Raw genomic sequence first — 144,179 nt, forward strand, 5'->3', positions numbered from 1 at the left:
AGACTGAGAACTCGGTCAGGAATATCAGAGACTGAGAGCACGGAAAGGAATATCAGAGACGGAGAGACGGAAAGGAATATCAGAGACAGAGAACACGGTCAGGAATATCAGAGACTGAAAGCACGGTCAGGAATATCAGAGTCTGAGAGCACGGAATGGAATATCTGAGAATGAGAGCATGGTTAGGAATATCAGAGACTGAGAGCACGGTCAGGAATATCAGGAACTGAGAACACGGTCAGGAATATCAGAGTCTGAGAGCACGGAAAGGAATATCAGAGACTGAGAACATGGAAAGGAATATCAGAGACTGAGAACACGGAAAGGATTATGAGACACTAACAACATGGTCAGGAATATCAGAGACTGAGAGCACGGAAAGGAATATCAGAGACTGAGAACACGGATAGGAATATCAGAGACTGAGAGCACGGTGTGGAATATCACAGACTGAGAACATGGACAGGAATATCAGAGACTGAGAACACGGTCAGGAATATCAGAGACAGAGAGCACGGAAAGGAATATCAGAGACTGAGGAAACGGGCAGGAATTTCAAGACTGAGAGCACGGTGAGGAATATCAGTGACTGAGAGCACGGAAAGGAATATCAGATACTGAGGACACGGTCAGGAATATCAGAGACTGAGTGCACAGAAAGGAATATTGGACACTGAGAACACAGTCAGGAATATCAGAGACTGAGAAAACGGATAGGAATATCAGAGACTGAGAACATGGTCAGGAATATCATAGACTGAGAGCACAGTCAGGAATATCAGAGACAGAGAGCACGGAAAGGAATATCAGAGACGGAGGAAACGGGCAGGAATATCAGAGACTGAGAGCACGGTGAGGAATATCAGTGACTGAGAGCACGGAAAGGAATATCAGATACTGAGGACACGGTCAGGAATATCAGAGACTGAGTGCACGGAAAGGAATATACGACACTGAGAACACGGTACGGAATATCAGAGATTGAGAGCATGGAAAGGAATATCAGAGACAGAGAACACGGCCAGGAATATCAGAGACTGAGTGCACAGTCAGGAATATCAGATACTGAGAGCACGGAAAGGAATATCTGAGACTGAGAGCAGGGACAGTAATAACAGAGACTGAGAACACGGTCCGGAATATCAGAGACTGTGAGCACAGAAAGGAATATCAGAGACGGGGCGCTCGGAAAGGAAAATCAGAGACAGAGAACACGGTCAGGAATATCAGAGACTGAGAACACGGTCAGGAATATCAGAGACTGAGAACATGGTCAGGAATATCAAAGACTGAGAGCACAGTCAGGAATATCAGAGACAGAGAGCACGGAATGGAATATCAGAGACTGAGGAAACGGGCAGGAATATCAGAGACTGAGAGCACGGTGAGGAATATCAGTGACTGAGAGCACCGAAAGGAATATCAGATACTGAGGACACGGTCAGGAATATCAGAGACTAAGTGCACGGAAATGAATATCCGACACTGAGAACACGGTCAGGATATCAGAGACTGAGAACACGGAAAGGAATATCAGAGACTGAGGAAACGGGCAGGAATATCAGAGACTGAGAGCACGGTGAGGAATATCAGTGACTGAGAACATGGTCAGGAATATCAAAGACTGAGAGCACTGTCAGGAATATCAGAGACTGAGAGCACGGTGAGGAATATCAGTGACTGAGAGCACGGAAAGGAATATCCGACACAGAGAACATGGTCAGGAATATCAGAGACTGAGAACACGGATAGGAATATCAGAGACTAAGAACATGGTCAGGAATATCAGAGACTGAGAGCACGGTCAGGAATATCAGAGACTGAGAACATGGAAAGGAATATCAGAGACTGAGAACACGGAAAGGATTATGAGACACTAACAACATGGTCAGGAATATCAGAGACTGAGAGCACGGAAAGGAATATCAGAGGCAGAGAGCACGGAAAGGAATATCAGAGAATGAGAGCACGGAAAGGAATATCTGAGACTGAGAACATGGTGATGAATATCAGAGATGGTGAGCATGAAAAGGAATACCAGAGACAGAGAACACGGTCAGGAATATCAGAGACTGAAACCACGTTCAGGAATATCAGAGACTCAGAGCACGGAAACGAATATCTGAGACTGAGAACACGGAAAGGAATATCAGAGACTGAGAACACGGTCAGGAATATCAGAGACTGAGAACACGGAAAGGAATATCAGAGACTGAGAACATGGTCAGGAATATTAGAGACTGAGAACACGATCATGAATATCAGAGATTGAGAACACGAGCAGGAATATCAGTGACGGAGAACACGGTCAGGAATATCAAAGACTGAGAGCACGGAAAGGAATATCAGAGACAGAGAGCACGGAAAGGAACATCAGAGAATGAGAGCACGCAAAGGAATATCTGAGACTGAGAACATGGTGATGAATATCAGAGATTGTGAGCATGAAAAGGAATACCAGAGACAGAGAACACGGTCAGGAATATCAGAGACTGAAACCACGTTCAGGAATATCAGAGACTCAGAGCACGGAAACGAATATCTGAGACTGAGAACATGGAAAGGAATATCAGAGACTGAGAACACGGTCAGGAATATCAGAGACTGAGAACATGGTCAGGAATATTAGAGACTGAGAACACGATCATGAATATCAGAGATTGAGAACACGAGCAGGAATATCAGTGACGGAGAACACGGTCAGGAATATCAAAGACTGAGAGCACGGTCAGGAATATCAGAGACTGAGAACACGGTCATGAATATCAGAAACTGAGAGCACGGAAAGGAATATCAGAGACAGAGAACACGGTCAGGAATATCAGAGAATGAGAGCACGGTCAGGAATATCAGAGACTGAGAGCACGGAAAGGAATATCAGAGACTGAGAACACGGTCCGGAATATCAGAGACTGAGAGCACGGAAAGGAAAATCAGAGACAGAGAACACGGCCAGGAATATCATAGACTGAGTGCACGGTCAGGAATATCAGTGACTGAGAGCACGGAAAGGAATATCAGATACTGAGGACACGGTCAGGAATATCAGAGACTGAGTGCACAGAAAGGAATATCCGACACTGAGAACACAGTCAGGAATATCAGAGACTGAGAACACGGAAAGGAATATCAGAGACTGAGGAAACGGGCAGGAATATCAGAGACTGAGAGCACGGTGAGGAATATCAGTGACTGAGAGCACGGAAAGGAATATCACATACTGAGGACACGGTCAGGAATATCACAGACTGAGTGCACGGAAAGGAATATCCGACACTGAGAACACAGTCAGGAATATCAGAGACTGAGAACACGGATAGGAATATCAGAGACTGAGAACATGGTCAGGAATATCAGAGACTGAGAGCACGGTCAGGAATATCAGAGACAGAGAGCACGGAAAGGAATATCAGAGACGGAGGAAACAGGCATGAATATCAGAGACTGAGAGCACGGTGAGGATTTTCAGTGACTGAGAGCACAGAAAGGAATATCAGAGACAGAGAACACGGCCAGGAATATCAGAGACTGAGAGCACGGAAAAGAATATCTGAGACTGAGAACACGGAAAGGAATATCAGAGACTGAGAACATGGTCAGGTATATCAGAGACTGAGAGCAGGGACAGTAATATCAGAGACTGAGAACACGGTCCGAAATATCAGAGACTGTGAGCACAGAAAGGAATATCAGAGACGGAGAACACGGTCAGGAATATCAGAGACTGAGAGCACGGTCAGGAATGTCAGAGACTGAGAACACGGTCAGGAATGTCAGAGACTGAGAGAACGGAAAAGAATATCAGAGACAGAGAACACGGTCAGGAATATCAGTGACTGAGAACACGGTCATGAATATCAGAGACTGAGAGCACGGAAAGGAATATCAGAGACAGAGAGCACGGAAAGGAATATCAGAGAATGAGAGCACGGAAAGGAATATCTGAGACTGAGAACATGGTGATGAATATCAGAGATTGTGAGCATGAAAAGGAATACCAGAGACAGAGAACACGGTCAGGAATATCAGAGACTGAAACCACGTTCAGGAATATCAGAGACTGAGAACACGGTCAGGAATATCAGAGACTGAGAACACGGAAAGGAATATCAGAGACTAAGAACATGGTCAGGAATATTAGAGACTGAGAACACGATCAGGAATATCAGAGATTGAGAACACGAGCAGGAATATCAGTGACGGAGAACACAGTCAGGAATATCAAAGACTGAGAGCACGGTCAGGAATATCAGAGACTGAGAACACGGTCATGAATATCAGAAACTGAGAGCACGGAAAGGAATATCAGAGACAGAGAACACGGTCAGGAATATCAGAGAATGAGAGCACGGTCAGGAATATCAGAGACTGAGAGCACGGAAAGGAATATTAGAGACTGAGAACACGGTCCGGAATATCAGAGACTGAGAGCACGGTGAGGAATATCAGTGACTGAGAGCACGGAAAGGAATATCACATACTGAGGACACGGTCAGGAATATCCGACACTGAGAACACAGTCAGGAATATCAGAGACTGAGAACACGGATAGGAATATCAGAGACTGAGAACATGGTCAGGAATATCAGAGACTGAGAGCACAGAAAGGAATATCAGAGACAGAGAACACGGCCAGGAATATCAGAGACTGAGAGCACGGAAAGGAATATCTGAGACTGAGAACACGGAAAGGAATATCAGAGACTGAGAACATGGTCAGGTATATCAGAGACTGAGAGCAGGGACAGTAATATCAGAGACTGAGAACACGGTCCGAAATATCAGAGACTGTGAGCACAGAAAGGAATATCAGAGACGGAGAACACGGTCAGGAATATCAGAGACTGAGAGCACGGTCAGGAATGTCAGAGACTGAGAACACGGTCAGGAATGTCAGAGACTGAGAAAACGGAAAAGAATATCAGAGACAGAGAACACGGTCAGGAATATCAGTGACTGAGAACACGGTCATGAATATCAGAGACTGAGAGCACGGAAAGGAATATCAGAGACAGAGAGCACGGAAAGGAATATGAGAGAATGAGAGCACGGAAAGGAATATCTGAGACTGAGAACATGGTGATGAATATCAGAGATTGTGAGCATGAAAAGGAATACCAGAGACAGAGAACACAGTCAGGAATATCAGAGACTGAAACCACGTTCAGGAATATCAGAGACTCAGAGCACGGAAACGAATAGCTGAGACTGAGAACACGGAAAGGAATATCAGAGACTGAGAACACGGTCAGGAATATCAGAGACTGAGAACACGGAAAGGAATATCAGAGACTGAGAACATGGTCAGGAATATTAGAGACTGAGAACACGATCAGGAATATCAGAGATTGAGAACACGAGCAGGAATATCAGTGACGGAGAACACGGTCAGGAATATCAAAGACTGAGAGCACGGTCAGGAATATCAGAGACTGAGAACACGGTCATGAATATCAGAAACTGACAGCACGGAAAGGAATATCAGAGACAGAGAACACGGTCAGGAATATCAGCGAATGAGAGCACGGTCAGGAATATCAGAGACTGAGAGCACGGAAAGGAATATCAGAGACTGAGAACACGGTCCGGAATATCAGAGACTGAGAGCACGGAAAGAAAAATCAGAGACAGAGAACACGGCCAGGAATATCATAGACTGAGTGCACGGTCAGGAATATCAGAGACTGAGAGCACGGAAAGGAATATCAGAGACTGAGAACACGGAAAGGAATATCAGAGACTGAGAACATGTTCAGGTATATCAGAGACTGAGAGCAGGGTCAGTAATATCAGAGACTGAGAACACAGTCCGGAATATCAGAGACTGTGAGCACAGAAAGGAATATCAGAGACGGATCGCACGGAAAGGAATATCAGAGACAGAGAACATGTCAGGAATATCAGAGACTGAAACATGGTCAGAAATGTCAGAGACTGAGAGAACGGAAAAGAATATCAGTGACGGAGAACGCGGTCAGGAATATCAGAGACTGAGAACACGGTCATGAATATTAGAGACTGAGAACACGGAAAGGAATATCAGAGACAGAGAACACGGTCAGGAATACCAGAGACTGAGAGCACGGTAAGGAATATCAGAGACTGAGAACATGGTGATGAATATCAGAGACTGTGAGCATGGAAAGGAATATCAGAGACAGAGAACACGGTCAGGAATATCATAGACTGAGAACACGGTCAGGAATGTCAGAGACTGAGAGAACGGAAAAGAATATCAGAGACAGAGAACACGGTCAGGAATATCAGTGACTGAGAACACGGTCATGAATATCAGAGACTGAGAGCACGGAAAGGAATATCAGAGACAGAGAGCACGGAAAGGAATATCAGAGAATGAGAACATGGTGATGAATATCAGAGATTGTGAGCATGAAAAGGAATACCAGAGACAGAGAACACGGTCAGGAATATCAGAGACTGAAACCACGTTCAGGAATATCAGAGACTCAGAGCACGGAAACGAATATCTGAGACTGAGAACACGGAAAGGAATATCAGAGACTGAGAACACGGAAAGGAATATCAGAGACTGAGAACATGGTCAGGAATATTAGAGACTGAGAACACGATCATGAATATCAGAGATTGAGAACACGAGCAGGAATATCAGTGACGGAGAACACGGTCAGGAATATCAAAGACTGAGAGCACGGAAAGGAATATCAGAGACAGAGAGCACGGAAAGGAATATCTGAGACTGAGAACATGGTGATGAATATCAGAGATTGTGAGCATGAAAAGGAATACCAGAGACAGAGAACACGGTCAGGAATATCAGAGACTGAAACCACGTTCAGGAATATCAGAGACTCAGAGCACGGAAACGAATATCTGAGACTGAGAACATGGAAAGGAATATCAGAGACTGAGAACACGGTCAGGAATATCAGAGACTGAGAACACGGAAAGGAATATCAGAGACTGAGAACATGGTCAGGAATATTAGAGACTGAGAACACGATCATGAATATCAGAGATTGAGAACACGAGCAGGAATATCAGTGACGGAGAACACGGTCAGGAATATCAAAGACTGAGAGCACGGTCAGGAATATCAGAGACTGAGAACACGGTCAGGAATATCAGAGACTGAGAGCACGGAAAGGGGAATATCAGAGACTGAGAGTACGGAAAGGAATATCACAGACTGAGAACACAGAAAGGAATATCAGAGACTGAGAACACGGAATGGAATATCAGAGACTGAGAGCACAGAAAGGAATATCAGAGACTGAGACCATGTTCAGGAATATCAGAGACTGAGGACACGGTTAGGAATATCAGAGACTGACAGCACGGAAAAGAATATCAGAGACAGAGAACACGGTCAGGAATATCAGAGAATGAGAGCACGGTCAGGAATATCAGAGACTGAGAGCACGGAAAGGAATATCAGAGACTGAGAACACGGTCCGGAATATCAGAGACTGAGAGCACGGAAAGGAAAATCAGAGACAGAGAACACGGCCAGGAATTTCATAGACTGAGTGCACGGTCAGGAATATCAGTGACTGAGAGCACGGAAAGGAATATCAGATACTGAGGACACGGTCAGGAATATCAGAGACTGAGTGCACAGAAAGGAATATCCGACACTGAGAACACAGTCAGGAATATCAGAGACTGAGAACACGGAAAGGAATATCAGAGACTGAGGAAACGGGCAGGAATATCAGAGACTGAGAGCACGGTGAGGAATATCAGTGACTGAGAGCACGGAAAGGAATATCACATACTGAGGACACGGTCAGGAATATCAGAGACTGAGTGCACGGAAAGGAATATCCGACACTGAGAACACAGTCAGGAATATCAGAGACTGAGAACATGGATAGGAATATCAGAGACTGAGAACATGGTCAGGAATATCAGAGACTGAGAGCACGGTCAGGAATATCAGAGACAGAGAGCACGGAAAGGAATATCAGAGACGGAGGAAACAGGCATGAATATCAGAGACTGAGAGCACGGTGAGGATTTTCAGTGACTGAGAGCACAGAAAGGAATATCAGAGACAGAGAACACGGCCAGGAATATCAGAGACTGAGAGCACGGAAAAGAATATCTGAGACTGAGAACACGGAAAGGAATATCAGAGACTGAGAACATGGTCAGGTATATCAGAGACTGAGAGCAGGGACAGTAATATCAGAGAGTGAGAACACGGTCCGAAATATCAAAGACTGTGAGCACAGAAAGGAATATCAGAGACGGAGAACACGGTCAGGAATATCAGAGACTGAGAGCACGGTCAGGAATGTCAGAGACTGAGAACACGGTCAGGAATGTCAGAGACTGAGAGAACGGAAAAGAATATCAGAGACAGAGAACACGGTCAGGAATATCAGTGACTGAGAACACGGTCATGAATATCAGAGACTGAGAGCACGGAAAGGAATATCAGAGACAGAGAGCACGGAAAGGAATATCAGAGAATGAGAGCACGGAAAGGAATATCTGAGACTGAGAACATGGTGATGAATATCAGAGATTGTGAGCATGAAAAGGAATACCAGAGACAGAGAACACGGTCAGGAATATCAGAGACTGAAACCACGTTCAGGAATATCAGAGACTCAGAGCACGGAAACGAATATCTAAGACTGAGAACACGGAAAGGAATATCAGAGACTGAGAACACGGTCAGGAATATCAGAGACTGAGAACACGGAAAGGAATATCAGAGACTGAGAACATGGTCAGGAATATTAGAGACTGAGAACACGATCATGAATATCAGAGATTGAGAACACGAGCAGGAATATCAGTGACGGAGAACACGGTCAGGAATATCAAAGACTGAGAGCACGGTCAGGAATGTCAGAGACTGAGAACACGGTCAGGAATGTCAGAGACTGAGAGAACGGAAAAGAATATCAGAGACAGAGAACACGGTCAGGAATATCAGAGAATGAGAGCACGGTCAGGAATATCAGAGACTGAGAGCACGGAAAGGAATATCAGAGACTGAGAACACGGTCCGGAATATCAGAGACTGAGAGCACGGAAAGGAAAATCAGAGACAGAGAACACGGCCAGGAATATCATAGACTGAGTGCACGGTCAGGAATATCAGAGACTGAGAGCACGGAAAGGAATATCAGAGACTGAGAACACGGAAAGGAATATCAGAGACTGAGAACATGTTCAGGTATATCAGAGACTGAGAGCAGGGTCAGTAATATCAGAGACTGAGAACACGGTCCGGAATATCAGAGACTGTGAGCACAGAAAGGAATATCAGAGACAGAGAACATGTCAGGAATATCAGAGACTGAAACACGGTCAGAAATGTCAGAGACTGAGAGAACGGAAAAGAATATCAGAGACTGAGAACACGGTCATGAATATCAGAGACTGAGAACACGGAAAGGAATATCAGAGACAGAGAGCACGGAAAGGAATATCAGAGACTGAGAACATGGAAAGGAATATCAGAGAATGAGAACACGGAAAGGAATATAAGACACTGACAACACGGTCAGGAATATCAGAGACTGAGAACATGGTGATGAATATCAGAGACTGTGAGCATGGAAAGGAATATCAGAGACAGAGAACATGGTCAGGAATATCAGAGGCTGAGAGCACGGAAAGGAATATCTGAGAATGAGAGCATGGTCAGGAATATCAGAGACTGAGAGCACGGTCAGGAATATCAGGAACTGAGAACACGGTCAGGAATATCTGAGACTGAGAGCACGGAAAGGAATATCAGAGACTCAGAGCACGGTAACGAATATCAGAGACTGAGGAAACGGGCAGGAATATCAGAGACTGAGAGCACGGTCAGGAATATCAGAGACTGAGAGCACGGAAAGGAATATCAGAGACTGAGAACATGGAAAGGAATATCAGAGAATGAGAACACGGAAAGGAATATAAGACACTGACAACACGGTCAGGAATATCAGAGACTGAGATCACGGTCAGGAATATCAGAGACATAGAGCACGGAAAGGAATATCAGAGACTGAGAGCACGGTCTGGAATATCAGAGACTGAGAACATGGACAGTAATATCAGAGACTGAGAGCACGGAAAGGAATATCGGAGACCGAGAGCACCGAAAGGAATATCGGAGACTGAGGAAACGGGCAGGACTATCAGAGACTGAGAGCATGGTGAGGAATATCAGTGACTGAGAGCACGGAAAGGAATATCCGATACAGAGAACATGGTCAGGAATATCAGAGACTGAGAACACGGATAGGAATATCAGAGACTAAGAACATGGTCAGGAATATCAGAGACTGAGAGCACGGTCAGGAATATCAGAGACAGAGAGCACGGAAAGGAATATCAGAGACTGAGGAAACGGGCAGGAATATCAGAGACTGAGAGCACGATGAGGAATATCAGTGACTGAGAGCACGGAAAGGAATATCAGATATTGAGGACACGGTTAGGAATATCAGAGACTGAGTGCACGGTCCGGAATATCCGACACTGAGAACACGGTCAGGAATATCAGAGACTGAGAACACGGATAGGAATATCAGAGACTGAGAACATGGTCAGGAATATCAGAGACTGAGAGCACGGTGAGGAGTATCAGTGACTGAGAGCACGGTCTGGAATATCAGAGACTGAGAAAACAGTTAGGTATATCAGTGACTGAGAGCATGGTCAGGAATATCAGATGCTGAGAACACGGTCAGGAATATCAGAGATTGAGAACACAAGCAGGAATATCAGTGACGGAGAACACGGTCAGGAATATCAGAGACTGAGAGCACGGTCAGGAATATCAGAGACTGAGAACACGGTCATGAATATCAGAGACAGATAGCACGGAAAGGAATATCAGAGACAGAGAACACGGTCAGGAATATCAGAGACTGAGAGCACGGAAACGAATATCTGAGACTGAGAACACGGAAAGGAATATCATAGACTGAGAACTCGGTCAGGAATATCAGAGACTGAGAGCACGGAAAGGAATATCAGAGACGGAGAGACGGAAAGGAATATCAGAGACAGAGAACACGGTCAGGAATATCAGAGACTGAAAGCACGGTCAGGAATATCAGAGGCTGAGAGCACGGAACGGAATATCTGAGAATGAGAGCATGGTTAGGAATATCAGAGACTGAGAGCACGGTCAGGAATATCAGGAACTGAGAACACGGTCAGGAATATCAGAGTCTGAGAGCACGGAAAGGAATATCAGAGACTGAGAACATGGAAAGGAATATCAGAGACTGAGAACACGGAAAGGATTATGAGACACTAACAACATGGTCAGGAATATCAGAGACTGAGAGCACGGAAAGGAATATCAGAGACTGAGAACACGGATAGGAATATCAGAGACTGACAGCACGGTGTGGAATATCACAGACTGAGAACATGGACAGGAATATCAGAGACTGAGAACACGGTCAGGAATATCAGAGACAGAGAGCACGGAAAGGAATATCAGAGACTGAGGAAACGGGCAGGAATATCAGAGACTGAGAGCACGGTGAGGAATATCAGTGACTGAGAGCACGGAAAGGAATATCAGATACTGAGGACACGGTCAGGAATATCAGAGACTGAGAGCACGGTCAGGAATATCAGAGACTGAGAACACGGTCATGAATATCAGAAACTGACAGCACGGAAAGGAATATCAGAGACAGAGAACACGGTCAGGAATATCAGAGAATGAGAGCACGGTCAGGAATATCAGAGACTGAGAGCACGGAAAGGAATATCAGAGACTGAGAACACGGTCCGGAATATCAGAGACTGAGAGCACGGAAAGGAAAATCAGAGACAGAGAACACGGCCAGGAATATCATAGACTGAGTGCACGGTCAGGAATATCAGAGACTGAGAGCACGGAAAGGAATATCAGAGACTGAGAACACGGAAAGGAATATCAGAGACTGAGAACATGTTCAGGTATATCAGAGACTGAGAGCAGGGTCAGTAATATCAGAGACTGAGAACACAGTCCGGAATATCAGAGACTGTGAGCACAGAAAGGAATATCAGAGACGGATCGCACGGAAAGGAATATCAGAGACAGAGAACATGTCAGGAATATCAGAGACTGAAACATGGTCAGAAATGTCAGAGACTGAGAGAACGGAAAAGAATATCAGTGACGGAGAACGCGGTCAGGAATATCAGAGACTGAGAACACGGTCATGAATATTAGAGACTGAGAACACGGAAAGGAATATCAGAGACAGAGAACACGGTCAGGAATACCAGAGACTGAGAGCACGGTAAGGAATATCAGAGACTGAGAACATGGTGATGAATATCAGAGACTGTGAGCATGGAAAGGAATATCAGAGACAGAGAACACGGTCAGGAATATCATAGACTGAGAACACGGTCAGGAATGTCAGAGACTGAGAGAACGGAAAAGAATATCAGAGACAGAGAACACGGTCAGGAATATCAGTGACTGAGAACACGGTCATGAATATCAGAGACTGAGAGCACGGAAAGGAATATCAGAGACAGAGAGCACGGAAAGGAATATCAGTGACTGAGAACACGGTCATGAATATCAGAGACTGAGAGCACGGAAAGGAATATCAGAGACAGAGAGCACGGAAAGGAATATCAGAGAATGAGAGCACGGAAAGGAATATCAGAGACTGAGAACATGGTCAGGTATATCAGAGACTGAGAGCAGGGACAGTAATATCAGAGAGTGAGAACACGGTCCGAAATATCAGAGACTGTGAGCACAGAAAGGAATATCAGAGACGGAGAACACGGTCAGGAATATCAGAGACTGAGAGCACGGTCAGGAATGTCAGAGACTGAGAACACGGTCAGGAATGTCAGAGACTGAGAGAACGGAAAAGAATATCAGAGACAGAGAACACGGTCAGGAATATCAGTGACTGAGAACACGGTCATGAATATCAGAGACTGAGAGCACGGAAAGGAATATCAGAGACAGAGAGCACGGAAAGGAATATCAGAGAATGAGAGCACGGAAAGGAATATCTGAGACTGAGAACATGGTGATGAATATCAGAGATTGTGAGCATGAAAAGGAATACCAGAGACAGAGAACACGGTCAGGAATATCAGAGACTGAAACCACGTTCAGGAATATCAGAGACTCAGAGCACGGAAACGAATATCTAAGACTGAGAACACGGAAAGGAATATCAGAGACTGAGAACACGGTCAGGAATATCAGAGACTGAGAACACGGAAAGGAATATCAGAGACTGAGAACATGGTCAGGAATATTAGAGACTGAGAACACGATCATGAATATCAGAGATTGAGAACACGAGCAGGAATATCAGTGACGGAGAACACGGTCAGGAATATCAAAGACTGAGAGCACGGTCAGGAATGTCAGAGACTGAGAACACGGTCAGGAATGTCAGAGACTGAGAGAACGGAAAAGAATATCAGAGACAGAGAACACGGTCAGGAATATCAGAGAATGAGAGCACGGTCAGGAATATCAGAGACTGAGAGCACGGAAAGGAATATCAGAGACTGAGAACACGGTCCGGAATATCAGAGACTGAGAGCACGGAAAGGAAAATCAGAGACAGAGAACACGGCCAGGAATATCATAGACTGAGTGCACGGTCAGGAATATCAGAGACTGAGAGCACGGAAAGGAATATCAGAGACTGAGAACACGGAAAGGAATATCAGAGACTGAGAACATGTTCAGGTATATCAGAGACTGAGAGCAGGGTCAGTAATATCAGAGACTGAGAACACGGTCCGGAATATCAGAGACTGTGAGCACAGAAAGGAATATCAGAGACAGAGAACATGTCAGGAATATCAGAGACTGAAACACGGTCAGAAATGTCAGAGACTGAGAGAACGGAAAAGAATATCAGAGACTGAGAACACGGTCATGAATATCAGAGACTGAGAACACGGAAAGGAATATCAGAGACAGAGAGCACGGTAAGGAATATCAGAGACTGAGAACATGGTGATGAATATCAGAGACTGTGAGCATGGAAAGGAATATCAGAGACAGAGAACATGGTCAGGAATATCAGAGGCTGAGAGCACGGAAAGGAATATCTGAGAATGAGAGCATGGTCAGGAATATCAGAGACTGAGAGCACGGTCAGGAATATCAGGAACTGAGAACACGGTCAGGAATATCTGAGACTGAGAGCACGGAAAGGAATATCAGAGACTCAGAGCACGGTAACGAATATCAGAGACTGAGGAAACGGGCAGGAATATCAGAGACTGAGAGCACGGTCAGGAATATCAGAGACTGAGAGCACGGAAAGGAATATCAGAGACTGAGAACATGGAAAGGAATATCAGAGAATGAGAACACGGAAAGGAATATAAGACACTGACAACACGGTCAGGAATATCAGAGACTGAGATCACGGTCAGGAATATCAGAGACATAGAGCACGGAAAGGAATATCAGAGACTGAGAGCACGGTCTGGAATATCAGAGACTGAGAACATGGACAGTAATATCAGAGACTGAGAGCACGGAAAGGAATATCGGAGACCGAGAGCACCGAAAGGAATATCGGAGACTGAGGAAACGGGCAGGACTATCAGAGACTGAGAGCATGGTGAGGAATATCAGTGACTGAGAGCACGGAAAGGAATATCCGATACAGAGAACATGGTCAGGAATATCAGAGACTGAGAACACGGATAGGAATATCAGAGACTAAGAACATGGTCAGGAATATCAGAGACTGAGAGCACGGTCAGGAATATCAGAGACAGAGAGCACGGAAAGGAATATCAGAGACTGAGGAAACGGGCAGGAATATCAGAGACTGAGAGCACGATGAGGAATATCAGTGACTGAGAGCACGGAAAGGAATATCAGATATTGAGGACACGGTTAGGAATATCAGAGACTGAGTGCACGGTCCGGAATATCCGACACTGAGAACACGGTCAGGAATATCAGAGACTGAGAACACGGATAGGAATATCAGAGACTGAGAACATGGTCAGGAATATCAGAGACTGAGAGCACGGTGAGGAGTATCATGAATGAGAGCACGGTCTGGAATATCAGAGACTGAGAAAACAGTTAGGTATATCAGTGACTGAGAGCATGGTCAGGAATATCAGATGCTGAGAACACGGTCAGGAATATCAGAGATTGAGAACACAAGCAGGAATATCAGTGACGGAGAACACGGTCAGGAATATCAGAGACTGAGAGCACGGTCAGGAATATCAGAGACTGAGAACACGGTCATGAATATCAGAGACAGATAGCACGGAAAGGAATATCAGAGACAGAGAACACGGTCAGGAATATCAGAGACTGAGAGCACGGAAACGAATATCTGAGACTGAGAACACGGAAAGGAATATCATAGACTGAGAACACGGTCAGGAATATCAGAGACTGAGAGCACGGAAAGGAATATCAGAGACGGAGAGACGGAAAGGAATATCAGAGACAGAGAACACGGTCAGGAATATCAGAGACTGAAAGCACGGTCAGGAATATCAGAGGCTGAGAGCACGGAACGGAATATCTGAGAATGAGAGCATGGTTAGGAATATCAGAGACTGAGAGCACGGTCAGGAATATCAGGAACTGAGAACACGGTCAGGAATATCAGAGTCTGAGAGCACGGAAAGGAATATCAGAGACTGAGAACATGGAAAGGAATATCAGAGACTGAGAACACGGAAAGGATTATGAGACACTAACAACATGGTCAGGAATATCAGAGACTGAGAGCACGGAAAGGAATATCAGAGACTGAGAACACGGATAGGAATATCAGAGACTGACAGCACGGTGTGGAATATCACAGACTGAGAACATGGACAGGAATATCAGAGACTGAGAACACGGTCAGGAATATCAGAGACAGAGAGCACGGAAAGGAATATCAGAGACTGAGGAAACGGGCAGGAATATCAGAGACTGAGAGCACGGTGAGGAATATCAGTGACTGAGAGCACGGAAAGGAATATCAGATACTGAGGACACGGTCAGGAATATCAGAGACTGAGAGCACGGTCAGGAATATCAGAGACTGAGAACACGGTCATGAATATCAGAAACTGACAGCACGGAAAGGAATATCAGAGACAGAGAACACGGTCAGGAATATCAGAGAATGAGAGCACGGTCAGGAATATCAGAGACTGAGAGCACGGAAAGGAATATCAGAGACTGAGAACACGGTCCGGAATATCAGAGACTGAGAGCACGGAAAGGAAAATCAGAGACAGAGAACACGGCCAGGAATATCATAGACTGAGTGCACGGTCAGGAATATCAGAGACTGAGAGCACGGAAAGGAATATCAGAGACTGAGAACACGGAAAGGAATATCAGAGACTGAGAACATGTTCAGGTATATCAGAGACTGAGAGCAGGGTCAGTAATATCAGAGACTGAGAACACAGTCCGGAATATCAGAGACTGTGAGCACAGAAAGGAATATCAGAGACGGATCGCACGGAAAGGAATATCAGAGACAGAGAACATGTCAGGAATATCAGAGACTGAAACATGGTCAGAAATGTCAGAGACTGAGAGAACGGAAAAGAATATCAGTGACGGAGAACGCGGTCAGGAATATCAGAGACTGAGAACACGGTCATGAATATTAGAGACTGAGAACACGGAAAGGAATATCAGAGACAGAGAACACGGTCAGGAATACCAGAGACTGAGAGCACGGTAAGGAATATCAGAGACTGAGAACATGGTGATGAATATCAGAGACTGTGAGCATGGAAAGGAATATCAGAGACAGAGAACACGGTCAGGAATATCATAGACTGAGAACACGGTCAGGAATGTCAGAGACTGAGAGAACGGAAAAGAATATCAGAGACAGAGAACACGGTCAGGAATATCAGTGACTGAGAACACGGTCATGAATATCAGAGACTGAGAGCACGGAAAGGAATATCAGAGACAGAGAGCACGGAAAGGAATATCAGTGACTGAGAACACGGTCATGAATATCAGAGACTGAGAGCACGGAAAGGAATATCAGAGACAGAGAGCACGGAAAGGAATATCAGAGAATGAGAGCACGGAAAGGAATATCAGAGACTGAGAACATGGTCAGGTATATCAGAGACTGAGAGCAGGGACAGTAATATCAGAGAGTGAGAACACGGTCCGAAATATCAGAGACTGTGAGCACAGAAAGGAATATCAGAGACGGAGAACACGGTCAGGAATATCAGAGACTGAGAGCACGGTCAGGAATGTCAGAGACTGAGAACACGGTCAGGAATGTCAGAGACTGAGAGAACGGAAAAGAATATCAGAGACAGAGAACACGGTCAGGAATATCAGTGACTGAGAACACGGTCATGAATATCAGAGACTGAGAGCACGGAAAGGAATATCAGAGACAGAGAGCACGGAAAGGAATATCAGAGAATGAGAGCACGGAAAGGAATATCTGAGACTGAGAACATGGTGATGAATATCAGAGATTGTGAGCATGAAAAGGAATACCAGAGACAGAGAACACGGTCAGGAATATCAGAGACTGAAACCACGTTCAGGAATATCAGAGACTCAGAGCACGGAAACGAATATCTAAGACTGAGAACACGGAAAGGAATATCAGAGACTGAGAACACGGTCAGGAATATCAGAGACTGAGAACACGGAAAGGAATATCAGAGACTGAGAACATGGTCAGGAATATTAGAGACTGAGAACACGATCATGAATATCAGAGATTGAGAACACGAGCAGGAATATCAGTGACGGAGAACACGGTCAGGAATATCAAAGACTGAGAGCACGGTCAGGAATGTCAGAGACTGAGAACACGGTCAGGAATGTCAGAGACTGAGAGAACGGAAAAGAATATCAGAGACAGAGAACACGGTCAGGAATATCAGAGAATGAGAGCACGGTCAGGAATATCAGAGACTGAGAGCACGGAAAGGAATATCAGAGACTGAGAACACGGTCCGGAATATCAGAGACTGAGAGCACGGAAAGGAAAATCAGAGACAGAGAACACGGCCAGGAATATCATAGACTGAGTGCACGGTCAGGAATATCAGAGACTGAGAGCACGGAAAGGAATATCAGAGACTGAGAACACGGAAAGGAATATCAGAGACTGAGAACATGTTCAGGTATATCAGAGACTGAGAGCAGGGTCAGTAATATCAGAGACTGAGAACACGGTCCGGAATATCAGAGACTGTGAGCACAGAAAGGAATATCAGAGACAGAGAACATGTCAGGAATATCAGAGACTGAAACACGGTCAGAAATGTCAGAGACTGAGAGAACGGAAAAGAATATCAGAGACTGAGAACACGGTCATGAATATCAGAGACTGAGAACACGGAAAGGAATATCAGAGACAGAGAGCACGGTAAGGAATATCAGAGACTGAGAACATGGTGATGAATATCAGAGACTGTGAGCATGGAAAGGAATATCAGAGACAGAGAACATGGTCAGGAATATCAGAGGCTGAGAGCACGGAAAGGAATATCTGAGAATGAGAGCATGGTCAGGAATATCAGAGACTGAGAGCACGGTCAGGAATATCAGGAACTGAGAACACGGTCAGGAATATCTGAGACTGAGAGCACGGAAAGGAATATCAGAGACTCAGAGCACGGTAACGAATATCAGAGACTGAGGAAACGGGCAGGAATATCAGAGACTGAGAGCACGGTCAGGAATATCAGAGACTGAGAGCACGGAAAGGAATATCAGAGACTGAGAACATGGAAAGGAATATCAGAGAATGAGAACACGGAAAGGAATATAAGACACTGACAACACGGTCAGGAATATCAGAGACTGAGATCACGGTCAGGAATATCAGAGACATAGAGCACGGAAAGGAATATCAGAGACTGAGAGCACGGTCTGGAATATCAGAGACTGAGAACATGGACAGTAATATCAGAGACTGAGAGCACGGAAAGGAATATCGGAGACCGAGAGCACCGAAAGGAATATCGGAGACTGAGGAAACGGGCAGGACTATCAGAGACTGAGAGCATGGTGAGGAATATCAGTGACTGAGAGCACGGAAAGGAATATCCGATACAGAGAACATGGTCAGGAATATCAGAGACTGAGAACACGGATAGGAATATCAGAGACTAAGAACATGGTCAGGAATATCAGAGACTGAGAGCACGGTCAGGAATATCAGAGACAGAGAGCACGGAAAGGAATATCAGAGACTGAGGAAACGGGCAGGAATATCAGAGACTGAGAGCACGATGAGGAATATCAGTGACTGAGAGCACGGAAAGGAATATCAGATATTGAGGACACGGTTAGGAATATCAGAGACTGAGTGCACGGTCCGGAATATCCGACACTGAGAACACGGTCAGGAATATCAGAGACTGAGAACACGGATAGGAATATCAGAGACTGAGAACATGGTCAGGAATGTCAGAGACTGAGAACACGGTCAGGAATGTCAGAGACTGAGAGAACGGAAAAGAATATCAGAGACAGAGAACACGGTCAGGAATATCAGTGACTGAGAACACGGTCATGAATATCAGAGACTGAGAGCACGGAAAGGAATATCAGAGACAGAGAGCACGGAAAGGAATATCAGAGAATGAGAGCACGGAAAGGAATATCTGAGACTGAGAACATGGTGATGAATATCAGAGAATGAGAGCACGGTAAGGAATATCAGAGACTGAGAACATGGTGATGAATATCAGAGACTGTGAGCATGGAAAGGAATATCAGAGACAGAGAACATGGTCAGGAATATCAGAGACGGAGCGCACGGAAAGGAATATCAGAGACAGAGAACATGGTCAGGAATATCAGAGACTGAGAACACGGATAGGAATATCAGAGACTAAGAACATGGTCAGGAATATCAGAGACTGAGAGCACGGTCAGGAATATCAGAGACAGAGAGCACGGAAAGGAATATCAGAGACTGAGGAAACGGGCAGGAATATCAGAGACTGAGAGCACGATGAGGAATATCAGTGACTGAGAGCACGGAAAGGAATATCAGATATTGAGGACACGGTTAGGAATATCAGAGACTGAGTGCACGGTCCGGAATATCCGACACTGAGAACACGGTCAGGAATATCAGAGACTGAGAACACGGATAGGAATATCAGAGACTGAGAACATGGTCAGGAATATCAGAGACTGAGAGCACGGTGAGGAGTATCAGTGACTGAGAGCACGGTCTGGAATATCAGAGACTGAGAAAACAGTTAGGTATATCAGTGACTGAGAGCATGGTCAGGAATATCAGATGCTGAGAACACGGTCAGGAATATCAGAGATTGAGAACACAAGCAGGAATATCAGTGACGGAGAACAGGGTCAGGAATATCAGAGACTGAGAGCACGGTCAGGAATATCAGAGACTGAGAACACGGTCATGAATATCAGAGACAGATAGCACGGAAAGGAATATCAGAGACAGAGAACACGGTCAGGAATATCAGAGACTGAGAGCACGGAAACGAATATCTGAGACTGAGAACACGGAAAGGAATATCATAGACTGAGAACACGGTCAGGAATATCAGAGACTGAGAGCACGGAAAGGAATATCAGAGACGGAGAGACGGAAAGGAATATCAGAGACAGAGAACACGGTCAGGAATGTCAGAGACTGAAAGCACGGTCAGGAATATCAGAGGCTGAGAGCACGGAACGGAATATCTGAGAATGAGAGCATGGTTAGGAATATCAGAGACTGAGAGCACGGTCAGGAATATCAGGAACTGAGAACACGGTCAGGAATATCAGAGTCTGAGAGCACGGAAAGGAATATCAGAGACTGAGAACATGGAAAGGAATATCAGAGACTGAGAACACGGAAAGGATTATGAGACACTAACAACATGGTCAGGAATATCAGAGACTGAGAGCACGGAAAGGAATATCAGAGACTGAGAACACGGATAGGAATATCAGAGACTGACAGCACGGTGTGGAATATCACAGACTGAGAACATGGACAGGAATATCAGAGACTGAGAACACGGTCAGGAATATCAGAGACAGAGAGCACGGAAAGGAATATCAGAGACTGAGGAAACGGGCAGGAATATCAGAGACTGAGAGCACGGTGAGGAATATCAGTGACTGAGAGCACGGAAAGGAATATCAGATACTGAGGACACGGTCAGGAATATCAGAGACTGAGAGCATGGTCAGGAATATCAGAGACTGAGAACACGGTCATGAATATCAGAAACTGACAGCACGGAAAGGAATATCAGAGACAGAGAACACGGTCAGGAATATCAGAGAATGAGAGCACGGTCAGGAATATCAGAGACTGAGAGCACGGAAAGGAATATCAGAGACTGAGAACACGGTCCGGAATATCAGAGACTGAGAGCACGGAAAGGAAAATCAGAGACAGAGAACACGGCCAGGAATATCATAGACTGAGTGCACGGTCAGGAATATCAGAGACTGAGAGCACGGAAAGGAATATCAGAGACTGAGAACACGGAAAGGAATATCAGAGACTGAGAACATGTTCAGGTATATCAGAGACTGAGAGCAGGGTCAGTAATATCAGAGACTGAGAACACAGTCCGGAATATCAGAGACTGTGAGCACAGAAAGGAATATCAGAGACGGATCGCACGGAAAGGAATATCAGAGACAGAGAACATGTCAGGAATATCAGAGACTGAAACATGGTCAGAAATGTCAGAGACTGAGAGAACGGAAAAGAATATCAGTGACGGAGAACGCGGTCAGGAATATCAGAGACTGAGAACACGGTCATGAATATTAGAGACTGAGAACACGGAAAGGAATATCAGAGACAGAGAACACGGTCAGGAATACCAGAGACTGAGAGCACGGTAAGGAATATCAGAGACTGAGAACATGGTGATGAATATCAGAGACTGTGAGCATGGAAAGGAATATCAGAGACAGAGAACACGGTCAGGAATATCATAGACTGAGAACACGGTCAGGAATGTCAGAGACTGAGAGAACGGAAAAGAATATCAGAGACAGAGAACACGGTCAGGAATATCAGTGACTGAGAACACGGTCATGAATATCAGAGACTGAGAGCACGGAAAGGAATATCAGAGACAGAGAGCACGGAAAGGAATATCAGAGAATGAGAGCACGGAAAGGAATATCTGAGACTGAGAACATGGTGATGAATATCAGAGATTGTGAGCATGAAAAGGAATACCAGAGACAGAGAACACGGTCAGGAATATCAGAGACTGAAACCACGTTCAGGAATATCAGAGACTCAGAGCACGGAAACGAATATCTGAGACTGAGAACACGGAAAGGAATATCAGAGACTGAGAACACGGAAAGGAATATCAGAGACTGAGAACATGGTCAGGAATATTAGAGACTGAGAACACGATCATGAATATCAGAGATTGAGAACACGAGCAGGAATATCAGTGACGGAGAACACGGTCAGGAATATCAAAGACTGAGAGCACGGAAAGGAATATCAGAGACAGAGAGCACGGAAAGGAATATCTGAGACTGAGAACATGGTGATGAATATCAGAGATTGTGAGCATGAAAAGGAATACCAGAGGCAGAGAACACGGTCAGGAATATCAGAGACTGAAACCACGTTCAGGAATATCAGAGACTCAGAGCACGGAAACGAATATCTGAGACTGAGAACATGGAAAGGAATATCAGAGACTGAGAACACGGTCAGGAATATCAGAGACTGAGAACACGGAAAGGAATATCAGAGACTGAGAACATGGTCAGGAATATTAGAGACTGAGAACACGATCATGAATATCAGAGATTGAGAACACGAGCAGGAATATCAGTGACGGAGAACACGGTCAGGAATATCAAAGACTGAGAGCACGGTCAGGAATATCAGAGACTGAGAACACGGTCAGGAATATCAGTGACTGAGAGCACGGAAAGGAATATCAGATACTGAGGACACGGTCAGGAATATCAGAGACTGAGTTCACGGAAAGGAATATACGACACTGAGAACACGGTACGGAATATCAGAGATTGAGAGCATGGAAAGGAATATCAGAGACAGAGAACACGGCCAGGAATATCAGAGACTGAGTGCACAGTCAGGAATATCAGATACTGAGAGCACGGAAAGGAATATCTGAGACTGAGAGCAGGGACAGTAATAACAGAGACTGAGAACACGGTCCGGAATATCAGAGACTGTGAGCACAGAAAGGAATATCAGAGACGGAGCGCTCGGAAAGGAATATCAGAGACAGAGAACACGGTCAGGAATATCAGAGACTGAGAACATGGTCAGGAATATCAAAGACTGAGAGCACAGTCAGGAATATCAGAGACAGAGAGCACGGAATGGAATATCAGAGACTGAGGAAACGGGCAGGAATATCAGAGACTGAGAGCACGGTGAGGAATATCAGTGACTGAGAGCACCGAAAGGAATATCAGATACTGAGGACACGGTCAGGAATATCAGAGACTAAGTGCACGGAAAGGAATATCCGACACTGAGAACACGGTCAGGATATCAGAGACTGAGAACACGGAAAGGAATATCAGAGACTGAGGAAACGGGCAGGAATATCAGAGACTGAGAGCACGGTGAGGAATATCAGTGACTGAGAACATGGTCAGGAATATCAAAGACTGAGAGCACTGTCAGGAATATCAGAGACTGAGAGCACGGTGAGGAATATCAGTGACTGAGAGCACGGAAAGGAATATCCGACACAGAGAACATGGTCAGGAATATCAGAGACTGAGAACACGGATAGGAATATCAGAGACTAAGAACATGGTCAGGAATATCAGAGACTGAGAGCACGGTCAGGAATATCAGAGACTGAGAACATGGAAAGGAATATCAGAGACTGAGAACACGGAAAGGATTATGAGACACTAACAACATGGTCAGGAATATCAGAGACTGAGAGCACGGAAAGGAATATCGGAGACTGAGAACACGGATAGGAATATCAGAGACTGAGAGCACGGTGTGGAATATCACAGACTGAGAACATGGACAGGAATATCAGAGACTGAGAACACGGTCAGGAATATCAGAGACAGAGAGCACGGAAAGGAATATCAGAGACTGAGGAAACGGGCAGGAATATCAGAGACTGAGAGCACGGTGAGGAATATCAGTGACTGAGAGCACGGAAAGGAATATCAGATACTGAGGACACGGTCAGGAATATCAGAGACTGAGTGCACAGAAAGGAATATTGGACACTGAGAACACAGTCAGGAATATCAGAGACTGAGAAAACGGATAGGAATATCAGAGACTGAGAACATGGTCAGGAATATCATAGACTGAGAGCACAGTCAGGAATATCAGAGACAGAGAGCACGGAAAGGAATATCAGAGACGGAGGAAACGGGCAGGAATATCAGAGACTGAGAGCACGGTGAGGAATATCAGTGACTGAGAGCACGGAAAGGAATATCAGATACTGAGGACACGGTCAGGAATATCAGAGACTGAGTGCACGGAAATGAATATACGACACTGAGAACACGGTACGGAATATCAGAGATTGAGAGCATGGAAAGGAATATCAGAGACAGAGAACACGGCCAGGAATATCAGAGACTGAGTGCACAGTCAGGAATATCAGATACTGAGAGCACGGAAAGGAATATCTGAGACTGAGAGCAGGGACAGTAATATCAGAGACTGAGAACACGGTCCGGAATATCAGAGACTGTGAGCACAGAAAGGAATATCAGAGACGGAGCGCACGGAAAGGAATATCAGAGACAGAGAACACGGTCAGGAATATCAGAGACTGAGAACACGGTCAGGAATATCAGAGACTGAGAACATGGTCAGGAATATCAAAGACTGAGAGCACAGTCAGGAATATCAGAGACAGAGAGCACGGAATGGAATATCAGAGACTGAGGAAACGGGCAGGAATATCAGAGACTGAGAGCACGGTGAGGAATATCAGTGACTGAGAGCACCGAAAGGAATATCAGATACTGAGGACACGGTCAGGAATATCAGAGACTAAGTGCACGGAAAGGAATATCCGACACTGAGAACACGGTCAGGATATCAGAGACTGAGAACACGGAAAGGAATATCAGAGACTGAGGAAACGGGCAGGAATATCAGAGACTGAGAGCACGGTGAGGAATATCAGTGACTGAGAACATGGTCAGGAATATCAAAGACTGAGAGCACTGTCAGGAATATCAGAGACTGAGAGCACGGTGAGGAATATCAGTGACAGAGAGCACGGAAAGGAATATCCGACACAGAGAACATGGTCAGGAATATCAGAGACTGAGAACACGGATAGGAATATCAGAGACTAAGAACATGGTCAGGAATATCAGAGACTGAGAGCACGGTCAGGAATATCAGAGACTGAGAACATGGAAAGGAATATCAGAGACTGAGAACACGGAAAGGATTATGAGACACTAACAACATGGTCAGGAATATCAGAGACTGAGAGTACGGAAAGGAATATCGGAGACTGAGAACACGGATAGGAATATCAGAGACTGAGAGCACGGTGTGGAATATCACAGACTGAGAACATGGACAGGAATATCAGAGACTGAGAACACGGTCAGGAATATCAGAGACAGAGAGCACGGAAAGGAATATCAGAGACTGAGGAAACGGGCAGGAATATCAGAGACTGAGAGCACGGTGAGGAATATCAGTGACTGAGAGCACGGAAAGGAATATCAGATACTGAGGACACGGTCAGGAATATCAGAGACTGAGTGCACAGAAAGGAATATTGGACACTGAGAACACAGTCAGGAATATCAGAGACTGAGAAAACGGATAGGAATATCAGAGACTGAGAACATGGTCAGGAATATCATAGACTGAGAGCACAGTCAGGAATATCAGAGACAGAGAGCACGGAAAGGAATATCAGAGACAGAGGAAACGGGCAGGAATATCAGAGACTGAGAGCACGGTGAGGAATATCAGTGACTGAGAGCACGGAAAGGAATATCAGATACTGAGGACACGGTCAGGAATATCAGAGACTGAGTGCACGGAAAGGAATATACGACACTGAGAACACGGTACGGAATATCAGAGATTGAGAGCATGGAAAGGAATATCAGAGACAGAGAACACGGCCAGGAATATCAGAGACTGAGTGCACAGTCAGGAATATCAGATACTGAGAGCACGGAAAGGAATATCTGAGACTGAGAGCAGGGACAGTAATATCAGAGACTGAGAACACGGTCCGGAATATCAGAGACTGTGAGCACAGAAAGGAATATCAGAGACGGAGCGCACGGAAAGGAATATCAGAGACAGAGAACACTGTCAGGAATATCAGAGACTGAGAACACGGTCAGGAATATCAGAGACTGAGAACATGGTCAGGAATATCAAAGACTGAGAGCACAGTCAGGAATATCAGAGACAGAGAGCACGGAATGGAATATCAGAGACTGAGGAAACGGGCAGGAATATCAGAGACTGAGAGCACGGTGAGGAATATCAGTGACTGAGAGCACCGAAAGGAATATCAGATACTGAGGACACGGTCAGGAATATCAGAGACTAAGTGCACGGAAAGGAATATCCGACACTGAAAACACGGTCAGGATATCAGAGACTGAGAACACGGAAAGGAATATCGGAGACTGAGGAAACGGGCAGGAATATCAGAGACTGAGAGCACGGTGAGGAATATCAGTGACTGAGAACATGGTCAGGAATATCAAAGACTGAGAGCACTGTCAGGAATATCAGAGACTGAGAGCACGGTGAGGAATATCAGTGACAGAGAGCACGGAAAGGAATATCCGACACAGAGAACATGGTCAGGAATATCAGAGACTGAGAACACGGATAGGAATATCAGAGACTAAGAACATGGTCAGGAATATCAGAGACTGAGAGCACGGTCAGGAATATCAGAGACAGAGAGCACGGAAAGGAATATCAGAGACGGAGCGCACGGAAAGGAATATCAGAGACAGAGAACACTGTCAGGAATATCAGAGACTGAGAACACGGTCAGGAATATCAGAGACTGAGAACATGGTCAGGAATATCAAAGACTGAGAGCACAGTCAGGAATATCAGAGACAGAGAGCACGGAATGGAATATCAGAGACTGAGGAAACGGGCAGGAATATCAGAGACTGAGAGCACGGTGAGGAATATCAGTGACTGAGAGCACGGAAAGGAATATCAGATACTGAGGACACGGTCAGGAATATCAGAGATTAAGTGCACGGAAAGGAATATCAGACACTGAGAACACGGTCAGGATATCAGAGACTGAGAACACGGAAAAGAATATCAGAGACTGAGGAAACGGGCAGGAATATCAGAGACTGAGAGCACGGAAAGGAATATCAGAGACTGAGAACACGGTCAGGAATATCAGAGACTGAGAGCACGCAAAGGAATATCAGAGACGGAGAGACGGAAAGGAATATCAGAGACAGAGAACACGGTCAGGAATATCAGAGACTGAAAGCACGGTCAGGAATATCAGAGGCTGAGAGCACGGAACGGAATTTCTGAGAATGAGAGCATGGTTAGGAATATCAGAGACTGAGAGCACGGTCAGGAATATCAGGAACTGAGAACACGGTCAGGAATATCAGAGTCTGTGAGCACAGAAAGGAATATCAGAGACTGAGAGCACGGAAAAGAATATCAGAGACTGAGAACACGGTCAGGAATATCAGAGACTGAGAGAACGGTACCGAATATCAATGACTGAGAGCACGGACAGGAATATCAGAGACTGAGAGCACAGTCAGGAATATCAGAGACTTAGAACACAGAAAGGAATATCAGAGACTGAGAGAAAGGAATATCAGAGACTGAGTACATGGTCAGGAATATCACAGACTGAGAACACGGTCAGGAATATCAGAGACTGAGAGCACCGAAAGGAATATCAGAGACGGAGAACACAGCCAGGAATATCAGAGTCTGAGAACACCGTTCGGAATATCAGAGACTGAGAGCACGGTCAGGAACATCAGAGACTGAGAGCACGGAAAGGAATATCAGAGACTGAGAACACAGAAAGGAATATCAGAGACATAGAACACGGTCAGGAATATCAGAGACTGAGAGCACGGAAAGGAATATCAGAGACTGAGAATACGGAAAGGAATATCACAGACTGAGAACACAGAAAGGAATATCAGAGACTGAGAACACGGTCAGGATTATCCAAGAATGAGAGCACGGAAATGAACATCAGAGACTGAGAACACGGTCAGGAATATCAGAGACTGACAGCACGGAAAGGAATGTCAGAGACTGAGAACAAGAGCAGGAATATCAGAGACGGAGAGCATGGTCAGGAATATCAGAGACTGAGAACACGGTCTGGAATATCAGAGATTGAGAACACGGTCAGGAATATCAGAGACTGAGAACACAGAAAGGAATATCAGAGACTTAGAGAAAGGAATATCAGAGACTGAGTACATGGTCAGGAATATCACAGACTGAGAACACGGTCAGGAATATCAGAGACTGAGAGCACCGAAAGGAATATCAGAGACGGAGAACACAGCCAGGAATATCAGAGTCTGAGAACACCGTTCGGAATATCAGAGACTGAGAGCACGGTCAGGAACATCAGAGACTGAGAGCACGGAAAGGAATATCAGAGACTGAGAACACAGAAAGGAATATCAGAGACATAGAACACGGTCAGGAATATCACAGACTGAGAGCACGGAAATGAACATCAGAGACTGAGAACACGGTCAGGAATATCAGAGACTGAGAGCACCGAAAGGAATATCAGAGACGGAGAACACAGCCAGGAATATCAGAGTCTGAGAACACCGTTCGGAATATCAGAGACTGAGAGCACGGTCAGGAACATCAGAGACTGAGAGCACAGAAAGGAATATCAGAGACTGAGAACACAGAAAGGAATATCAGAGACTGAGAACACGGTCAGGAATATCACAGACTGAGAGCACGGAAATGAACATCAGAGACTGAGAACACGGTCAGGAATATCAGAGACTGACAGCACGGAAAGGAATGTCAGAGACTGAGAACAAGAGCAGGAATATCAGAGACGGAGAGCATGGTCAGGAATATCAGAGACTGAGAACACGGTCCGGAATATCAGAGATTGAGAACACGGTCAGGAATATCAGAGTCTGAGAGCATAGTCAGGAATATCAGAAACTGAGAACACGGTCAGGAACATCAGAGACTGAGAACACGGTCCGGAATATCAGAGATTGAGAGAAAGGAATATCAGAGACTGAGTACATGGTCAGGAATATCACAGACTGAGAACACGGTCAGGAATATCAGAGACTGAGAGCACCGAAAGGAATATCAGAGACGGAGAACACAGCCAGGAATATCAGAGTCTGAGAACACCGTTCGGAATATCAGAGACTGAGAGCACGGTCAGGAACATCAGAGACTGAGAGCACGGAAAGGAATATCAGAGACTGAGAACACAGAAAGGAATATCAGAGACATAGAACACGGTCAGGAATATCAGAGACTGAGAGCACGGAAAGGAATATCAGAGACTGAGAATACGGAAAGGAATATCACAGACTGAGAACACAGAAAGGAATATCAGAGACTGAGAACACGGTCAGGAATATCACAGACTGAGAGCACGGAAATGAACATCAGAGACTGAGAACACGGTCAGGAATATCAGAGACTGACAGCACGGAAAGGAATGTCAGAGACTGAGAACAAGAGCAGGAATATCAGAGACGAAGAGCATGGTCAGGAATATCAGAGACTGAGAACACGGTCCGGAATATCAGAGATTGAGAACACGGTCAGGAATATCAGAGTCTGAGAGCATAGTCAGGAATATCAGAAACTGAGAACACGGTCAGGAACATCAGAGACTGAGAGCACGGAAAGGAATATCAGAGACTGAGAACACGGTCAGGAATATCAGAGACGGAGAGCATGGTCAGGAATATCAGAGACTGAGAACACGGTCCGGAATATCAGAGATTGAGAACATGGTCAGGAATATCAGAGACTGAGAGCATGGTCAGGAATATCAGAGACTGAGAACACGGTCAGGAATAACACAGAATGAGAGCACGGAAAGGAATATCAGAGACTGAGAACACGGAAAGGAATATCAGAGACTGAGAACACGGAAAGGGATATTAGTGACTGACAGCACGGAAATGAATATCAGAGACTGAGAACACGGTCAGGAATATCAGAGACGGAGAACACGGTCAGGAATATCAGAGACTGAGAGCACCGAAAGGAATATCAGAGATGGAGAACACAGCCAGGAATATCAGAGTCTGAGAGTACGGTCAGGAATATCAAAGACAGAGAGCATGGAAAGGAATATCAGAGACTGAGAAAACGGGCAAGAATATCAGAGACTGAGAACACCGTTCGGAATATCAGAGACGGAGAGCACGGTCAGGAATATTAGAGACTGAGAACAGGGTCAGGAATATCAGAAACTGAGAGCACCGAAAGGAATATCGGAGACGGAGAGCACGGAAATGAACATCAGAGACTGAGAACACGGTCAGGAATATCACAGACTGAGAGCACGGAAATGAACATCAGAGACTGAGATAACGGTCAGGAATATCAGAGACTGTGAGCACGGAAAGGAATGTCAGAGACTGAGAACACGGTCAGGAATATCAGCCACTGAAAGCACGGAATGGAATATCAGAGACTGAGAACACGGAAAGGGATATTAGTGACTGACAGCACGGAAAGGAATATCAGAGACTGAGAGCACGGAAAGGAATATCAGAGACTGAGAACACGGTCAGGAATATCAGAGACTGAGAGCACAGAAAGGAATATCAGAGACTGAGACCATGTTCAGGAATATCAGAGACTGAGAACACGGTCAGGAATATCAGCCACTGAAAGCACGGAATGGAATATCAGAGACTGAGAACACGGTCAGGAATAACACAGAATGAGAGCACGGAAAGGAATATCAGAGACTGAGAACACGGAAAGGAATATCAGAGACTGAGAACACAGAAAGGAAGATCAGAGACTGTGAGCATGGAAAGGAATATCGGAGACCGAGAGCACCGAAAGGAATATCGGAGACTGAGGAAAGGGGCAGGACTATCAGAGACTGAGAGCACGGTGAGGAATATCAGTGACTGAGAGCACGGAAAGGAATATCCGACACAGAGAACATGGTCAGGAATATCAGAGACTGAGAACACGGATAGGAATATCAGAGACTAAGAACATGGTCAGGAATATCAGAGACTGAGAGCACGGTCAGGAATATCAGAGACAGAGAGCACGGAAAGGAATATCAGAGACTGAGGAAACGGGCAGGAATATCAGAGACTGAGAGCACGATGAGGAATATCAGTGACTGAGAGCACGGAAAGGAATATCAGATATTGAGGACACGGTTAGGAATATCAGAGACTGAGTGCACGGTCCGGAATATCCGACACTGAGAACACGGTCAGGAATATCAGAGACTGAGAACACGGATAGGAATATCAGAGACTGAGAACATGGTCAGGAATATCAGAGACTGAGAGCACGGTGAGGAATATCAGTGACTGAGAGCACGGTCTGGAATATCAGAGACTGAGAAAACAGTTAGGTATATCAGTGACTGAGAGCATGGTCAGGAATATCAGATGCTGAGAACACGGTCAGGAATATCAGAGATTGAGAACACAAGCAGGAATATCAGTGACGGAGAACACGGTCAGGAATATCAGAGACTGAGAGCACGGTCAGGAATATCAGAGACTGAGAACACGGTCATGAATATCAGTGACTGAGAGCACGGAAAGGAATATCAGAGACAGAGAACACGGTCAGGAATATCAGAGACTGAGAGCACGGAAACGAATATCTGAGACTGAGAACACGGAAAGGAATATCATAGACTGAGAACACGGTCAGGAATATCAGAGACTGAGAGCACGGAAAGGAATATCAGAGACGGAGAGACGGAAAGGAATATCAGAGACAGAGAACACGGTCAGGAATATCAGAGACTGAAAGCACGGTCAGGAATATCAGAGGCTGAGAGCACGGAACGGAATATCTGAGAATGAGAGCATGGTTAGGAATATCAGAGACTGAGAGCACGGTCAGGAATATCAGGAACTGAGAACACGGTCAGGAATATCAGAGTCTGAGAGCACGGAAAGGAATATCAGAGACTGAGAACACGGTCAGGAATATCAGAGACTGAGAACATGGTCAGGAATATCAAAGACTGAGAGCACAGTCAGGAATATCAGAGACAGAGAGCACGGAATGGAATATCAGAGACTGAGGAAACGGGCAGGAATATCAGAGACTGAGAGCACGGTGAGGAATATCAGTGACTGAGAGCACCGAAAGGAATATCCGACACTGAGAACACGGTCAGGATATCAGAGACTGAGAACACGGAAAGGAATATCAGAGACTGAGGAAACGGGCAGGAATATCAGACACTGAGAGCACGGTCTGGAATATCAGAGATTGAGAACACGGTCAGGAATATCAGAGACTGAGAACACAGAAAGGAATATCAGAGACTTAGAGAAAGGAATATCAGAGACTGAGTACATGGTCAGGAATATCACAGACTGAGAACACGGTCAGGAATATCAGAGACTGAGAGCACCGAAAGGAATATCAGAGACGGAGAACACAGCCAGGAATATCAGAGTCTGAGAACACCGTTCGGAATATCAGAGACTGAGAGCACGGTCAGGAACATCAGAGACTGAGAGCACGGAAAGGAATATCAGAGACTGAGAACACAGAAAGGAATATCAGAGACATAGAACACGGTCAGGAATATCACAGACTGAGAGCACGGAAATGAACATCAGAGACTGAGAACACGGTCAGGAATATCAGAGACTGAGAGCACCGAAAGGAATATCAGAGACGGAGAACACAGCCAGGAATATCAGAGTCTGAGAACACCGTTCGGAATATCAGAGACTGAGAGCACGGTCAGGAACATCAGAGACTGAGAGCACAGAAAGGAATATCAGAGACTGAGAACACAGAAAGGAATATCAGAGACTGAGAACACGGTCAGGAATATCACAGACTGAGAGCACGGAAATGAACATCAGAGACTGAGAACACGGTCAGGAATATCAGAGACTGACAGCACGGAAAGGAATGTCAGAGACTGAGAACAAGAGCAGGAATATCAGAGACGGAGAGCATGGTCAGGAATATCAGAGACTGAGAACACGGTCCGGAATATCAGAGATTGAGAACACGGTCAGGAATATCAGAGTCTGAGAGCATAGTCAGGAATATCAGAAACTGAGAACACGGTCAGGAACATCAGAGACTGAGAACACGGTCCGGAATATCAGAGATTGAGAGAAAGGAATATCAGAGACTGAGTACATGGTCAGGAATATCACAGACTGAGAACACGGTCAGGAATATCAGAGACTGAGAGCACCGAAAGGAATATCAGAGACGGAGAACACAGCCAGGAATATCAGAGTCTGAGAACACCGTTCGGAATATCAGAGACTGAGAGCACGGTCAGGAACATCAGAGACTGAGAGCACGGAAAGGAATATCAGAGACTGAGAACACAGAAAGGAATATCAGAGACATAGAACACGGTCAGGAATATCAGAGACTGAGAGCACGGAAAGGAATATCAGAGACTGAGAATACGGAAAGGAATATCACAGACTGAGAACACAGAAAGGAATATCAGAGACTGAGAACACGGTCAGGAATATCACAGACTGAGAGCACGGAAATGAACATCAGAGACTGAGAACACGGTCAGGAATATCAGAGACTGACAGCACGGAAAGGAATGTCAGAGACTGAGAACAAGAGCAGGAATATCAGAGACGAAGAGCATGGTCAGGAATATCAGAGACTGAGAACACGGTCCGGAATATCAGAGATTGAGAACACGGTCAGGAATATCAGAGTCTGAGAGCATAGTCAGGAATATCAGAAACTGAGAACACGGTCAGGAACATCAGAGACTGAGAGCACGGAAAGGAATATCAGAGACTGAGAACACGGTCAGGAATATCAGAGACGGAGAGCATGGTCAGGAATATCAGAGACGGAGAACACGGTCCGGAATATCAGAGATTGAGAACATGGTCAGGAATATCAGAGACTGAGAGCATGGTCAGGAATATCAGAGACTGAGAACACGGTCAGGAATAACACAGAATGAGAGCACGGAAAGGAATATCAGAGACTGAGAACACGGAAAGGAATATCAGAGACTGAGAACACGGAAAGGGATATTAGTGACTGACAGCACGGAAATGAATATCAGAGACTGAGAACACGGTCAGGAATATCAGAGACGGAGAACACGGTCAGGAATATCAGAGACTGAGAGCACCGAAAGGAATATCAGAGATGGAGAACACAGCCAGGAATATCAGAGTCTGAGAGTACGGTCAGGAATATCAAAGACAGAGAGCATGGAAAGGAATATCAGAGACTGAGAAAACGGGCAAGAATATCAGAGACTGAGAACACCGTTCGGAATATCAGAGACGGAGAGCACGGTCAGGAATATTAGAGACTGAGAACAGGGTCAGGAATATCAGAAACTGAGAGCACCGAAAGGAATATCGGAGACGGAGAGCACGGAAATGAACATCAGAGACTGAGAACACGGTCAGGAATATCACAGACTGAGAGCATGGAAATGAACATCAGAGACTGAGATAACGGTCAGGAATATCAGAGACTGTGAGCACGGAAAGGAATGTCAGAGACTGAGAACACGGTCAGGAATATCAGCCACTGAAAGCACGGAATGGAATATCAGAGACTGAGAACACGGAAAGGGATATTAGTGACTGACAGCACGGAAAGGAATATCAGAGACTGAGAGCACGGAAAGGAATATCAGAGACTGAGAACACGGTCAGGAATATCAGAGACTGAGAGCACAGAAAGGAATATCAGAGACTGAGACCATGTTCAGGAATATCAGAGACTGAGAACACGGTCAGGAATATCAGCCACTGAAAGCACGGAATGGAATATCAGAGACTGAGAACACGGTCAGGAATAACACAGAATGAGAGCACGGAAAGGAATATCAGAGACTGAGAACACGGAAAGGAATATCAGAGACTGAGAACACAGAAAGGAAGATCAGAGACTGTGAGCATGGAAAGGAATATCGGAGACCGAGAGCACCGAAAGGAATATCGGAGACTGAGGAAAGGGGCAGGACTATCAGAGACTGAGAGCACGGTGAGGAATATCAGTGACTGAGAGCACGGAAAGGAATATCCGACACAGAGAACATGGTCAGGAATATCAGAGACTGAGAACACGGATAGGAATATCAGAGACTAAGAACATGGTCAGGAATATCAGAGACTGAGAGCACGGTCAGGAATATCAGAGACAGAGAGCACGGAAAGGAATATCAGAGACTGAGGAAACGGGCAGGAATATCAGAGACTGAGAGCACGATGAGGAATATCAGTGACTGAGAGCACGGAAAGGAATATCAGATATTGAGGACACGGTTAGGAATATCAGAGACTGAGTGCACGGTCCGGAATATCCGACACTGAGAACACGGTCAGGAATATCAGAGACTGAGAACACGGATAGGAATATCAGAGACTGAGAACATGGTCAGGAATATCAGAGACTGAGAGCACGGTGAGGAATATCAGTGACTGAGAGCACGGTCTGGAATATCAGAGACTGAGAAAACAGTTAGGTATATCAGTGACTGAGAGCATGGTCAGGAATATCAGATGCTGAGAACACGGTCAGGAATATCAGAGATTGAGAACACAAGCAGGAATATCAGTGACGGAGAACACGGTCAGGAATATCAGAGACTGAGAGCACGGTCAGGAATATCAGAGACTGAGAACACGGTCATGAATATCAGTGACTGAGAGCACGGAAAGGAATATCAGAGACAGAGAACACGGTCAGGAATATCAGAGACTGAGAGCACGGAAACGAATATCTGAGACTGAGAACACGGAAAGGAATATCATAGACTGAGAACACGGTCAGGAATATCAGAGACTGAGAGCACGGAAAGGAATATCAGAGACGGAGAGACGGAAAGGAATATCAGAGACAGAGAACACGGTCAGGAATATCAGAGACTGAAAGCACGGTCAGGAATATCAGAGGCTGAGAGCACGGAACGGAATATCTGAGAATGAGAGCATGGTTAGGAATATCAGAGACTGAGAGCACGGTCAGGAATATCAGGAACTGAGAACACGGTCAGGAATATCAGAGTCTGAGAGCACGGAAAGGAATATCAGAGACTGAGAACACGGTCAGGAATATCAGAGACTGAGAACATGGTCAGGAATATCAAAGACTGAGAGCACAGTCAGGAATATCAGAGACAGAGAGCACGGAATGGAATATCAGAGACTGAGGAAACGGGCAGGAATATCAGAGACTGAGAGCACGGTGAGGAATATCAGTGACTGAGAGCACCGAAAGGAATATCCGACACTGAGAACACGGTCAGGATATCAGAGACTGAGAACACGGAAAGGAATATCAGAGACTGAGGAAACGGGCAGGAATATCAGACACTGAGAGCACGGTGAGGAATATCAGTGACTGAGAACATGGTCAGGAATATCAAAGACTGAGAGCACTGTCAGGAATATCAGAGACTGAGAGCACGGTGAGGAATATCAGTGACTGAGAGCACGGAAAGGAATATCCGACACAGAGAACATGGTCAGGAATATCAGAGACTGAGAACACGGATAGGAATATCAGAGACTAAGAACATGGTCAGGAATATCAGAGACTGAGAGCACGGTCAGGAATATCAGAGACAGAGAGCACGGAAAGGAATATCAGAGACTGAGGAAACGGGCAGGAATATCAGAGACTGAGAGCACGATGAGGAATATCAGTGACTGAGAGCACGGAAAGGAATATCAGATATTGAGGACACGGTGAGGAATATCAGAGACTGAGTGCACGGTCCGGAATATCCGACACTGAGAACACGGTCAGGAATATCAGAGACTGAGAACACGGATAGGAATATCAGAGACTGAGAACATGGTCAGGAATATCAGAGACTGAGAGCACGGTGAGGAATATCAGTGACTGAGAGCACGGTCTGGAATATCAGAGACTGAGAAAACAGTTAGGTATATCAGTGACTGAGAGCATGGTCAGGAATATCAGATGCTGAGAACACGGTCAGGAATATCAGAGATTGAGAACACAAGCAGGAATATCAGTGACGGAGAACACGGTCAGGAATATCAGAGACTGAGAGCACGGTCAGGAATATCAGAGACTTAGAACACGGTCATGAATATCAGAGACTGAGAGCACGGAAAGGAATATCAGAGACAGAGAACACGGTCAGGAATATCAGAGACTGAGAGCACGGAAACGAATATCTGAGACTGAGAACACGGAAAGGAATATCATAGACTGAGAACACGGTCAGGAATATCAGAGACTGAGAGCACGGAAAGGAATATCAGAGACGGAGAGCACGGAAAGGAATATCAGAGACAGAGAACACGGTCAGGAATATCAGAGACTGAAAGCGCGGTCAGGAATATCAGAGGCTGAGAGCACGGAACGGAATATCTGAGAATGAGAGCATGGTTAGGAATATCAGAGACTGAGAGCACGGTCAGGAATATCAGGAACTGAGAACACGGTCAGGAATATCAGAGTCTGAGAGCACGGAAAGGAATATCAGAGACTGAGAACATGGAAAGGAATATCAGAGACTGAGAACACGGAAAGGATTATGAGACACTAACAACATGGTCAGGAATATCAGAGACTGAGAGCACGGAAAGGAATATCAGAGACTGAGAACACGGATAGGAATATCAGAGACTGAGAGCACGGTGTGGAATATCACAGACTGAGAACATGGACAGGAATATCAGAGACTGAGAACACGGTCAGGAATATCAGAGACAGAGAGCACGGAAAGGAATATCAGAGACTGAGGAAACGGGCAGGAATATCAGAGACTGAGAGCACGGTGAGGAATATCAGTGACTGAGAGCACGGAAAAAAATATCAAATACTGAGGACACGGTCAGGAATATCAGAGACTGAGTGCACAGAAAGGAATATTGGACACTGAGAACACAGTCAGGAATATCAGAGACTGAGAAAACGGATAGGAATATCAGAGACTGAGAACATGGTCAGGAATATCATAGACTGAGAGCACAGTCAGGAATATCAGAGACAGAGAGCACGGAAAGGAATATCAGAGACGGAGCGCACGGAAAGGAATATCAGAGACAGAGAACACGGTCAGGAATATCAGAGACTGAGAACACGGTCAGGAATATCAGAGACTGAGAACATGGTCAGGAATATCAAAGACTGAGAGCACAGTCAGGAATATCAGAGACAGAGAGCACGGAATGGAATATCAGAGACTGAGGAAACGGGCAGGAATATCAGAGACTGAGAGCACGGTGAGGAATATCAGTGACTGAGAGCACGGAAAGGAATATCAGATACTGAGGACACGGTCAGGAATATCAGAGACTGAGAGCACCGAAAGGAATATCAGATACTGAGGACACGGTCAGGAATATCAGAGACTAAGTGCACGGAAAGGAATATCCGACACTGAGAACACGGTCAGGATATCAGAGACTGAGAACACGGAAAGGAATATCAGAGACTGAGGAAACGGGCAGGAATATCAGAGACTGAGAGCACGGTGAGGAATATCAGTGACTGAGAACATGGTCAGGAATATCAAAGACTGAGAGCACTGTCAGGAATATCAGAGACTGAGAGCACGGTGAGGAATATCAGTGACTGAGAGCACGGAAAGGAATATCAGATACTGAGGACACGGTCAGGAATATCAGAGACTGAGTGCACGGAAAGGAATATACGACACTGAGAACACGGTACGGAATATCAGAGATTGAGAGCATGGAAAGGAATATCAGAGACAGAGAACACGGCCAGGAATATCAGAGACTGAGTGCACAGTCAGGAATATCAGATACTGAGAGCACGGAAAGGAATATCTGAGACTGAGAGCAGGGACAGTAATATCAGAGACTGAGAACACGGTCCGGAATATCAGAGACTGTGAGCACAGAAAGGAATATCAGAGACGGAGCGCACGGAAAGGAATATCAGAGACAGAGAACACGGTCAGGAATATCAGAGACTGAGAACACGGTCAGGAATATCAGAGACTGAGAACATGGTCAGGAATATCAAAGACTGAGAGCACAGTCAGGAATATCAGAGACAGAGAGCACGGAATGGAATATCAGAGACTGAGGAAACGGGCAGGAATATCAGAGACTGAGAGCACGGTGAGGAATATCAGTGACTGAGAGCACCGAAAGGAATATCAGATACTGAGGACACGGTCAGGAATATCAGAGACTAAGTGCACGGAAAGGAATATCCGACACTGAGAACACGGTCAGGATATCAGAGACTGAGAACACGGAAAGGAATATCAGAGACTGAGGAAACGGGCAGGAATATCAGAGACTGTGAGCACGGTGAGGAATATTAGTGACTGAGAACATGGTCAGGAATATCAAACACTGAGAGCACTGTCAGGAATATCAGAGACTGAGAGCACGGTGAGGAATATCAGTGACTGAGAGCACGGAAAGGAATATCCGACACAGAGAACATGGTCAGGTATATCAGAGACTGAGATCACGGATAGGAATATCAGAGACTAAGAATATGGTCAGGAATATCAGAGACTGAGAGCACGGTCAGGAATATCAGAGACAGAGAGCACGGAAAGGAATATCAGAGACTGAGGAAACGGGCAGGAATATCAGAGACTGAGAGCATGATGAGGAATATCAGTGACTGAGAGCACGGATAGGAATATCAGATATTGAGGACACGGTTAGGAATATCAGAGACTGAGTGCACGGTCCGGAATATCCGACACTGAGAACACGGTCAGGAATATCAGAGACTGAGAACATAGTCAGGAATATCACAGACTGAGAGCACAGTCAGGAATATTAGAGACAGAGAGCACGGAAAGGAATATCAGAGACGGTGGAAACGGGCAGGAATATCAGAGACTGAGAGCACGGTGAGGAATATCAGTGACTGAGAGCACGGAAAGGAATATCAGATACTGAGGACAAGGTCAGGAATATCAGAGACTGAGTGCACAGAAAGGAATATACGACACTGAGAACACGGTACGGAATATCAGAGATTGAGAGCATGGAAAGGAATATCAGAGACAGAGAACACGGCCAGGAATATCAGAGACTGAGTGCACAGTCAGGAATATCAGATACTGAGAGCACGGAAAGGAATATCTGAGACTGAGAGCAGGGACAGTAATATCAGAGACTGAGAACACGGTCCGGAATATCAGAGACTGTGAGCACAGAAAGGAATATCAGAGACGGAGCGCACGGAAAGGAATATCAGAGACAGAGAACACTGTCAGGAATATCAGAGACTGAGAACACGGTCAGGAATATCAGAGACTGAGAACATGGTCAGGAATATCAAAGACTGAGAGCACAGTCAGGAATATCAGAGACAGAGAGCACGGAATGGAATATCAGAGACTGAGGAAACGGGCAGGAATATCAGAGACTGAGAGCACGGTGAGGAATATCAGTGACTGAGAGCACGGAAAGGAATATCAGATACTGAGGACACGGTCAGGAATATCAGAGATTAAGTGCACGGAAAGGAATATCAGACACTGAGAACACGGTCAGGATATCAGAGACTGAGAGCACGGAAAGGAATATCAGAGACTGAGAACACGGTCATGAATATCAGAGACTGAGAGCACGGAAAGGAATATCAGAGACAGAGAACACGGTCAGGAATATCAGAGACTGAGAGCACGGTCAAGAATATCAGAGACTGAGAGCACGGAAAGGAATATCAGAGATTGAGAACATGGTGATGAATATCAGAGACTTTGAGCATGGAAAGGAATATCAGAGATAGAGAACACAGTCAGGAATATCAGAGACGGAGAGCATGGTCAGGAATATCAGAGACTGAGAACACGGTCCGGAATATCAGAGATTGAGAACACGGTCAGGAATATCAGAGACTGAGAGCATGGTCAGGAATATCAGAGACTGAGAACACGGTCAGGAATATCAGCCACTGAAAGCACGGAATGGAATATCAGAGACTGAAAACACCGTCAGGAATACCACAGAATGAGAGCACGGAAAGGAATATCAGAGCCTGAGAACACGGAAAGGAATATCAGAGACTGAGAACACGGAAAGGGATATTAGTGACTGACAGCACCGAAAGGAATATCAGAGACTGAGAACACGGTCAGGAATATCAGAGACTGAGAGCACAGAAAGGAATATCAGAGACTGAGAGCACGGAAAGGAATATCAGAGACTGAGAACACAGAAAGGAATATCAGAGACTGAGAACACGGAAAGTGATATTAGGGACTGACAGCACGGAAATGAATATCAGAGACTGAGAACACGGTCAGAAATATCAGAGACGGAGAGCACGGTCAGGAGTATCACAGACTGAGAACACGGTCAGGAATATCAAAGACTGAGAGCACCGAAAGGAATATCAGAGACGGAGAACACAGCCAGGAATATCAGAGACTGAAAAAACGGGCAAGAATATCAGAGACTGAGAACACCGTTCGGAATATCAGAGACTGAGAGCACGGTCAGGAATATCAGAGACGGAGAGCACGGTCAGGAATATCAGAGACTGAGAACAGGGTCAGGAATATCAGAGACTGAGAGGACGGAAAGGAATATCAGAGACTGAGAGCACGGAAAGGAACATCAGAGACTAAGAACACGGAAAGGAATATCGGAGACTGAGAGCACGGAAAGGAATATCAGAGACGGAGAGCACGGAAAGGAACATCAGAGACTGAGAACACGGACAGGAATATCAGAGACAGAGAGCACGGAATGGAATATCAGAGACTGAGGAAACGGGCAGGAATATCAGAGACTGAGAGCACGGTGAGGAATATCAGATACTGAGGACACGGTCAGGAATATCAGAGATTAAGTGCACGGAAAGGAATATCAGACACTGAGAACACGGTCAGGATCTCAGAGACTGAGAACACGGAAAAGAATATCAGAGACTGAGGAAAAGGGCAGGAATATCAGAGACTGAGAGCACGGAAAGGAATATCAGAGACTGAGAACACGGTCATGAATATCAGAGACTGAGAGCACGGAAAGGAATATCAGAGACTGAGAACACGGTCAGGAATATCAGAGACTGAGAGCACGGTCAGGAATATCAGAGACTGAGAGCACGGAAAGGAATATCAGAGATTGAGAACATGGTGATGAATATCAGAGACTTTGAGCATGGTAAGGAATATCAGAGACAGAGAACACGGTCAGGAATATCAGAGACGGAGAGCATAGTCAGAAATATCAGAGACTGAGAACACGGTCCGGAATATCAGAGATTGAGAACACGGTCAGGAATATCAGAGACTGAGAGCACGGTCAGGAATATCAGCCACTGAAAGCACGGAATGGAATATCAGAGACAGAAAACACCGTCAGGAATACCACAGAATGAGAGCACGGAAAGGAATATCAGAGCCTGAGAACACGGAAAGGAATATCAGAGACTGAGAACACGGAAAGGGATATTAGTGACTGACAGCACCGAAAGGAATATCAGAGACTGAGAACACGGTCAGGAATATCAGAGACTGAGAGCACAGAAAGGAATATCAGAGACTGAGAGCACGGAAAGGAATATCAGAGACTGAGAACACAGAAAGGAATATCAGAGACTGAGAACACGGAAAGTGATATTAGGGACTGACAGCACGGAAATGAATATCAGAGACTGAGAACACGGTCAGAAATATCAGAGACGGAGAGCACGGTCAGGAGTATCACAGACTGAGAACACGGTCAGGAATATCAAAGACTGAGAGCACCGAAAGGAATATCAGAGACGGAGAACACAGCCAGGAATATCAGAGACTGAGAACACGGTCATGAATATCAGAGACTGAGAGTACGGTCAGGAATATCAGAGATAGAGAGCACGGAAAGGAATATCAGAGACTGAAAAAATGGGCAAGAATATCAGAGACTGAGAACACCGTTCGGAATATCAGAGACTGAGAGCACGGTCAGGAATAACAGAGACGGAGAGCATGGTCAGGAATATCAGAGACTGAGAACAGGGTCAGGAATATCAGAGACTGAGAGCACGGAAAGGAACATCAGAGACTAAGAACACGGAAAGGAATATCGGAGACTGAGAGCACGGAAAGGAATATCAGAGACGGAGAGCACGGAAAGGAACATCAGAGACTGAGAACACGGACAGGAATATCAGAGACTGAGAGCACGGAAAGGAATATCAGAGACTGAGAACACGGTCAGGAATATCAGAGACATAGAACACGGTCAGGAATATCTGAGACTGAGAGCAACGAAAGGAATATCCGAGACTGAGAACACGGTCAGAAATATCAGAGACTGAGAGCATGGTCAGGAATATCAGCCACTGAAAGCACGGAATGGAATATCAGAGACTGAGAACACGGTCAGGAACATCAGAGGCTGAGAGCAGGGTCAGAAATATCAGAGACTGAGAACTTGGTCCGGAATATCAGAGACTGAGAGCACGGAAAGGAATATCAGAGACAGAGAACACGGTCAGGAACATCAGAGGCTGAGAGCACGGAAAAGAATATCTGAGAATGAGAGCATGGTCAGGAATATCAAAGACTGAGAACACGGTCAGGAATATTAGACACTGACAACACGGTCAGGAACATCAGAGACTGAGAACACGGAAAGGGATATTAGTGACTGACACCACGGAAAGTGATATTAGGGACTGACTGCACGGAAATGAATATCAGAGACTGACAACAAGGTCAGGAATATCAGAGACGGAGAGCACGGTCAGGAATATCACAGACTGAGAACACGGTCAGGAATATCAGAGACTGAGAGCACCGAAAGGAATATCAGAGATGGAGAACACAGCCAGGAATATCAGAGTCTGAGAGCACGGTAAGGAATATCAGAGACTGAGAGCACGGAAAGGAACATCAGAGACTGAGAACACGGTCAGGAATATCAGAGACTGAGAGTACGGTCAGGAATATCAAAGACAGAGAGCATGGAAAGGAATATCAGAGACTGAGAAAACGGGCAGGAATATCAGAGACGGAGAGCACGGTCAGGAATATTAGAGACTGAGAACAGGGTCAGGAATATCAGAAACTGAGAGCACCGAAAGGAATATCGGAGACGGAGAGCACGGAAAGGAACATCAGAGACTGAGAACACGGTCAGGAATATCACAGACTGAGAGCACGGAAATGAACATCAGAGACTGAGAACACGGTCAGGAATATCAGAGACTGAGAGCACGGAAAGGAATATCAGAGACTGAGAATACGGAAAGGAATATCACAGACTGAGAACACAGAAAGGAATATCAGAGACTGAGAACACGGTCAGGAAAATCACAGATTGAGAGCACGGAAATGAACATCAGAGACTGAGAACACGGTCAGGAATATCAGAGACTGAGAACACGGAAAGGGATATTAGTGACTGACAGCACGGAAAGGAATGTCAGAGACTGAGAACACGGTCAGGAATATCAGCCACTGAAAGCACGGAATGGAATATCAGAGACTGAGAACACGGAAAGGGATATTAGTGACTGACAGCACGGAAAGGAATGTCAGAGACTGAGACCATGTTCAGGAATATCAGCCACTGAAAGCACGGAATGGAATATCAGAGACTGAGAACACGGTCAGGAATAACACAGAATGAGAGCACGGAAAGGAATATCAGAGACTGAGAACACGGAAAGGAATATCAGAGACTGAGAACACGGAAAGGGATATTAGTGACTGACAGCACGGAAAGGAATATCAGAGACTGAGAACACGGTCAGGAATATCAGAGACTGAGAGCACAGAAAGGAATATCAGAGACTGAGAACACGGTCAGGAATATCACAGACTGAGAGCACGGAAATGAACATCAGAGACTGAGAACACGGTCAGGAATATCAGAGACTGAGAGCACGGAAAGGAATGTCAGAGACTGAGAGCACGGAATGGAATATCAGAGACTGAGACAATGTTCAGGAATATCAGAGACTGAGGACACGGTCAGGAATATCAGAGACTGAGAGCACGGAAAGGAATATCAGAGACTGAGAACAAGAGCAGGAATATCAGAGACGGAGAACACGGTCAGGAATATCAGAGACTGAGAGCACGGAAAGGAATATCAGAGACTGAGAACACGGTCAGGAATATCAGAGACGGAGAGCATGGTCAGGAATATCAGAGACTGAGAACACGGTCCGGAATATCAGAGATTGAGAACACGGTCAGGAATATGAGAGACTGAGAGCATGGTCAGCAATATCAGAGACTGAGAACACGGTCAGGAATATCAGCCACTGAAAGCACGGAATGGAATATCAGAGACTGAGAACACCGTCAGGAATACCACAGAATGAGAGCACGGAAAGGAATATCAGAGCCTGAGAACACGGAAAGGAATATCAGAGACTGAGAACACGGAAAGGGATATTAGTGACTGACAGCACGGAAAGGAATATCAGAGACTGAGAACACGGTCAGGAATATCAGAGACTGAGAGCACAGAAAGGAATATCAGAGACTGAGAATACGGAAAGGAATATCAGAGACTGAGAACACGGAAAGTGATATTAGGGACTGACAGCACGGAAATGAATATCAGAGACTGAGAACACGGTCAGGAATATCAGAGACGGAGAGCATGGTCAGGAATATCAGAGACTGAGAACACGGTCCGGAATATCAGAGATTGAGAACACGGTCAGGAATATCAGAGACTGAGAACACGGAAAGTGATATTAGGGACTGACAGCACGGAAATGAATATCAGAGACTGAGAACACGGTCAGGAATATCAGAGACGGAGAGCACGGTCAGGAATATCACAGACTGAGAACACGGTCAGGAATATCAGAGACTGAGAGCACCGAAAGGAATATCAGAGACGGAGAACACAGCCAGGAATATCAGAGTCTGAGAGCACGGTAAGGAATATCAGAGACTGAGAGCACGGAAAGGAATTCAGAGACTGTGAACACGGTCAGGAATATCAGAGACTGAGAGCACCGAAAGGAATATCAGAGACGGAGAACACAGCCAGGAATATCAGAGTCTGAGAGCACGGTAAGGAATATCAGAGACTGAGAGCACGGAAAGGAATTCAGAGACTGAGAACACGGTCAGGTATATCAGAGACTGAGAGCACGGAAAGGAACATCAGACACTCAGAACACGGTCAGGAATATCAGAGACTGAGAGTACGGTCAGGAATATCAGAGACAGAGAGCACGGAAAGCAATATCAGAGACTGAGAAAACGGGCAAGAATATCAGAGACTGAGAACACCGTTCGGAATATCAGAGACTGAGAGCACGGTCAGGAATATCAGAGACTGAGAGCACGGAAAGGAATATCAGAGACTGAGAACATGGTCAGGAATATCAGAGACGGAGAGCACGGTCATGAATATCAGAGACTGAGAACATGGTCAGGAATATCAGAGACTGAGAGCGCCGAAAGGAATATCAGAGACTGAGAGCACGAAAAGGAACATCAGAGACTAAGAATACGGAAAGGAATATCAGAGACTGAGAGCACGGAAAGGAATATCAGATACTGAGAACACGGAAAGGAATATCAGAGACTGAGAGCACGGAAAGGAATATCAGAGACTGGGAACACGGAAAGGAATATCAGAGACTGAGAGCACGGAAAGGAATATCAGAGACTGAGAGCACGGAAAGGAATATCAGAGACTGGGAACACGGACAGGAATATCAGAGACATAGAACACGGTCAGGAATATCAGAGACTGAGAGCACAGAAAGGAATATCAGAGACTGAGAATACGGAAAGGAATATCACAGACTGAGAACACAGAAAGGAATATCAGAGACTGAGGACACGGTCAGGAATATCAGAGACTGACAGCATGGAATGGAATATCAGAGACTGAGAGCACGGTCAGGAATATCAGAGACTGAGAGCACGGAAAGGAATATCAGAGACTGAGACCATGTTCAGGAATATCAGAGACTGAGGACACGGTCAGGAATATCAGAGACTGAGAGCACGGAAAGGAATATCGGAGACTGAGAACACGGAAAGGAATATCAGAGACATAGAACACGGTCAGGAATATCAGAGACTGAGAGCACGGAAAGGAATATCAGAGACTGAGAACAAGGTCAGGAATATCAGAGACTGAGAGAACAGTACCGAATATCAATGACTGAGAGCACGGACAGGAATATCAGAGACTGAGAGCACGGTCAGGAATATCAGAGACTGAGAACACAGTCAGGAATATCAGAGACTGAGAGCACCGAAAGGAATATCAGAGACGGAGAACACAGCCAGGAATATCAGAGTCTGAGAACACCGTTCGGAATATCAGAGACTAAGAGCACGGTCAGGAATATCAGAGACTGAGAGCACGGAAATGAACATCAGAGACTGAGAGCACGGTCAGGAATATCAGAGACATAGAACACGGTCAGGAATACCAGCCACTGAAAGCACTGAATGGAATATCAGAGACTGAGAACACGGAAAGGGATATTAGTGACTGACAGCACGGAAAGGAATGTCAGAGACTGAGAACACGGTCAGGAATATCAGCCACTGAAAGCACGGAATGGAATATCAGAGACTGAGAACACGGAAAGGGATATTAGTGACTGACAGCACGGAAAGGAATATCAGAGACTGAGAACACGGTCAGGAATATCAGAGACTGAGAGCACAGAAAGGAATATCAGAGACTGAGAATACGGAAAGGAATATCAGAGACTGAGAACACGGAAAGTGATATTAGGGACTGACAGCACGGAAATGAATATCAGAGACTGAGAACACGGTCAGGAATATCAGAGACGGAGAGCATGGTCAGGAATATCAGAGACTGAGAACACGGAATGGAATATCAGAGATTGAGAACACGGTCAGGAATATCAGAGACTGAGAACACGGAAAGTGATATTAGGGACTGACAGCACGGAAATGAATATCAGAGACTGAGAACACGGTCAGGAATATCAGAGACGGAGAGCACGGTCAGGAATATCACAGACTGAGAACACGGTCAGGAATATCAGAGACTGAGAGCACCGAAAGGAATATCAGAGACGGAGAACACAGCCAGGAATATCAGAGTCTGAGAGCACGGTAAGGAATATCAGAGACTGAGAGCACGGAAAGGAATTCAGAGACTGAGAACACGGTCAGGTATATCAGAGACTGAGAGCACGGAAAGGAACATCAGACACTCAGAACACGGTCAGGAATATCAGAGACTGAGAGTACGGTCAGGAATATCAGAGACAGAGAGCACGGAAAGGAATATCAGAGACTGAGAAAACGGGCAAGAATATCAGAGACTGAGAACACCGTTCGGAATATCAGAGACTGAGAGCACGGTCAGGAATATCAGAGACTGAGAGCACGGAAAGGAATATCAGAGACTGAGAACATGGTCAGGAATATCAGAGACGGAGAGCACGGTCATGAATATCAGAGACTGAGAACAGGGTCAGGAATATCAGAGACTGAGAGCGCCGAAAGGAATATCAGAGACTGAGAGCACGAAAAGGAACATCAGAGACTAAGAATACGGAAAGGAATATCAGAGACTGAGAGCACGGAAAGGAATATCAGATACTGAGAACACGGAAAGGAATATCAGAGACTGAGAGCACGGAAAGGAATATCAGAGACTGGGAACACGGAAAGGAATATCAGAGACTGAGAGCACGGAAAGGAATATCAGAGACTGAGAGCACGGAAAGGAATATCAGAGACTGGGAGCACGGACAGGAATATCAGAGACATAGAACACGGTCAGGAATATCAGAGACTGAGAGCACAGAAAGGAATATCAGAGACTGAGAAAACGGAAAGGAATATCACAGACTAAGAACACTGAAAGGAATATCAGAGACTGAGAACACGGTCAGGAATATCACAGACTGAGAGCACGGAAATGAACATCAGAGACTGAGAACACGGTCAGGAATATCAGAGACTGACAGCACGGAAAGGAATGTCAGAGAATGAGAGCACGGAATGGAATATCAGAGACTGAGAACAAGAGCAGGAATATCAGAGACTGAGAGCATGGTCAGGAATATCAGAAACTGAGAACACGGTCAGGAACATCAGAGACTGAGAGCACGGAAAGGATTATCAGAGACTGAGAACACGGTCAGGAATATCAGAGACGGAGAGCATGCTCAGGAATATCAGAGACTGAGAACACGGTCCGGAATATCAGAGATTGAGAACACGGTCAGGAATATCAGAGACTGAGAGCATGGTCAGGAATATCAGAGACTGAGAACACGGTCAGGAATATCAGCCACTGAAAGCACGGAATGGAATATCAGAGACTGAGAACACCGTCAGGAATACCACAGAATGAGAGCACGGAAAGGAATATCAGAGCCTGAGAACACGGAAAGGAATATCAGAGACTGAGAACACGGAAAGGGATATTAGTGACTGACAGCACGGAAAGGAATATCAGAGACTGAGAACACGGTCAGGAATATCAGAGACTGAGAGCACAGAAAGGAATATCAGAGACTGAGAATACGGAAAGGAATATCAGAGACTGAGAACACGGAAAGTGATATTAGGGACTGACAGCACGGAAATGAATATCAGAGACTGAGAACACGGTCAGGAATATCAGAGACGGAGAGCATGGTCAGGAATATCAGAGACTGAGAACACGGTCCGGAATATCAGAGATTGAGAACACGGAAAGTGATATTAGGGACTGACAGCACGGAAATGAATATCAGAGACTGAGAACACGGTCAGGAATATCAGAGACGGAGAGCACGGTCAGGAATATCACAGACTGAGAACACGGTCAGGAATATCAGAGACTGAGAGCACCGAAAGGAATATCAGAGACGGAGAACACAGCCAGGAATATCAGAGTCTGAGAGCACGGTAAGGAATATCAGAGACTGAGAGCACGGAAAGGAATTCAGAGACTGTGAACACGGTCAGGAATATCAGAGACTGAGAGCACAAAAAGGAATATCAGAGACGGAGAACACAGCCAGGAATATCAGAGTCTGAGAGCACGGTAAGGAATATCAGAGACTGAGAGCACGGAAAGGAATTCAGAGACTGAGAACACGGTCAGGTATATCAGAGACTGAGAGCACGGAATGGAACATCAGACACTCAGAACACGGTCAGGAATATCAGAGACTGAGAGTACGGTCAGGAATATCAGAGACAGAGAGCACGGAAAGCAATATCAGAGACTGAGAAAACGGGCAAGAATATCAGAGACTGAGAACACCGTTCGGAATATCAGAGACTGAGAGCACGGTCAGGAATATCAGAGACTGAGAGCACGGAAAGGAATATCAGAGACTGAGAACATGGTCAGGAATATCAGAGACGGAGAGCACGGTCATGAATATCAGAGACTGAGAACAGGGTCAGGAATATCAGAGACTGAGAGCGCCGAAAGGAATATCAGAGACTGAGAGCACGAAAAGGAACATCAGAGACTAAGAATACGGAAAGGAATATCAGAGACTGAGAGCACGGAAAGGAATATCAGATACTGAGAACACGGAAAGGAATATCAGAGACTGAGAGCACGGAAAGGAATATCAGAGACTGGGAACACGGAAAGGAATATCAGAGACTGAGAGCACGGAAAGGAATATCAGAGACTGAGAGCACGGAAAGGAATATCAGAGACTGGGAACACGGACAGGAATATCAGAGACATAGAACACGGTCAGGAATATCAGAGGCTGAGAGCACAGAAAGGAATATCAGAGACTGAGAATACGGAAAGGAATATCACAGACTGAGAACACAGAAAGGAATATCAGAGACTGAGAACACGGTCAGGAATATCAGAGACTGACAGCACGGAATGGAATATCAGAGACTGAGAGCACGGTCAGGAATATCAGAGACTGAGAGCACGGAAAGGAATATCAGAGACTGAGACCATGTTCAGGAATATCAGAGACTGAGGACACAGTCAGGAATATCAGAGACTGAGAGCACGGAAAGGAATATCGGAGACTGAGAACACGGAAAGGAATATCAGAGACATAGAACACGGTCAGGAATATCAGAGACTGAGAGCACGGAAAGGAATATCAGAGACTGAGAACAAGGTCAGGAATATCAGAGACTGAGAGAACAGTACCGAATATCAATGACTGAGAGCACGGACAGGAATATCAGAGACTGAGAGCACGGTCAGGAATATCAGAGACTGAGAACACAGTCAGGAATATCAGAGACTGAGAGCACCGAAAGGAATATCAGAGACGGAGAACACAGCCAGGAATATCAGAGTCTGAGAACACCGTTCGGAATATCAGAGACTAAGAGCACGGTCAGGAATATCAGAGACTGAGAGCACGGAAATGAACATCAGAGACTGAGAACACGGTCAGGAATATCAGAGACATAGAACACGGTCAGGAATACCAGCCACTGAAAGCACGGAATGGAATATCAGAGACTGAGAACACGGAAAGGGATATTAGTGACTGACAGCACGGAAAGGAATGTCAGAGACTGAGAACACGGTCAGGAATATCAGCCACTGAAAGCACGGAATGGAATATCAGAGACTGAGAACACGGAAAGGGATATTAGTGACTGACAGCACGGAAAGGAATGTCAGAGACTGAGACCATGTTCAGGAATATCAGCCACTGAAAGCACGGAATGGAATATCAGAGACTGAGAACACGGTCAGGAATAACACAGAATGAGAGCACGGAAAGGAATATCAGAGACTGAGAACACGGAAAGGAATATCAGAGACTGAGAACACGGAAAGGGATATTAGTGACTGACAGCATGGAAAGGAATATCAGAGACTGAGAACACGGTCAGGAATATCAGAGACTGAGAGCACAGAAAGGAATATCAGAGACTGAGAACACGGTCAGGAATATCAGAGACAGAGAGCACAGAAAGGAATATCAGAGACTGAGAACACGGTCAGGAATATCAGAGACTGAGAGCACAGAAAGGAATATCACAGACTGAGAGCACGGAAATGAACATCAGAGACTGAGAACACGGTCAGGAATATCAGAGACTGAGAGCACGGAAAGGAATGTCAGAGACTGAGAGCACGGAATGGAATATCAGAGACTGAGACAATGTTCAGGAATATCAGAGACTGAGGACACGGTCAGGAATATCAGAGACTGAGAGCACGGAAAGGAATATCAGAGACTGAGAACAAGAGCAGGAATATCAGAGACGGAGAACACGGTCAGGAATATCAGAGACTGAGAGCACGGAAAGGAATATCAGAGACTGAGAACACGGTCAGGAATATCAGAGACGGAGAGCATGGTCAGGAATATCAGAGACTGAGAACACGGTCCGGAATATCAGAGATTGAGAACACGGTCAGGAATATGAGAGACTGAGAGCATGGTCAGGAATATCAGAGACTGAGAACACGGTCAGGAATATCAGCCACTGAAAGCACGGAATGGAATATCAGAGACTGAGAACACCGTCAGGAATACCACAGAATGAGAGCACGGAAAGGAATATCAGAGCCTGAGAACACGGAAAGGAATATCAGAGACTGAGAACACGGAAAGGGATATTAGTGACTGACAGCACGGAAAGGAATATCAGAGACTGAGAACACGGTCAGGAATATCAGAGACTGAGAGCACAGAAAGGAATATCAGAGACTGAGAATACGGAAAGGAATATCAGAGACTGAGAACACGGAAAGTGATATTAGGGACTGACAGCACGGAAATGAATATCAGAGACTGAGAACACGGTCAGGAATATCAGAGACGGAGAGCATGGTCAGGAATATCAGAGACTGAGAACACGGAATGGAATATCAGAGATTGAGAACACGGTCAGGAATATCAGAGACTGAGAACACGGAAAGTGATATTAGGGACTGACAGCACGGAAATGAATATCAGAGACTGAGAACACGGTCAGGAATATCAGAGACGGAGAGCACGGTCAGGAATATCACAGACTGAGAACACGGTCAGGAATATCAGAGACTGAGAGCACCGAAAGGAATATCAGAGACGGAGAACACAGCCAGGAATATCAGAGTCTGAGAGCACGGTAAGGAATATCAGAGACTGAGAGCACGGAAAGGAATTCAGAGACTGTGAACACGGTCAGGAATATCAGAGACTGAGAGCACCGAAAGGAATATCAGAGACGGAGAACACAGCCAGGAATATCAGAGTCTGAGAGCACGGTAAGGAATATCAGAGACTGAGAGCACGGAAAGGAATTCAGAGACTGAGAACACGGTCAGGTATATCAGAGACTGAGAGCACGGAAAGGAACATCAGACACTCAGAACACGGTCAGGAATATCAGAGACTGAGAGTACGGTCAGGAATATCAGAGACAGAGAGCACGGAAAGGAATATCAGAGACTGAGAAAACGGGCAAGAATATCAGAGACTGAGAACACCGTTCGGAATATCAGAGACTGAGAGCACGGTCAGGAATATCAGAGACTGAGAGCACGGAAAGGAATATCAGAGACTGAGAACATGGTCAGGAATATCAGAGACGGAGAGCACGGTCATGAATATCAGAGACTGAGAACAGGGTCAGGAATATCAGAGACTGAGAGCGCCGAAAGGAATATCAGAGACTGAGAGCACGAAAAGGAACATCAGAGACTAAGAATACGGAAAGGAATATCAGAGACTGAGAGCACGGAAAGGAATATCAGATACTGAGAACACGGAAAGGAATATCAGAGACTGAGAGCACGGAAAGGAATATCAGAGACTGAGAACATGGTCAGGAATATCAGAGACTGAGAGCGCCGAAAGGAATATCAGAGACTGAGAGCACGAAAAGGAACATCAGAGACTAAGAATACGGAAAGGAATATCAGAGACTGAGAGCACGGAAAGGAATATCAGATACTGAGAACACGGAAAGGAATATCAGAGACTGAGAGCACGGAAAGGAATATCAGAGACTGGGAACACGGAAAGGAATATCAGAGACTGGGAACCCGGAAAGGAATATCAGAGACTGAGAGCACGGAAAGGAATATCAGAGACTGGGAACACGGACAGGAATATCAGAGACATAGAACACGGTCAGGAATATCAGAGACTGAGAGCACAGAAAGGAATATCAGAGACTGAGAATACGGAAAGGAATATCACAGACTGAGAACACAGAAAGGAATATCAGAGACTGAGGACACGGTCAGGAATATCAGAGACTGACAGCACGGAATGGAATATCAGAGACTGAGAGCACGGTCAGGAATATCAGAGACTGAGAGCACGGAAAGGAATATCAGAGACTGAGACCATGTTCAGGAATATCAGAGACTGAGGACACGGTCAGGAATATCAGAGACTGAGAGCACGGAAAGGAATATCGGAGACTGAGAACACGGAAAGGAATATCAGAGACATAGAACACGGTCAGGAATATCAGAGACTGAGAGCACGGAAAGGAATATCAGAGACTGAGAACAAGGTCAGGAATATCAGAGACTGAGAGAACAGTACCGAATATCAATGACTGAGAGCACGGACAGGAATATCAGAGACTGAGAGCACGGTCAGGAATATCAGAGACTGAGAACACAGTCAGGAATATCAGAGACTGAGAGCACCGAAAGGAATATCAGAGACGGAGAACACAGCCAGGAATATCAGAGTCTGAGAACACCGTTCGGAATATCAGAGACTAAGAGCACGGTCAGGAATATCAGAGACTGAGAGCAAGGAAATGAACATCAGAGACTGAGAGCACGGTCAGGAATATCAGAGACATAGAACACGGTCAGGAATACCAGCCACTGAAAGCACGGAATGGAATATCAGAGACTGAGAACACGGAAAGGGATATTAGTGACTGACAGCACGGAAAGGAATGTCAGAGACTGAGAACACGGTCAGGAATATCAGCCACTGAAAGCACGGAATGGAATATCAGAGACTGAGAACACGGAAAGGGATATTAGTGACTGACAGCACGGAAAGGAATATCAGAGACTGAGAACACGGTCAGGAATATCAGAGACTGAGAGCACAGAAAGGAATATCAGAGACTGAGAATACGGAAAGGAATATCAGAGACTGAGAACACGGAAAGTGATATTAGGGACTGACAGCACGGAAATGAATATCAGAGACTGAGAACACGGTCAGGAATATCAGAGACGGAGAGCATGGTCAGGAATATCAGAGACTGAGAACACGGAATGGAATATCAGAGATTGAGAACACGGTCAGGAATATCAGAGACTGAGAACACGGAAAGTGATATTAGGGACTGACAGCACGGAAATGAATATCAGAGACTGAGAACACGGTCAGGAATATCAGAGACGGAGAGCACGGTCAGGAATATCACAGACTGAGAACACGGTCAGGAATATCAGAGACTGAGAGCACCGAAAGGAATATCAGAGACGGAGAACACAGCCAGGAATATCAGAGTCTGAGAGCACGGTAAGGAATATCAGAGACTGAGAGCACGGAAAGGAATTCAGAGACTGAGAACACGGTCAGGTATATCAGAGACTGAGAGCACGGAAAGGAACATCAGACACTCAGAACACGGTCAGGAATATCAGAGACTGAGAGTACGGTCAGGAATATCAGAGACAGAGAGCACGGAAAGGAATATCAGAGACTGAGAAAACGGGCAAGAATATCAGAGACTGAGAACACCGTTCGGAATATCAGAGACTGAGAGCACGGTCAGGAATATCAGAGACTGAGAGCACGGAAAGGAATATCAGAGACTGAGAACATGGTCAGGAATATCAGAGACGGAGAGCACGGTCATGAATATCAGAGACTGAGAACAGGGTCAGGAATATCAGAGACTGAGAGCGCCGAAAGGAATATCAGAGACTGAGAGCACGAAAAGGAACATCAGAGACTAAGAATACGGAAAGGAATATCAGAGACTGAGAGCACGGAAAGGAATATCAGATACTGAGAACACGGAAAGGAATATCAGAGACTGAGAGCACGGAAAGGAATATCAGAGACTGGGAACACGGAAAGGAATATCAGAGACTGAGAGCACGGAAAGGAATATCAGAGACTGAGAGCACGGAAAGGAATATCAGAGACTGGGAACACGGACAGGAATATCAGAGACATAGAACACGGTCAGGAATATCAGAGACTGAGAGCACAGAAAGGAATATCAGAGACTGAGAAAACGGAAAGGAATATCACAGACTAAGAACACTGAAAGGAATATCAGAGACTGAGAACACGGTCAGGAATATCACAGACTGAGAGCACGGAAATGAACATCAGAGACTGAGAACACGGTCAGGAATATCAGAGACTGACAGCACGGAAAGGAATGTCAGAGAATGAGAGCACGGAATGGAATATCAGAGACTGAGAACAAGAGCAGGAATATCAGAGACTGAGAGCATGGTCAGGAATATCAGAAACTGAGAACACGGTCAGGAATATCAGAGACTGAGAGCACGGAAAGGAATATCGGAGACTGAGAACACGGAAAGGAATATCAGAGACATAGAACACGGTCAGGAATATCAGAGACTGAGAGCACGGAAAGGAATATCAGAGACTGAGAACAAGGTCAGGAATATCAGAGACTGAGAGAACAGTACCGAATATCAATGACTGAGAGCACGGACAGGAATATCAGAGACTGAGAGCACGGTCAGGAATATCAGAGACTGAGAACACAGTCAGGAATATCAGAGACTGAGAGCACCGAAAGGAATATCAGAGACGGAGAACACAGCCAGGAATATCAGAGTCTGAGAACACCGTTCGGAATATCAGAGACTAAGAGCACGGTCAGGAATATCAGAGACTGAGAGCACGGAAATGAACATCAGAGACTGAGAACACGGTCAGGAATATCAGAGACATAGAACACGGTCAGGAATACCAGCCACTGAAAGCACGGAATGGAATATCAGAGACTGAGAACACGGAAAGGGATATTAGTGACTGACAGCACGGAAAGGAATGTCAGAGACTGAGAACACGGTCAGGAATATCAGCCACTGAAAGCACGGAATGGAATATCAGAGACTGAGAACACGGAAAGGGATATTAGTGACTGACAGCACGGAAAGGAATGTCAGAGACTGAGACCATGTTCAGGAATATCAGCCACTGAAAGCACGGAATGGAATATCAGAGACTGAGAACACGGAAAGGAATATCAGAGACTGAGAACACGGAAAGGGATATTAGTGACTGACAGCACGGAAAGGAATATCAGAGACTGAGAACACGGTCAGGAATATCAGAGACTGAGAGCACAGAAAGGAATATCAGAGACTGAGAACACGGTCAGGAATATCAGAGACAGAGAGCACAGAAAGGAATATCAGAGACTGAGAACACGGTCAGGAATATCAGAGACTGAGAGCACAGAAAGGAATATCACAGACTGAGAGCACGGAAATGAACATCAGAGACTGAGAACACGGTCAGGAATATCAGAGACTGAGAGCACGGAAAGGAATGTCAGAGACTGAGAGCACGGAATGGAATATCAGAGACTGAGACAATGTTCAGGAATATCAGAGACTGAGGACACGGTCAGGAATATCAGAGACTGAGAGCACGGAAAGGAATATCAGAGACTGAGAACAAGAGCAGGAATATCAGAGACGGAGAACACGGTCAGGAATATCAGAGACTGAGAGCACGGAAAGGAATATCAGAGACTGAGAACACGGTCAGGAATATCAGAGACGGAGAGCATGGTCAGGAATATCAGAGACTGAGAACACGGTCCGGAATATCAGAGATTGAGAACACGGTCAGGAATATGAGAGACTGAGAGCATGGTCAGGAATATCAGAGACTGAGAACACGGTCAGGAATATCAGCCACTGAAAGCACGGAATGGAATATCAGAGACTGAGAACACCGTCAGGAATACCACAGAATGAGAGCACGGAAAGGAATATCAGAGCCTGAGAACACGGAAAGGAATATCAGAAACTGAGAACACGGAAAGGGATATTAGTGACTGACAGCACGGAAAGGAATATCAGAGACTGAGAACACGGTCAGGAATATCAGAGACTGAGAGCACAGAAAGGAATATCAGAGACTGAGAATACGGAAAGGAATATCAGAGACTGAGAACACGGAAAGTGATATTAGGGACTGACAGCACGGAAATGAATATCAGAGACTGAGAACACGGTCAGGAATATCAGAGACGGAGAGCATGGTCAGGAATATCAGAGACTGAGAACACGGAATGGAATATCAGAGATTGAGAACACGGTCAGGAATATCAGAGACTGAGAACACGGAAAGTGATATTAGGGACTGACAGCACGGAAATGAATATCAGAGACTGAGAACACGGTCAGGAATATCAGAGACGGAGAGCACGGTCAGGAATATCACAGACTGAGAACACGGTCAGGAATATCAGAGACTGAGAGCACCGAAAGGAATATCAGAGACGGAGAACACAGCCAGGAATATCAGAGTCTGAGAGCACGGTAAGGAATATCAGAGACTGAGAGCACGGAAAGGAATTCAGAGACTGTGAACACGGTCAGGAATATCAGAGACTGAGAGCACCGAAAGGAATATCAGAGACGGAGAACACAGCCAGGAATATCAGAGTCTGAGAGCACGGTAAGGAATATCAGAGACTGAGAGCACGGAAAGGAATTCAGAGACTGAGAACACGGTCAGGTATATCAGAGACTGAGAGCACGGAAAGGAACATCAGACACTCAGAACACGGTCAGGAATATCAGAGACTGAGAGTACGGTCAGGAATATCAGAGACAGAGAGCACGGAAAGGAATATCAGAGACTGAGAAAACGGGCAAGAATATCAGAGACTGAGAACACCGTTCGGAATATCAGAGACTGAGAGCACGGTCAGGAATATCAGAGACTGAGAGCACGGAAAGGAATATCAGAGACTGAGAACATGGTCAGGAATATCAGAGACGGAGAGCACGGTCATGAATATCAGAGACTGAGAACAGGGTCAGGAATATCAGAGACTGAGAGCGCCGAAAGGAATATCAGAGACTGAGAGCACGAAAAGGAACATCAGAGACTAAGAATACGGAAAGGAATATCAGAGACTGAGAGCACGGAAAGGAATATCAGATACTGAGAACACGGAAAGGAATATCAGAGACTGAGAGCACGGAAAGGAATATCAGAGACTGGGAACACGGAAAGGAATATCAGAGACTGAGAGCACGGTCCGGAATATCAGAGATTGAGAACACGGTCCGGAATATCAGAGATTGAGAACACGGTCAGGAATATCAGAGACTGAGAACACGGAAAGTGATATTAGGGACTGACAGCACGGAAATGAATATCAGAGACTGAGAACACGGTCAGGAATATCAGAGACGGAGAGCACGGTCAGGAATATCACAGACTGAGAACACGGTCAGGAATATCAGAGACTGAGAGCACCGAAAGGAATATCAGAGACGGAGAACACAGCCAGGAATATCAGAGTCTGAGAGCACGGTAAGGAATATCAGAGACTGAGAGCACGGAAAGGAATTCAGAGACTGTGAACACGGTCAGGAATATCAGAGACTGAGAGCACAAAAAGGAATATCAGAGACGGAGAACACAGCCAGGAATATCAGAGTCTGAGAGCACGGTAAGGAATATCAGAGACTGAGAGCACGGAAAGGAATTCAGAGACTGAGAACACGGTCAGGTATATCAGAGACTGAGAGCACGGAATGGAACATCAGACACTCAGAACACGGTCAGGAATATCAGAGACTGAGAGTACGGTCAGGAATATCAGAGACAGAGAGCACGGAAAGCAATATCAGAGACTGAGAAAACGGGCAAGAATATCAGAGACTGAGAACACCGTTCGGAATATCAGAGACTGAGAGCACGGTCAGGAATATCAGAGACTGAGAGCACGGAAAGGAATATCAGAGACTGAGAACATGGTCAGGAATATCAGAGACGGAGAGCACGGTCATGAATATCAGAGACTGAGAACATGGTCAGGAATATCAGAGACTGAGAGCGCCGAAAGGAATATCAGAGACTGAGAGCACGAAAAGGAACATCAGAGACTAAGAATACGGAAAGGAATATCAGAGACTGAGAGCACGGAAAGGAATATCAGATACTGAGAACACGGAAAGGAATATCAGAGACTGAGAGCACGGAAAGGAATATCAGAGACTGGGAACACGGAAAGGAATATCAGAGACTGAGAGCACGGAAAGGAATATCAGAGACTGAGAGCACGGAAAGGAATATCAGAGACTGGGAACACGGACAGGAATATCAGAGACATAGAACACGGTCAGGAATATCAGAGGCTGAGAGCACAGAAAGGAATATCAGAGACTGAGAATACGGAAAGGAATATCACAGACTGAGAACACAGAAAGGAATATCAGAGACTGAGAACACGGTCAGGAATATCAGAGACTGACAGCACGGAATGGAATATCAGAGACTGAGAGCACGGTCAGGAATATCAGAGACTGAGAGCACGGAAAGGAATATCAGAGACTGAGACCATGTTCAGGAATATCAGAGACTGAGGACACAGTCAGGAATATCAGAGACTGAGAGCACGGAAAGGAATATCGGAGACTGAGAACACGGAAAGGAATATCAGAGACATAGAACACGGTCAGGAATATCAGAGACTGAGAGCACGGAAAGGAATATCAGAGACTGAGAACAAGGTCAGGAATATCAGAGACTGAGAGAACAGTACCGAATATCAATGACTGAGAGCACGGACAGGAATATCAGAGACTGAGAGCACGGTCAGGAATATCAGAGACTGAGAACACAGTCAGGAATATCAGAGACTGAGAGCACCGAAAGGAATATCAGAGACGGAGAACACAGCCAGGAATATCAGAGTCTGAGAACACCGTTCGGAATATCAGAGACTAAGAGCACGGTCAGGAATATCAGAGACTGAGAGCACGGAAATGAACATCAGAGACTGAGAACACGGTCAGTAATATCAGAGACATAGAACACGGTCAGGAATACCAGCCACTGAAAGCACGGAATGGAATATCAGAGACTGAGAACACGGAAAGGGATATTAGTGACTGACAGCACGGAAAGGAATGTCAGAGACTGAGAACACGGTCAGGAATATCAGCCACTGAAAGCACGGAATGGAATATCAGAGACTGAGAACACGGAAAGGGATATTAGTGACTGACAGCACGGAAAGGAATGTCAGAGACTGAGAACACGGTCAGGAATATCAGCCACTGAAAGCACGGAATGGAATATCAGAGACTGAGAACACGGAAAGGGATATTAGTGACTGACAGCACGGAAAGGAATGTCAGAGACTGAGACCATGTTCAGGAATATCAGCCACTGAAAGCACGGAATGGAATATCAGAGACTGAGAACACGGTCAGGAATAACACAGAATGAGAGCACGGAAAGGAATATCAGAGACTGAGAACACGGAAAGGAATATCAGAGACTGAGAACACGGAAAGGGATATTAGTGACTGACAGCATGGAAAGGAATATCAGAGACTGAGAACACGGTCAGGAATATCAGAGACTGAGAGCACAGAAAGGAATATCAGAGACTGAGAACACGGTCAGGAATATCAGAGACAGAGAGCACAGAAAGGAATATCAGAGACTGAGAACACGGTCAGGAATATCAGAGACTGAGAGCACAGAAAGGAATATCACAGACTGAGAGCACGGAAATGAACATCAGAGACTGAGAACACGGTCAGGAATATCAGAGACTGAGAGCACGGAAAGGAATGTCAGAGACTGAGAGCACGGAATGGAATATCAGAGACTGAGACAATGTTCAGGAATATCAGAGACTGAGGACACGGTCAGGAATATCAGAGACTGAGAGCACGGAAAGGAATATCAGAGACTGAGAACAAGAGCAGGAATATCAGAGACGGAGAACACGGTCAGGAATATCAGAGACTGAGAGCACGGAAAGGAATATCAGAGACTGAGAACACGGTCAGGAATATCAGAGACGGAGAGCATGGTCAGGAATATCAGAGACTGAGAACACGGTCCGGAATATCAGAGATTGAGAACACGGTCAGGAATATGAGAGACTGAGAGCATGGTCAGGAATATCAGAGACTGAGAACACGGTCAGGAATATCAGCCACTGAAAGCACGGAATGGAATATCAGAGACTGAGAACACCGTCAGGAATACCACAGAATGAGAGCACGGAAAGGAATATCAGAGCCTGAGAACACGGAAAGGAATATCAGAGACTGAGAACACGGAAAGGGATATTAGTGACTGACAGCACGGAAAGGAATATCAGAGACTGAGAACACGGTCAGGAATATCAGAGACTGAGAGCACAGAAAGGAATATCAGAGACTGAGAATACGGAAAGGAATATCAGAGACTGAGAACACGGAAAGTGATATTAGGGACTGACAGCACGGAAATGAATATCAGAGACTGAGAACACGGTCAGGAATATCAGAGACGGAGAGCATGGTCAGGAATATCAGAGACTGAGAACACGGAATGGAATATCAGAGATTGAGAACACGGTCAGGAATATCAGAGACTGAGAACACGGAAAGTGATATTAGGGACTGACAGCACGGAAATGAATATCAGAGACTGAGAACACGGTCAGGAATATCAGAGACGGAGAGCACGGTCAGGAATATCACAGACTGAGAACACGGTCAGGAATATCAGAGACTGAGAGCACCGAAAGGAATATCAGAGACGGAGAACACAGCCAGGAATATCAGAGTCTGAGAGCACGGTAAGGAATATCAGAGACTGAGAGCACGGAAAGGAATTCAGAGACTGTGAACACGGTCAGGAATATCAGAGACTGAGAGCACCGAAAGGAATATCAGAGACGGAGAACACAGCCAGGAATATCAGAGTCTGAGAGCACGGTAAGGAATATCAGAGACTGAGAGCACGGAAAGGAATTCAGAGACTGTGAACACGGTCAGGAATATCAGAGACTGAGAGCACCGAAAGGAATATCAGAGACGGAGAACACAGCCAGGAATATCAGAGTCTGAGAGCACGGTAAGGAATATCAGAGACTGAGAGCACGGAAAGGAATTCAGAGACTGAGAACACGGTCAGGTATATCAGAGACTGAGAGCACGGAAAGGAACATCAGACACTCAGAACACGGTCAGGAATATCAGAGACTGAGAGTACGGTCAGGAATATCAGAGACAGAGAGCACGGAAAGGAATATCAGAGACTGAGAAAACGGGCAAGAATATCAGAGACTGAGAACACCGTTCGGAATATCAGAGACTGAGAGCACGGTCAGGAATATCAGAGACTGAGAGCACGGAAAGGAATATCAGAGACTGAGAACATGGTCAGGAATATCAGAGACGGAGAGCACGGTCATGAATATCAGAGACTGAGAACAGGGTCAGGAATATCAGAGACTGAGAGCGCCGAAAGGAATATCAGAGACTGAGAGCACGAAAAGGAACATCAGAGACTAAGAATACGGAAAGGAATATCAGAGACTGAGAGCACGGAAAGGAATATCAGATACTGAGAACACGGAAAGGAATATCAGAGACTGAGAGCACGGAAAGGAATATCAGAGACTGGGAACACGGAAAGGAATATCAGAGACTGAGAGCACGGTCCGGAATATCAGAGATTGAGAACACGGTCCGGAATATCAGAGATTGAGAACACGGTCAGGAATATCAGAGACTGAGAACACGGAAAGTGATATTAGGGACTGACAGCACGGAAATGAATATCAGAGACTGAGAACACGGTCAGGAATATCAGAGACGGAGAGCACGGTCAGGAATATCACAGACTGAGAACACGGTCAGGAATATCAGAGACTGAGAGCACCGAAAGGAATATCAGAGACGGAGAACACAGCCAGGAATATCAGAGTCTGAGAGCACGGTAAGGAATATCAGAGACTGAGAGCACGGAAAGGAATTCAGAGACTGTGAACACGGTCAGGAATATCAGAGACTGAGAGCACAAAAAGGAATATCAGAGACGGAGAACACAGCCAGGAATATCAGAGTCTGAGAGCACGGTAAGGAATATCAGAGACTGAGAGCACGGAAAGGAATTCAGAGACTGAGAACACGGTCAGGTATATCAGAGACTGAGAGCACGGAATGGAACATCAGACACTCAGAACACGGTCAGGAATATCAGAGACTGAGAGTACGGTCAGGAATATCAGAGACAGAGAGCACGGAAAGCAATATCAGAGACTGAGAAAACGGGCAAGAATATCAGAGACTGAGAACACCGTTCGGAATATCAGAGACTGAGAGCACGGTCAGGAATATCAGAGACTGAGAGCACGGAAAGGAATATCAGAGACTGAGAACATGGTCAGGAATATCAGAGACGGAGAGCACGGTCATGAATATCAGAGACTGAGAACATGGTCAGGAATATCAGAGACTGAGAGCGCCGAAAGGAATATCAGAGACTGAGAGCACGAAAAGGAACATCAGAGACTAAGAATACGGAAAGGAATATCAGAGACTGAGAGCACGGAAAGGAATATCAGATACTGAGAACACGGAAAGGAATATCAGAGACTGAGAGCACGGAAAGGAATATCAGAGACTGGGAACACGGAAAGGAATATCAGAGACTGAGAGCACGGAAAGGAATATCAGAGACTGAGAGCACGGAAAGGAATATCAGAGACTGGGAACACGGACAGGAATATCAGAGACATAGAACACGGTCAGGAATATCAGAGGCTGAGAGCACAGAAAGGAATATCAGAGACTGAGAATACGGAAAGGAATATCACAGACTGAGAACACAGAAAGGAATATCAGAGACTGAGAACACGGTCAGGAATATCAGAGACTGACAGCACGGAATGGAATATCAGAGACTGAGAGCACGGTCAGGAATATCAGAGACTGAGAGCACGGAAAGGAATATCAGAGACTGAGACCATGTTCAGGAATATCAGAGACTGAGGACACAGTCAGGAATATCAGAGACTGAGAGCACGGAAAGGAATATCGGAGACTGAGAACACGGAAAGGAATATCAGAGACATAGAACACGGTCAGGAATATCAGAGACTGAGAGCACGGAAAGGAATATCAGAGACTGAGAACAAGGTCAGGAATATCAGAGACTGAGAGAACAGTACCGAATATCAATGACTGAGAGCACGGACAGGAATATCAGAGACTGAGAGCACGGTCAGGAATATCAGAGACTGAGAACACAGTCAGGAATATCAGAGACTGAGAGCACCGAAAGGAATATCAGAGACGGAGAACACAGCCAGGAATATCAGAGTCTGAGAACACCGTTCGGAATATCAGAGACTAAGAGCACGGTCAGGAATATCAGAGACTGAGAGCACGGAAATGAACATCAGAGACTGAGAACACGGTCAGTAATATCAGAGACATAGAACACGGTCAGGAATACCAGCCACTGAAAGCACGGAATGGAATATCAGAGACTGAGAACACGGAAAGGGATATTAGTGACTGACAGCACGGAAAGGAATGTCAGAGACTGAGAACACGGTCAGGAATATCAGCCACTGAAAGCACGGAATGGAATATCAGAGACTGAGAACACGGAAAGGGATATTAGTGACTGACAGCACGGAAAGGAATGTCAGAGACTGAGAACACGGTCAGGAATATCAGCCACTGAAAGCACGGAATGGAATATCAGAGACTGAGAACACGGAAAGGGATATTAGTGACTGACAGCACGGAAAGGAATGTCAGAGACTGAGACCATGTTCAGGAATATCAGCCACTGAAAGCACGGAATGGAATATCAGAGACTGAGAACACGGTCAGGAATAACACAGAATGAGAGCACGGAAAGGAATATCAGAGACTGAGAACACGGAAAGGAATATCAGAGACTGAGAACACGGAAAGGGATATTAGTGACTGACAGCATGGAAAGGAATATCAGAGACTGAGAACACGGTCAGGAATATCAGAGACTGAGAGCACAGAAAGGAATATCAGAGACTGAGAACACGGTCAGGAATATCAGAGACAGAGAGCACAGAAAGGAATATCAGAGACTGAGAACACGGTCAGGAATATCAGAGACTGAGAGCACAGAAAGGAATATCACAGACTGAGAGCACGGAAATGAACATCAGAGACTGAGAACACGGTCAGGAATATCAGAGACTGAGAGCACGGAAAGGAATGTCAGAGACTGAGAGCACGGAATGGAATATCAGAGACTGAGACAATGTTCAGGAATATCAGAGACTGAGGACACGGTCAGGAATATCAGAGACTGAGAGCACGGAAAGGAATATCAGAGACTGAGAACAAGAGCAGGAATATCAGAGACGGAGAACACGGTCAGGAATATCAGAGACTGAGAGCACGGAAAGGAATATCAGAGACTGAGAACACGGTCAGGAATATCAGAGACGGAGAGCATGGTCAGGAATATCAGAGACTGAGAACACGGTCCGGAATATCAGAGATTGAGAACACGGTCAGGAATATGAGAGACTGAGAGCATGGTCAGGAATATCAGAGACTGAGAACACGGTCAGGAATATCAGCCACTGAAAGCACGGAATGGAATATCAGAGACTGAGAACACCGTCAGGAATACCACAGAATGAGAGCACGGAAAGGAATATCAGAGCCTGAGAACACGGAAAGGAATATCAGAGACTGAGAACACGGAAAGGGATATTAGTGACTGACAGCACGGAAAGGAATATCAGAGACTGAGAACACGGTCAGGAATATCAGAGACTGAGAGCACAGAAAGGAATATCAGAGACTGAGAATACGGAAAGGAATATCAGAGACTGAGAACACGGAAAGTGATATTAGGGACTGACAGCACGGAAATGAATATCAGAGACTGAGAACACGGTCAGGAATATCAGAGACGGAGAGCATGGTCAGGAATATCAGAGACTGAGAACACGGAATGGAATATCAGAGATTGAGAACACGGTCAGGAATATCAGAGACTGAGAACACGGAAAGTGATATTAGGGACTGACAGCACGGAAATGAATATCAGAGACTGAGAACACGGTCAGGAATATCAGAGACGGAGAGCACGGTCAGGAATATCACAGACTGAGAACACGGTCAGGAATATCAGAGACTGAGAGCACCGAAAGGAATATCAGAGACGGAGAACACAGCCAGGAATATCAGAGTCTGAGAGCACGGTAAGGAATATCAGAGACTGAGAGCACGGAAAGGAATTCAGAGACTGTGAACACGGTCAGGAATATCAGAGACTGAGAGCACCGAAAGGAATATCAGAGACGGAGAACACAGCCAGGAATATCAGAGTCTGAGAGCACGGTAAGGAATATCAGAGACTGAGAGCACGGAAAGGAATTCAGAGACTGAGAACACGGTCAGGTATATCAGAGACTGAGAGCACGGAAAGGAACATCAGACACTCAGAACACGGTCAGGAATATCAGAGACTGAGAGTACGGTCAGGAATATCAGAGACAGAGAGCACGGAAAGGAATATCAGAGACTGAGAAAACGGGCAAGAATATCAGAGACTGAGAACACCGTTCGGAATATCAGAGACTGAGAGCACGGTCAGGAATATCAGAGACTGAGAGCACGGAAAGGAATATCAGAGACTGAGAACATGGTCAGGAATATCAGAGACGGAGAGCACGGTCATGAATATCAGAGACTGAGAACAGGGTCAGGAATATCAGAGACTGAGAGCGCCGAAAGGAATATCAGAGACTGAGAGCACGAAAAGGAACATCAGAGACTAAGAATACGGAAAGGAATATCAGAGACTGAGAGCACGGAAAGGAATATCAGATACTGAGAACACGGAAAGGAATATCAGAGACTGAGAGCACGGAAAGGAATATCAGAGACTGAGAACATGGTCAGGAATATCAGAGACTGAGAGCGCCGAAAGGAATATCAGAGACTGAGAGCACGAAAAGGAACATCAGAGACTAAGAATACGGAAAGGAATATCAGAGACTGAGAGCACGGAAAGGAATATCAGATACTGAGAACACGGAAAGGAATATCAGAGACTGAGAGCACGGAAAGGAATATCAGAGACTGGGAACACGGAAAGGAATATCAGAGACTGAGAGCACGGAAAGGAATATCAGAGACTGAGAGCACGGAAAGGAATATCAGAGACTGGGAACACGGACAGGAATATCAGAGACATAGAACACGGTCAGGAATATCAGAGACTGAGAGCACAGAAAGGAATATCAGAGACTGAGAATACGGAAAGGAATATCACAGACTGAGAACACAGAAAGGAATATCAGAGACTGAGGACACGGTCAGGAATATCAGTGACTGACAGCACGGAATGGAATATCAGAGACTGAGAGCACGGTCAGGAATATCAGAGACTGAGAGCACGGAAAGGAATATCAGAGACTGAGACCATGTTCAGGAATATCAGAGACTGAGGACACGGTCAGGAATATCAGAGACTGAGAGCACGGAAAGGAATATCGGAGACTGAGAACACGGAAAGGAATATCAGAGACATAGAACACGGTCAGGAATATCAGAGACTGAGAGCACGGAAAGGAATATCAGAGACTGAGAACAAGGTCAGGAATATCAGAGACTGAGAGAACAGTACCGAATATCAATGACTGAGAGCACGGACAGGAATATCAGAGACTGAGAGCACGGTCAGGAATATCAGAGACTGAGAACACAGTCAGGAATATCAGAGACTGAGAGCACCGAAAGGAATATCAGAGACGGAGAACACAGCCAGGAATATCAGAGTCTGAGAACACCGTTCGGAATATCAGAGACTAAGAGCACGGTCAGGAATATCAGAGACTGAGAGCAAGGAAATGAACATCAGAGACTGAGAGCACGGTCAGGAATATCAGAGACATAGAACACGGTCAGGAATACCAGCCACTGAAAGCACGGAATGGAATATCAGAGACTGAGAACACGGAAAGGGATATTAGTGACTGACAGCACGGAAAGGAATGTCAGAGACTGAGAACACGGTCAGGAATATCAGCCACTGAAAGCACGGAATGGAATATCAGAGACTGAGAACACGGAAAGGGATATTAGTGACTGACAGCACGGAAAGGAATATCAGAGACTGAGAACACGGTCAGGAATATCAGAGACTGAGAGCACAGAAAGGAATATCAGAGACTGAGAATACGGAAAGGAATATCAGAGACTGAGAACACGGAAAGTGATATTAGGGACTGACAGCACGGAAATGAATATCAGAGACTGAGAACACGGTCAGGAATATCAGAGACGGAGAGCATGGTCAGGAATATCAGAGACTGAGAACACGGAATGGAATATCAGAGATTGAGAACACGGTCAGGAATATCAGAGACTGAGAACACGGAAAGTGATATTAGGGACTGACAGCACGGAAATGAATATCAGAGACTGAGAACACGGTCAGGAATATCAGAGACGGAGAGCACGGTCAGGAATATCACAGACTGAGAACACGGTCAGGAATATCAGAGACTGAGAGCACCGAAAGGAATATCAGAGACGGAGAACACAGCCAGGAATATCAGAGTCTGAGAGCACGGTAAGGAATATCAGAGACTGAGAGCACGGAAAGGAATTCAGAGACTGAGAACACGGTCAGGTATATCAGAGACTGAGAGCACGGAAAGGAACATCAGACACTCAGAACACGGTCAGGAATATCAGAGACTGAGAGTACGGTCAGGAATATCAGAGACAGAGAGCACGGAAAGGAATATCAGAGACTGAGAAAACGGGCAAGAATATCAGAGACTGAGAACACCGTTCGGAATATCAGAGACTGAGAGCACGGTCAGGAATATCAGAGACTGAGAGCACAGAAAGGAATATCAGAGACTGAGAACATGGTCAGGAATATCAGAGACGGAGAGCACGGTCATGAATATCAGAGACTGAGAACAGGGTCAGGAATATCAGAGACTGAGAGCGCCGAAAGGAATATCAGAGACTGAGAGCACGAAAAGGAACATCAGAGACTAAGAATACGGAAAGGAATATCAGAGACTGAGAGCACGGAAAGGAATATCAGATACTGAGAACACGGAAAGGAATATCAGAGACTGAGAGCACGGAAAGGAATATCAGAGACTGGGAACACGGAAAGGAATATCAGAGACTGAGAGCACGGAAAGGAATATCAGAGACTGAGAGCACGGAAAGGAATATCAGAGACTGGGAACACGGACAGGAATATCAGAGACATAGAACACGGTCAGGAATATCAGAGACTGAGAGCACAGAAAGGAATATCAGAGACTGAGAAAACGGAAAGGAATATCACAGACTAAGAACACTGAAAGGAATATCAGAGACTGAGAACACGGTCAGGAATATCACAGACTGAGAGCACGGAAATGAACATCAGAGACTGAGAACACGGTCAGGAATATCAGAGACTGACAGCACGGAAAGGAATGTCAGAGAATGAGAGCACGGAATGGAATATCAGAGACTGAGAACAAGAGCAGGAATATCAGAGACTGAGAGCATGGTCAGGAATATCAGAAACTGAGAACACGGTCAGGAATATCAGAGACTGAGAGCACGGAAAGGAATATCGGAGACTGAGAACACGGAAAGGAATATCAGAGACATAGAACACGGTCAGGAATATCAGAGACTGAGAGCACGGAAAGGAATATCAGAGACTGAGAACAAGGTCAGGAATATCAGAGACTGAGAGAACAGTACCGAATATCAATGACTGAGAGCACGGACAGGAATATCAGAGACTGAGAGCACGGTCAGGAATATCAGAGACTGAGAACACAGTCAGGAATATCAGAGACTGAGAGCACCGAAAGGAATATCAGAGACGGAGAACACAGCCAGGAATATCAGAGTCTGAGAACACCGTTCGGAATATCAGAGACTAAGAGCACGGTCAGGAATATCAGAGACTGAGAGCACGGAAATGAACATCAGAGACTGAGAACACGGTCAGGAATATCAGAGACATAGAACACGGTCAGGAATACCAGCCACTGAAAGCACGGAATGGAATATCAGAGACTGAGAACACGGAAAGGGATATTAGTGACTGACAGCACGGAAAGGAATGTCAGAGACTGAGAACACGGTCAGGAATATCAGCCACTGAAAGCACGGAATGGAATATCAGAGACTGAGAACACGGAAAGGGATATTAGTGACTGACAGCACGGAAAGGAATGTCAGAGACTGAGACCATGTTCAGGAATATCAGCCACTGAAAGCACGGAATGGAATATCAGAGACTGAGAACACGGTCAGGAATAACACAGAATGAGAGCACGGAAAGGAATATCAGAGACTGAGAACACGGAAAGGAATATCAGAGACTGAGAACACGGAAAGGGATATTAGTGACTGACAGCACGGAAAGGAATATCAGAGACTGAGAACACGGTCAGGAATATCAGAGACTGAGAGCACAGAAAGGAATATCAGAGACTGAGAACACGGTCAGGAATATCAGAGACAGAGAGCACAGAAAGGAATATCAGAGACTGAGAACACGGTCAGGAATATCAGAGACTGAGAGCACAGAAAGGAATATCACAGACTGAGAGCACGGAAATGAACATCAGAGACTGAGAACACGGTCAGGAATATCAGAGACTGAGAGCACGGAAAGGAATGTCAGAGACTGAGAGCACGGAATGGAATATCAGAGACTGAGACAATGTTCAGGAATATCAGAGACTGAGGACACGGTCAGGAATATCAGAGACTGAGAGCACGGAAAGGAATATCAGAGACTGAGAACAAGAGCAGGAATATCAGAGACGGAGAACACGGTCAGGAATATCAGAGACTGAGAGCACGGAAAGGAATATCAGAGACTGAGAACACGGTCAGGAATATCAGAGACGGAGAGCATGGTCAGGAATATCAGAGACTGAGAACACGGTCCGGAATATCAGAGATTGAGAACACGGTCAGGAATATGAGAGACTGAGAGCATGGTCAGGAATATCAGAGACTGAGAACACGGTCAGGAATATCAGCCACTGAAAGCACGGAATGGAATATCAGAGACTGAGAACACCGTCAGGAATACCACAGAATGAGAGCACGGAAAGGAATATCAGAGCCTGAGAACACGGAAAGGAATATCAGAGACTGAGAACACGGAAAGGGATATTAGTGACTGACAGCACGGAAAGGAATATCAGAGACTGAGAACACGGTCAGGAATATCAGAGACTGAGAGCACAGAAAGGAATATCAGAGACTGAGAATACGGAAAGGAATATCAGAGACTGAGAACACGGAAAGTGATATTAGGGACTGACAGCACGGAAATGAATATCAGAGACTGAGAACACGGTCAGGAATATCAGAGACGGAGAGCATGGTCAGGAATATCAGAGACTGAGAACACGGAATGGAATATCAGAGATTGAGAACACGGTCAGGAATATCAGAGACTGAGAACACGGAAAGTGATATTAGGGACTGACAGCACGGAAATGAATATCAGAGACTGAGAACACGGTCAGGAATATCAGAGACGGAGAGCACGGTCAGGAATATCACAGACTGAGAACACGGTCAGGAATATCAGAGACTGAGAGCACCGAAAGGAATATCAGAGACGGAGAACACAGCCAGGAATATCAGAGTCTGAGAGCACGGTAAGGAATATCAGAGACTGAGAGCACGGAAAGGAATTCAGAGACTGAGAACACGGTCAGGAATATCAGAGACTGAGAGCACCGAAAGGAATATCAGAGACGGAGAACACAGCCAGGAATATCAGAGTCTGAGAGCACGGTAAGGAATATCAGAGACTGAGAGCACGGAAAGGAATTCAGAGACTGAGAACACGGTCAGGTATATCAGAGACTGAGAGCACGGAAAGGAACATCAGACACTCAGAACACGGTCAGGAATATCAGAGACTGAGAGTACGGTCAGGAATATCAGAGACAGAGAGCACGGAAAGGAATATCAGAGACTGAGAAAACGGGCAAGAATATCAGAGACTGAGAACACCGTTCGGAATATCAGAGACTGAGAGCACGGTCAGGAATATCAGAGACTGAGAGCACGGAAAGGAATATCAGAGACTGAGAACATGGTCAGGAATATCAGAGACGGAGAGCACGGTCATGAATATCAGAGACTGAGAACAGGGTCAGGAATATCAGAGACTGAGAGCGCCGAAAGGAATATCAGAGACTGAGAGCACGAAAAGGAACATCAGAGACTAAGAATACGGAAAGGAATATCAGAGACTGAGAGCACGGAAAGGAATATCAGATACTGAGAACACGGAAAGGAATATCAGAGACTGAGAGCACGGAAAGGAATATCAGAGACTGGGAACACGGAAAGGAATATCAGAGACTGAGAGCACGGAAAGGAATATCAGAGACTGAGAGCACGGAAAGGAATATCAGAGACTGGGAACACGGACAGGAATATCAGAGACATAGAACACGGTCAGGAATATCAGAGACTGAGAGCACAGAAAGGAATATCAGAGACTGAGAATACGGAAAGGAATATCACAGACTGAGAACACAGAAAGGAATATCAGAGACTGAGAACACGGTCAGGAATATCAGAGACTGACAGCACGGAATGGAATATCAGAGACTGAGAGCACGGTCAGGAATATCAGAGACTGACAGCACGGAAAGGAATATCAGAGACTGAGACCATGTTCAGGAATATCAGAGACTGAGGACACGGTCAGGAATATCAGAGACTGAGAGCACGGAAAGGAATATCGGAGACTGAGAACACGGAAAGGAATATCAGAGACATAGAACACGGTCAGGAATATCAGAGACTGAGAGCACGGAAAGGAATATCAGAGACTGAGAACAAGGTCAGGAATATCAGAGACTGAGAGAACAGTACCGAATATCAATGACTGAGAGCACGGACAGGAATATCAGAGACTGAGAGCACGGTCAGGAATATCAGAGACTGAGAACACAGTCAGGAATATCAGAGACTGAGAGCACCGAAAGGAATATCAGAGACGGAGAACACAGCCAGGAATATCAGAGTCTGAGAACACCGTTCGGAATATCAGAGACTAAGAGCACGGTCAGGAATATCAGAGACTGAGAGCACGGAAAGGAATATCAGAGACTGAAAACACAGAAAGGAATATCAGAGACATAGAACACGGTCAGGAATATCAGAGACTGAGAGCACGGAAAGGAATATCAGAGACTGAGAATACGGAAAGGAATATCACAGACTGAGAACACTGAAAGGAATATCAGAGACTGAGAACACGGTCAGGAATATCACAGACTGAGAGCACGGAAATGAACATCAGAGACTGAGAACACGGTCAGGAATATCAGAGACTGACAGCACGGAATGGAATGTCAGAAACTGAGAGCACGGAATGGAATATCAGAGACTGAGAACAAGAGCAGGAATATCAGAGACTGATAGCATGGTCAGGAATATCAGAAACTGAGAACACGGTCAGGAACATCAGAGACGGAGAGCATGGTCAGGAATATCAGAGACTGAGAACACAGTCCGGAATATCAGAGATTGAGGACACGGTCAGGAATATCAGAGACTGAGAGCATGGTCAGGAATATCAGAGACTGAGAGCATGGTCAGGAATATCAGAGACTGAGAACACAGTCCGGAATATCAGAGATTGAGAACACGGTCAGGAATATCAGAGACTGAGAACACGGTCAGGAATATCAGCCACTGAAAGCACGGAATGGAATATCAGAGACTGAGAACACCGTCAGGAATACCACAGAATGAGAGCACGGAAAGGAATATCAGAGCCTGAGAACACGGAAAGGAATATCAGAGACTGAGAACACGGTCAGGAATATCAGAGACTGAGAACACTGAAAGGAATATCATAGACTGAGAACATGGTCAGGAATATCACAGACTGAGAACACGGTCAGGAATATCAGAGACTGAGAGCACCGAAAGGAATATCAGAGACGGAGAACACAGCCAGGAATATCAGAGTCTGAGAACACCGTTTGGAATATCAGAGACTGAGAGCACGGAAAGGAATATCAGAGACTGAGAACACAGAAAGGAATATCAGAGACATAGAACACGGTCAGGAATATCAGAGACTGAGAGCACGGAAAGGAATATCAGAGACTGAGAATACGGAAAGGAATATCACAGACTGAGAACACTGAAAGGAATATCACAGACTGAGAGCACGGAAATGAACATCACAGACTGAGAACACGGTCAGGAATATCAGAGACTGACAGCACGGAAAGGAATGTCAGAGACTGAGAGCACGGTCAGGAATATCACAGACTGAGAGCACGGAAATGAACATCACAGACTGAGAACACGGTCAGGAATATCAGAGACTGACAGCACGGAAAGGAATGTCAGAGACTGAGAGCACGGAATAGAATATCAGAGACTGAGAACAAGAGCAGGAATATCAGAGACTGAGAGCATGGTCAGGAATATCAGAAACTGAGAATACGGTCAGGAACATCAGAGACGGAGAGCATGGTCAGGAATATCAGAGACTGAGAACATGGTCAGGAATATCAGAGACTGAGAACACGGTCCGGAATATCAGAGATTGAGAACACGGTCAGGAATATCAGAGACTGAGAACATGGTCAGGAATATCAGAGACTGAGAACACGGACAGGAATATCAGCCACTGAAAGCACGGAATGGAATATCAGAGACTGAGAACACGGAAAGTGATATTAGGGACTGACAGCACGGAAATGAATATCAGAGACTGAGAACACGGTCAGGAATATCAGAGACGGAGAGCACGGTCAGGAATATCACAGACTGAGAACACGGTCAGGAATATCAGAGACTGAGAGCACCGAAAGGAATATCAGAGACGGAGAACACAGCCAGGAATATCAGAGTCTGAGAGCACGGTAAGGAATATCAGAGACTGAGAGCACGGAAAGGAATTCAGAGACTGAGAACACGGTCAGGAATATCAGAGACTGAGAGCACCGAAAGGAATATCAGAGACGGAGAACACAGCCAGGAATATCAGAGTCTGAGAGCACGGTAAGGAATATCAGAGACTGAGAGCACGGAAAGGAATTCAGAGACTGAGAACACGGTCAGGTATATCAGAGACTGAGAGCACGGAAAGGAACATCAGACACTCAGAACACGGTCAGGAATATCAGAGACTGAGAGTACGGTCAGGAATATCAGAGACAGAGAGCACGGAAAGGAATATCAGAGACTGACAAAACGGGCAAGAATATCAGAGACTGAGAACACCGTTCGGAATATCAGAGACTGAGAGCACGGTCAGGAATATCACAGACTGAGAGCACGGTCAGGAATATCAGAGACTGAGAACATGGTCAGGAATATCAGAGACGGAGAGCACGGTCATGAATATCAGAGACTGAGAACAGGGTCAGGAATATCAGAGACTGAGAGCGCCGAAAGGAATATCAGAGACAGGGAACACGGACAGGAATATCAGAGACATAGAACACGGTCAGGAATATCAGAGACTGAGAGCACAGAAAGGAATATCAGAGACTGAGAATACGGAAAGGAATATCACAGACTGAGAACACAGAAAGGTATATCAGAGACTGAGAACACGGTCAGGAATATCAGAGACTGACAGCACGGAAAGGAATGACAGAGACTGAGAACACGGAAAGGAATATCAGAGACATAGAACACGGTCAGGAATATCAGAGACTGAGAGCACGGAAAGGAATATCTGCGACTGGGAACACGGACAGGAATATCAGAGACTGACAGCACGGAAAGGAATGACAGAGACTGAGAACACGGAAAGGAATATCAGAGACATAGAACACGGTCAGGAATATCAGAGACTGAGAGCACGGAAAGGAATATCAGAGACTGGGAACACGGACAGGAATATCAGAGACATAGAACACGTTCAGGAATATAAGAGACTGAGAGCACGGAATGGAATATCAGAGACTGAGAGCACGGAAAGGAATATCAGAGACTGAGACCATGTTCAGGAATATCAGAGACTGAGGACACGGTCAGGAATATCAGAGACTGAGAGCACGGAAAGGAATATCAGAGACTGAGAACACGGAAAGGAATATCAGAGACATAGAACACGGTCAGGAATATCAGAGACTTAGAGCACGGAAAGGAATATCAGAGACTGAGAACAAGGTCAGGAATATCAGAGACTGAGAGAACGGTACCGAATATCAATGACTGAGAGCACGGACAGGAATATCAGAGACTGAGAGCACGGTCGGGAATATCAGAGACTGAGAACACGGTCATGAATATCAGAGACTGAGAGCACCGAAAGGAATATCAGAGACGGAGAACACAGCCAGGAACATCAGAGTCTGAGAACACCGTTCGGAATATCAGAGACTGAGAGCACGGTCAGGAATATCAGAGACTGAGAGCACGGAAAGGAATATCAGAGACTGAGAACACAGAAAGGAATATCAGAGACATAGAACACGGTCAGGAATATCAGAGACTGAGAGCACGGAAAGGAATATCAGAGACTGAGAACACAGAAAGGAATATCAGAGACATAGAACACGGTCAGGAATATCAGAGACTGAGAGCACGGAAAGGAATATCAGAGACGGAGAACACAGAAAGGAATATCAGAGACATAGAACACGGTCAGGAATATCAGAGACTGAGAACACGGTCAGGAATATCAGAGACTGAGAGCATGGTCAGGAATATCAGAAACTGAGAACACGGTCAGGAACATCAGAGACTGAGAACACAGAAAGGAATATCAGAGACTGAGAACACGGTCAGGAATATCACAGACTGAGAGCACGGAAATGAACATCAGAGACTGAGAACACGGTCAGGAACATCAGAGACTGACAGCACGGAAAGGAATGTCAGAGACTGAGAGCACGGAATGGAATATCAGAGACTGAGAGCACGGAAAGGAATATCAGAGACTGAGACCATGTTCAGGTATATCAGAGACTGAGAACACGGTCAGAAATATCAGAGACAGAGAGCACGGAAATGAACATCAGAGACTGAGAACACGGTCAGGAATATCAGAGACTGAGAACACAGAAAGGAATATCAGAGACTGAGAACACGGTCAGGAATATCAGAGACGGAGAGCATGGTCAGGAATATCAGAGACTGAGAACACGGTCCAGAATATCAGAGATTGAGAATACGGTCAGGAATATCAGAGACTGAGAGCATGGTCAGGAATATCAGAGACTGAGAACACGGTCAGGAATATCAGCCACTGAAAGCACGGAATGGAATATCAGAGACTGAGAACACGGTCAGGAATAACACAGAATGAGAGCACGGAAAGGAATATCAAAGCCTGAGAACACGGAAAGGAATATCAGAGACTGAGAACACGGTCAGGAATATCAAAGACTGAGAACACTGAAAGGAATATCAGAGACTGAGAACATGGTCAGGAATATCAGACACTGAGAACACGGTCAGGAATATCAGAGACTGAGAGCACCGAAAGGAAAATCAGAGACGGAGAACACAGGCAGGAATATCAGAGTCTGAGAACACCGTTCGGAATATCAGAGACTGAGAGCACGGTCAGGAATATCAGAGACTGAGAGCACGGAAAGGAATATCAGAGACTGAGAACACAGAAAGGAATATCAGAGACATAGAACACGGTCAGGAATATCAGAGACTGAGAGCACGGAAAGGAATATCAGAGACTGAGAATACGGAAAGGAATATCACAGACTGAGAACACTGAAAGGAATATCAGAGACTGAGAACACGGTCAGGAATATCACAGACTGAGAGCACGGAAATGAACATCAGAGACTGAGAACACGGTCAGGAATATCAGAGACTGACAGCACGGAAAGGAATGTCAGAGACTGAGAGCACGGAATGGAATATCAGAGACTGAGAGCACGGAAAGGAATATCAGAGACTGAGACCATGTTCAGGAATATCAGAGACTGAGAACACGGTCAGAAATATCAGAGACTGAGAGCACGGAAATGAACATCAGAGACTGAGAACACGGTCAGGAATATCAGAGACTGAGAACACAGAAAGGAATATCAGAGACTGAGAACACGGTCAGGAATATCAGAGACGGAGAGCATGGTCAGGAATATCAGAGACTGAGAACACGGTCCAGAATATCAGAGATTGAGAATACGGTCAGGAATATCAGAGACTGAGAGCATGGTCAGGAATATCAGAGACTGAGAACACGGTCAGGAATATCAGCCACTGAAAGCACGGAATGGAATATCAGAGACTGAGAACACGGTCAGGAATAACACAGAATGAGAGCACGGAAAGGAATATCAGAGACTGAGAACACGGAAAGGAATATCAGAGACTGAGAACACGGAAAGGGATATTAGTGACTGACAGCACGGAAAGGAATATCAGAGACTGAGAACACGGTCAGGAATATCAGAGACTGAGAGCACAGAAAGGAATATCAGAGACTGAGACCATGTCCAGGAATATCAGAGACTGAGAACACGGAAAGGAATATCAGAGACATAGAACACGGTCAGGAATATCAGAGACTGAGAGCACGGAAAGGAATATCAGAGACTGAGAACACGGTCAGGAATATTTGAGACGGAAAGAACGGTACCGAATATCAATGACTAAGAGGACGGACAGGAAGATCAGAGACTGAGAGCACGGTCAGGAATATCAGAGACTGAGAACACGGTCAGGAATATCAGAGACTGAGAGCACCGAAAGGAATATCTGAGAAGGAGAACACAGCCAGGAATATCACAGACTGAGAGCACGGAAATGAACATCAGAGACTGAGAATACGGAAAGGAATATCACAGACTGAGAACACTGAAAGGAATATCAGAGACTGAGAACACGGTCAGGAATATCACAGACTGAGAGCACGGAAATGAACATCAGAGACTGAGAACACGGTCAGGAATATCAGAGACTGACAGCACGGAAAGGAATGTCAGAGAATGAGAGCACGGAATGGAATATCAGAGACTGAGAACAAGAGCAGGAATATCAGAGACGGAGAGCATGGTCAGGAATATCAGAAACTGAGCACACGGTCAGGAACATCAGAGACTGAGAGCACGGAAAGGATTATCAGAGACTGAGAACACGGTCAGGAATATCAGAGACGGAGAGCATGGTCAGGAATATCAGAGACTGAGAACACGGTCCGGAATATCAGAGATTGAGAACACGGTCAGGAATATCAGAGACTGAGAGCATGGTCAGGAATATCAGAGACTGAGAACACGGTCAGGAATATCAGCCACTGAAAGCACGGAATGGAATATCAGAGACTGAGAACACCGTCAGGAATACCACAGAATGAGAGCACGGAAAGGAATATCAAAGCCTGAGAACACGGAAAGGAATATCAGAGACTGAGAACACGGTCAGGAATATCAGAGACTGAGAACACTGAAAGGAATATCAGAGACTGAGAACATGGTCAGGAATATCAGAGACTGACAGCACGGAAAGGAATGTCAGAGACTGAGAGCACGGAATGGAATATCAGAGACTGAGAGCACGGAAAGGAATATCAGAGACTGAGACCATGTTCAGGAATATCAGAGACTGAGAACACGGTCAGAAATATCAGAGACTGAGAGCACGGAAATGAACATCAGAGACTGAGAACACGGTCAGGAATATCAGAGACTGAGAACACAGAAAGGAATATCAGAGACTGAGAACACGGTCAGGAATATCAGAGACGGAGAGCATGGTCAGGAATATCAGAGACTGAGAACACGGTCCAGAATATCAGAGATTGAGAATACGGTCAGGAATATCAGAGACTGAGAGCATGGTCAGGAATATCAGAGACTGAGAACACGGTCAGGAATATCAGCCACTGAAAGCACGGAATGGAATATCAGAGACTGAGAACACGGTCAGGAATAACACAGAATGAGAGCACGGAAAGGAATATCAGAGACTGAGAACACGGAAAGGAATATCAGAGACTGAGAACACGGAAAGGGATATTAGTGACTGACAGCACGGAAAGGAATATCAGAGACTGAGAACACGGTCAGGAATATCAGAGACTGAGAGCACAGAAAGGAATATCAGAGACTGAGACCATGTCCAGGAATATCAGAGACTGAGAACACGGAAAGGAATATCAGAGACATAGAACACGGTCAGGAATATCAGAGACTGAGAGCACGGAAAGGAATATCAGAGACTGAGAACACGGTCAGGAATATTTGAGACGGAAAGAACGGTACCGAATATCAATGACTAAGAGGACGGACAGGAAGATCAGAGACTGAGAGCACGGTCAGGAATATCAGAGACTGAGAACACGGTCAGGAATATCAGAGACTGAGAGCACCGAAAGGAATATCTGAGAAGGAGAACACAGCCAGGAATATCACAGACTGAGAGCACGGAAATGAACATCAGAGACTGAGAATACGGAAAGGAATATCACAGACTGAGAACACTGAAAGGAATATCAGAGACTGAGAACACGGTCAGGAATATCACAGACTGAGAGCACGGAAATGAACATCAGAGACTGAGAACACGGTCAGGAATATCAGAGACTGACAGCACGGAAAGGAATGTCAGAGAATGAGAGCACGGAATGGAATATCAGAGACTGAGAACAAGAGCAGGAATATCAGAGACGGAGAGCATGGTCAGGAATATCAGAAACTGAGCACACGGTCAGGAACATCAGAGACTGAGAGCACGGAAAGGATTATCAGAGACTGAGAACACGGTCAGGAATATCAGAGACGGAGAGCATGGTCAGGAATATCAGAGACTGAGAACACGGTCCGGAATATCAGAGATTGAGAACACGGTCAGGAATATCAGAGACTGAGAGCATGGTCAGGAATATCAGAGACTGAGAACACGGTCAGGAATATCAGCCACTGAAAGCACGGAATGGAATATCAGAGACTGAGAACACCGTCAGGAATACCACAGAATGAGAGCACGGAAAGGAATATCAAAGCCTGAGAACACGGAAAGGAATATCAGAGACTGAGAACACGGTCAGGAATATCAGAGACTGAGAACACTGAAAGGAATATCAGAGACTGAGAACATGGTCAGGAATATCAGACACTGAGAACACGGTCAGGAATATCAGAGACTGAGAGCACCGAAAGGAAAATCAGAGACGGAGAACACAGGCAGGAATATCAGAGTCTGAGAACACCGTTCGGAATATCAGAGACTGAGAGCACGGTCAGGAATATCAGAGACTGAGAACACAGAAAGGAATATCAGAGACATAGAACACGGTCAGGAATATCAGAGACTCAGAGCACGGAAAGGAATATCAGAGACTGAGAATACGGAAAGGAATATCACAGACTGAGAACACTGAAAGGAATATCAGAGACTGAGAACACGGTCAGGAATATCACAGACTGAGAGCACGGAAATGAACATCAGAGACTGAGAACACGGTCAGGAATATCAGAGACTGACAGCACGGAAAGGAATGTCAGAGACTGAGAGCACGGAATGGAATATCAGAGACTGAGAACAAGAGCAGGAATATCAGAGACTGTGAGCATGGTCAGGAATATCAGAAACTGAGAACACGGTCAGGAACATCAGAGACGGAGAGCATGGTCAGGAATATCAGAGACTGAGAACACAGTCCGGAATATCAGAGATTGAGAACACGGTCAGGAATATCAGAGACGGAGAGCATGGTCAGGAATATCAGAGACTGAGAACACGGTCCGGAATATCAGAGATTGAGAACACGGTCAGGAATATGAGAGACTGAGAGCATGGTCAGCAATATCAGAGACTGAGAACACGGTCAGGAATATCAGAGACTGAGAACACGGAAAGGAATATCAGAGACTGAGAACACGGAAAGGGATATTAGTGACTGACAGCACGGAAAGGAATATCAGAGACTGAGAACACCGTCAGGAATACCACAGAATGAGAGCACGGAAAGGAATATCAGAGCCTGAGAACACGGAAAGGAATATCAGAGACTGAGAACACGGAAAGGGATATTAGTGACTGACAGCACTGAAAGGAATATCAGAGACTGAGAACACTGAAAGGAATATCAGAGACTGAGAGCACAGAAAGGAATATCAGAGACTGAGAGCACAGAAAGGAATATCAGAGACTGAGAACACAGAAAGGAATATCAGAGACTGAGAACACGGAAAGTGATATTAGGGACTGACAGCACGGAAAGGAATATCAGAGACTGAGAACACGGTCAGGAATATCAGAGACTGAGAGCACAGAAAGGAATATCAGAGACTGAGACCATGTTCAGGAATATCAGAGACTGAGAACACGGAAAGGAATATCAGAGACATAGAACACGGTCAGGAATATCAGAGACTGAGAGCACGGAAAGGAATATCAGAGACTGAGAACACGGTCAGGAATATTTGAGACTGAGAGAACGGTACCGAATATCAATGACTGAGAGGACGGACAGGAAGATCAGAGACTGAGAGCACGGTCAGGAATATCAGAGACTGAGAGCACCGAAAGGAATATCTGAGACGGAGAACACAGCCAGGAATATCAGAGTCTGAGAACACCGTTCGGAATATCAGAGACTGAGAGCACGGTCAGGAATATCAGAGACTGAGAGCACGGAAAGGAATATCAGAGACTGAGAACACAGAAAGGAATATCAGAGACATAGAACACGGTCAGGAATATCAGAGACTGAGAGCACGGAAAGGAATATCAGAGACTGAGAATACGGAAAGGAATATCACAGACTGAGAACACTGAAAGGAATATCAGAGACTGAGAACACGGTCAGGAATATCACAGACTGAGAGCACGGAAATGAACATCAGAGACTGAGAACACGGTCAGGAATATCAGAGACTGACAGCACGGAAAGGAATGTCAGAGAATGAGAGCACGGAATGGAATATCAGAGACTGAGAACAAGAGCAGGAATATCAGAGACTGAGAGCATGGTCAGGAATATCAGAAACTCAGAACACGGTCAGGAACATCAGAGACTGAGAGCACGGAAAGGATTATCAGAGACTGAGAGCATGGTCAGGAATATCAGAGACGGAGAGCATGGTCAGGAATATCAGAGACTGAGAACACGGTCCGGAATATCAGAGATTGAGAACACGGTCAGGAATATCAGAGACTGAGAGCATGGTCAGGAATATCAGAGACTGAGAACACGGTCAGGAATATCAGCCACTGAAAGCACGGAATGGAATATTAGAGACTGAGAACACCGTCAGGAATACCACAGAATGAGAGCACGGAAAGGAATATCAAAGCCTGAGAACACGGAAAGGAATATCAGAGACTGAGAACACGGTCAGGAATATCAGAGACTGAGAACACTGAAAGGAATATCAGAGACTGAGAACATGGTCAGGAATATCAGACGCTGAGAACACGGTCAGGAATATCAGAGATTGAGAGCACCGAAAGGAAAATCAGAGACTGAGAACACAGGCAGGAATATCAGAGTCTGAGAACACCGTTCGGAATATCAGAGACTGAGAGCACGGTCAGGAATATCAGAGACTGAGAGCACGGAAAGGAATATCAGAGACTGAGAACACAGAAAGGAATATCAGAGACATAGAACACGGTCAGGAATATCAGAGACTGAGAGCACGGAAAGGAATATCAGAGACTGAGAATACGGAAAGGAATATCACAGACTGAGAACACTGAAAGGAATATCAGAGACTGAGAACACGGAAAGTGATATTAGGGACTGACAGCACGGAAAGGAATATCAGAGACTGAGAACACGGTCAGGAATATCAGAGACTGAGAGCACAGAAAGGAATATCAGAGACTGAGACCATGTTCAGGAATATCAGAGACTGAGAACACGGAAAGGAATATCAGAGACATAGAACACGGTCAATAATATCAGAGACTGAGAGCACGGAAAGGAATATCAGAGACTGAGAACACGGTCAGGAATATTTGAGACTGAGAGAACGGTACCGAATATCAATGACTGAGAGGACGGACAGGAAGATCAGAGACTGAGAGCACGGTCAGGAATATCAGAGACTGAGAGCACCGAAAGGAATATCTGAGATGGAGAACACAGCCAGGAATATCAGAGTCTGAGAACACCGTTCGGAATATCAGAGACTGAGAGCACGGTCAGGAATATCAGAGACTGAGAGCACGGAAAGGAATATCAGAGCCTGAGAGCACGGAAAGGAATATCAAAGCCTGAGAACACGGAAAGGAATATCAGAGACTGAGAACACGGTCAGGAATATCAGAGACTGAGAACACTGAAAGGAATATCAGAGACTGAGAACATGGTCAGGAATATCAGACGCTGAGAACACGGTCAGGAATATCAGAGATTGAGAGCACCGAAAGGAAAATCAGAGACTGAGAACACAGGCAGGAATATCAGAGTCTGAGAACACCGTTCGGAATATCAGAGACTGAGAGCACGGTCAGGAATATCAGAGACTGAGAGCACGGAAAGGAATATCAGAGACTGAGAACACAGAAAGGAATATCAGAGACATAGAACACGGTCAGGAATATCAGAGACTGAGAGCACGGAAAGGAATATCAGAGACTGAGAATACGGAAAGGAATATCACAGACTGAGAACACTGAAAGGAATATCAGAGACTGAGAGCACAGAAAGGAATATCAGAGACTGAGAGCACAGAAAGGAATATCAGAGACTGAGAACACAGAAAGGAATATCAGAGACTGAGAACACGGAAAGTGATATTAGGGACTGACAGCACGGAAAGGAATATCAGAGACTGAGAACACGGTCAGGAATATCAGAGACTGAGAGCACAGAAAGGAATATCAGAGACTGAGACCATGTTCAGGAATATCAGAGACTGAGAACACGGAAAGGAATATCAGAGACATAGAACACGGTCAATAATATCAGAGACTGAGAGCACGGAAAGGAATATCAGAGACTGAGAACACGGTCAGGAATATTTGAGACTGAGAGAACGGTACCGAATATCAATGACTGAGAGGACGGACAGGAAGATCAGAGACTGAGAGCACGGTCAGGAATATCAGAGACTGAGAGCACCGAAAGGAATATCTGAGATGGAGAACACAGCCAGGAATATCAGAGTCTGAGAACACCGTTCGGAATATCAGAGACTGAGAGCACGGTCAGGAATATCAGAGACTGAGAGCACGGAAAGGAATATCAGAGCCTGAGAACACGGAAAGGAATATCAGAGACTGAGAACACGGAAAGGGATATTAGTGACTGACAGCACGGAAAGGAATATCAGAGACTGAGAACACGGTCAGGAATATCAGAGACGGAGAGCATGGTCAGGAATATCAGAGACTGAGAACACGGTCCGGAATATCAGAGATTGAGAACCCGGTCAGGAATATCAGAGACTGAGAACACGGTCAGGAATATCAGAGACTGAGAGCACAGAAAGGAATATCAGAGACTGAGAGCACAGAAAGGAATATCAGAGACTGAGAACACAGAAAGGAATATCAGAGACTGAGAATACGGAAAGTGATATTAGGGACTGACAGCACGGAAATGAATATCAGAGACTGAGAACACGGTCAGGAATATCAGAGACGGAGAGCATGGTCAGGAATATCAGAGACTGAGAACACGGTCCGGAATATCAGAGATTGCTAACCCGGTCAGGAATATCAGAGACTGAGAACACGGAAAGTGATATTAGGGACTGACAGCACGGAAATGAATATCAGAGACTGAGAACACGGTCAGGAATATCAGAGACGGAGAGCACGGTCAGGAATATCACAGACTGAGATCACGGTCAGGAATATCAGAGACTGAGAGCACCGAAAGGAATATCAGAGACGGAGAACACAGCCAGGAATATCAGAGTCTGAGAGCACGGTAAGGAATATCAGAGACTGAGAGCACGGAAAGGAATTCAGAGACTGTGAACACGGTCAGGAATATCAGAGACTGAGACCACCGAAAGGAATATCAGAGACGGAGAACACAGCCAGGAATATCAGAGTCTGAGAGCACGGTAAGGAATATCAGAGACTGAGTGCACGGAAAGGAATTCAGAGACTGAGAACACGGTCAGGTATTTCAGAGACTGAGAGCACGGAAAGGAACATCAGACACTCAGAACACGGTCAGGAATATCAGAGACTGAGAGTACGGTCAGGAATATCAGAGACAGAGAGCACGGAAAGGAATATCAGAGACTGAGAAAACGGGCAAGAATATCAGAGACTGAGAACACCGTTCGGAATATCAGAGACTGAGAGCACGGTCAGGAATATCAGAGGCTGAGAGCACGGAAAGGAATATCAGAGACTGAGAACATGGTCAGGAATATCAGAGACGGAGAGCACGGTCATGAATATCAGAGACTGAGAACAGGGTCAGGAATATCAGAGACTGAGAGCGCCGAAAGGAATATCAGAGACTGAGAGTACGGAAAGGAATATCAGATACTGAGAACACGGAAAGGAATATCAGAGACTGAGAGCACGGAAAGGAATATCAGAGACTGGGAACACGGAAAGGAATATCAGAGACTGAGAGCACGGAAAGGAATATCAGAGACTGAGAGCACGGAAAGGAATGTCAGAGACTGGGAACATGGACAGGAATATCAGAGACATAGAACACGGTCAGGAATATCAGAGACTGAGAGCACAGAAAGGAATATCAGAGACTGAGAAAACGGAAAGGAATATCACAGACTAAGAACACTGAAAGGAATATCAGAGACTGAGAACACGGTCAGGAATATCACAGACTGAGAGCACGGAAATGAACATCAGAGACTGAGAACACGGTCAGGAATATCAGAGACTGACAGCACGGAAAGGAATGTCAGAGAATGAGAGCACGGAATGGAATATCAGAGACTGAGAACAAGAGCAGGAATATCAGAGACTGAGAGCATGGTCAGGAATATCAGAAACTGAGAACACGGTCAGGAACATCAGAGACTGAGAGCACGGAAAGGATTATCAGAGACTGAGAACACGGTCAGGAATATCAGAGACGGAGAGCATGCTCAGGAATATCAGAGACTGAGAACACGGTCCGGAATATTAGAGATTGAGAACACGGTCAGGAATATCAGAGACTGAGAGCATGGTCAGGAATATCAGAGACTGAGAACACGGTCAGGAATATCAGCCACTGAAAGCACGGAATGGAATATCAGAGACTGAGAACACCGTCAGGAATACCACAGAATGAGAGCACGGAAAGGAATATCAAAGCCTGAGAACACGGAAAGGAATATCAGAGACTGAGAACACGGTCAGGAATATCAGAGACTGAGAACACTGAAAGGAATATCAGAGACTGAGAACATGGTCAGGAATATCAGACACTGAAACACGGTCAGGAATATCAGAGACTGAGAGCACCGTTCGGAATATCAGAGACTGAGAGCACGGTCAGGAATATCAGAGACTGAGAGCACGGAAAGGAATATCAGAGACTGAGAACACAGAAAGGAATATCAGAGACATAGAACACGGTCAGGAATATCAGAGACTGAGAGCACGGAAAGGAATATCAGAGACTGAGAATACGGAAAGGAATATCACAGACTGAGAACACTGAAAGGAATATCAGAGACTGAGAACACGGTCAGGAATATCACAGACTGAGAGCACGGAAATGAACATCAGAGACTGAGAACACGGTCAGGAATATCAGAGACTGACAGCACGGAAAGGAATGTCAGAGACTGAGAGCACGGAATGGAATATCAGAGACTGAGAACAAGAGCAGGAATATCAGAGACTGAGAGCATGGTCAGGAATATCAGAAACTGAGAACACGGTCAGGAACATCAGAGACGGAGAGCGTGGTCAGGAATATCAGAGACTGAGAACACAGTCCGGAATATCAGAGATTGAGAACACGGTCAGGAATATCAGAGACTGAGAGCATGGTCAGGAATATCACAGACTGAGAACACGGTCAGGAATATCAGCCACTGAAAGCACAGAATGGAATATCAGAGACTGAGACCACGGTCAGGAATATCAGAGACAAAGAGCACGGAAAGGAATATCAGAGACTGAGAAAACGGGCATGAATATCAGAGACTGAGAACACCGTTCGGAATATCACAGACTGAGAGCACGGAAAGGAATATCAGAGACTGAGAACACGGACAGGAATATCACAGACTGAGAACACAGAAAGGAATATCAGAGACGGAGAGCATGGTCAGGAATATCAGAGACTGAGAACACGGTCCGGAATATCAGAGATTGAGAACACGGTCAGGAATATCAGAGACTGAGAACACGGTCAGGAATATCAGCCACTGAAAGCACGGAATGGAATATCAGAGACTGAGAACACCGTCAGGAATACCACAGAATGAGAGCACGGAAAGGAATATCAGAGCCTGAGAACACGGAAAGGAATATCAGAGACTGAGAACACGGAAAGGGATATTAGTGACTGACAGCACGGAAAGGAATATCAGAGACTGAGAACACGGTCAGGAATATCAGAGACTGAGAGCACAGAAAGGAATATCAGAGACTGAGAGCACAGAAAGGAATATCAGAGACTGAGAACACAGAAAGGAATATCAGAGACTGAGAACACGGTCAGGAATATCAGAGACGGAGAGCATGGTCAGGAATATCAGAGACTGAGAACACGGTCCGGAATATCAGAGATTGCTAACCCGGTCAGGAATATCAGAGACTGAGAACACGGAAAGTGATATTAGGGACTGACAGCACGGAAATGAATATCAGAGACTGAGAACACGGTCAGGAATATCAGAGACGGAGAGCACGGTCAGGAATATCACAGACTGAGAACACGGTCAGGAATATCAGAGACTGAGAGCACCGAAAGGAATATCAGAGACGGAGAACACAGCCAGGAATATCAGAGTCTGAGAGCACGGTAAGGAATATCAGAGACTGAGAGCACGGAAAGGAATTCAGAGACTGTGAACACGGTCAGGAATATCAGAGACTGAGACCACCGAAAGGAATATCAGAGACGGAGAACACAGCCAGGAATATCAGAGTCTGAGAGCACGGTAAGGAATATCAGAGACTGAGTGCACGGAAAGGAATTCAGAGACTGAGAACACGGTCAGGTATTTCAGAGACTGAGAGCACGGAAAGGAACATCAGACACTCAGAACATGGTCAGGAATATCAGAGACTGAGAGTACGGTCAGGAATATCAGAGACAGAGAGCACGGAAAGGAATATCAGAGACTGAGAAAACGGGCAAGAATATCAGAGACTGAGAACACCGTTCGGAATATCAGAGACTGAGAGCACGGTCAGGAATATCAGAGGCTGAGAGCACGGAAAGGAATATCAGAGACTGAGAACATGGTCAGGAATATCAGAGACGGAGAGCACGGTCATGAATATCAGAGACTGAGAACAGGGTCAGGAATATCAGAGACTGAGAGCGCCGAAAGGAATATCAGAGACTGAGAGTACGGAAAGGAATATCAGATACTGAGAACACGGAAAGGAATATCAGAGACTGAGAGCACGGAAAGGAATATCAGAGACTGGGAACACGGAAAGGAATATCAGAGACTGAGAGCACGGAAAGGAATATCAGAGACTGAGAGCACGGAAAGGAATGTCAGAGACTGGGAACACGGACAGGAATATCAGAGACATAGAACACGGTCAGGAATATCAGAGACTGAGAGCACAGAAAGGAATATCAGAGACTGAGAAAACGGAAAGGAATATCACAGACTAAGAACACTGAAAGGAATATCAGAGACTGAGAACACGGTCAGGAATATCACAGACTGAGAGCACGGAAATGAACATCAGAGACTGAGAACACGGTCAGGAATATCAGAGACTGACAGCACGGAAAGGAATGTCAGAGAATGAGAGCACGGAATGGAATATCAGAGACTGAGAACAAGAGCAGGAATATCAGAGACTGAGAGCATGGTCAGGAATATCAGAAACTGAGAACACGGTCAGGAACATCAGAGACTGAGAGCACGGAAAGGATTATCAGAGACTGAGAACACGGTCAGGAATATCAGAGACGGAGAGCATGCTCAGGAATATCAGAGACTGAGAACACGGTCCGGAATATTAGAGATTGAGAACACGGTCAGGAATATCAGAGACTGAGAGCATGGTCAGGAATATCAGAGACTGAGAACACGGTCAGGAATATCAGCCACTGAAAGCACGGAATGGAATATCAGAGACTGAGAACACCGTCAGGAATACCACAGAATGAGAGCACGGAAAGGAATATCAAAGCCTGAGAACACGGAAAGGAATATCAGAGACTGAGAACACGGTCAGGAATATCAGAGACTGAGAACACTGAAAGGAATATCAGAGACTGAGAACATGGTCAGGAATATCAGACACTGAGAACACGGTCAGGAATATCAGAGACTGAGAGCACCGAAAGGAAAATCAGAGACGGAGAACACAGGCAGGAATATCAGAGTCTGAGAACACCGTTCGGAATATCAGAGACTGAGAGCACGGTCAGGAATATCAGAGACTGAGAGCACGGAAAGGAATATCAGAGACTGAGAACACAGAAAGGAATATCAGAGACATAGAACACGGTCAGGAATATCAGAGACTGAGAGCACGGAAAGGAATATCAGAGACTGAGAATACGGAAAGGAATATCACAGACTGAGAACACTGAAAGGAATATCAGAGACTGAGAACACGGTCAGGAATATCACAGACTGAGAGCACGGAAATGAACATCAGAGACTGAGAACACGGTCAGGAATATCAGAGACTGACAGCACGGAAAGGAATGTCAGAGACTGAGAGCACGGAATGGAATATCAGAGACTGAGAACAAGAGCAGGAATATCAGAGACTGAGAGCATGGTCAGGAATATCAGAAACTGAGAACACGGTCAGGAACATCAGAGACGGAGAGCGTGGTCAGGAATATCAGAGACTGAGAACACAGTCCGGAATATCAGAGATTGAGAACACGGTCAGGAATATCAGAGACTGAGAGCATGGTCAGGAATATCACAGACTGAGAACACGGTCAGGAATATCAGCCACTGAAAGCACAGAATGGAATATCAGAGACTGAGACCACGGTCAGGAATATCAGAGACAAAGAGCACGGAAAGGAATATCAGAGACTGAGAAAACGGGCATGAATATCAGAGACTGAGAACACCGTTCGGAATATCACAGACTGAGAGCACGGAAAGGAATATCAGAGACTGAGAACACGGACAGGAATATCACAGACTGAGAACACAGAAAGGAATATCAGAGACGGAGAGCATGGTCAGGAATATCAGAGACTGAGAACACGGTCCGGAATATCAGAGATTGAGAACACGGTCAGGAATATCAGAGACTGAGAACACGGTCAGGAATATCAGCCACTGAAAGCACGGAATGGAATATCAGAGACTGAGAACACCGTCAGGAATACCACAGAATGAGAGCACGGAAAGGAATATCAGAGCCTGAGAACACGGAAAGGAATATCAGAGACTGAGAACACGGAAAGGGATATTAGTGACTGACAGCACGGAAAGGAATATCAGAGACTGAGAACACGGTCAGGAATATCAGAGACTGAGAGCACAGAAAGGAATATCAGAGACTGAGAGCACAGAAAGGAATATCAGAGACTGAGAACACAGAAAGGAATATCAGAGACTGAGAACACAGAAAGTGATATTAGGGACTGACAGCACGGAAATGAATATCAGAGACTGAGAACACGGTCAGGAATATCAGAGACGGAGAGCATGGTCAGGAATATCAGAGACTGAGAACACGGTCCGGAATATCAGAGATTGAGAACACGGTCAGGAATATCAGAGACTGAGAACACAGCCAGGAATATCAGAGTCTGAGAGCACGGTAAGGAATATCAGAGACTGAGAGCACGGAAAGGAATTCAGAGACTGAGAACACGGTCAGGTATATCAGAGACTGAGAGCACGGAAAGGAACATCAGACACTCAGAACACGGTCAGGAATATCAGAGACTGAGAGTACGGTCAGGAATATCAGAGACAGAGAGCACGGAAAGGAATATCAGAGACTGAGAAAACGGGCAAGAATATCAGAGACTGAGAACACCGTTCGGAATATCAGAGACTGAGAGCACGGTCAGGAATATCAGAGACTGAGAGCACGGAAAGGAATATCAGAGACTGAGAACATGGTCAGGAATATCAGAGACGGAGAGCACGGTCATGAATATCAGAGACTGAGAACAGGGTCAGGAATATCAGAGACTGAGAGCGCCGAACGGAATATCAGAGACTGAGAGCACGAAAAGGAACATCAGAGACTAAGAACACGGAAAGGAATATCAGAGACTGAGAGCACGGAAAGGAATATCAGATACTGAGAACACGGAAAGGAATATCAGAGACTGAGAGCACGGAAAGGAATATCAGAGACTGGGAACACGGAAAGGAATATCAGAGACTGAGAGCACGGAAAGGAATATCAGAGACTGAGAGCACGGAAAGGAATATCAGAGACTGGGAACACGGACAGGAGTATCAGAGACATAGAACACGGTCAGGAATATCAGAGACTGAGAGCACAGAAAGGAATATCAGAGACTGAGAATACGGAAAGGAATATCACAGACTGAGAACACAGAAAGGAATATCAGAGACTGAGAACACGGTCAGGAATATCAGAGACTGACAGCACGGAATGGAATATCAGAGACTGAGAGCACGGAATGGAATATCAGAGACTGAGAGCACGGAAAGGAATATCAGAGACTGAGACCATGTTCAGGAATATCAGAGACTGAGGACACGGTCAGGAATATCAGAGACTGAGAGCACGGAAAGGAATATCGGAGACTGAGAACACGGAAAGGAATATCAGAGACATAGAACACGGTCAGGAATATCAGAGACTGAGAGCACGGAAAGGAATATCAGAGACTGAGAACACGGTCAGGAATATCAGAGACTGACAGCACGGAATGGAATATCAGAGACTGAGAGCACGGAAAGGAATATCAGAGACTGAGACCATGTTCAGGAATATCAGAGACTGAGAGCACGGTCAGGAATATCAGAGACTGAGAACACGGTCAGGAATATCAGAGACTGAGAGCACCGAAAGGAATATCAGAGACGGAGAACACAGCCAGGAATATCAGAGTCTGAGAACACCGTTCGGAGTATCAGAGACTAAGAGCACGGTAAGGAATATCAGAGACTGAGAGCACGGAAAGGAATATCAGAGACTGAGAACACAGAAAGGAATATCAGAGACATAGAACACGGTCAGGAATATCAGAGACTGAGAGCACGGAAAGGAATATCAGAGACTGAGAATACGGAAAGGAATATCACAGACTGAGAAGACAGAAAGGAATATCAGAGACTGAGAACACGGTCAGGAATATCACAGACTGAGAGCACGGAAATGAACATCAGAGACTGAGAACACGGTCAGGAATATCAGAGACTGACAGCACGGAAAGGAATGTCAGAAACTGAGAGCACGGAATGGAATATCAGAGACTGAGAACAAGAGCAGGAATATCAGAGACTGAGAGCATGGTCAGGAATATCAGAAACTGAGAACACGGTCAGGAACATCAGAGACTGAGAGCATGGTCAGGAATATCAGAGACTGAGAACACGGTCCGGAATATCAGAGATTGAGAACACGGTCAGGAATATCAGAGACTGAGAGCATGGTCAGGAATATCAGAGACTGAGAACACGGTCAGGAATATCAGCCACTGAAAGCACGGAATGGAATATCAGAGACTGAGAACACCGTCAGGAATACCACAGAATGAGAGCACGGAAAGGAATATCAGAGCCAGAGAACACGGAAAGGAATATCAGAGACTGAGAACACGGTCAGGAATATCAGAGACTGAGAACACTGAAAGGAATATCATAGACTGAGAACATGGTCAGGAATATCACAGACTGAGAACACGGTCAGGAATATCAGAGACTGAGAGCACCGAAAGGAATATCAGAGACGGAGAACACAGCCAGGAATATCAGAGTCTGAGAACACCGTTTGGAATATCAGAGACTGAGAGCACGGTCAGGAATATCAGAGACTGAGAGCACGGAAAGGAATATCAGAGACTGAGAACACAGAAAGGAATATCAGAGACATAGAACACGGTCAGGAATATCAGAGACTGAGAGCACGGAAAGGAATATCAGAGACTGAGAATACGGAAAGGAATATCACAGACTGAGAACACTGAAAAGAATATCAGAGACTGAGAACACGGTCAGGAATATCACAGACTGAGAGCACGGAAATGAACATCACAGACTGAGAACACGGTCAGGAATATCAGAGACTGACAGCACGGAAAGGAATGTCAGAGACTGAGAGCACGGAATAGAATATCAGAGACTGAGAACAAGAGCAGGAATATCAGAGACTGAGAGCATGGTCAGGAATATCAGAAACTGAGAATACGGTCAGGAACATCAGAGACGGAGAGCATGGTCAGGAATATCAGAGACTCAGAACACGGTCCGGAATATCAGAGATTGAGAACATGGTCAGGAATATCAGAGACTGAGAACACGGTCAGGAATATCAGCCACTGAAAGCACGGAATGGAATATCAGAGACTGAGAACACGGAAAGTGATATTAGGGACTGACAGCACGGAAATGAATATCAGAGACTGAGAACACGGTCAGGAATATCAGAGACGGAGAGCACGGTCAGGAATATCACAGACTGAGAACACGGTCAGGAATATCAGAGACTGAGAGCACCGAAAGGAATATCAGAGACGGAGAACACAGCCAGGAATATCTGAGTCTGAGAGCACGGTAAGGAATATCAGAGACTGAGAGCACGGAAAGGAATTCAGAGACTGAGAACACGGTCAGGAATATCAGAGACTGAGAGCACCGAAAGGAATATCAGAGACGGAGAACACAGCCAGGAATATCTGAGTCTGAGAGCACGGTAAGGAATATCAGAGACTGAGAGCACGGAAAGGAACATCAGAGACAGAGAGCACGGAAAGGAATATCAGAGACTGAGAAAACGGGCAAGAATATCAGAGACTGAGAACACCGTTCGGAATATCAGAGACTGAGAGCACGGTCAGGAATATCAGAGACTGAGAGCACGGTCATGAATATCAGAGACTGAGAACAGGGTCAGGAATATCAGAGACTGAGAGCGCCGAAAGGAATATCAGAGACTGGGAACACGGACAGGAATATCAGAGACATAGAACACGGTCAGGAATATCAGAGACTGAGAGCACGGAAAGGAATATCAGAGACTGAGAATACGGAAAGGAATATCACAGACTGAGAACACAGAAAGGTATATCAGAGACTGAGAACACGGTCAGGAATATCAGAGACTGACAGCACGGAAAGGAATGACAGAGACTGAGAACACGGAAAGGAATATCAGAGACATAGAACACGGTCAGGAATATCAGAGACTGAGAGCACGGAAAGGAATATCAGAGACTGGGAACACGGACAGGAATATCAGAGACATAGAACACGGTCAGGAATATCAGAGACTGAGAGCACGGAATGGAATATCAGAGACTGAGAGCACGGAAAGGAATATCAGAGACTGAGACCATGTTCAGGAATATCAGAGACTGAGGACACGGTCAGGAATATCAGAGACTGAGAGCACGGAAAGGAATATCAGAGACTGAGAACACGGAAAGGAATATCAGAGACTGAGAGCACGGAAAGGAATATCAGAGACTGAGAACACGGTCAGGAATATCAGAGACTGAGAGCACGGACAGGAATATCAGAGACTGAGAGCACGGTCAGGAATATCAGAGACTGAGAACACGGTCAGGAATATCAGAGACTGAGAGCACCGAAAGGAATATCAGAGACGGAGAACACAGCCAGGAATATCAGAGACATAGAACACGGTCAGGAATATCAGAGACTGAGAGCACGGAAAGGAATATCAGAGACTGAGAATACGGAAAGGAATATCACAGACTGAGAACACTGAAAGGAATATCAGAGACTGAGAACACGGTCAGGAATATCACAGACTGAGAGCACGGAAATGAACATCAGAGACTGAGAACACGGTCAGGAATATCAGAGACTGACAGCACGGAAAGGAATGTCAGAGACTGAGAGCACGGAATGGAATATCAGAGACTGAGAACAAGAGCAGGAATATCAGAGACTGAGAGCATGGTCAGGAATATCAGAAACTGAGAACACGGTCAGGAACATCAGAGACGGAGAGCATGGTCAGGAATATCAGAGACTGAGAACACAGTCCGGAATATCAGAGATTGAGAACACGGTCAGGAATATCAGAGACTGAGAGCATGGTCAGGAATATCAGAGACTGAGAACACGGTCAGGAATATCAGCCACTGAAAGCACAGAATGGAATATCAGAGACTGAGAACACCGTCAGGAATACCACAGAATGAGAGCACGGAAAGGAATATCAGAGCCTGAGAACACGGAAAGGAATATCAGAGACTGAGAACACGGTCAGGAATATCAGAGACTGAGAACACTGAAAGGAATAACATTGACTGAGAACATGGTCAGGAATATCACAGACTGAGAACACGGTCAGGAATATCAGAGACTGAGAGCACCGAAAGGAATATCAGAGACGGAGAACACAGCCAGGAATATCAGAGTCTGAGAACACCGTTTGGAATATCAGAGACTGAGAGCACGGTCAGGAATATCAGAGACTGAGAGCACGGAAAGGAATATCAGAGACTGAGAACACAGAAAGGAATATCAGAGACATAGAACACGGTCAGGAATATCAGAGACTGAGAGCACGGAAAGGAATATCAGAGACTGAGAATACGGAAAGGAATATCAGAGACTGACAGCACGGAAAGGAATGTCAGAGACTGAGAGCACGGAATGGAATATCAGAGACTGAGAACAAGAGCAGGAATATCAGAGACTGAGAGCATGGTCAGGAATATCAGAAACTGAGAACACGGTCAGGAACATCAGAGACATGAGAACACGGTCCGGTTTATCAGAGATTGAGAACACGGTCATGAATATCAGAGACTGAGAGCATGGTCAGGAATATCAGAGACTGAGAACACGGTCAGGAATATCAGAGACTGAGATCGCGGTCAGGAATATCAGCCACTGAAAGCACGGAATGGAATATCAGAGACTGAGAACACGGAAAGGAATATCAGAGACTGAGAACACGGAAAGGCATATTAGTGACTGACAGCACGGAAAGGAATATCAGAGACTGAGAACAAGGTCAGGAATATCAGAGACTGAGAGCACAGAAAGGAATATCAGAGACTGAGAGCACGGAAAGGAATATCAGAGACTGAGAACACAGAAAGGAATATCAGAGACTGAGAACACGGAAAGTGATATTAGGGACTGACAGCACGGAAATGAATACCAGAGACTGAGAACACGGTCAGGAATATCAGAGACGGAGAGCATGGTCAGGAATATCACAGACTGAGAACACGGTCAGGAATATCAGAGTCTGAGAGCACGGTAAGGAATATCAGAGACTGAGAGCACCGAAAGGAATATCAGAGACTGAGAACATGGTCAGGAATATCAGAGACGGAGAGCACGGTCAGGAATATCAGAGACTGAGAACAGGGTCAGGAATATCAGAGACTGAGAGCACCGAAAGGAATATCAGAGACTGAGAGCATGGAAAGGAATATCAGAGACTGAGAACACGGACAGGAATATCAGGGACTCAGAGCACGGAAAGGAATATCAGAGACTGAGTATACGGAAAGGAATATCACAGACTGAAAACACAGAAAGGAATATCAGAGACTGAGAACACGGCCAGGAATATCACAGATTGAGAGCACGGAAATGAACATTAGAGACTGAAAACACGTTCAGGAATATCAGAGACTGACATGAAGGAAAGGAATGTCAGAGACTGAGAGCACGGAATGGAATATCAGAGACTGAGAGCACAGAAAGGAATATCAGAGACTGAGAACACGGTCAGGAATATCACAGATTGAGAGCACGGAAATGAACATCAGTGACTGAGAACACGTTCAGGAATATCAGAGACTGACAGGACGGAAAGGAATGTCAGAGACTGAGAACACGGAAAGGAATATCAGAGACTGAGAATAGGGAAAGGAATATCACAGACTGAGAACACAGAAAGGAATATCAGAGACTGAGAACACGGTAAGGAATATCAGAGACTGAGACCACAGTCAGGAATATCAGAGACAAAGAGCACGGAAAGGAATATCAGAGACTGAGAAAACGGGCATGAATATCAGAGACTGAGAACACCGTTCGGAATATCAGAGACTGAGAGCACGGTCAGGAATATCAGAGACTGCGAGCACGGAAAGGAATATCTGAGACTGAGAATACGGAATGATATATCAGAGACTAGGAACACGGTCAGGAATATCAGAGACTGAGAGCACGGAACGGAATATCAGTGACTGAGAGCACGGACAGGAATCTCAGCGACTGAGAGCACGGTCAGGAATATCAGAGACTGAGAACACGGTCAGGAATATCAGAGACTGAGAGCACGGAAAGGAATATCAGACACAGGGAACTCGGTCTGGAATATCAGAGAATGAGAGCACGGTCAGGAATATTAGAGACTGAGAGCACGGAAAGGAATATGAGAGACTGAGAACACGGTCAGGAATATCAGAGACTGAGAATACGGAAAGGAATATCACAGACTGAGAACACAGAAAGGAATATCAGAGACTGAGAACATGGTCAGGAATATCAGAGACTGAGAGCACGGAAATGAACATCAGAGACTGAGAACACGGTCAGGAATATCAGAGACTGACAGGACGGAAAGGAATGTCAGAGACTGAGAGCACGGAATGGAATATCAGAGACTGAGAGCACAGAAAGGAATATCAGAGACTGAGACCATGTTCAGGAATATCAGAGACTGAGGACACGGTAAGGAATATCAGAGACTGAGAGCACTGAAAGGAATATCAGAGACTGAGAACACGGACAGGAATATCAGAGATATAGAACACGGTCACGAATATCAGAGACTGAGAGCACGGAAAGGAATATTAGAGACTGAGAGCACGGAAAGGAATATGAGAGACTGAGAACACGGTCAGGAATATCAGAGACTGAGAACACGGTCAGGAATATCAGAGACTGAGAACACTGAAAGGAATAACATTGACTGAGAACATGGTCAGGAATATCACAGACTGAGAACACGGTCAGGAATATCAGAGACTGAGAGCACCGAAAGGAATATCAGAGACGGAGAACACAGCCAGGAATATCAGAGTCTGAGAACACCGTTTGGAATATCAGAGACTGAGAGCACGGTCAGGAATATCAGAGACTGAGAGCACGGAAAGGAATATCAGAGACTGAGAACACAGAAAGGAATATCAGAGACATAGAACACGGTCAGGAATATCAGAGACTGAGAGCACGGAAAGGAATATCAGAGACTGAGAATACGGAAAGGAATATCAGAGACTGACAGCACGGAAAGGAATGTCAGAGACTGAGAGCACGGAATGGAATATCAGAGACTGAGAACAAGAGCTGGAATATCAGAGACTGAGAGCATGGTCAGGAATATCAGAAACTGAGAACACGGTCAGGAACATCAGAGACTGAGAACACGGTCCGGTTTATCAGAGATTGAGAACACGGTCATGAATATCAGAGACTGAGAGCATGGTCAGGAATATCAGAGACTGAGAACACGGTCAGGAATATCAGAGACTGAGATCGCGGTCAGGAATATCAGCCACTAAAAGCACGGAATGGAATATCAGAGACTGAGAACACGGAAAGGAATATCAGAGACTGAGAACACGGAAAGGCATATTAGTGACTGACAGCACGGAAAGGAATATCAGAGACTGAGAACAAGGTCAGGAATATCAGAGACTGAGAGCACAGAAAGGAATATCAGAGACTGAGAGCACGGAAAGGAATATCAGAGACTGAGAACACAGAAAGGAATATCAGAGACTGAGAACACGGAAAGTGATATTAGGGACTGACAGCACGGAAATGAATACCAGAGACTGAGAACACGGTCAGGAATATCAGAGACGGAGAGCATGGTCAGGAATATCACAGACTGAGAACACGGTCAGGAATATCAGAGTCTGAGAGCACGGTAAGGAATATCAGAGACTGAGAGCACCGAAAGGAATATCAGAGACTGAGAACATGGTCAGGAATATCAGAGACGGAGAGCACGGTCAGGAATATCAGAGACTGAGAACAGGGTCAGGAATATCAGAGACTGAGAGCACCGAAAGGAATATCAGAGACTGAGAGCATGGAAAGGAATATCAGAGACTGAGAACACGGACAGGAATATCAGGGACTCAGAGCACGGAAAGGAATATCAGAGACTGAGTATACGGAAAGGAATATCACAGACTGAAAACACAGAAAGGAATATCAGAGACTGAGAGCACGGCCAGGAATATCACAGATTGAGAGCACGTAAATGAACATTAGAGACTGAGAACACGTTCAGGAATATCAGAGACTGACATGAAGGAAAGGAATGTCAGAGACTGAGAGCACGGAATGGAATATCAGAGACTGAGAGCACAGAAAGGAATATCAGAGACTGAGAACACGGTCAGGAATATCACAGATTGAGAGCACGGAAATGAACATCAGAGACTGAGAACACGTTCAGGAATATCAGAGACTGACAGGACGGAAAGGAATGTCAGAGACTGAGAACACGGAAAGGAATATCAGAGACTGAGAATAGGGAAAGGAATATCACAGACTGAGAACACAGAAAGGAATATCAGAGACTGAGAACACGGTAAGGAATATCAGAGACTGAGACCACAGTCAGGAATATCAGAGACAAAGAGCACGGAAAGGAATATCAGAGACTGAGAAAACGGGCATGAATATCAGAGACTGAGAACACCGTTCGGAATATCAGAGACTGAGAGCACGGTCAGGAATATCAGAGACTGCGAGCACGGAAAGGAATATCTGAGACTGAGAATACGGAATGATATATCAGAGACTAGGAACACGGTCAGGAATATCAGAGACTGAGAGCACGGAACGGAATATCAGTGACTGAGAGCACGGACAGGAATCTCAGCGACTGAGAGCACGGTCAGGAATATCAGAGACTGAGAACACGGTCAGGAATATCAGAGACTGAGAGCACGGAAAGGAATATCAGACACAGGGAACTCGGTCTGGAATATCAGAGACTGAGAGCACGGTCAGGAATATTAGAGACTGAGAGCACGGAAAGGAATATGAGAGACTGAGAACACGGTCAGGAATATCAGAGACTGAGAATACGGAAAGGAATATCACAGACTGAGAACACAGAAAGGAATATCAGAGACTGAGAACATGGTCAGGAATATCAGAGACTGAGAGCACGGAAATGAACATCAGAGACTGAGAACACGGTCAGGAATATCAGAGACTGACAGGACGGAAAGGAATGTCAGAGACTGAGAGCACGGAATGGAATATCAGAGACTGAGAGCACAGAAAGGAATATCAGAGACTGAGACCATGTTCAGAAATATCAGAGACTGAGGACACGGTAAGGAATATCAGAGACTGAGAGCACTGAAAGGAATATCAGAGACTGAGAACACGGACAGGAATATCAGAGATATAGAACACGGTCACGAATATCAGAGACTGAGAGCACGGAAAGGAATATTAGAGACTGAGAGCACGGAAAGGAATATGAGAGACTGAGAACACGGTCAGGAATATCAGAGACTGAGAACACGGTCAGGAATATCAGAGACTGAGAATACGGAAAGGAATATCACAGACTGAGAACACAGAAAGGAATATCAGAGACTGAGAACATGGTCAGGAATATCAGAGACTGAGAGCACGGAAATGAACATCAGAGACTGAGAACACGGTCAGGAATATCAGAGACTGACAGGACGGAAAGGAATGTCAGAGACTGAGAGCACGGAATGGAATATCAGAGACTGAGAGCACAGAAAGGAATATCAGAGACTGAGACCATGTTCAGGAATATCAGAGACTGAGGACACGGTAAGGAATATCAGAGACTGAGAGCACCGAAAGGAATATCAGAGACTGAGAACACGGACAGGAATATCAGAGATATAGAACACGGTCACGAATATCAGAGACTGAGAGCACGGAAAGGAATATCAGAGACTGAGAATAGGGAAAGGAATATCACAGACTGAGAACACAGAAAGGAATATCAGAGACTGAGAACACGTTCAGGAATATCTGAGACTGAGACCACAGTCAGGAATATCAGAGACAAAGAGCACGGAAAGGAATATCAGAGACTGAGAAAACGGACAGGGATATCAGAGACATAGAACACGGTCAGGAATATCAGAGACTGAGAGCACGGAAAGGAATATCAGAGACTGAGAATACGGAAAGGAATATCACAGACTGAGAACACAGAAACGAATATCAGAGACTGAGAACACGGTCAGGAATATCAGAGACAAAGTGCACGGAAAGGAATATCAGAGATTGAGAGTACAGTCAGGAATATCAGAGACAGAGAGCACGGAAAGGAATATCAAAGACTGAGAAAACGGGCAAGAATATCAGAGACTGAGAACACCGTTCGGAATATCAGAGACTGAGAGCACGGTCAGGAATATCAGAGACTGAGAGCACGGAAAGGAATATCAGAGACTGAGAACATGGTCAGGAATATCAGAGACGGAGAGCACGGTCAGGAATATTAGAGACAGAGAATAGGGAAAGGAATATCACAGACTGAGAGCAACGAAACAAATATCAGAGACTGAGAGCACGGTCAGGAATATCAGAGACTGAGAGCACGGAAAGGAATATCAGAGACTGAGAACACAGAAAGGAATATCAGAGACATAGAACACGGTCAGGAATATCACAGACTGAGAGCACGGAAATGAACATCAGAGACTGAGAACACGGTCAGGAATATCAGAGACAGACAGCACGGAAAGGAATGTCAGAGACTGAGAGCACGGAATGGAATATCAGAGACTGAGAACAAGAGCAGGAATATCAGAGACTGAGAGCATGGTCAGGAATATCAGAAACTGAGAACACGGTCAGGAACATCAGAGACGGAGAGCATGGTCAGGAATATCAGAGACTGAGAACACGGTCCGGAATATCAGAGATTGAGAACACGGTCAGGAATATCAGAGACTGAGAGCATGGTCAGGAATATCAGAGACTGAGAACACGGTCAGGAATATCAGAGACTGAGACCACGGTCAGGAATATCAGAGACAAAGAGCACGGAAAGGAATATCAGAGACTGAGAAACCGGGCATGAATATCAGAGACTGAGAACACCGTTCGGAATATCACAGACTGAGAGCACGGAAAGGAATATCAGAGACTGAGAACACGGTCAGGAATATCAGAGACTGAGAGCACGGAAAGGAATTTCAGAGACTGAGAATACGGAAAGGAATATCACAGACTGAGAACACAGAAACGAATATCAGAGACTGAGAACACGGTCAGGAATATCAGAGACAAAGTGCACGGAAAGGAATATCAGAGATTGAGAGTACGGTCAGGAATATCAGAGACAGAGAGCACGGAAAGGAATATCAGAGACTGAGAAAACGGGCAAGAATATCAGAGACTGAGAACACCGTTCGGAATATCAGAGACTGAGAGCACGGTCAGGAATATCAGAGACTGAGAGCACGGAAAGGAATATCAGAGAATGAGAACATGGTCAGGAATATCAGAGACGGAGAGCACGGTCAGGAATATTAGAGACAGAGAATAGGGAAAGGAATATCACAACCTGAGAGCAACGAAAGGAATATCAGAGCCTGAGAACACGGTAAGGAATATCAGAGACTGAGACCACGGTCAGGAATATCAGAGACAAAGAGCACGGAAAGGAATATCAGAGACTGAGAACACGGACAGGAATATCAGGGACTCAGAGCACGGAAAGGAATATCAGACACTGAGAATACGGAAAGGATTATCACAGACTGAAAACACAGAAAGGAATATCAGAGACTGAGAACACGGTCAGGAATATCACAGATTGAGAGCACGGAAATGAACATCAGTGACTGAGAACACGTTCAGGAATATCAGAGACTGACAGGACGGAAAGGAATGTCAGAGACTGAGAGCAAGGAATGGAATATCAGAGACTGAGAGCACAGAAAGGAATATCAGAGACTGAGACCATGTTCAGGAATATCAGAGACTGAGGACACGGTCAGGAATATCAGAGACTGAGAGCACGGAAAGGAATATCAGAGACTGAGAACACGGACAGGAATATCAGAGACATAGAACACGGTCAGGAATATCAGAGACTGAGAATACGGAAAGGAATATCACAGACTGAGAACACAGAAAGGAATATCAGAGACTGAGAACACGGTCAGGAATATCAGAGACAAAGTGCACGGAAAGGAATATCAGAGATTGAGAGTATGGTCAGGAATATCAGAGACAGAGAGCACCGAAAGGAATATCAGAGACTGAGAAAACGGGCAAGAATATCAGAGACTGAGAACACCGTTCGGAATATCAGAGACTGAGAGCATGGTCAGGAATATCAGAGACTGAGAGCTCGGAAAGGAATATCAGAGACTGAGAACATGGTCAGGAATATCAGAGACGGAGAGCACGGTCAGGAATATCAGAGACGTAGAACACGGTCAGGAATATCAGAGACTGAGAGCACGGAAAGGAATATCAGAGACTGAGAATACGGAAAGGAATATCACAGACTGAGAACACAGAAAGGAATATCAGAGACTGAGAACACGGTCAGGAAAATCACAGATTGAGAGCACGGAAATGAACATCAGAGACTGAGAACACGGTCAGGAATATCAGAGACTGACAGCACGGAAAGGAATGTCAGAGACTGAGAGCACGGAATGGATTATCAGAGACTGAGAGCACGGAAAGGAATATCAGAGACTGAGACCATGTTCAGGAATATCAGAGACTGAGGACACGGTCAGGAATATCAGAGACTGAGAGCACGGAAAGGAATATCAGAGACTGAGAACACGGAAAGGAATATCAGAGACATAGAACACGGTCAGGAATATCAGAGACTGAGAGCACGGAAAGGAATATCAGAGCCTGAGAATACGGAAAGGAATATCACAGACTGAGAACACAGAAAGGAATATCAGAGACTGAGAACACGGTCAGGAATATCACAGACTGAGAGCACGGAAATGAACATCAGAGACTGAGAACACGGTCAGGGATATCAGAGACTGACAGCACGGAAAGGAATGTCAGAGACTGAGAGCACGGAATGGAATATCAGAGACTGAGAGCACAGAAAGGAATATCAGAGACTGAGACCATGTTCAGGAATATCAGAGACTGAGGACACGGTCAGGAATATCAGAGACTGAGAGCACGGAAAGGAATATCAGAGACTGAGAACACGGACAGGAATATCAGAGACATAGAACACGGTCAGGAATATCAGAGACTGAGAGCACGGAAAGGAATATCAGAGACTGAGAATAGGGAAAGGAATATCATAGACTGAGAACACAGAAAGGAATATCAGAGACTGAGAACACGGTAAGGAATATCAGAGACTGAGACCACAGTCAGGAATATCAGAGACAAAGAGCACGGAAAGGAATATCAGAGACTGAGAAAACGGGCATGAATATCAGAGACTGAGAACACCGTTCGGCATATCAGAGTCTGAGAGCACGGTCAGGAATATCAGAGACTGAGAGCACGGAAAGGAATATCTGAGACTGAGAATACGGAATGATATATCACAGACTAGGAACACGGTCAGGAAGATCAGAGACTGAGAGCACGGAACGGAATATCAGTGACTGAGAGCACGGACAGGAATCTCAGCAACTGAGAGCACGGTCAGGAATATCAGAGACTGAGAACACGGTCAGGAATATCAGAGACTGAGAGCACGGAAAGGAATATCAGACACAGGGAACTCGGTCTGGAATATCAGAGACTGAGAGCACGGACAGGAATATTAGAGACTGAGAGCACGGAAAGGAATATGAGAGACTGAGAACACGGTAAGGAATATCAGAGACTGAGACCACGGTCAGGAATTTCAGAGACAAAGAGCACGGAAAGGAATATCAGAGACTGAGAAAACGGGCATGAATATCAGAGACTGAGAACACCGTTCGGAATATCACAGACTGAGAGCACGGAAAGGAATATCAGAGACTGAGAACACGGTCAGGAATATCAGAGACTGAGAGCACGGAAAGGAATATCAGAGACTGAGAATACGGAAAGGAATATCACAGACTGAGAACACAGAAACGAATATCAGAGACTGAGAACACGGTCAGGAATATCAGAGACAAAGTGCACGGAAAGGAATATCAGAGATTGAGAGTACGGTCAGGAATATCAGAGACAGAGAGCACGGAAAGGAATATCAGAGACTGAGAAAACGGGCAAGAATATCAGAGACTGAGAACACCGTTCGGAATATCAGAGACTGAGAGCACGGTCAGGAATATCAGAGACTGAGAGCATGGAAAGGAATATCTGAGACTGATAATACGGAATGATATATCAGAGACTAGGAACACGGTCAGGAAGATCAGAGACTGAGAGCACGGAACGGAATATCAGTGACTGAGAGCACGGACAGGAATCTCAGCGACTGAGAGCACGGTCAGGAATATCAGAGACTGAGAGCACGGAAAGGAATATCAGACACAGGGAACACGGTCTGGAATATCAGAGACTGAGAGCACGGTCAGGAATATTAGAGACTGAGAGCACGGAAAGGAATATGAGAGACTGAGAACACGGTCAGGAATATCAGAGACTGAGAATACGGAAAGGAATATCACAGACTGAGAACACAGAAAGGAATATCAGAGACTGAGAACATCGTCAGGAATATCAGAGACTGAGAGCACGGAAATGAACTTCAGAGACTGAGAACACGGTCAGGAATATCAGAGACTGACAGGACGGAAAGGAATGTCAGAGACTGAGAGCACGGAATGGAATATCAGAGACTGAGAGCACAGAAAGGAATATCAGAGACGTAGAACACGGTCAGGAATATCAGAGACTGAGAGCACGGAAAGGAATATCAGAGACTAAGACCATGTTCAGGAATATCAGAGACTGAGGACACGGTCAGGAATATCAGAGACTGAGAGCACGGAAAGGAATATCAGAGACTGAGAACACGGAAAGGAATATCAGAGACATAGAACACGGTCAGGAATATCAGAGACTGAGAGCACGGAAAGGAATATCAGAGACTGAGAATACGGAAAGGAATATCACAGACTGAGAACACAGAAAGGAATATCAGAGACTGAGAACACGGTCAGGAATATCACAGACTGAGAGCACGGAAATGAACATCAGAGACAGAGAACACGGTCAGGGATATCAGAGACTGACAGCACGGAAAGGAATGTCAGAGACTGAGAGCACGGAATGGAATATCAGAGACTGAGAGCACAGAAAGGAATATCAGAGACTGAGACCATGTTCAGGAATATCAGAGACTGAGGACACGGTCAGGAATATCAGAGACTGAGAGCACGGAAAGGAATATCAGAGACTGAGAACACGGACAGGAATATCAGAGACATAGAACACGGTCAGGAATATCAGAGACTGAGAGCACGGAAAGGAATATCAGAGACTGAGAATAGGGAAAGGAATATCACAGACTGAGAACACAGAAAGGAATATCAGAGACTGAGAACACGGTAAGGAATATCAGAGACTGAGACCACAGTCAGGAATATCAGAGACAAAGAGCACGGAAAGGAATATCAGAGACTGAGAAAACGGGCATGAATATCAGAGACTGAGAACACCGTTCGGCATATCAGAGACTGAGAGCACGGTCAGGAATATCAGAGACTGAGAGCACGGAAAGGAATATCTGAGACTGAGAATACGGAATGATATATCACAGACTAGGAACACGGTCAGGAAGATCAGAGACTGAGAGCACGGAACGGAATATCAGTGACTGAGAGCACGGACAGGAATCTCAGCGACTGAGAGCACGGTCAGGAATATCAGAGACTGAGAACACGGTCAGGAATATCAGAGACTGAGAGCACGGAAAGGAATATCAGACACAGGGAACTCGGTCTGGAATATCAGAGACTGAGAGCACGGACAGGAATATTAGAGACTGAGAGCACGGAAAGGAATATCAGAGACTGAGAACACGGTAAGGAATATCAGAGACTGAGACCACGGTCAGGAATATCAGAGACAAAGAGCACGGAAAGGAATATCAGAGACTGAGAAAACGGGCATGAATATCAGAGACTGAGAACACCGTTCGGAATATCACAGACTGAGAGCACGGAAAGGAATATCAGAGACTGAGAACACGGTCAGGAATATCAGAGACTGAGAGCACGGAAAGGAATATCAGAGACTGAGAATACGGAAAGGAATATCACAGACTGAGAACACAGAAACGAATATCAGAGACTGAGAACACGGTCAGGAATATCAGAGACAAAGTGCACGGAAAGGAATATCAGAGATTGAGAGTACGGTCAGGAATATCAGAGACAGAGAGCACGGAAAGGAATATCAGAGACTGAGAAAACGGGCAAGAATATCAGAGACTGAGAACACCGTTCGGAATATCAGAGACTGAGAGCACGGGCAAGAATATCAGAGACTGAGAACACCGTTCGGAATATCAGAGACTAGGAACACGGTCAGGAAGATCAGAGACTGAGAGCACGGAACGGAATATCAGTGACTGAGAGCACGGACAGGAATCTCAGCGACTGAGAGCACGGTCAGGAATATCAGAGACTGAGAGCACGGAAAGGAATATCAGACACAGGGAACTCGGTCTGGAATATCAGAGACTGAGAGCACGGTCAGGAATATTAGAGACTGAGAGCACGGAAAGGAATATGAGAGACTGAGAACACGGTCAGGAATATCAGAGACTGAGAATACGGAAAGGAATATCACAGACTGAGAACACAGAAAGGAATATCAGAGACTGAGAACATGGTCAGGAATATCAGAGACTGACAGGACGGAAAGGAATGTCAGAGACTGAGAGCACGGAATGGAATATCAGAGACTGAGAGCACAGAAAGGAATATCAGAGACTGAGAACATCGTCAGGAATATCAGAGACTGACAGGACGGAAAGGAATGTCAGAGACTGAGAGCACGGAATGGAATATCAGAGACTGAGAGCACAGAAAGGAATATCAGAGACGTAGAACACGGTCAGGAATATCAGAGACTGAGAGCACGGAAAGGAATATCAGAGACTAAGACCATGTTCAGGAATATCAGAGACTGAGGACACGGTCAGGAATATCAGAGACTGAGAGCACGGAAAGGAATATCAGAGACTGAGAACACGGAAAGGAATATCAGAGACATAGAACACGGTCAGGAATATCAGAGACTGAGAGCACGGAAAGGAATATCAGAGACTGAGAATACGGAAAGGAATATCACAGACTGAGAACACAGAAAGGAATATCAGAGACTGAGAACACGGTCAGGAATATCACAGACTGAGAGCACGGAAATGAACATCAGAGACAGAGAACACGGTCAGGGATATCAGAGACTGACAGCACGGAAAGGAATATCAGAGACTGAGAACACAGAAAGGAATATCAGAGACATAGAACACGGTCAGGAATATCACAGACTGAGAGCACGGAAATGAACATCAGAGACTGAGAACACGGTCAGGAATATCAGAGACAGACAGCACGGAAAGGAATGTCAGAGACTGAGAGCACGGAATGGAATATCAGAGACTGAGAACAAGAGCAGGAATATCAGAGACTGAGAGCATGGTCAGGAATATCAGAAACTGAGAACACGGTCAGGAACATCAGAGACGGAGAGCATGGTCAGGAATATCAGAGACTGAGAACACGGTCCGGAATATCAGAGATTGAGAACACGGTCAGGAATATCAGAGACTGAGAGCATGGTCAGGAATATGAGAGACTGAGAACACGGTCAGGAATATCAGAGACTGAGACCACGGTCAGGAATATCAGAGACAAAGAGCACGGAAAGGAATATCAGAGACTGAGAAACCGGGCATGAATATCAGAGACTGAGAACACCGTTCGGAATATCACAGACTGAGAGCACGGAAAGGAATATCAGAGACTGAGAACACGGTCAGGAATATCAGAGACTGAGAGCACGGAAAGGAATTTCAGAGACTGAGAATACGGAAAGGAATATCACAGACTGAGAACACAGAAACGAATATCAGAGACTGAGAACACGGTCAGGAATATCAGAGACAAAGTGCACGGAAAGGAATATCAGAGATTGAGAGTACGGTCAGGAATATCAGAGACAGAGAGCACGGAAAGGAATATCAGAGACTGAGAAAACGGGCAAGAATATCAGAGACTGAGAACACCGTTCGGAATATCAGAGACTGAGAGCACGGTCAGGAATATCAGAGACTGAGAGCACGGAAAGGAATATCAGAGAATGAGAACATGGTCAGGAATATCAGAGACGGAGAGCACGGTCAGGAATATTAGAGACAGAGAATAGGGAAAGGAATATCACAACCTGAGAGCAACGAAAGGAATATCAGAGCCTGAGAACACGGTAAGGAATATCAGAGACTGAGACCACGGTCAGGAATATCAGAGACAAAGAGCACGGAAAGGAATATCAGAGACTGAGAACACGGACAGGAATATCAGGGACTCAGAGCACGGAAAGGAATATCAGACACTGAGAATACGGAAAGGATTATCACAGACTGAAAACACAGAAAGGAATATCAGAGACTGAGAACACGGTCAGGAATATCACAGATTGAGAGCACGGAAATGAACATCAGTGACTGAGAACACGTTCAGGAATGTCAGAGACTGACAGGACGGAAAGGAATGTCAGAGACTGAGAGCAAGGAATGGAATATCAGAGACTGAGAGCACAGAAAGGAATATCAGAGACTGAGACCATGTTCAGGAATATCAGAGACTGAGGACACGGTCAGGAATATCAGAGACTGAGAGCACGGAAAGGAATATCAGAGACTGAGAACACGGACAGGAATATCAGAGACATAGAACACGGTCAGGAATATCAGAGACTGAGAATACGGAAAGGAATATCACAGACTGAGAACACAGAAAGGAATATCAGAGACTGAGAACACGGTCAGGAATATCAGAGACAAAGTGCACGGAAAGGAATATCAGAGATTGAGAGTATGGTCAGGAATATCAGAGACAGAGAGCACCGAAAGGAATATCAGAGACTGAGAAAACGGGCAAGAATATCAGAGACTGAGAACACCGTTCGGAATATCAGAGACTGAGAGCATGGTCAGGAATATCAGAGACTGAGAGCTCGGAAAGGAATATCAGAGACTGAGAACATGGTCAGGAATATCAGAGACGGAGAGCACGGTCAGGAATATCAGAGACGTAGAACACGGTCAGGAATATCAGAGACTGAGAGCACGGAAAGGAATATCAGAGACTGAGAATACGGAAAGGAATATCACAGACTGAGAACACAGAAAGGAATATCAGAGACTGAGAACACGGTCAGGAAAATCACAGATTGAGAGCACGGAAATGAACATCAGAGACTGAGAACACGGTCAGGAATATCAGAGACTGACAGCACGGAAAGGAATGTCAGAGACTGAGAGCACGGAATGGATTATCAGAGACTGAGAGCACGGAAAGGAATATCAGAGACTGAGACCATGTTCAGGAATATCAGAGACTGAGGACACGGTCAGGAATATCAGAGACTGAGAGCACGGAAAGGAATATCAGAGACTGAGAACACGGAAAGGAATATCAGAGACATAGAACACGGTCAGGAATATCAGAGACTGAGAGCACGGAAAGGAATATCAGAGCCTGAGAATACGGAAAGGAATATCACAGACTGAGAACACAGAAAGGAATATCAGAGACTGAGAACACGGTCAGGAATATCACAGACTGAGAGCACGGAAATGAACATCAGAGACTGAGAACACGGTCAGGGATATCAGAGACTGACAGCACGGAAAGGAATGTCAGAGACTGAGAGCACGGAATGGAATATCAGAGACTGAGAGCACAGAAAGGAATATCAGAGACTGAGACCATGTTCAGGAATATCAGAGACTGAGGACACGGTCAGGAATATCAGAGACTGAGAGCACGGAAAGGAATATCAGAGACTGAGAACACGGACAGGAATATCAGAGACATAGAACACGGTCAGGAATATCAGAGACTGAGAGCACGGAAAGGAATATCAGAGACTGAGAATAGGGAAAGGAATATCATAGACTGAGAACACAGAAAGGAATATCAGAGACTGAGAACACGGTAAGGAATATCAGAGACTGAGACCACAGTCAGGAATATCAGAGACAAAGAGCACGGAAAGGAATATCAGAGACTGAGAAAACGGGCATGAATATCAGAGACTGAGAGCACGGTCAGGAATATTAGAGACTGAGAGCACGGAAAGGAATATGAGAGACTGAGAACACGGTCAGGAATATCAGAGACTGAGAATACGGAAAGGAATATCACAGACTGAGAACACAGAAAGGAATATCAGAGACTGAGAACATCGTCAGGAATATCAGAGACTGAGAGCACGGAAATGAACTTCAGAGACTGAGAACACGGTCAGGAATATCAGAGACTGACAGGACGGAAAGGAATGTCAGAGACTGAGAGCACGGAATGGAATATCAGAGACTGAGAGCACAGAAAGGAATATCAGAGACGTAGAACACGGTCAGGAATATCAGAGACTGAGAGCACGGAAAGGAATATCAGAGACTAAGACCATGTTCAGGAATATCAGAGACTGAGGACACGGTCAGGAATATCAGAGACTGAGAGCACGGAAAGGAATATCAGAGACTGAGAACACGGAAAGGAATATCAGAGACATAGAACACGGTCAGGAATATCAGAGACTGAGAGCACGGAAAGGAATATCAGAGACTGAGAATACGGAAAGGAATATCACAGACTGAGAACACAGAAAGGAATATCAGAGACTGAGAACACGGTCAGGAATATCACAGACTGAGAGCACGGAAATGAACATCAGAGACAGAGAACACGGTCAGGGATATCAGAGACTGACAGCACGGAAAGGAATGTCAGAGACTGAGAGCACGGAATGGAATATCAGAGACTGAGAGCACAGAAAGGAATATCAGAGACTGAGACCATGTTCAGGAATATCAGAGACTGAGGACACGGTCAGGAATATCAGAGACTGAGAGCACGGAAAGGAATATCAGAGACTGAGAACACGGACAGGAATATCAGAGACATAGAACACGGTCAGGAATATCAGAGACTGAGAGCACGGAAAGGAATATCAGAGACTGAGAATAGGGAAAGGAATATCACAGACTGAGAACACAGAAAGGAATATCAGAGACTGAGAACACGGTAAGGAATATCAGAGACTGAGACCACAGTCAGGAATATCAGAGACAAAGAGCACGGAAAGGAATATCAGAGACTGAGAAAACGGGCATGAATATCAGAGACTGAGAACACCGTTCGGCATATCAGAGACTGAGAGCACGGTCAGGAATATCAGAGACTGAGAGCACGGAAAGGAATATCTGAGACTGAGAATACGGAATGATATATCACAGACTAGGAACACGGTCAGGAAGATCAGAGACTGAGAGCACGGAACGGAATATCAGTGACTGAGAGCACGGACAGGAATCTCAGCGACTGAGAGCACGGTCAGGAATATCAGAGACTGAGAACACGGTCAGGAATATCAGAGACTGAGAGCACGGAAAGGAATATCAGACACAGGGAACTCGGTCTGGAATATCAGAGACTGAGAGCACGGACAGGAATATTAGAGACTGAGAGCACGGAAAGGAATATCAGAGACTGAGAACACGGTAAGGAATATCAGAGACTGAGACCACGGTCAGGAATATCAGAGACAAAGAGCACGGAAAGGAATATCAGAGACTGAGAAAACGGGCATGAATATCAGAGACTGAGAACACCGTTCGGAATATCACAGACTGAGAGCACGGAAAGGAATATCAGAGACTGAGAACACGGTCAGGAATATCAGAGACTGAGAGCACGGAAAGGAATATCAGAGACTGAGAATACGGAAAGGAATATCACAGACTGAGAACACAGAAACGAATATCAGAGACTGAGAACACGGTCAGGAATATCAGAGACAAAGTGCACGGAAAGGAATATCAGAGATTGAGAGTACGGTCAGGAATATCAGAGACAGAGAGCACGGAAAGGAATATCAGAGACTGAGAAAACGGGCAAGAATATCAGAGACTGAGAACACCGTTCGGAATATCAGAGACTGAGAGCACGGGCAAGAATATCAGAGACTGAGAACACCGTTCGGAATATCAGAGACTAGGAACACGGTCAGGAAGATCAGAGACTGAGAGCACGGAACGGAATATCAGTGACTGAGAGCACGGACAGGAATCTCAGCGACTGAGAGCACGGTCAGGAATATCAGAGACTGAGAGCACGGAAAGGAATATCAGACACAGGGAACTCGGTCTGGAATATCAGAGACTGAGAGCACGGTCAGGAATATTAGAGACTGAGAGCACGGAAAGGAATATGAGAGACTGAGAACACGGTCAGGAATATCAGAGACTGAGAATACGGAAAGGAATATCACAGACTGAGAACACAGAAAGGAATATCAGAGACTGAGAACATGGTCAGGAATATCAGAGACTGACAGGACGGAAAGGAATGTCAGAGACTGAGAGCACGGAATGGAATATCAGAGACTGAGAGCACAGAAAGGAATATCAGAGACTGAGAACATCGTCAGGAATATCAGAGACTGAGAGCACGGAAATGAACTTCAGAGACTGAGAACACGGTCAGGAATATCAGAGACTGACAGGACGGAAAGGAATGTCAGAGACAGAGAGCACGGAATGGAATATCAGAGACTGAGAGCACAGAAAGGAATATCAGAGACGTAGAACACGGTCAGGAATATCAGAGACTGAGAGCACGGAAAGGAATATCAGAGACTAAGACCATGTTCAGGAATATCAGAGACTGAGGACACGGTCAGGAATATCAGAGACTGAGAGCACGGAAAGGAATATCAGAGACTGAGAACACGGAAAGGAATATCAGAGACATAGAACACGGTCAGGAATATCAGAGACTGAGAGCACGGAAAGGAATATCAGAGACTGAGAATACGGAAAGGAATATCACAGACTGAGAACACAGAAAGGAATATCAGAGACTGAGAACACGGTCAGGAATATCACAGACTGAGAGCACGGAAATGAACATCAGAGACAGAGAACACGGTCAGGGATATCAGAGACTGACAGCACGGAAAGGAATGTCAGAGACTGAGAGCACGGAATGGAATATCAGAGACTGAGAGCACAGAAAGGAATATCAGAGACTGAGACCATGTTCAGGAATATCAGAGACTGAGGACACGGTCAGGAATATCAGAGACTGAGAGCACGGAAAGGAATATCAGAGACTGAGAACACGGACAGGAATATCAGAGACATAGAACACGGTCAGGAATATCAGAGACTGAGAGCACGGAAAGGAATATCAGAGACTGAGAATAGGGAAAGGAATATCACAGACTGAGAACACAGAAAGGAATATCAGAGACTGAGAACACGGTAAGGAATATCAGAGACTGAGACCACAGTCAGGAATATCAGAGACAAAGAGCACGGAAAGGAATATCAGAGACTGAGAAAACGGGCATGAATATCAGAGACTGAGAACACCGTTCGGCATATCAGAGACTGAGAGCACGGTCAGGAATATCAGAGACTGAGAGCACGGAAAGGAATATCTGAGACTGAGAATACGGAATGATATATCACAGACTAGGAACACGGTCAGGAAGATCAGAGACTGAGAGCACGGAACGGAATATCAGTGACTGAGAGCACGGACAGGAATCTCAGCGACTGAGAGCACGGTCAGGAATATCAGAGACTGAGAACACGGTCAGGAATATCAGAGACTGAGAGCACGGAAAGGAATATCAGACACAGGGAACTCGGTCTGGAATATCAGAGACTGAGAGCACGGACAGGAATATTAGAGACTGAGAGCACGGAAAGGAATATCAGAGACTGAGAACACGGTAAGGAATATCAGAGACTGAGACCACGGTCAGGAATATCAGAGACAAAGAGCACGGAAAGGAATATCAGAGACTGAGAAAACGGGCATGAATATCAGAGACTGAGAACACCGTTCGGAATATCACAGACTGAGAGCACGGAAAGGAATATCAGAGACTGAGAACACGGTCAGGAATATCAGAGACTGAGAGCACGGAAAGGAATATCAGAGACTGAGAATACGGAAAGGAATATCACAGACTGAGAACACAGAAACGAATATCAGAGACTGAGAACACGGTCAGGAATATCAGAGACAAAGTGCACGGAAAGGAATATCAGAGATTGAGAGTACGGTCAGGAATATCAGAGACAGAGAGCACGGAAAGGAATATCAGAGACTGAGAAAACGGGCAAGAATATCAGAGACTGAGAACACCGTTCGGAATATCAGAGACTGAGAGCACGGGCAAGAATATCAGAGACTGAGAACACCGTTCGGAATATCAGAGACTAGGAACACGGTCAGGAAGATCAGAGACTGAGAGCACGGAACGGAATATCAGTGACTGAGAGCACGGACAGGAATCTCAGCGACTGAGAGCACGGTCAGGAATATCAGAGACTGAGAGCACGGAAAGGAATATCAGACACAGGGAACTCGGTCTGGAATATCAGAGACTGAGAGCACGGTCAGGAATATTAGAGACTGAGAGCACGGAAAGCAATATGAGAGACTGAGAACACGGTCAGGAATATCAGAGACTGAGAATACGGAAAGGAATATCACAGACTGAGAACACAGAAAGGAATATCAGAGACTGAGAACATGGTCAGGAATATCAGAGACTGACAGGACGGAAAGGAATGTCAGAGACTGAGAGCACGGAATGGAATATCAGAGACTGAGAGCACAGAAAGGAATATCAGAGACGTAGAACACGGTCAGGAATATCAGAGACTGAGAGCACGGAAAGGAATATCAGAGACTGAGAATACGGAAAGGAATATCACAGACTGAGAACACAGAAAGGAATATCAGAGACTGAGAACACGGTCAGGAAAATCACAGATTGAGAGCACGGAAATGAACATCAGAGACTGAGAACACGGTCAGGAATATCAGAGACTGACAGCACGGAAAGGAATGTCAGAGACTGAGAGCACGGAATGGATTATCAGAGACTGAGAGCACGGAAAGGAATATCAGAGACTGAGACCATGTTCAGGAATATCAGAGACTGAGGACACGGTCAGGAATATCAGAGACTGAGAGCACGGAAAGGAATATCAGAGACTGAGAACACGGACAGGAATATCAGAGACATAGAACACGGTCAGGAATATCAGAGACTGAGAGCACGGAAAGGAATATCAGAGACTGAGAATACGGAAAGGAATATCACAGACTGAGAACACAGAAAGGAATATCAGAGACTGAGAACACGGTCAGGAATATCACAGACTGAGAGCACGGAAATGAACATCAGAGACTGAGAACACGGTCAGGGATATCAGAGACTGACAGCACGGAAAGGAATGTCAGAGACTGAGAGCACGGAATGGAATATCAGAGACTGAGAGCACAGAAAGGAATATCAGAGACTGAGACCATGTTCAGGAATATCAGAGACTGAGGACACGGTCAGGAATATCAGAGACTGAGAGCACGGAAAGGAATATCAGAGACTGAGAACACGGACAGGAATATCAGAGACATAGAACACGGTCAGGAATATCAGAGACTGAGAGCACGGAAAGGAATATCAGAGACTGAGAATAGGGAAAGGAATATCACAGACTGAGAACACAGAAAGGAATATCAGAGACTGAGAACACGGGAAGGAATATCAGAGACTGAGACCACAGTCAGGAATATCAGAGACAAAGAGCACGGAAAGGAATATCAGAGATTGAGAGTACGGTCAGGAATATCAGAGACAGAGAGCACGGAAAGGAATATCAGAGACTGAGAAAACGGGCAAGAATATCAGAGACTGAGAACACCGTTCGGAATATCAGAGACTGAGAGCACGGTCAGGAATATCAGAGACTGAGAGCATGGAAAGGAATATCTGAGACTGAGAATACGGAATGATATATCAGAGACTAGGAACACGGTCAGGAAGATCAGAGACTGAGAGCACGGAACGGAATATCAGTGACTGAGAGCACGGACAGGAATCTCAGCGACTGAGAGCACGGTCAGGAATATCAGAGACAGAGAGCACGGAAAGGAATATCAGACACAGGGAACTCGGTCTGGAATATCAGAGACTGAGACCACGGTCAGGAATATTAGAGACTGAGAGCACGGAAAGGAATATGAGAGACTGAGAACACGGTCAGGAATATCAGAGACTGAGAATACGGAAAGGAATATCACAGACTGAGAACACAGAAAGGAATATCAGAGACTGAGAACATGGTCAGGAATATCAGAGACTGAGAGCACGGAAATGAACTTCAGAGACTGAGAACACGGTCAGGAATATCAGAGACTGAGAGCACGGAAAGGAATATCAGAGACTGAGAATAGGGAAAGGAATATCACAGACTGAGAACACAGAAAGGAATATCAGAGACTGAGAACACGGTAAGGAATATCAGAGACTGAGACCACAGTCAGGAATATCAGAGACAAAGAGCACGGAAAGGAATATCAGAGACTGAGAAAACGGGCATGAATATCAGAGACTGAGAACACCGTTCGGCATATCAGAGACTGAGAGCACGGTCAGGAATATCAGAGACTGAGAGCACGGAAAGGAATATCTGAGACTGAGAATACGGAATGATATATCACAGACTAGGAACACGGTCAGGAAGATCAGAGACTGAGAGCACGGAACGGAATATCAGTGACTGAGAGCACGGACAGGAATCTCAGCGACTGAGAGCACGGTCAGGAATATCAGAGACTGAGAACACGGTCAGGAATATCAGAGACTGAGAGCACGGAAAGGAATATCAGACACAGGGAACTCGGTCTGGAATATCAGAGACTGAGAGCACGGACAGGAATATTAGAGACTGAGAGCACGGAAAGGAATATCAGAGACTGAGAACACGGTAAGGAATATCAGAGACTGAGACCACGGTCAGGAATATCAGACACAAAGAGCACGGAAAGGAATATCAGAGACTGAGAAAACGGGCATGAATATCAGAGACTGAGAACACCGTTCGGAATATCACAGACTGAGAGCACGGAAAGGAATATCAGAGACTGAGAACACGGTCAGGAATATCAGAGACTGAGAGCACGGAAAGGAATATCAGAGACTGAGAATACGGAAAGGAATATCACAGACTGAGAACACAGAAACGAATATCAGAGACTGAGAACACGGTCAGGAATATCAGAGACAAAGTGCACGGAAAGGAATATCAGAGATTGAGAGTACGGTCAGGAATATCAGAGACAGAGAGCACGGAAAGGAATATCAGAGACTGAGAAAACGGGCAAGAATATCAGAGACTGAGAACACCGTTCGGAATATCAGAGACTGAGAGCACGGGCAAGAATATCAGAGACTGAGAACACCGTTCGGAATATCAGAGACTAGGAACACGGTCAGGAAGATCAGAGACTGAGAGCACGGAACGGAATATCAGTGACTGAGAGCACGGACAGGAATCTCAGCGACTGAGAGCACGGTCAGGAATATCAGAGACTGAGAGCACGGAAAGGAATATCAGACACAGGGAACTCGGTCTGGAATATCAGAGACTGAGAGCACGGTCAGGAATATTAGAGACTGAGAGCACGGAAAGGAATATGAGAGACTGAGAACACGGTCAGGAATATCAGAGACTGAGAATACGGAAAGGAATATCACAGACTGAGAACACAGAAAGGAATATCAGAGACTGAGAACATGGTCAGGAATATCAGAGACTGACAGGACGGAAAGGAATGTCAGAGACTGAGAGCACGGAATGGAATATCAGAGACTGAGAGCACAGAAAGGAATATCAGAGACTGAGAACATCGTCAGGAATATCAGAGACTGAGAGCACGGAAATGAACTTCAGAGACTGAGAACACGGTCAGGAATATCAGAGACTGACAGGACGGAAAGGAATGTCAGAGACTGAGAGCACGGAATGGAATATCAGAGACTGAGAGCACAGAAAGGAATATCAGAGACGTAGAACACGGTCAGGAATATCAGAGACTGAGAGCACGGAAAGGAATATCAGAGACTAAGACCATGTTCAGGAATATCAGAGACTGAGGACACGGTCAGGAATATCAGAGACTGAGAGCACGGAAAGGAATATCAGAGACTGAGAACACGGAAAGGAATATCAGAGACATAGAACACGGTCAGGAATATCAGAGACTGAGAGCACGGAAAGGAATATCAGAGACTGAGAATACGGAAAGGAATATCACAGACTGAGAACACAGAAAGGAATATCAGAGACTGAGAACACGGTCAGGAATATCACAGACTGAGAGCACGGAAATGAACATCAGAGACAGAGAACACGGTCAGGGATATCAGAGACTGACAGCACGGAAAGGAATGTCAGAGACTGAGAGCACGGAATGGAATATCAGAGACTGAGAGCACAGAAAGGAATATCAGAGACTGAGACCATGTTCAGGAATATCAGAGACTGAGGACACGGTCAGGAATATCAGAGACTGAGAGCACGGAAAGGAATATCAGAGACTGAGAACACGGACAGGAATATCAGAGACATAGAACACGGTCAGGAATATCAGAGACTGAGAGCACGGAAAGGAATATCAGAGACTGAGAATAGGGAAAGGAATATCACAGACTGAGAACACAGAAAGGAATATCAGAGACTGAGAACACGGTAAGGAATATCAGAGACTGAGACCACAGTCAGGAATATCAGAGACAAAGAGCACGGAAAGGAATATCAGAGACTGAGAAAACGGGCATGAATATCAGAGACTGAGAACACCGTTCGGCATATCAGAGACTGAGAGCACGGTCAGGAATATCAGAGACTGAGAGCACGGAAAGGAATATCTGAGACTGAGAATACGGAATGATATATCACAGACTAGGAACACGGTCAGGAAGATCAGAGACTGAGAGCACGGAACGGAATATCAGTGACTGAGAGCACGGACAGGAATCTCAGCGACTGAGAGCACGGTCAGGAATATCAGAGACTGAGAACACGGTCAGGAATATCAGAGACAAAGTGCACGGAAAGGAATATCAGAGATTGAGAGTACAGTCAGGAATATCAGAGACAGAGAGCACGGAAAGGAATATCAAAGACTGAGAAAACGGACAGGGATATCAGAGACATAGAACACGGTCAGGAATATCAGAGACAGAGAGCACGGAAAGGAATATCAGAGACTGAGAAAACGGGCAAGAATATCAGAGACTGAGAACACCGTTCGGAATATCAGAGACTGAGAGCACGGGCAAGAATATCAGAGACTGAGAACACCGTTCGGAATATCAGAGACTAGGAACACGGTCAGGAAGATCAGAGACTGAGAGCACGGAACGGAATATCAGTGACTGAGAGCACGGACAGGAATCTCAGCGACTGAGAGCACGGTCAGGAATATCAGAGACTGAGAGCACGGAAAGGAATATCAGACACAGGGAACTCGGTCTGGAATATCAGAGACTGAGAGCACGGTCAGGAATATTAGAGACTGAGAGCACGGAAAGGAATATGAGAGACTGAGAACACGGTCAGGAATATCAGAGACTGAGAATACGGAAAGGAATATCACAGACTGAGAACACAGAAAGGAATATCAGAGACTGAGAACATGGTCAGGAATATCAGAGACTGACAGGACGGAAAGGAATGTCAGAGACTGAGAGCACGGAATGGAATATCAGAGACTGAGAGCACAGAAAGGAATATCAGAGACTGAGAACATCGTCAGGAATATCAGAGACTGAGAGCACGGAAATGAACTTCAGAGACTGAGAACACGGTCAGGAATATCAGAGACTGACAGGACGGAAAGGAATGTCAGAGACTGAGAGCACGGAATGGAATATCAGAGACTGAGAGCACAGAAAGGAATATCAGAGACGTAGAACACGGTCAGGAATATCAGAGACTGAGAGCACGGAAAGGAATATCAGAGACTAAGACCATGTTCAGGAATATCAGAGACTGAGGACACGGTCAGGAATATCAGAGACTGAGAGCACGGAAAGGAATATCAGAGACTGAGAACACGGAAAGGAATATCAGAGACATAGAACACGGTCAGGAATATCAGAGACTGAGAGCACGGAAAGGAATATCAGAGACTGAGAATACGGAAAGGAATATCACAGACTGAGAACACAGAAAGGAATATCAGAGACTGAGAACACGGTCAGGAATATCACAGACTGAGAGCACGGAAATGAACATCAGAGACAGAGAACACGGTCAGGGATATCAGAGACTGACAGCACGGAAAGGAATGTCAGAGACTGAGAGCACGGAATGGAATATCAGAGACTGAGAGCACAGAAAGGAATATCAGAGACTGAGACCATGTTCAGGAATATCAGAGACTGAGGACACGGTCAGGAATATCAGAGACTGAGAGCACGGAAAGGAATATCAGAGACTGAGAACACGGACAGGAATATCAGAGACATAGAACACGGTCAGGAATATCAGAGACTGAGAGCACGGAAAGGAATATCAGAGACTGAGAATAGGGAAAGGAATATCACAGACTGAGAACACAGAAAGGAATATCAGAGACTGAGAACACGGTAAGGAATATCAGAGACTGAGACCACAGTCAGGAATATCAGAGACAAAGAGCACGGAAAGGAATATCAGAGACTGAGAAAACGGGCATGAATATCAGAGACTGAGAACACCGTTCGGCATATCAGAGACTGAGAGCACGGTCAGGAATATCAGAGACTGAGAGCACGGAAAGGAATATCTGAGACTGAGAATACGGAATGATATATCACAGACTAGGAACACGGTCAGGAAGATCAGAGACTGAGAGCACGGAACGGAATATCAGTGACTGAGAGCACGGACAGGAATCTCAGCGACTGAGAGCACGGTCAGGAATATCAGAGACTGAGAACACGGACAGGAATATCAGAGACATAGAACACGGTCAGGAATATCAGAGACTGAGAGCACGGAAAGGAATATCAGAGACTGAGAATACGGAAAGGAATATCACAGACTGAGAACACGGTCAGGAATATCACAGACTGAGAGCACGGAAATGAACATCAGAGACTGAGAACACGGTCAGGGATATCAGAGACTGACAGCACGGAAAGGAATATCAGAGACTGAGACCATGTTCAGGAATATCAGAGACTGAGGACACGGTCAGGAATATCAGAGACTGAGAGCACGGAAAGGAATATCAGAGACTGAGAACACGGACAGGAATATCAGAGACATAGAACACGGTCAGGAATATCAGAGACTGAGAGCACGGAAAGGAATATCAGAGACTGAGAATAGGGAAAGGAATATCACAGACTGAGAACACAGAAAGGAATATCAGAGACTGAGAACACGGGAAGGAATATCAGAGACTGAGACCACAGTCAGGAATATCAGAGACAAAGAGCACGGAAAGGAATATCAGAGATTGAGAGTACGGTCAGGAATATCAGAGACAGAGAGCACGGAAAGGAATATCAGAGACTGAGAAAACGGGCAAGAATATCAGAGACTGAGAACACCGTTCGGAATATCAGAGACTGAGAGCACGGTCAGGAATATCAGAGATTGAGAGCATGGAAAGGAATATCTGAGACTGAGAATACGGAATGATATATCAGAGACTAGGAACACGGTCAGGAAGATCAGAGACTGAGAGCACGGAACGGAATATCAGTGACTGAGAGCACGGACAGGAATCTCAGCGACTGAGAGCACGGTCAGGAATATCAGAGACTGAGAGCACGGAAAGGAATATCAGACACAGGGAACTCGGTCTGGAATATCAGAGACTGAGACCACGGTCAGGAATATTAGAGACTGAGAGCACGGAAAGGAATATGAGAGACTGAGAACACGGTCAGGAATATCAGAGACTGAGAATACGGAAAGGAATATCACAGACTGAGAACACAGAAAGGAATATCAGAGACTGAGAACATGGTCAGGAATATCAGAGACTGAGAGCACGGAAATGAACTTCAGAGACTGAGAACACGGTCAGGAATATCAGAGACTGACAGGACGGAAAGGAATGTCAGAGACTGAGAGCACGGAATGGAATATCAGAGACTGAGAGCACAGAAAGGAATATCAGAGACTGAGACCATGTTCAGGAATATCAGAGACAGAGGACACGGTAAGGAATATCAGAGACTGAGAGCACCGAAAGGAATATCAGAGACTGAGAACACGGACAGGAATATCAGAGATATAGAACACGGTCACGAATATCAGAGACTGAGAGCACGGAAAGGAATATCAGAGACTGAGAATACGGAAAGGAATATCACAGACTGAGAACACAGAAAGGAATATCAGAGACTGAGAACACGGTCAGGAATATCAGAGACAAAGTGCACGGAAAGGAATATCAGAGATTGAGAGTACGGTCAGGAATATCAGAGACAGAGAGCACGGAAAGGAATATCAGAGACTGAGAATAGGGAAAGGAATATCAGAGACTGAGAATAGGGAAAGGAATATCAGAGACTGAGAACACGGTAAGGAATATCAGAGACTGAGACCACGGTCAGGAATATCAGAGACAAAGAGCACGGAAAGGAATATCAGAGACTGAGAAAACGGGCATGAATATCAGAGACTGAGAACACCGTTCGGAATATCACAGACTGAGAGCACGGAAAGGAATATCAGAGACTGAGAACACGGACAGGAATATCAGAGACTGAGACCACGGTCAGGAATATCAGAGACAAAGAGCACGGAAAGGAATATCAGAGACTGAGAAAACGGGCATGAATATCAGAGACTGAGAACACCGTTCGGAATATCACAGACGGAGAGCACGGAAAGGAATATCAGAGACTGAGAACACGGACAGGAATATCAGAGACATAGAACACGGTCAGGAATATCAGAGACTGAGAGCACGGAAAGGAATATCAGAGACTGAGAATACGGAAAGGAATATCACAGACTGAGAACACAGAAACGAATATCAGAGACTGAGAACACGGTCAGGAATATCAGAGACAAAGTGCACGGAAAGGAATATCAGAGATTGAGAGTACGGTCAGGAATATCAGAGACAGAGAGCACGGTCAGGAATATCAGAGACTGAGAATACGGAAAGGAATATCACAGACTGAGAACACAGAAAGGAATATCAGAGACTGAGAACATGGTCAGGAATATCAGAGACTGAGAGCACGGAAATGAACATCAGAGACTGAGAACACGGTCAGGAATATCAGAGACTGACAGGACGGAAAGGAATGTCAGAGACTGAGAGCACGGAATGGAATATCAGAGACTGAGAGCACAGAAAGGAATATCAGAGACTGAGACCATGTTCAGAAATATCAGAGACTGAGGACACGGTAAGGAATATCAGAGACTGAGAGCACTGAAAGGAATATCAGAGACTGAGAACACGGACAGGAATATCAGAGATATAGAACACGGTCACGAATATCAGAGACTGAGAGCACGGAAAGGAATATTAGAGACTGAGAGCACGGAAAGGAATATGAGAGACTGAGAACACGGTCAGGAATATCAGAGACTGAGAACACGGTCAGGAATATCAGAGACTGAGAATACGGAAAGGAATATCACAGACTGAGAACACAGAAAGGAATATCAGAGACTGAGAACATGGTCAGGAATATCAGAGACTGAGAGCACGGAAATGAACATCAGAGACTGAGAACACGGTCAGGAATATCAGAGACTGACAGGACGGAAAGGAATGTCAGAGACTGAGAGCACGGAATGGAATATCAGAGACTGAGAGCACAGAAAGGAATATCAGAGACTGAGACCATGTTCAGGAATATCAGAGACTGAGGACACGGTAAGGAATATCAGAGACTGAGAGCACCGAAAGGAATATCAGAGACTGAGAACACGGACAGGAATATCAGAGATATAGAACACGGTCACGAATATCAGAGACTGAGAGCACGGAAAGGAATATCAGAGACTGAGAATAGGGAAAGGAATATCACAGACTGAGAACACAGAAAGGAATATCAGAGACTGAGAACACGTTCAGGAATATCAGAGACTGAGACCACAGTCAGGAATATCAGAGACAAAGAGCACGGAAAGGAATATCAGAGACTGAGAAAACGGACAGGGATATCAGAGACATAGAACACGGTCAGGAATATCAGAGACTGAGAGCACGGAAAGGAATATCAGAGACTGAGAATACGGAAAGGAATATCACAGACTGAGAACACAGAAACGAATATCAGAGACTGAGAACACGGTCAGGAATATCAGAGACAAAGTGCACGGAAAGGAATATCAGAGATTGAGAGTACAGTCAGGAATATCAGAGACAGAGAGCACGGAAAGGAATATCAAAGACTGAGAAAACGGGCAAGAATATCAGAGACTGAGAACACCGTTCGGAATATCAGAGACTGAGAGCACGGTCAGGAATATCAGAGACTGAGAGCACGGAAAGGAATATCAGAGACTGAGAACATGGTCAGGAATATCAGAGACGGAGAGCACGGTCAGGAATATTAGAGACTGAGAGCACGGAAAGGAATATCAGAGACTAAGACCATGTTCAGGAATATCAGAGACTGAGGACACGGTCAGGAATATCAGAGACTGAGAGCACGGAAAGGAATATCAGAGACTGAGAACACGGAAAGGAATATCAGAGACATAGAACACGGTCAGGAATATCAGAGACTGAGAGCACGGAAAGGAATATCAGAGACTGAGAATACGGAAAGGAATATCACAGACTGAGAACACAGAAAGGAATATCAGAGACTGAGAACACGGTCAGGAATATCACAGACTGAGAGCACGGAAATGAACATCAGAGACAGAGAACACGGTCAGGGATATCAGAGACTGACAGCACGGAAAGGAATGTCAGAGACTGAGAGCACGGAATGGAATATCAGAGACTGAGAGCACAGAAAGGAATATCAGAGACTGAGACCATGTTCAGGAATATCAGAGACTGAGGACACGGTCAGGAATATCAGAGACTGAGAGCACGGAAAGGAATATCAGAGACTGAGAACACGGACAGGAATATCAGAGACATAGAACACGGTCAGGAATATCAGAGACTGAGAGCACGGAAAGGAATATCAGAGACTGAGAATAGGGAAAGGAATATCACAGACTGAGAACACAGAAAGGAATATCAGAGACTGAGAACACGGTAAGGAATATCAGAGACTGAGACCACAGTCAGGAATATCAGAGACAAAGAGCACGGAAAGGAATATCAGAGACTGAGAAAACGGGCATGAATATCAGAGACTGAGAACACCGTTCGGCATATCAGAGACTGAGAGCACGGTCAGGAATATCAGAGACTGAGAGCACGGAAAGGAATATCTGAGACTGAGAATACGGAATGATATATCACAGACTAGGAACACGGTCAGGAAGATCAGAGACTGAGAGCACGGAACGGAATATCAGTGACTGAGAGCACGGACAGGAATCTCAGCGACTGAGAGCACGGTCAGGAATATCAGAGACTGAGAACACGGACAGGAATATCAGAGACATAGAACACGGTCAGGAATATCAGAGACTGAGAGCACGGAAAGGAATATCAGAGACTGAGAATACGGAAAGGAATATCACAGACTGAGAACACAGAAAGGAATATCAGAGACTGAGAACACGGTCAGGAATATCACAGACTGAGAGCACGGAAATGAACATCAGAGACTGAGAACACGGTCAGGGATATCAGAGACTGACAGCACGGAAAGGAATATCAGAGACTGAGACCATGTTCAGGAATATCAGAGACTGAGGACACGGTCAGGAATATCAGAGACTGAGAGCACGGAAAGGAATATCAGAGACTGAGAACACGGACAGGAATATCAGAGACATAGAACACGGTCAGGAATATCAGAGACTGAGAGCACGGAAAGGAATATCAGAGACTGAGAATAGGGAAAGGAATATCACAGACTGAGAACACAGAAAGGAATATCAGAGACTGAGAACACGGGAAGGAATATCAGAGACTGAGACCACAGTCAGGAATATCAGAGACAAAGAGCACGGAAAGGAATATCAGAGATTGAGAGTACGGTCAGGAATATCAGAGACAGAGAGCACGGAAAGGAATATCAGAGACTGAGAAAACGGGCAAGAATATCAGAGACTGAGAACACCGTTCGGAATATCAGAGACTGAGAGCACGGTCAGGAATATCAGAGACTGAGAGCATGGAAAGGAATATCTGAGACTGAGAATACGGAATGATATATCAGAGACTAGGAACACGGTCAGGAAGATCAGAGACTGAGAGCACGGAACGGAATATCAGTGACTGAGAGCACGGACAGGAATCTCAGCGACTGAGAGCACGGTCAGGAATATCAGAGACTGAGAGCACGGAAAGGAATATCAGACACAGGGAACTCGGTCTGGAATATCAGAGACTGAGACCACGGTCAGGAATATTAGAGACTGAGAGCACGGAAAGGAATATGAGAGACTGAGAACACGGTCAGGAATATCAGAGACTGAGAATACGGAAAGGAATATCACAGACTGAGAACACAGAAAGGAATATCAGAGACTGAGAACATGGTCAGGAATATCAGAGACTGAGAGCACGGAAATGAACTTCAGAGACTGAGAACACGGTCAGGAATATCAGAGACTGACAGGACGGAAAGGAATGTCAGAGACTGAGAGCACGGAATGGAATATCAGAGACTGAGAGCACAGAAAGGAATATCAGAGACTGAGACCATGTTCAGGAATATCAGAGACAGAGGACACGGTAAGGAATATCAGAGACTGAGAGCACCGAAAGGAATATCAGAGACTGAGAACACGGACAGGAATATCAGAGATATAGAACACGGTCACGAATATCAGAGACTGAGAGCACGGAAAGGAATATCAGAGACTGAGAATACGGAAAGGAATATCACAGACTGAGAACACAGAAAGGAATATCAGAGACTGAGAACACGGTCAGGAATATCAGAGACAAAGTGCACGGAAAGGAATATCAGAGATTGAGAGTACGGTCAGGAATATCAGAGACAGAGAGCACGGAAAGGAATATCAGAGACTGAGAATAGGGAAAGGAATATCAGAGACTGAGAATAGGGAAAGGAATATCAGAGACTGAGAACACGGTAAGGAATATCAGAGACTGAGACCACGGTCAGGAATATCAGAGACAAAGAGCACGGAAAGGAATATCAGAGACTGAGAAAACGGGCATGAATATCAGAGACTGAGAACACCGTTCGGAATATCACAGACTGAGAGCACGGAAAGGAATATCAGAGACTGAGAACACGGACAGGAATATCAGAGACTGAGACCACGGTCAGGAATATCAGAGACAAAGAGCACGGAAAGGAATATCAGAGACTGAGAAAACGGGCATGAATATCAGAGACTGAGAACACCGTTCGGAATATCACAGACGGAGAGCACGGAAAGGAATATCAGAGACTGAGAACACGGACAGGAATATCAGAGACATAGAACACGGTCAGGAATATCAGAGACTGAGAGCACGGAAAGGAATATCAGAGACTGAGAATACGGAAAGGAATATCACAGACTGAGAACACAGAAACGAATATCAGAGACTGAGAACACGGTCAGGAATATCAGAGACTGAGACCACGGTCAGGAATATCAGAGACAAAGAGCACGGAAAGGAATATCAGAGACTGAGAAAACGGGCATGAATATCAGAGACTGAGAACACCGTTCGGAATATCACAGACGGAGAGCACGGAAAGGAATATCAGAGACTGAGAACACGGACAGGAATATCAGAGACATAGAACACGGTCAGGAATATCAGAGACTGAGAGCACGGAAAGGAATATCAGAGACTGAGAATACGGAAAGGAATATCACAGACTGAGAACACAGAAACGAATATCAGAGACTGAGAACACGGTCAGGAATATCAGAGACAAAGTGCACGGAAAGGAATATCAGAGATTGAGAGTACGGTCAGGAATATCAGAGACAGAGAGCACGGTCAGGAATATCAGAGACTGAGAATACGGAAAGGAATATCACAGACTGAGAACACAGAAAGGAATATCAGAGACTGAGAACATGGTCAGGAATATCAGAGACTGAGAGCACGGAAATGAACATCAGAGACTGAGAACACGGTCAGGAATATCAGAGACTGACAGGACGGAAAGGAATGTCAGAGACTGAGAGCACGGAATGGAATATCAGAGACTGAGAGCACAGAAAGGAATATCAGAGACTGAGACCATGTTCAGAAATATCAGAGACTGAGGACACGGTAAGGAATATCAGAGACTGAGAGCACTGAAAGGAATATCAGAGACTGAGAACACGGACAGGAATATCAGAGATATAGAACACGGTCACGAATATCAGAGACTGAGAGCACGGAAAGGAATATTAGAGACTGAGAGCACGGAAAGGAATATGAGAGACTGAGAACACGGTCAGGAATATCAGAGACTGAGAACACGGTCAGGAATATCAGAGACTGAGAATACGGAAAGGAATATCACAGACTGAGAACACAGAAAGGAATATCAGAGACTGAGAACATGGTCAGGAATATCAGAGACTGAGAGCACGGAAATGAACATCAGAGACTGAGAACACGGTCAGGAATATCAGAGACTGACAGGACGGAAAGGAATGTCAGAGACTGAGAGCACGGAATGGAATATCAGAGACTGAGAGCACAGAAAGGAATATCAGAGACTGAGACCATGTTCAGGAATATCAGAGACTGAGGACACGGTAAGGAATATCAGAGACTGAGAGCACCGAAAGGAATATCAGAGACTGAGAACACGGACAGGAATATCAGAGATATAGAACACGGTCACGAATATCAGAGACTGAGAGCACGGAAAGGAATATCAGAGACTGAGAATAGGGAAAGGAATATCACAGACTGAGAACACAGAAAGGAATATCAGAGACTGAGAACACGTTCAGGAATATCAGAGACTGAGACCACAGTCAGGAATATCAGAGACAAAGAGCACGGAAAGGAATATCAGAGACTGAGAAAACGGACAGGGATATCAGAGACATAGAACACGGTCAGGAATATCAGAGACTGAGAGCACGGAAAGGAATATCAGAGACTGAGAATACGGAAAGGAATATCACAGACTGAGAACACAGAAACGAATATCAGAGACTGAGAACACGGTCAGGAATATCAGAGACAAAGTGCACGGAAAGGAATATCAGAGATTGAGAGTACAGTCAGGAATATCAGAGACAGAGAGCACGGAAAGGAATATCAAAGACTGAGAAAACGGGCAAGAATATCAGAGACTGAGAACACCGTTCGGAATATCAGAGACTGAGAGCACGGTCAGGAATATCAGAGACTGAGAGCACGGAAAGGAATATCAGAGACTGAGAACATGGTCAGGAATATCAGAGACGGAGAGCACGGTCAGGAATATTAGAGACAGAGAATAGGGAAAGGAATATCACAGACTGAGAGCAACGAAACAAATATCAGAGACTGAGAGCACGGTCAGGAATATCAGAGACTGAGAGCACGGAAAGGAATATCAGAGACTGAGAACACAGAAAGGAATATCAGAGACATAGAACACGGTCAGGAATATCACAGACTGAGAGCACGGAAATGAACATCAGAGACTGAGAACACGGTCAGGAATATCAGAGACAGACAGCACGGAAAGGAATGTCAGAGACTGAGAGCACGGAATGGAATATCAGAGACTGAGAACAAGAGCAGGAATATCAGAGACTGAGAGCATGGTCAGGAATATCAGAAACTGAGAACACGGTCAGGAACATCAGAGACGGAGAGCATGGTCAGGAATATCAGAGACTGAGAACACGGTCCGGAATATCAGAGATTGAGAACACGGTCAGGAATATCAGAGACTGAGAGCATGGTCAGGAATATCAGAGACTGAGAACACGGTCAGGAATATCAGAGACTGAGACCACGGTCAGGAATATCAGAGACAAAGAGCACGGAAAGGAATATCAGAGACTGAGAAACCGGGCATGAATATCAGAGACTGAGAACACCGTTCGGAATATCACAGACTGAGAGCACGGAAAGGAATATCAGAGACTGAGAACACGGTCAGGAATATCAGAGACTGAGAGCACGGAAAGGAATTTCAGAGACTGAGAATACGGAAAGGAATATCACAGACTGAGAACACAGAAACGAATATCAGAGACTGAGAACACGGTCAGGAATATCAGAGACAAAGTGCACGGAAAGGAATATCAGAGATTGAGAGTACGGTCAGGAATATCAGAGACAGAGAGCACGGAAAGGAATATCAGAGACTGAGAAAACGGGCAAGAATATCAGAGACTGAGAACACCGTTCGGAATATCAGAGACTGAGAGCACGGTCAGGAATATCAGAGACTGAGAGCACGGAAAGGAATATCAGAGAATGAGAACATGGTCAGGAATATCAGAGACGGAGAGCACGGTCAGGAATATTAGAGACAGAGAATAGGGAAAGGAATATCACAACCTGAGAGCAACGAAAGGAATATCAGAGCCTGAGAACACGGTAAGGAATATCAGAGACTGAGACCACGGTCAGGAATATCAGAGACAAAGAGCACGGAAAGGAATATCAGAGACTGAGAACACGGACAGGAATATCAGGGACTCAGAGCACGGAAAGGAATATCAGACACTGAGAATACGGAAAGGATTATCACAGACTGAAAACACAGAAAGGAATATCAGAGACTGAGAACACGGTCAGGAATATCACAGATTGAGAGCACGGAAATGAACATCAGTGACTGAGAACACGTTCAGGAATATCAGAGACTGACAGGACGGAAAGGAATGTCAGAGACTGAGAGCAAGGAATGGAATATCAGAGACTGAGAGCACAGAAAGGAATATCAGAGACTGAGACCATGTTCAGGAATATCAGAGACTGAGGACACGGTCAGGAATATCAGAGACTGAGAGCACGGAAAGGAATATCAGAGACTGAGAACACGGACAGGAATATCAGAGACATAGAACACGGTCAGGAATATCAGAGACTGAGAATACGGAAAGGAATATCACAGACTGAGAACACAGAAAGGAATATCAGAGACTGAGAACACGGTCAGGAATATCAGAGACAAAGTGCACGGAAAGGAATATCAGAGATTGAGAGTATGGTCAGGAATATCAGAGACAGAGAGCACCGAAAGGAATATCAGAGACTGAGAAAACGGGCAAGAATATCAGAGACTGAGAACACCGTTCGGAATATCAGAGACTGAGAGCATGGTCAGGAATATCAGAGACTGAGAGCTCGGAAAGGAATATCAGAGACTGAGAACATGGTCAGGAATATCAGAGACGGAGAGCACGGTCAGGAATATCAGAGACGTAGAACACGGTCAGGAATATCAGAGACTGAGAGCACGGAAAGGAATATCAGAGACTGAGAATACGGAAAGGAATATCACAGACTGAGAACACAGAAAGGAATATCAGAGACTGAGAACACGGTCAGGAAAATCACAGATTGAGAGCACGGAAATGAACATCAGAGACTGAGAACACGGTCAGGAATATCAGAGACTGACAGCACGGAAAGGAATGTCAGAGACTGAGAGCACGGAATGGATTATCAGAGACTGAGAGCACGGAAAGGAATATCAGAGACTGAGACCATGTTCAGGAATATCAGAGACTGAGGACACGGTCAGGAATATCAGAGACTGAGAGCACGGAAAGGAATATCAGAGACTGAGAACACGGAAAGGAATATCAGAGACATAGAACACGGTCAGGAATATCAGAGACTGAGAGCACGGAAAGGAATATCAGAGCCTGAGAATACGGAAAGGAATATCACAGACTGAGAACACAGAAAGGAATATCAGAGACTGAGAACACGGTCAGGAATATCACAGACTGAGAGCACGGAAATGAACATCAGAGACTGAGAACACGGTCAGGGATATCAGAGACTGACAGCACGGAAAGGAATGTCAGAGACTGAGAGCACGGAATGGAATATCAGAGACTGAGAGCACAGAAAGGAATATCAGAGACTGAGACCATGTTCAGGAATATCAGAGACTGAGGACACGGTCAGGAATATCAGAGACTGAGAGCACGGAAAGGAATATCAGAGACTGAGAACACGGACAGGAATATCAGAGACATAGAACACGGTCAGGAATATCAGAGACTGAGAGCACGGAAAGGAATATCAGAGACTGAGAATAGGGAAAGGAATATCATAGACTGAGAACACAGAAAGGAATATCAGAGACTGAGAACACGGTAAGGAATATCAGAGACTGAGACCACAGTCAGGAATATCAGAGACAAAGAGCACGGAAAGGAATATCAGAGACTGAGAAAACGGGCATGAATATCAGAGACTGAGAACACCGTTCGGCATATCAGAGTCTGAGAGCACGGTCAGGAATATCAGAGACTGAGAGCACGGAAAGGAATATCTGAGACTGAGAATACGGAATGATATATCACAGACTAGGAACACGGTCAGGAAGATCAGAGACTGAGAGCACGGAACGGAATATCAGTGACTGAGAGCACGGACAGGAATCTCAGCGACTGAGAGCACGGTCAGGAATATCAGAGACTGAGAACACGGTCAGGAATATCAGAGACTGAGAGCACGGAAAGGAATATCAGACACAGGGAACTCGGTCTGGAATATCAGAGACTGAGAGCACGGACAGGAATATTAGAGACTGAGAGCACGGAAAGGAATATGAGAGACTGAGAACACGGTAAGGAATATCAGAGACTGAGACCACGGTCAGGAATTTCAGAGACAAAGAGCACGGAAAGGAATATCAGAGACTGAGAAAACGGGCATGAATATCAGAGACTGAGAACACCGTTCGGAATATCACAGACTGAGAGCACGGAAAGGAATATCAGAGACTGAGAACACGGTCAGGAATATCAGAGACTGAGAGCACGGAAAGGAATATCAGAGACTGAGAATACGGAAAGGAATATCACAGACTGAGAACACAGAAAGGAATATCAGAGACTGAGAACACGGTCAGGAATATCAGAGACAAAGTGCACGGAAAGGAATATCAGAGATTGAGAGTACGGTCAGGAATATCAGAGACAGAGAGCACGGAAAGGAATATCAGAGACTGCGAATAGGGAAAGGAATATCAGAGACTGAGAATAGGGAAAGGAATATCAGAGACTGAGAACACGGTAAGGAATATCAGAGACTGAGACCACGGTCAGGAATATCAGAGACAAAGAGCACGGAAAGGAATATCAGAGACTGAGAAAACGGGCATGAATATCAGAGACTGAGAACACCGTTCGGAATATCACAGACTGAGAGCACGGAAAGGAATATCAGAGACTGAGAACACGGACAGGAATATCAGAGACTGAGACCACGGTCAGGAATATCAGAGACAAAGAGCACGGAAAGGAATATCAGAGACTGAGAAAACGGGCATGAATATCAGAGACTGAGAACACCGTTCGGAATATCACAGACGGAGAGCACGGAAAGGAATATCAGAGACTGAGAACACGGACAGGAATATCAGAGACATAGAACACGGTCAGGAATATCAGAGACTGAGAGCACGGAAAGGAATATCAGAGACTGAGAATACGGAAAGGAATATCACAGACTGAGAACACAGAAACGAATATCAGAGACTGAGAACACGGTCAGGAATATCAGAGACAAAGTGCACGGAAAGGAATATCAGAGATTGAGAGTACGGTCAGGAATATCAGAGACAGAGAGCACGGAAAGGAATATCAGAGACTGAGAAAACGGGCAAGAATATCAGAGACTGAGAACACCGTTCGGAATATCAGAGACTGAGAGCACGGTCAGTAATATCAGAGACTGAGAGCACGGAAAGGAATATCAGAGACTGAGAACATGGTCAGGAATATCAGAGACGGAGAGCACGGTCAGGAATATTAGAGACAGAGAATAGGGAAAGGAATATCACAGACTGAGAGCAACGAAAGGAATATCAGAGACTGAGAGCACGGTCAGGAATATCAGTGACTGAGAGCACGGGCAGGAATATCAGAAACTGAGAACACAGAAAGGAATATCAGAGACATAGAACACGGTCAGGAATATCAGAGACTGAGAGCACGGAAAGGAATATTAGAGACTGAGAATACGGAAAGGAATATCACAGACTGAGAACACTGAAAGGAATATCAGAGACTGAGAACACGGTCAGGAATATCACAGACTGAGAGCACGGAAATGAACATCAGAGACTGAGAACACGGTCAGGAATATCAGAGACTGACAGCACGGAAAGGAATGTCAGAGACTGAGAACACGGAATGGAATATCAGAGACTGAGAACAAGAGCAGGAATATCAGAGACTGAGAGCATGGTCAGGAATATCAGAAACTGAGAACACGGTCAGGAACATCAGAGACGGAGAGCATGGTCAGGAATATCAGAGACTGAGAACACAGTCCGGAATATCAGAGATTGAGAACACGGTCAGGAATATCAGAGACTGAGAGCATGGTCAGGAATATCACAGACTGAGAACACGGTCAGGAATATCAGCCACTGAAAGCACGGAATAGAATATCAGAGACTGAGACCACGGTCAGGAATATCAGAGACAAAGAGCACGGAAAGGAATATCAGAGACTGAGAACACGGGCATGAATATCAGAGACTGAGAACACCGTTCGGCATATCACAGACTGAGAGCACGGAAAGGAATATCAGAGACTGAGAACACGGAAAGGAATATCAGAGACTGAGAACACGGTCAGGAATATCAGAGACTGAGAGCACGGAAAGGAATATCAGAGACTGAGAATACGGAAAGGAATATCACAGACTGAGAACACAGAAACGAATATCAGAGACTGAGAACACGGTCAGGAATATCAGAGACAAAGTGCACGGAAAGGAATATCAGAGATTGAGAGTACGGTCAGGAATATCAGAGACAGAGAGCACGGAAAGGAATATCAGAGACTGAGAAAACGGGCAAGAATATCAGAGACTGAGAACACCGTTCGGAATATCAGAGACTGAGAGCACGGTCAGGAATATCAGAGACTGAGAGCACGGAAAGGAATATCAGAGACTGAGAACATGGTCAGGAATATCAGAGACGGAGAGCACGGTCAGGAATATTAGAGACAGAGAATAGGGAAAGGAATATCACAGACTGAGAGCAACGAAAGGAATATCAGAGACTGAGAACACGGTAAGGAATATCAGAGACTGAGACCACGGTCAGGAATATCAGAAACAGAGAGCACGGAAAGGAATATCAGAGACTGAGAACACGGACAGGAATATCAGGGACTCAGAGCACGGAAAGGAATATCAGAGACTGAGAATACGGAAAGGATTATCACAGACTGAAAACACAGAAAGGAATATCAGAGACTGAGAACACGGTCAGGAATATCACAGATTGAGAGCACGGAAATGAACATCAGAGACTGAGAACACGTTCAGGAATATCAGAGACTGACAGGACGGAAAGGAATGTCAGAGACTGAGAGCATGGAATGGAATATCAGAGACTGAGGGCACGGAAAGGAATATCAGAGACTGAGAGCACAGAAAGGAATATCAGAGACTGAGACCATGTTCAGGAATATCAGAGACTGAGTACACGGTCAGGAATATCAGAGACTGAGAGCACGGAAAGGAATATCAGAGACTGAGAACACGGACAGGAATATCAGAGACAAAGAACACGGTCAGGAATATCAGAGACTGAGAATACGGAAAGGAATATCACAGACTGAGAACACAGAAAGGAATATCAGAGACTGAGAACACGGTCAGGAATATCAGAGACTGAGAATACGGAAAGGAATATCACAGACTGAGAACATAGAAAGGAATATCAGAGACTGAGAGCACGGAAAGGAATATCAGGGACTGAGAACATGGTCAGGAATATCAGAGACGGAGAGCACGGTCAGGAATATCAGAGACAGAGAGCACCGAAAGGAATATCAGAGACTGAGAAAACGGGCAAGAATATCAGAGACTGAGAACACCGTTCGGAATATCAGAGACTGAGAGCATGGTCAGGAATATCAGAGACTGAGAGCACGGAAAGGAATATCAGAGACTGAGAACATGGTCAGGAATATCAGAGACGGAGAGCACGGTCAGGAATATCAGAGACTGAGAACAGGGTCAGGAATATCAGAGACTGAGAGCAACGAAGGATTATCAGAGACTGAGAGCACGGAATGGAACATCAGAGACTAAGAACACGGAAAGGAATATCAGAGACTGAGAGCACGGAAAGGAATATCAGAGACTGAGAACACGGAAAGGAATATCAGAGACGTAGAACACGGTCAGGAATATCAGAGACTGAGAGCACGGAAAGGAATATCAGAGACTGAGAATACGGAAAGGAATATCACAGACTGAGAACACAGAAAGGAATATCAGAGACTGAGAACACGGTCAGGAATATCACAGATTGAGAGCACGGAAATGAACATCAGAGACTGAGAACACGGTCAGGAATATCAGAGACTGACAGCACGGAAAGGAATGTCAGAGACTGAGAGCACGGAATGGATTATCAGAGACTGAGAAAACGGAAAGGAATATCAGAGACTGAGACCATGTTCAGGAATATCAGAGACTGAGGACACGGTCAGGAATATCAGAGACTGAGAGCACGGAAAGGAATATCAGAGACTGAGAACACAGAAAGGAATATCAGAGACATAGAACACGGTCAGGAATATCAGAGACTGAGAGCACGGAAAGGAATATCAGAGACTGAGAATACGGAAAGGAATATCACAGACTGAGAACACAGAAAGGAATATCAGAGACTGAGAACACGGTCAGGAATATCACAGACTGAGAGCACGGAAATGAACTTCAGAGACTGAGAACACGGTAAGGAATATCAGAGACTGAGACCACAGTCACGAATATCAGAGACTGAGAGCACGGAAAGGAACATCTAAGACTGAGAATACAGAATGATATATCAGAGACTAGGAACACAGTCAGGAATATCAGAGACTGAGAGCACGGAACGGAATATCAGTGACTGAGAGCACGGACAGGTATATCAGAGACTGAGAGCACGGAAAGGAATATCAGACACAGGGAACTCGGTCTGGAATATCAGAGACTGAGAGCACGGTCAGGAATATTAGAGACTGAGAGCACGGAAAGAAATATGAGAGACTGAGAACACGGTCAGGAATATCAGAGACTGAGAATACGGAAAGGAATATCACAGACTGAGAACACAGAAAGGAATTTCAGAGACTGAGAACATGGTCAGGAATATCAGAGACTGAGAGCACGGAAATGAACATCAGCGACTGAGACCAGGTTCAGGAATATCAGAGATATAGAACACGGTCACGAATATCAGAGACTGAGAGCACGGAAAGGAATATCAGAGACTGAGAATACGGAAAGGAATATCACAGACTGAGAACACAGAAACGAATATCAGAGACTGAGAACACGGTCAGGAATATCAGAGACAAAGTGCACGGAAAGGAATATCAGAGATTGAGAGTACGGTCAGGAATATCCGAGACAGAGAGCACGGAACGGAATATCAGAGACTGAGAAAACGGGCAAGAATATCAGAGACTGAGAACACCGTTCGGAATATCAGAGACTGAGAGCACGGTCAGGAATATCAGAGACTGAGAGCACGGAAAGGAATATCAGAGACTGAGAACATGGTCAGGAATATCAGAGACGGAGAGCACGGTCAGGAATATTAGAGACAGAGAATAGGGAAAGGAATATCACAGACTGAGAGCAACGAAAGGAATATCAGAGACTGAGAACACAGTAAGGAATATCAGAGACTTAGACCACGGTCAGGAATATCAGAGACAAAGAGCACGGAAAGGAATATCAGAGACTGAGAACATGGACAGGAATATCAGGGACTCAGAGCACGGAAAGGAATATCAGAGACTGAGAATACGGAAAGGAATATCACAGACTGAAAACACAGAAAGGAATATCAGAGACTGAGAACACGGTCAGGAATATCACAGATTGAGAGCACGGAAATGAACATCAGAGACTGAGAACACGTTCAGGAATATCAGAGACTGACTGGACGGAAAGGAATGTCAGAGACTGAGAGCACGGTCAGGAATATCAGAGACTGAGAACACGGTCAGGAATATCAGAGACTGAGACCATGTCCAGGAATATCAGAGACTGAGGACACGGTCAGGAATATCAGAGACTGAGAGCACGGAAAGGAATATCAGAGACTGAGAACACGGACAGGAATATCAGAGACATAGAACACGGTCAGGAATATCAGAGCCTGAGAATACGGAAAGGAATATCACAGACTGAGAACACAGAAAGGAATATCAGAGACTGAGAGCACGGTCAGGAATATCAGAGACTGAGAGCACGGAATGGAATATCAGAGACTGAGAACATGGTCAGGAATATCAGAGACGGAGAGCACGGTCAGGAATATCAGAGACTGAGAACAGGGTCAGGAATATCAGAGACTGAGACCATGTTCAGGAATATCAGAGACTGAGGACACGGTCAGGAATATCAGAGACTGACAGCACGGAAAGGAATGTCAGAGACTGAGAGCACGGAATGGATTATCAGAGACTGAGAGCACGGAAAGGAATATCAGAGACTGAGACCATGTTCAGGAATATCAGAGACTGAGGACACGGTCAGGAATATCAGAGACTGAGAGCACGGAAAGGAATATCAGAGACTGAGAACACGGAAAGGAATATCAGAGACATAGAACACGGTCAGGAATATCAGAGACTGAGAGCACGGAAAGGAATATCAGAGACTGAGAACACAGAAAGGAATATCAGAGACTGAGAGCACGGTCAGGAATATCAGAGACTGAGAGCACGGAATGGAATATCAGAGACTGAGAACATGGTCAGGAATATCAGAGACGGAGAGCACGGTCAGGAATATCAGAGACTGAGAACAGGGTCAGGAATATCAGAGACTGAGAGCAACGAAAGGAATATCAGAGACTGAGAGCACGGAAAGGAACATCAGAGACTAAGAACACGGAAAGGAATATCAGAGACTGAGAGCACGGAAAGGAATATCAGAGACTGAGAGCACAGAAAGGAATATCAGAGACTGAGAACACGGTCAGGAATATCAGAGACTGAGAACACGGAAAGGAATATCAGAGACTGAGAGCACAGAAAGGAATATCAGAGACTGAGAACACGGTCAGGAATATCAGAGACTGAGAGCACGGAAAGGAATATCAGAGACTGAGAACACGGAAAGGAATATCAGAGACTGAGAACACGGAAATGAACATCAGAGACTGAGAACACGGTCAGGAATATCAGAGACTGACAGCACGGAAAGGAATATCAGAGACTGAGAACACGGACAGGAATATCAGAGACATAGAACACGGTCAGGAATATCAGAGACTGAGAATACGGAAAGGAATATCACAGACTGAGAACACAGAAAGGAATATCAGAGACTGAGAGCACGGTCAGGAATATCAGAGACTGAGAGCACGGAATGGAATATCAGAGACTGAGAACATGGTCAGGAATATCAGAGACGGAGAGCACGGTCAGGAATATCAGAGACTGAGAACAGGGTCAGGAATATCAGAGACTGAGAGCAACGAATGGAATATCAGAGACTGAGAGCACGGAAAGGAACATCAGAGACTAAGAACACGGAAAGGAATATCAGAGAATGAGAGCACGGAAAGGAATATCAGAGACTGAGAGCACAGAAAGGAATATCAGAGACTGAGAACACGGTCAGGAATATCAGAGACTGAGAACACGGAAAGGAATATCAGAGACTGAGAGCACAGAAAGGAATATCAGAGACTGAGAACACGGTCAGGAATATCAGAGACTGAGAGCACGGAAAGGAATATCAGAGACTGAGAACACGGAAAGGAATATCAGAGACTGAGAACACGGAAATGAACATCAGAGACTGAGAACACGGTTTGGAATATCAGAGACTGAAAGCACGGAAAGGAATGTCAGAGACTGAGAGCACGGAATGGATTATCAGAGACTGAGAGCACGGAAAGGAATATCAGAGACTGAGACCATGTTCAGGAATATCAGAGACTGAGGACACGGTCAGGAATATCAGAGACTGAGAGCACGGAAAGGAATATCAGAGACTGAGAACACGGAAAGGAATATCAGAGACATAGAACACGGTCAGGAATATCAGAGACTGAGAGCACGGAAAGGAATATCAGAGACTGAGAACACAGAAAGGAATATCAGAGACTGAGAGCACGGTCAGGAATATCAGAGACTGAGAGCACGGAATGGAATATCAGAGACTGAGAACATGGTCAGGAATATCAGAGACGGAGAGCACGGTCAGGAATATCAGAGACTGAGAACAGGGTCAGGAATATCAGAGACTGAGAGCAACGAAAGGAATATCAGAGACTGAGAGCACGGAAAGGAACATCAGAGACTAAGAACACGGAAAGGAATATCAGAGACTGAGAGCACGGAAAGGAATATCAGAGACTGAGAGCACAGAAAGGAATATCAGAGACTGAGAACACGGTCAGGAATATCAGAGACTGAGAACACGGAAAGGAATATCAGAGACTGAGAGCACAGAAAGGAATATCAGAGACTGAGAACACGGTCAGGAATATCAGAGACTGAGAGCACGGAAAGGAATATCAGAGACTGAGAACACGGAAAGGAATATCAGAGACTGAGAACACGGAAATGAACATCAGAGACTGAGAACACGGTCAGGAATATCAGAGACTGACAGCACGGAAAGGAATATCAGAGACTGAGAACACGGACAGGAATATCAGAGACATAGAACACGGTCAGGAATATCAGAGACTGAGAATACGGAAAGGAATATCACAGACTGAGAAC

This window comes from Chiloscyllium plagiosum, unplaced genomic scaffold (assembly GCF_037043375.1).
Source record: "Chiloscyllium plagiosum isolate Xiang-an unplaced genomic scaffold, Cpla_swu_hap1 HiC_scaffold_14, whole genome shotgun sequence".
Classification (NCBI taxonomy): Eukaryota; Metazoa; Chordata; class Chondrichthyes; order Orectolobiformes; family Hemiscylliidae; genus Chiloscyllium; species Chiloscyllium plagiosum.